Source organism: Oncorhynchus keta, chromosome 19 (genome assembly GCF_023373465.1).
Source record: "Oncorhynchus keta strain PuntledgeMale-10-30-2019 chromosome 19, Oket_V2, whole genome shotgun sequence".
In the NCBI taxonomy this organism is placed as follows: Eukaryota; Metazoa; Chordata; class Actinopteri; order Salmoniformes; family Salmonidae; genus Oncorhynchus; species Oncorhynchus keta.
The window spans coordinates 38,379,456-38,522,118 of NC_068439.1; the positions used below are offsets into that span (position 1 = coordinate 38,379,456).

Here is a 142,663-nt window from a genome sequence, read left to right on the forward strand (position 1 = left end):
ATGATGGCAATTTGCATATACTCCAGAATGTTATGAAGAGTGAAAAGATAAAAGTCTGAGGGACTTCTCCCAACCATCCAGGAACAGTTTGGTGTCGAACAATGCCTTTTCCAGCATGATGGAGCACCTTGCCATAAGAAAAAGTGATAACTAAGTGGCTCTGGGAACAAAACATCGATATTTTGGGTCCATGGCCAGGAAACTCCCCATACGTTAATCCCATTGAGAGCTTGTGGTCAATCCTCAAGAGGTGGGTGGACAAATATAAACACACAAATTCTGACAAACTCCAAGCATTGATTGTGCAAGAATGGGCTGCCATCAGTCAGGATGTGGCCCAGAAGTTAATTGACAGCATGCCAGGGCGGATTGCAGAGGTCTTGAAAAAGAAGGGTCAACACTACAAATATTGACTCTTTACATCAACTTCATGTAATTGTCAAAAAAAGCCTTTGACACTTATGAAATGCTTGTAATTATACTTCAGTATTCCATAGTAACATCTGACAAAAATACCTAAAGACACTGAAGCAGCAAAAACATATATATTTTTTTTAAAGGGGTGGATCAGCTAAATATTGCAGAAAGAATATTGGTTCCATCCATCTGCATCATTTCCAATCCCCCATATATTTTTGGGGTAAATATATCCATACACACATGCATACATATACACATACCTATATAGACATACATACTTTTTAAAAGAATATACCTTTATTATATATACCTTTATTATTATTCCCCGCAAACCCTATTATTCCACCGAGTAAACTAATAAACACGTTGGCTTTTACCTTCAATTTATACATCTTAATACACATTTTACATTCACAGTCTATTTTACAATAGTTATATTTGTTTGTTTTTAGTCCTTCCTCTATTTCTGATGTCCATCCAGTTTGATTTCTATTTGTAACTGTGCTATTTGTAACTGTGCTATTTCACAAAAGTTCTGAACATAGATACATTTGACAGACCCCGTATGTTCTACATGTTTTATCTTGCTATTAGTCCCACCCTTCAGCTCCGTTCAACCTCTCCCATCAATCCCTCAACATCATCCATTTTGGATTTCAAATGAGATAGTTCTGTATTTCATTGTAAATAAATTTGCAAACATTTCTAAAAACATGTTTTCACGTTCTCATTATAGGGTATTGTATGTAGATGGATGACCGCAAAAAAAATCGATTTAATCCATTTTGAATTCAGGCTGTAACACAACAGAACGTCAAGGGGTATCAATACTTTCTGAATGCACTGTATATATGTGAGAACATTACTGTAGATTTTGGGGGCATTCACCTCCTTCTGTGTGTTTCTTTTGGCTGACCATAGAGAATACGGGCAGGAAGTGAACTCCAGTTGAAGAGGGAAGAGCATCTAATGACCGAGTAAGGCATGGCCAGTTTTCCCCACCCCCTTCCAACTCGTGCCTCTTCTAGAGAGAGAGAGAGAGAGAGAGAGAGAGAGAGAGAGAGAGAGGAAGTTCATAGAACTCATGTCTTTTCTGTGGCCACCCAAGTGGGTTTTGAGCCCACATCCTTTCGACTCGCTCGCACAGACACACTGATGCACACAGAGATGACAAAGACGACGGTGAGGATTGTATTGACACAGAGACACAACTATCTGCACAGACACACAGCATAGAACTATGCACCTCCACACTCTGTTCAACCATTGAAGCTGAAGTACTGGTCAGCTACTACTGGAGCATCTCAACTCATAGGTAAGCATTATCAGTATGAGTATCAACCGTACCCAGCATTTTTTGGCTTTACTTCTCATTTCGTTTTGTTAAATCACATCATTTGGACAGTTTCAAGGGCAGGAGAGAACATTCTGTCGACGTTCTATCAAACAGACGACTGGTTCGATTTAGTTAGAGACAAGGTAAACTCATTTGACATGCAGCAACTCTGTCTCCTGACTAGCTGTACTATACTCAAGCTGTACACGTACAGTAGCAGCATGCTATAGCCCATTCTGGACAAATGATGAGATTCTGTGTATAGTTAGCTGAACATATACAGATCATCTGTCAGGGACTACATGAAGAAGATGTTACCCTTTGTCTGTGTCCATTGCTTTCCATTACCACATGTCAGCTCAAGTTGAGTTGCCAACTAGATGAATAATGATTAGCCTCTGATATACATTACTATTGTAGATTCAAATATGACATTGAGGTGGAGGGGTGGGGGGGGGGGGACCCAGCAAATGACACCCTATAATTGAGTAAAGGCTAGGCTGGATTATGGCAGGTTTGTTTTGCAGCGTTTATTGAAACAGCATTTAATCATGTAGGCAAGCATAAATATTGTAGTAGTAACACAAACAGTGCCATAAAAAAGGAGGCGTAATAAAATGACTAAATACTCATAACTTATACACTGTAGTCCAGAGCAATCAGTCCACTGTGCTCGTCCCATTGATCAGTGAAGTCACCAGTACATGCAGTATGTCAGTCAATCTAACAATGAAACATAGTTCTTTATCTTGACAATAAGGAAATTCAAACAGAAATAGTATCTCACATCTGTCAACGACAGTGCTTTGGATAAATAATCGGGATTTTACTTTGTAAGGTGTATTTCCATGGATGGATTACATCCTCAAACTGATAAAGAACAACCAATGAATGTAGTCTAATATTGACTTTGAACTTGTGCCGGGAGTCAGCTTCATGGCAATGAAAGTATTTTGGTGAATGCAAATCGTATCGGCGTCATATCAAAGAAGCCTCTGCTTGTAAAAAAAAAAGCACAACCACAAAAGCCATCCAAGAGGTGGAGTGAGTCCCTGGCTCAGTTCATAATAATGCATTCCTAATAATCTTGCTCCTAAGTAAACCCCCTCACTTATATGGACTGGAAGCTTATTGGTTGCTAGACCACAGGAATATGTTTGTTTTACTGTTGGTTCACTGATGGGAATGGGTATATGGCACAGGATACTGTGCCTTAATATTCTACCCCAAGCCATAGCCGCAAGATGTTTTGACTCGGGGGTGCTGACTGCGGATTAACATCTCACCACCAGAGTGTGCTGTAACACCCCCAGCACCCTACGTCCCGCTGCTATGACCCAGGTATCTCTGGTCTGACTCTTAATGAGAGGGCACCTGGGCAAGAGACTGGTCACATCAGTCATAAGACAAAACCATTATATGGTTCCTGTCTATATATGCCTCTGGAAAGGAAATGGAGATACTGTATGCAAAGAGGAACAGGACGGCAAATCATGTTCTTACAAGTTCCTTGTTGGACTGATATGTTTTAGGTGGAATGCGGACGGTATGTCAGTATCCGATGAATAGCATTGTATGTGGGTATGCACCACAGGAGGTTGGTGGCACCTTAGTTGGGGAGGACTGGCTCGTGGTAATGGCTGGAGCGGAATTAGTGGAATGGTATCAAATACATCAAACACATGTTTTACACCATTCCATTAACTCCGTTCCGGCCATTATTATGAGCCGTCCTCCCCTCAGCAGCCTCCACTGGTGTGCACGTTGGAAAAAGCAACGACAACAAAAAAGTACAACTGTGGGTAGTTCATAGTACCAGACCTCCGCCACATACTCACACAAACACACACACACATTCCCAGACACAGACACAGAATGACTCAGACTGTCATGGACAGATCACATCATGCCCGGCACACAAGGTCCCATCTGAAGATTCAGAATACTTCCTAAAAAAGCCAAAGATATTTTAATCTTACAGTCAAGAATTTATAGAGTTTTGTCCATTTGTGACTATGAGTCCTCTTCCTGATAATAACAACTGACTGGCTACTGGCTGGACAAAGTTCAAAATCATTAGAGGAAAAAGTGTTCCTCTTTATGACTCATCTAGAGGAAAGCCATTAAGTGGTAATGTATAAGGAAATCATTATGTATATTCACACCCTTCTCGCCCTTTTTAACAGCATGACATCCAACGCCACGCTTCCATTCGTCCTCCTTGCCTCAGCCGGCCGAGATGACAAGACCACTGTGGTGGACATTGACGCCATCATGGACAACTTCATCATTGTCCTCTACACGCTGACCATTGTCCTGGGCACCACGGGCAACTCTGTGGTCATCTGGGTGGCGGGCTTCAAGCTCAAGCCCACCGTCACCAACGTGTGGCTGGTCAACCTGGCCGTGGCCGACCTCATCTTCTGCCTGAGCCGTGTGCTCTCGCTGACCAAGAAGCTCTTCTTCGACTACTGGCCGTTCGGCATCTTCCTGTGCAAGTTCAATGGCTTCTTCAAGTACACCAACATGTTCTGCAGCGTGTTCCTGCTTGCCGTCATCAGCATGGACCGGGCACTGTGCGTCTGGCACCCCGTCTTTACCAAACGCCGCCGGACACTCTGCGCCGCCCGCCTGATGAGCACCGGCGTGTGGGCGGTGGCGGCCATTTTGAGCGCCCCTTACTTTGCCTACCGCCAGGTCTACCTGGGCAAGAACAACCTGAGCAAGTGCTCGCTGGAGGTCAAGGAGCCAATGGAAGGCGACAACAGCGCTAAGCTAGCGCTCTACTCCATCCGCTTCCTATGCGGTTTCCTGCTTCCTTTTCTCATCATCCTCTGCTGCTACGTCCTAGCAGGACTGGGCATCCGACGCACCCGCCTGTCGGGCAAGTCGCGTCCCCTTCGTATCCTGGCATCGCTGGTCTGTGCCTTCTTCCTGTGCTGGGCACCCTACCACTGCCTTCTACTGGCCAAAATGATGTACAGCAAGAATAACATGGTGAAGGTGGGGCTGACAGTGGCCAAAGGCTTTGCTTACTTCAACAGTTGTGTGAACCCGCTGCTGTACTTCTGTATGGGGTTGGACATGAGGGGTTCAAGGTTCAGGCAGAGCTTAGCGGGGGTGTACCAGAGAGCACTAGCCGATGACAGGGATGGTCGGTCCACGCAGTCCAACGAGCGCACAGTGGATGATAGTTCTGGCCCTGCGTCACGACCTGTAATGGTGACTGGTCAGTCTCGAGTGAATGTGGCCAACTTCTGAGGGAAGTCACATTTGGTATGAGGAGGGGTTTCATTCCTTATTAATTTACAGGCTAGTTAACACTGTATAGCTGAATAGCTTGTGTAGCTTGTGTAGTTGTTCAAACCGTTCACATTCCATTGACTTTGTTGTAGCTAGCTAAGAGAGTTTGTTGTAGCTAGCTAAGAGAGTTTGTTGTAGCTAGCTAAGAGAGTTTGTTGTAGCTAGCTAAGAGAGGCGGAAGCTAGACCACAGGGGATACATAGAGACTGTGAATTTATGTAAATGACTGAATAAATAACTCTCACAGTTTCAAAGTGTTAAGTGCTAATGTTTTGATGTATGTGATGAACATCACAGAAAGAAAGTGGAACTGTGCCTAGAAAATAGCATAAAAGGGGGAAATGACACAACCTTTTGGGGGAAGTCATAGATGACTTCAGTCATGTTATTTCTACTAAAAGTCAACTTCAGGTTTCAACAGGGAGAAAAACATTATTTCCATTTTAGTGTTTCCATTTAGAATCAGTGTCTTCCACAGGACAGCATCCTTATGTGCCATTGGTGAATTTTACATATCGGTAACACCTCATTCACTCTCATTGATGATTTGAAAGGGGGAAATGAAAGATTAGAGAGAAAATAGAAAGAAAGGGAGAGGGAAGTCAGAAACAGAGGATGTAATCTGGACAGCTGGACTTGAGGAAGTGTGGTGGTCGCTTGTTTCTCTTTTAGTCACCACATTGTTCCTCACAGTTAGACTGTCTCTATCATGTCTCAGTAGTGTGACTGGTCTATCCTGTGGTGAACACAGTGGCTCAGCTTAAGCACTGTGGTTGCCAGTTTAAAGAGACAGGATGGTGAATTAATTTGCAGTGACAAACATCACATTCGCACAATTCAATTCACACTAGTTATTCAATGTATCTCTTCTGAAACTCCATCTCTCTGCTTATTCAGAACTCTTGTGCTGAAATAAAAGTATGTAAGAGAGACAGTTCAGCTGAAGTCTATTTATCTTTTGATAAATAATCTAAATATGAATCAGAACTGTTTTCCTGTCTTGTCTGAAACTGTGTAGCTAGCTACATCATGTCCTCTGTGTCGTTCATGAAAGGCCCAAAGGTCCAGGATGCAGAGAAACAGCAATCTCCCTCAGGACAATGGAGGAGAAGGGACATGAATGGATGGGAACAAACAGAACAGTTCAGTTTAATACACCAGAAAAGACAGAACAAATATTAGAACAAATATTGTTGTTAAAATCAAATATACTAATTGATTAAAAAAAACTTTATTTTGGGAACAAATGTACAAAGCACTGTATAATCTTTGCAAATTATATCATAAATAGGACTGGTGAAGTTATGTCACACATGCAGTGAACAAAAATATATATATATATTTTTACTTAATCCAAAATTGCAACCAACTGATTGCATCATTACCACAAAAATGGAGGAAGCAAGTGGAAAGGGGAGAAGGTCAGGAACTTGTCTGTTAGCTCTGCATTAAAGACCAGAAAACCAGATGGGATGGCGTGTCACTGCAGAATGCTGTGGTAGCCATGCTGGTTAAGTGTGTCTTGAAATCTAAATAAATCATAGACACCCCCACACCATCAGACCTCCTCCTCCATGCTTCATGGTGGGAACCACACATGCAGAGATCATCCGTTCATCTACTCTGCGTCTCACAAAGACACGGTGGTTGGAACCAAAAATCGCACAGTTGGACTCATCAGTCCAAAGTACAGATTTCCACCAGTCTAATGTCCATTGCTCTTGTTTCTTGGCCCAAATAGGGATATATTCTGTATACCACCCCCACTTAGTCACAGCACAACTGATTGGCTCAAATGCATTAAGAAGAAAATAAATTCCACAAATGGACTTTTAAGAAGGCACACCTTTTAATTTAAATGCATTCCAGGTAACTACCTCATGATTTGGATGAGATAATGCCTAGACTGTGCAAAGCTGTTTACCACTTTTCGGGTTACTACATGATTCCATATGTGTTATTTCGTAGTTGTGATGTCTTCACTATTATTCTACAATGTAGAAAATAGTAAAAAATAAAGAAAACCCTTAAATGAGTAGGTGTGTCCAAACTTTTTACGGGTACTGTACATATAAATTATATATATATGGGGGACTGAAAATGATGCAGGCAATGACATAAAGCCACAATTTGTATGCAATATTAAAGCTGATCTACCCCCTTTTAAAAAATGACGCTCTTCCCCCTGTATCATAATTTCTCGGCATTGTTGCCTTTTGTAACATATGTCAAAGGTTAAAATGTCCAATGCAAAGAAAAAATGTTTGGACTATTTTGAATAGTGTAAGTGGTGATACGTTAAATATTGTGATATCTTTTTTGGGGGGGATTTTATCATTTCAATGTATTACATAATGTAAAAGACTTGTCTAAATCAATAAGTGTGTGAAGCAAATTGACCAGTTGCTAACGCATATCACATTCTTCAACCAACACTGTTGTCCTATACTACTGTCTGTCTGAATCTTTTGATTCGTCATGAGTCAAAAGGGTAAAGGTCTTGAATTGAGCAACAAGTGAAATAATAACATGGGTTTGATGGCAGTGGGGTGAAGGGTGCTACTGTGCATGTAATTACACAAGTTGTGTTTTTTCTTTGCTACCATTTTTGTTTTTGTCACTGATCATCATGATTACATTCTCAAGATTAGGATTCTCACACAAGCCAAGGAATCAGCATTGCTTAGACACTGTGTCTAAACTGTGTCCTGACACTTGTAGATTCAAGGCTAGATTCAATCGCATTCGAGCTAGCCAACTCGTGCATAGCTGTTATTTTGAAGGTGTCGGAGGTGGAATTACGCAACCACGTTTTTTTAAACCAACAAGGGGAAGTAAACAGAAAGCAGAAATACACTGAAAATATTTGTGAACGGAAACATGGCCTCTGGGATCCTTTCATTGACCTTGTGATGTCCCAGTGTTGATGGGGGGTGGAGGTGGGGGCACTAGTTTAGCAGTAGTGAAACTGTGAAAGAGACCGGCTGAAAGAAGACCCCAAAAGCAGAAGTGGATATCAGCCCAAAAGATGTGTTTTTCTTCCTTTGTTTTATGTCAATCTTCCATCAGGCAGAGTTTGAGTCTATTTCATTTTAGTTAAAGTTAGTGCTGGATTCAATCCATATCGCGGAAGTATGACGGACGATCCGCATTTAAATGTAAAAGTCACTTAGAATTGAGCCAAGATATGCAGTGTTTACCGTGAATGCAGACTCCACGAACAGTGCCTTTAAATCTTCCACGATATGGATGTTTACATATTACAACACAGTGCCCTATTACTTTGTGTTTATTATAGTGCAACAAGTATTGTCATAACTCATTATTTGTAACGGTTTTCTTCTGGTGAAAGAGAGGCGGACCAAAATGCAGCGTGGTTAGTTTTGTACATCTTTAATGAAGATGAAAATACAACAATCTACAAAACAAGAAACATGAAAAAACCAAAACAGTCCTATTTGGTGCCACAAACACAAAGACAGGAACAACCACCCACAAAAGACCTAAAGAATATGGCTGCCTAAATATGGTTCCCAGTCAGAGACAACGATAAACACCTGCCTCTGATTGAAAACCACTCTCGGCAACCATAGACTTACCTAGAGTACTACTCTAACCACAATCCCATAACTACAAACAACCCCAGACAAAACAAACCACATAAATCCGCATGTCACACCCTGGCCTAACCAAAATAATAACGAAAACACAGAATACTAAGGCCAGGGCGTGAAATTATTACACTGTACCGAACTGTATTTAGGGTTAGGGCTAGGGTTGGAGTTGAGCCGGGGTGTGGACATGAAACTAGGGTTAACAAACACACATTGGGGTCTATATACTCTCTCTCACGCACTCTCTCTTTCACACAAACATGGTCAGACACACACAGCAGACAGCTCTCTCATGCTTCCTCTTTCCTTTAAGGTTAAGAATGTGAGTCATCAAGTCATCACCTAAACTATATCCTCTTCCAAGCATGTCTAAGACAGTGGTGTGTATTCATGGATGCCAAAGGAAGCCAGACTTCCTCAAATATTTTAACAATAAAAAAAACACAACATATACAAATATACAATATAAATATACAATATACAATTATATTGATGTATTCATCATTTTCTGTCAAATCGCAAGTGGCTGAATCTCACCGGAGAAATCATCAGAGCAAGGGCAAGGGCGCCCCTCTGTCTCAGTATGTGAAGCCCATGTATCTGATGCTGTCTGGAACAAAAGAGTATGACATGTTGCCAGAGTAGTATTTGATTGATTCCTTAAATTAAAATATATATATATTTCACCTTTATTTAACCAGGTAGGCCAGTTGAGAACAAGTTCTCATTTACAACTGGGGTGCAAAGGAGCAAAAAAACAAAGAAATAATAAAAAATAACAGTATGGGGATGAGGCAGTTGGATGGGCTATTTACAGATGGGCTATTTACAGATGGGCTATGTACAGGTGCAGTGAGCTGTGAGCTGCTCTGACAGCTGGTGCATAAAGTTAGTGAGGGAGATATGAGTCTCCAGCTTCAGTGATTTTTGACATTTGTTTCATTCATGGGCAGCAGAGGGAAAGGCAGCTAAACGTGGAATAGGCTTTGGGAGTGACCAGTGAAATATTCCTGCTGGAACGCGTGCTACGGGTGGGTGCTGCTATGGTGACCAGTGAGTTGAGATAAGGAGGGACTTTGCAAGTTCAAACCCCCGGAGCTGACAAGGTACAAATCTGTCGTTCTGCCCTTGAACAGGCAATTAACCCACTGTTCCTAGGCAGTCATTGAAAATAAGAATTTGTTCTTAACTGACTTGCCTAGTTAAATAAAGGTCAAATAAAATAGATGACCTGGAGCCAGTGGGTTTGGTGATGAATATGAAGCGAGGGCCAGCCAATGAGAGCATACAGGTCGCAGTGGTGGGTAGTAAATGGGGCTTTGGTGACAAAACGGATGGCACTGTTATAGACTGTATCCAATTTGCTGAGTAGAGTGTTGGAGGCTATTTTATAAATGACATCGCCGAAGTCAAGGATCGGCAGGGTAGTCAGTTTTACGAGGGTATGTTTGGCAGCATGAGTGAAGGATGCTTTTTTGCGAAATAGGAAGCCGATTCTAGATTTAATTTTGCATTGGAGATGCTTAATGTGAGTCTGGAAGTCTAACCAGTCTAACCAGACAGCCTAACAGTCTAACCAGACACCTAGGTATTTGTAGTTGTCCACATATTCTAAGTCAGTACCCTCCAGAGTGATGCTGGACGGGCGGGCAGGTGCGGGCAGCGATCAGTTGAAGAGCATGCATTTAGTTTTACTTGCATTTAAGAGCACGGAAGGCCACGGAAGGAGAGTTATATGTATTACATATGACATTGATGCTCGTATGGAGGTTAGTTAACACAGTGTCCAAAGAAGGGCCAGAAGTATACAGAATGGCATCATCTGCGTAGAGGTAGATCAGAGAATCACCAGCAGCAAGAGCGACATCATTGATGTATACAGAGAAGAGAGTCGGCCCGAGAATTGAACCCTGTGGCACCCCCATAGAGACTGCCAGAGGTCCGGACAACAGGCCCTCCTATTTGACACACTGAACTCTATCAGAGAAGTAGTTGGTGAACCAGGCGAGGCAATCATTTGAGAAACCAAGGCTGTTGAATCTGCCGATAAGTCTGCGTGTTCCCATGGTGTTTATACTTGCACACTACGGTTTCTACAGATGAACGTGGTACCTTCAGGCATTTGGAAATTGCTCCCAAGGATGAACCAGACTTGTGGAGGTCTACAATTTTTTTTCTGAGGTCTTGGCTGATTTCTTTAGATTTTCCCACAATGTCAAGCTAAGAGGCACTGAGTTTGAAGGTAGGCCTTGAAATACATCCACAGGTACACCTCCAATTGACTCAAATGATGTCAATTGGCCTATCAGAAGCTTCTAAAGCCATGACATAATTTTCTGGAATTTTCCAAGCTGTTTAAAGGCACAGTCAACTTAGTGTATGTAAACTTCTGACCCACTGGAAATGTGATACAGTGAATTGTAAGTGAAATAATCTGTCTGTAAACAATTGTTGGAAAAATTACTTGTGTCATGCGCAAAGTAGATGTCTTAATAACCAACTTGCCAAAACTATAGTTTGTTTATCAAGAAATTTGTGGAGAGGTTGAAAAACGAGTTTTAATGACTCCAACCGAAGTGTATGTAAACTTCCAACTTCAACTGTATATCTATTACATCCATAAACAGTCATCTTATTAATCATAACCTCTTATCATATCATAATTCTGGACAGTTGAGCTCCCAAGTGGCGCAGTGGTATAAGGCACTGCATCTCAGTGCAAGAGGCATCACCTTCTTCAAATCCAGGCTGTGTCACATCCGGCTGTGATTGGGAGGATCATGTGGTAGCACCTGTTTGCCCTTGGAAGGCTGTCATTGTAAATAGGAATTTGGTCTTAAATGACTTGCTTAGTTAAATAAAAAGTTGTAACCTACTTGGATCTGCAAAAACCCCAGCCGTACTCATGATTCAGTACTACACAAATTGGTTTAATTATTAATTTACTAGCTAACTAAATAATCACAAGATAACATACAGACTTAATACATGAGACAAAGGTCCTTAGCGGTCTTTTAAAATATGGTGGCTTTCTACACCACGACATGGAAAAGGAGCGAGAGAATTTAAAAAAATCATTGATACATTTCAGAACTATTCTCACATGAATCATATGGTTAATCCCACGAACCGCCGCCCATTTGGAATAAGAAATCATGAATGTATTTATGTACGGGTGCCTTTGTTTGTTGTGTAGTCCTGAACAGAACTACAGAGTTCACTCTGTTCCATTCACTCCTGAAGCTGCTTATTTGTAGATAAGCCAGCCAGCCGTGCCGATGGTTCCAGTGGGATGATGAGAGTATCATACTATACTGTTTTGAAAAGAGTAGTAGGATAGTTTGAACAGTTTGAGATATTTGATGAAGGACAGCTAATCAGCTGTAACAGTGATTGTCTGAGAGATTAGGTCCTCACCTACACCTTGTGTTGATTATTAAAGGTTCAGGATTTAGACCACTTTACACGCACAGCTGCAACCTGGCAATGTTCTGGTCTGAGATGGTCATTATTAGCCAGTCCTTTTAAACACTCTGGTCAAAAAGGACGGGTCCATCAGGCTGACACGCTCTTCTGACCTCACTCAGGGCACGGCTACTTAATGTGCAAAGGATATGATTGGAAGTTATCTCTTATGACTCCTAAAATCACATTCCTATCTTTAACAAAAATAATGTAATATATGTTCATATCATATGCACAATGTATTGGGTGGAAACTTGACACATAGAGGGGATATACTTTCTAAGTTACAGTATTTAGTCCATACAGTTTTTAATGACATCACAAAATTAATGTGTTTTCCATAGCTCCCCACCGACCATTCCCTACATTCTTGTGTTAGAAATATTGTTCCAGTATTCACTTTTTTGAACGTGTTAGAGTTTCGGCAGGAAACAGTCTGTTAACAAAGTACATCCCTTTCGCCAAAGCTGGAGGGGACAAGAGAGAGTCTTCTTCTACCTTAATTTACGATAGGGTGTGGAGGTGTCAAAACCCCCACACCAGTTTCCTCCTCCTCTCTGCCGGTGAGAGGAGGTCTGGTTATTGTCAACCATTGCCAAGCTGATCTAACCCATTGTGATCCTCACAGGACAGTCATGACACGGTCAATGATGTTTACTCTCGGGTACGGCCGGATATTGGGAGGTCGTTATTTGCAGATGATGGGGCCTTACGGAAGAGGGGAAGAAATGTGCCATACATAGTCAGGATGGTACAGGAAGCAATTGATGAGGTAGAGCGGTGGGCATTCATGTGGGGATTCAGGTTCTCTGTAGAGATAACTCAGACAGTGTTCTTTACTAGGAGGAAGGTGAGAGATGAGGTATGCTTGAGGTTATATGGGAGAAACTTGGAGAGGGTGGGGGCCTTCAGGTTCCTTGAGGTATACTTTCACACTAGACTGACCTGAGCAGAACACATTGAGAGAGGGGTGGGAAAGAGTAAGAAGGTGCTAAATGTGATGTGCTGTCTGACCGAGAAGGAGTGGGGGGCTGGGCGTTCCTCATTGAGGACCATGTATCTTGCATTTATCCAATTTGTAATAGACTATGGCAGCATAGTGAATGGTTCGGCAGCCCGGGCCTGTCATACAGGGGCAATAATATGTAGTGGGCTGTTTCGGAATTCCCCAGTGGCTGCACTACAGGTAGAGATGGGGGATAGGCCATTGCAGATACGGAGACAGCAGCTGGCAATGAATTAATGGGTTAACCTACATTTACATTTACATTTAAGTCATTTAGCAGACGCTCTTATCCAGAGCGACTTACAAATTGGTGCATTACCTTATGACATCCAGTGGAACAGCCACTTTACAATAGTGCATCTAAATCTTTTGGGGGGTGAGAAGGATTACTTATCCTATCCTAGGTATTCCTTAAAGAGGTGGGGTTTCAGGTGTCTCCGGAAGGTGGTGATTGACTCCGCTGTCCTGGCGTCGTGAGGGAGTTTGTTCCACCATTGGGGGGCCAGAGCAGCGAATAGTTTTGACTGGGCTGAGCGGGAACTGTACTTCCTCAGTGGTAGGGAGGCGAGCAGGCCAGAGGTGGATGAACGCAGTGCCCTTGTTTGGGTGTAGGGCCTGACCAGAGCCTGGAGGTACTGAGGTGCCGTTCCCCTCACAGCTCCGTAGGCAAGCACCATGGTCTTGTAGCGGATGCGAGCTTCAACTGGAAGCCAGTGGAGAGAGCGGAGGAGCGGGGTGACGTGAGAGAACTTGGGAAGGTTGAACACCAGACGGGCTGCGGCGTTCTGGATGAGTTGTAGGGGTTTATTGGCACAGGCAGGGAGCCCAGCCAACAGCGAGTTGCAGTAATCCAGACGGGAGATGACAAGTGCCTGGATTAGGACCTGCGCCGCTTCCTATGTGAGGCAGGGTCGTACTCTGCGGATGTTGTAGAGCATGAACCTACAGGAACGGGCCACCCACCGCCTTGATGTTAGTTGAGAACGACAGGGTGTTGTCCAGGATCACGCCAAGGTTCTTAGCGCTCTGGGAGGAGGACACAATGGAGTTGTCAACCGTGATGGCGAGATCATGGAACGGGCAGTCCTTCCCCGGGAGGAAGAGCAGCTCCGTCTTGCCGAGGTTCAGCTTGAGGTGGTGATCCGTCATCCACACTGATATGTCTGCCAGACATGCAGAGATGCGATTCGCCACCTGGTCATCAGAAGGGGAAAGGAGAAGATTAATTGTGTGTCGTCTGCATAGCAATGATAGGAGAGACCATGTGAGGTTATGACAGAGCCAAGTGACTTGGTGTATAGCGAGAATAGGAGAGGGCCTAGAACAGAGCCCTGGGGGACACCAGTGGTGAGAGCGCGTGGTGAGGAGACAGATTCTCGCCACGCCACCTGGTAGGAGCGACCTGTCAGGTAGGACGCAATCCAAGCGTGGGCCGCGCCGGAGATGCCCAACTCGGAGAGGGTGGAGAGGAGGATCTGATGGTTCACAGTATCGAAGGCAGCCGATAGGTCTAGAAGGATGAGAGCAGAGGAGAGAGAGTTAGCTTTAGCAGTGCGGAGCGCCTCTGTGATGCAGAGAAGAGCAGTCTCAGTTGAATGACTAGTCTTGAAACCTGACTGATTTGGATCAAGAAGGTCATTCTGAGAGAGATAGCGGTAGAGCTGGCCAAGGACGGCACGTTCAAGAGTTTTGGAGAGAAAAGAAAGAAGGGATACTGGTCTGTAGTTGTTGACATCGGAGGGATCGAGTGTAGGTTTTTTCAGAAGGGGCGCAACTCTCGCTCTCTTGAGGACGGAAGGGACGTAGCCAGCGGTCAGGGATGAGTTGATGAGCGAGGTGAGGTAAGGGAGGAGGTCTCCGGAAATGGTCTGGAGAAGAAAGAAGGGGATAGGGTCAAGCGGGCAGGTTGTTGGGCGGCCGGCCGTCACGAGAGGCGAGATTTCATCTGGAGAGAGAGGGGAGAAAGAGGTCAGAGCACAGGGTAGGGCAGTGTGAGCAGAACCAGCGGTGTCGTTTGACTTAGCAAACCTACAGGGATATGTGGTGTCTCATCCTGCGAAAGGGATTTTTCAGGCAAGCTGGGAACATGAGTGAAGACAGAACACAAGATTTGGGTGGTTGGGTAATACCCAGGCTAAGGAGATGGGACTGTATGGAAGGGAGTTTAGTCCAAAGGTAGCTATCCCTGTGAATCCACCATGGCTACTCCCACCTCCAGTAGTTGATCTAGAAGTGTTGGAGAGACTACAGAAACGTATTACAGATCATATGGATGTGTATACGGCGGAGTTGATGGCAATACTGTTGGCTTGCAGTTGGTGGAGAAAGTCAAGCCAGACATAGTAGTTATTTGCTCTGATTCATGTGTGGTGTTGATGGGTATCCAGTCCTTTAGCTCACGTAGCAGAGAAGACATGCTTTATGAGGTACTACAAACCCATGGCAGGAGTAAACAAATGGGTATACAGATAAGATTTACTTGCGTTCCAGCCTATGTGGGGGTGAAGGGGGACAGGGCAGTTGATGTACTGGCTAAACAAGCCATTAGTAGTGGAGATGTTGATGTTGTAGTTTTAATGCGCAAGGCAGAGGCAAAAAGACTGTTTTGGACAGTGATGGTGCAGAGATGACAAAAGCAGTGGAATGGAGATACTACGGGAAGGAATTTCTTTCAAGTGCAGAGGAAATTCTGGGAGGGGAGATTGGCAGGGAAGGACAGAAGAAAGGAGGCTATTTTTACAGGATTAAGAGTGTGACACGGCGGGTTGAATAATAACTTGAATGTATTCGGAAAGCATCCAACAGGAAAGTGTGATTATTGCCAGGAAACAGAGACCGTGGAGCATGTATTGATACAGTGTGGGCTTTATCAGAGGGAAAGAGAGAGGCTGAGATCTAGTATGAGGGAGAAGGGGATACAGGAAATTAGTTTAAAGAGGTTATTGACAAGAACGTCATTAGATATAGTCTCAAATAGTTTGTTATATTTTTTAAGAGCAACGGGGGTGGCAGGTAGGATTTCGTTTCCCCGTCTCTGGTCCGCACCCCAGTACAGTAGGTGGCGGTAATGCACCATAACGTTGGATGCCAACCAGCGATAAACCTCACCGAAGAAGAAGAAGAAGAAGAAGAAGAAGAAGAAGGGCGAAGCAACGCGAAGGTATTTTTTTCCTAAATTAACATTTGGTTTATTAGATTGAAGAGCACACATCGGTTTATACAACTAATAGACAAATAAACACCTGGGTAATGTTCGTCTTGGTTTAGCTATTCAGTTCTGCAATGTCAGCTAAGTAGCTAGCTAGCTAACTGATAACTTAACGTTAGCCATCGTTGTTAGAACTGGCTAACCATTTTGTATTTTGTTTCAGTTCGCGCCGCAGACGTGTTGGTCTTAGCAATTATCATCAAACCACGCCAACTGTTACCAATTAATTGGATAGCTTACTAGATAGATATTGGCTTTGATTGCTAGCTAGCTAGCTCTCTTTGCCAACTAAACTATTAAAGTTGTCTAGCTAGCTACGATGCAAGAGCGAAGTAGCAAGACGGGGTAAAGTCATTAGTGCACACCGTAGCAAACAGTTACAAAACGTTTCGCAACGAAAACGAGTTTCTATTGGACACAGGTCAGTTCTTCCTATTGAATACACCCCAGCTAGGCACTGCACTGGAATGGCCTGTTGTGGTTCTTGTTTTATGCTCATCACATTCTTACCAGAACGGACGATAATACACCTAGTTTAAAACCTTTTATAAAGTTGGTTTGGTGGCATAAACTGGGAATTGTATGTTTTTGGTTGATTATGATTGCCTGTTTCATATGTGCAGAGTCGTTAAAACGATGTCCACTTTAACAACATTTTAGCCATTAAATAGTATAGCATGCCTACATCTTATATCAATCAATCAAATGTATTTATAAAGCCCTTCTTACATCAGCTGATGTCACAAAGTGCTGTACAGAAACCCAGCCTAAAACCCCAAACAGCAAGCAATGCAGATGTAGAAGCACGGTGGCTAGGAAAAACTCCCTAGAAAGGCCAGAACCTAGGAAGAAACCTAGAGAGGTATGAGGGGTGGCCAGTCCTCTTCTGGCTGTGCCGGGTGGAGATTATAACAGAAATGGCCAAGATGTTAAAATGTTCATAGATAACCAGCAGGGTCAAATAATAATAATTACAGTAGTTGTTGAGGGTGCAGCTAGTCAGCACCTCAGGAGTAAATGTCAGTTGACTTTTCATAGCCGATCATTCAGAGTATCTCTACCGCTCCTGCTGTCTCTAGAGAGTTGAAAACAGCAGGTCTGGGACAGGGTAGCACATCCGGTGAACAGGTCAGGGCTCCATAGCCGCAGGCAGAACAGTTGAAACTGGAGCAGTAGGTGGACTGGGGACAGTAAGGAGTCATCAGGCCAGGTAGTCCTGAGGCATGGTCCCAGGGCTCAGTTCGTCCGAGAGAGAGAAAAACATACTTAAATTCACACAGGACACCGGATAAGACAGGCGAAATACAGATATAACAGACTGACCCTAGCCCTCCGACACACAAACTATTGCAGCGTAAATACTGGAGGCTGAGACAGAATGGGTCAGGAGAGCTATAAATCTTATAGCTAGGCTGTTACATAAACTATTGCATAAACTATTGTTTACCAAATACTAGCTAGCTATATAATATTACAGAATCTCTTGTTTAGTTGTCAGCTGGCTAGTCTCTTGTGTAGCTAAATTCACTTGTACGTTCGCTAAATAGATGGCTCGACCTCTGACGAAGACTGAGATACTGGTATCAACAGATAAATGCAAATGGGTAGCATTTTTCTATGTCTGTTTCTCTCAGGTAGGCCATGGCTCGCGGTCAACAGAAGATTCAATCCCAGCAAAAGAACGCCAAGGCTGCTGCTGCTAAGAAGAAGGGAGCGGCAGCAGACCAGAAGACTGCAGCCAAGGCAGCACTGGTCCACACCTGTCCCGTCTGTCGGGTTAGTGGTTGGTACTGTATGTGCCTTTAGAAGGCAGGCAAAACTCGTTTTGGTGATTCCTGCTATATCATCAAAATAAACTTCCGCATGTTTTTGTAATCATTCAGCAGTTTTTACCTGATTCAGTACATAACCATTAGAAATTGATGTTGAGAGTTCAATAAAATAGTCCTGAACCTTAGGTTGAAAATGATGGTGGTGCTGCTTTCTGTTGACAATGTGTCCAAATCAATAACGAATATGCAGAAACCGTTTGTTATTGAAGACCTAAACATAAAATGTACTATTTGCACATACATGTGCAACAATAATAATCATAGTACTTTTGTATTAATGGCACACACACCAAAAACCCTGTTGTTTTGCGCTCTTGAAACCCACAATAAAAAAAATAACATGGAAACTGGAGGTTTCTTACATCACTGGTTAGAGAACAAAGAAGACCGTCAGATTTGTGACCAAGACAGGAAGACAAATGCAACACTTATTTGTGAATCACTCATATCAATATCACATTGAAATCAATGTTGCGAGAGGGGGAGATGAGGTTACACGTCCTGTTAAAACTAACACAGCTCAAAACCAAACGGAATCTGTACATCACTGGTTAGAGGACAATGTGTAGTAGACAGCTAGCTAGGCCTGCATTTAGAAGTGTTGCATTTTGATTCAAGTGGGTCGCCAACACGGTAAGTGTAATGCAACACTTTTTTTGTTCATCACTTCCCATCAATGTCACGCTGAAATCAATAGAATGGGGGTTAAATGTTGGTGGTGTAGCGCTGTTTGAAGTAACACTATTCACACTTGGAATAACCTATACACGGTTGGTTAGATGAACTTGTAGAGGAATTACATTTTTATCTTGGAATGTCAGGTGTTGATTTCGGTAGGAAACAGAACACTTTTTTGTTGGCTATCTTTAACTTAAACGAAATCACGACGAAATTTCAACAGTGACACTATTTAAGTGACAGTTTGACTGTCAAATCCATGTATTGGTGTGTGGCCATAGACTTTTATAGAGAGAACGTGTTTAATTTTCTTTGCCATTTCATTATGTGGCATTTCTAAGTCCTGCATAACCCAGTGTGTGTGACAAAATCATTGGTACAAAACCACAGATATTGATATGTTTTAAGCAGTCAATCATATGTTATCTTGAAATACTAGAATCAACAATCTGAGGTAAAATGGATGTGTAATTCCACAACATTTTCTGGGGTGAAAATGAAGGTTTGTGTAGGTTATCAACACAAACTGTCCACTTTAGGCAAATTCGCAGAATATACAATTTACTATGGCAAAATATTTCAACATGTCTATTTAAGATGATAGTATACACTATATATACAAAAGTATGTGGACACCCCGTCAAATTAGTGGATTTGGCTATTTCAGCCACACCCGTTGCTGACAGGTGTATAAAATCGAGCACAGAGCGATGTAATCTCCATAGACAGACATTGGCCTTACTGAAGAGCTCAGTGACTTTCAACATGGCACCACCTTTTCAACAAGTCAGTCAAATTTCTGCCCTGCTATAGCTGCCCCGGTCAACTATAAGTGCTGTTATTGTGAATTGGAAACGTCTAGGAGCAACAATGGCTCAGCCTTTAAGTGGTAGGCCACACAAGCTCACAGAACGGGAGTCCACGCAGCAAGCCTTCTCAAAAGAGTGGAGGCTATTATAGCAGCAAAGGGAGCCAACGCCATATGCCCATAATTCTGGAATGAGATGTTCGACGAGCAGCTGTCCACATACTTTTGGTCATGTAGTTTGTTGCTCACTGGCAAACTATTGCAACAATGACATCTCTTTCTCACTCATTTAACCATTTAGAGAGTAAAATAATGCTCTCAACCACAATTTAACCAGGTGCTCTAGACAAGAGCCTCCATCGTCTGTACAGCAGCCTGAACGTTTGACATCCCTACCTTTTAGGTTTCTCTTTGTGTCTAGTCCATTGTACTGGCCTGTGTGATGTGTAGTACTTTGATGCCTTGTATTGCTTTGTTTATCACCTGAATATTCGGTCTCAGCCAACAATTGTTGATATCCTCCATCCCTTACCTGACCCTTACAGACGCAGATGCCGGACCCGAAGACGTTCAAGCAGCACTTTGAGAGCAAGCATCCCAAATCCCCAATGCCCCCAGAGCTGGATGATGTTGAGGCTTAAAAGACCAACACACACAATGGACCTACAGCTGGGTTAAGATGCTCTCATCATTCAGACTCACAGTTTACATGTTAGAAGCGAACTCTTTCCCTCTGCTAAAGTTGTATTTTGTATGACTCAATATGTGGATATGTTGTCACTCATCGCCTTTCATGTTGTGATTCACAGACACACGATGACCACAATTAGAGCGCTGCAACTGGAACTTAATGGCGTCAAGAGACAAAATACTGAGACCCCTGGACATGGGTGGGGGATATTTGTGACAATGACCTAAAAAGGGGGGCAGAAGCACACCAGCACCCCATCTTATATGTCCAACCACCCCTCAACTTCAGACTCTTTTGAAGCGCCCATCTTAATTATATGAGCCCACTCTACCTACATCCCTTTTCCCCATGCTGCTTCCTTCATTAATACCTGATTCAGTAACATCTAGACTGTTACGCGTCTAAAAGTATCAGGGTGTTACTGTTTTTGCAACTTTTTCTCATTTGTGTACCGCAGTCTTACTTTAACCCACAACTCTTTTCTATACCTCCTCCCATACACTCTTGTGCAAATCATTTCTGCTTTCTTTGAGAATGGTGTCATAGTGGAAAGGATTTGTTATTTGCCCAAGACTGAGTCTTGTTCTGCCTGTAAAGGCCCTGGTTGAAACTGTGCCAAAATCACTGTGGATAGTCACCTGGTCCATGTTGTAACAGTTGTATTTTGCATTTGACCATTTCCAAGAAATGTAGCAATATATATGAAATCATTCCTCTGCCTATTTGATCCATTCTGATGGAAAGCAGTGAATATGTTGTATGTGTGAGAGAATATGTATGCCTTGTAATTCTAGCAGAAAATGTGTTGCTTCCAAATGCAAGTTAAACGCCATTCCTTCTATACTGATACCAGACAAATGCATACTTACAAGTATTTTCAAATGTATTTCCAATATACTGGAATGCTATGTAGCTGAACAGGGGTTGGAGTTTCTGGAGGTCTGTGTTCACTGGCATTTCCACTCACTTCTGTGTCAAATCAACCTCTACAATATATATTCTACTTATTTTATTACAAATATAGCAGTACACAGTCCTCCATAAATATATTGACAATGACACATTCCTGTGTATTGGATCCTCTGTACATAGAAAATCTGCAAACAAATAGGAATGACATTTGCCATTGCGACTAACTTGTACTTGTTCAAAGTATAATTAAAGAAATGTAAACAAAAAAAAAAAATGTGTAGTAATTTGTCACGCACTTATGGTCCATATATTTAGCGTTTTAATTGAACCATGTGTAGTACATCTAAAAGAGACAATGAGAAATTCTTGGTTCAACAAGACAACAGTCATCAAAAGGGTAGAAATGTAGCATTGTAGTTGTGTCACAGTACTTTACAGCTTTGATTGGACTCATATAATATATGACAAAGGGTGATGTAATTATCTGAATTACTGTAGATTTGAATAGTTTAAGAGTGAAGTAGGGTTATAAGTTGAATGTGAAGATCCGTCGTTATGAAAGAGGTAATTGGTGTTATTCATATACCATTCTCAAAGTCAATATACTGAACAAAAATATAAACACCACATATAAAGTGTTGGTCCCATGTTTCATGAACTGAAATAAAAGATCCCAGAAATGGTCCATATGCACAAAATGTTTTTCTCAAATTTTCATGAATTTACATAAATTTACATCCATGTTAGTGAGCATTTCTTCTTTGCCAAAATAATCCATCCACCTGACAGGTGGGGCATTTCAATAAACTGATTAAACAGCATGCTCATTAGACAAGTGCACCTTGTGCTGGGGACAATAACATGCCACCTTATAATGTGCAGTTTTTCCACACAACATACTCATAGTTTTTCCTCAAATTTTGATGGAGCATGCTGACTGGTGGAATGTCCACCAGAGCTGTTGCTGGAGTAGTAATTTCTCTACCAATGTCGTTGTAGAGAATTTGGTAGTATGTCCAAGCGCAGACCAATTTTAACCATGACAGCCCAGGACCTCCACATCCAGCTTCTTAACATGCAGGATCATCTGAGATCAGACACCCCAATAGCTGATGAAACTGGGATTGCACAACTGAAGAATTTGTCAGAAGAAACCGTCACAGGGAAGCCCATCTGCATGCTCGTCGTACTCACCGGGGTCTTGACCTGACTTCAGTGGACAAATGCTCACCTTTGATTGCCACTGGCACACTGAAGAACTGTGCTCTTCATGGATGAATCCTGCATTGCGTGGGCAAGCAGTGTGCTGATGTCAACATTGTGAACAGAGTGCCCCATTGTGGGGTTATGGCAAGGGGAAATAAACTATGGACAACGAACACAATTGCATTTTATCGATGGCAATTTGAATGGAATGCACAGAGAAACCGTGACAAGATCCTGAGGCCCATTGTATCATTCATCCGTCGCCAACAACTCATATTTCAGGATGATAATGCGCGGTCCCGTGTTGCAAGGATCTGTACACAATTCCCGGAAGCTGAAATTATCAACATTCTTCCATGTCCTGCATACTCACAAGCATGTTTGGCATGCTCTGGATCAACGTGCAGGACAGCATGTTCCAGTTCCTGACAAAATCCAGCAACTTAAAAAAAAATATCGAAAAGGAGTGGGACAACATTCCACGGGCATCAATCAACAGCCTGATCAACTCTATGCTAAGGTGATGTGGGCTCCCGAGTGGCGCAGCGGTCTAAGGTACTGTGTCAGTCGTGCAAGAGGTGTCACTGGTTAAAATCCAAGCTGCATTATTATTATTATTTGACCCTGCTGGTAATCTATGAACATTAGAACATCTTGGCCATGTTCTGTTATAATTTCCACCCGGTACAGCCAGAAGAGGACTGGCCACCCCTCATACCCTGGTACCGCTCTAGGTTTCTTCCAAGGTTCTGGCCTTTCTAGGGAGTTTTTCCTAGTCACTGTGCTTCTACACCTGCATTGCTTGCTGTTTGGGGTTTTAGGCTGGTTTCTGTACAGCACTTTGTGACATCAGCTGATGTAAGAAGGGCTTTATCAATACATTTGATTGATTAATTGCATCACACCCGGCCGTGATTGGGAGTCCCATAGGGCGGGGCACAATTGGCCCAGCGTCATCCGGGGTAGGCCGTCATTGTAATTAAGAATCTGTTCTTCACTGACTTGCCTAGATAAATAAAGGTTATATTAAAAAATATATATATATTAAATTAAATGTGTCCCGCTGCATGAGGCAAATGGTGGTCACACCAGATACTGACTGGTTTTCTGATCCACACTCCTATCTTCATTTAACAAGGTATCTGTTACCAACAGATGCACATCTGTATTCCCAGTCATGTGAAATCCATAGATTAGGGCCTAAAGAACATATTTTAATTGACTGATGTCCTTATATGAACTATAACTCAGTAAAATCATTGAAATTGTAGCATGTTGAGTTTATATTTATGTTAGGTGTAGATACATACTATTTTTCCGCATATTGCCAGATTATTGCTAACAACCCTGTTTGTATCTTTTGGAACAATGGTAGTGAAGTTTATTAAAATGATGTAGAATAGATGGGCCACCACAGATGTTACAGGCATCCACAGGTCTTGACCACCATGTTGCGATGCTTCTTTAGCATCATATTGTTATTTATTTAATCACATTGTTGTTGTGGTCGTAGAAGAGTACAGAGATGTGACTGAGCTTGGTGGGTGCGCAGCACGCTTTGGGAACCTCATCCGGCTTCAAAAGCTGAACCTGCCATGAAAAGAGGTCAATCAGACTTATTCATACATACACTTTGATATAAACAATGATAATATCCTGTTTATAAAAGAGGTATGGATTATTATTATGCAGATGCTTCAGTGCTCTCCTACCTCAGTGGGATGTGGCTTCGCCCCCCTTGTCTGAATGTGGTCAATATGTTTTATCACAGGTTGTCTGTGCTCCACAAGACTTTATAGCCCACTGAGCCAAAGCCTAGACTTTCAGAAGTTCAACAACAACTTCCATGAAACAAGCTAAAACATTTCAATGGGCCATTGACCTTGCTAGTGACTTTGAAAAAAAAGATTTGGTCTTTAAGTTTTAGATTATACACACACAACATAGGAAAGACTCTGGTGACAAAATAGGGTCAATGGAATTAGAATGATGACCAGGAATTGTATAGGATTCTAATGGTAACCATGGAGTTCCAAACTCATTTCTATGGCAACACAGCTGTCAATTTTGTAAACAACAATTTCAAATATATGTGTTGCCATGAGACATCTAACCGTTAGAACATATCGGCGTTCTATTGAACGTTTTCTCTTCGAAAACAAGAACAACTTCAATTTACTGTTCAACAACAACAAACTTGACTGATTTTTGAGACCTGAGATTGAAACATCGACTGGAAAATGCCTGGGTGCTTTTCAAGATTGACGGAGAGAGTGCGAGGACGTCGGCAGCCTTCTGCGTCGACAGGTTGTTTAAATTCATTTATGGGTTGTTTTTGTTGTCTTTTTCCGTTTTGCAGGGTTCGCGGACGTCGGGAGGTGGACAGCGACAGCGACTTCGAAGAGGGTACGTGGAGTTTTAAACTTCTTATTTTACCACATTCAACATTGACAATGTAATTTGTGAAATGTTGTGTATTTCTGTCATCCAAACTTTCAAGGTAACGTTAACTTGAGTAATTGTTGCTATGCGATGCACTTTTGCTAGTAGTACTAGCTAGCGCGCTACGTTTTACGTCCTAATAACTGTTTGTTTGTTTTCCTGTTCCTACTTTTAGAATCAACTGTACTGGATGAGGTCCATTTGGATGTGCCACTGCTGCCAGTTATCCTTCATGTCCAGGATGCTGCTATCATCCTTGAGGATGTGCCGACTTTCCTTGAGGTACACTTTTCAGAAAGCTTTTGGTTTTATGTTTGAAAAGTATCCCACATATTCATTCTGAAAATCTTTGTTGTCTGCTTTAGGAGCCCACTGGTAATTGGCAGCTGATACCGATTAGGTTCAGCCCCCTGTACTGTGGGCCTGTTGTGATCAGGGTAAGAGAACCACACACAGTCACATCACCGTTACAATGTTTGCTGTTTCTAACCTGAATGTACTGTAATGTCACCCCCCTCTTGTGCAGAACAATGCCGGTCCGGTGGCTAAAGCCTGGAGAACTTTCCAGTTCATCAGCCCCTCTATCACCTACATGCGTGGGGGATCCCAGGTATGTGTCTTTAACTATCTAGTCTTAATCTACATTGTCAGAGTCATGTGATCAAGATGGAAATATGTTACAGCGATGGCTGATGTTGTTTTGTTGATGTTACTTGTCGTTTCTCTCCACAGCAGGTGGTGGTGAGGATGCACCATGTGAGTAGGGTTCGAGGCCTGGAGACTCAACTGGTGTGGGCCATCTCCAAGGAGACAGCCAGGCTTAGTCCAGAGGGCATCCCCTACTGTGCCACCAAGGTGCAGTCCGTCACTTGGATCCAGGTAAGATGTAAATACTACTGAAATAGTATTAGATTAGGCTCTTCTTCACTTATTCCATTTGGCCTTAACATGTCGTCTCTCTCTGTCAGTATGTGGCTGGCAGGGTGACCCAGTATGCGTCTCACCTCCGCCATGAGACGTCTGTGGACGTGACGTTTGGCTGCTACCAGGTAAATAAAAGTTTTCCTATGTATATAGAATACCAATTAGTGAGCATTTTTCCATTAGATCTGCTCTGTTTTCTAATAACGTGTGTGTGTGGTAAACAGTTGTGTTGTGTGTGTTTTTGGAGCAGCAGACTGATGTCTCGGTGGTGTACGCCACTCTCCACATGGGGCTGGATGGGCTGCTCTCCTCCTCGTGGGGGTCGGAGGCTGCCTCCGTCTCTACGCCCACCAGTCAGCAGTTCACTGAGCCAGAGCCTGAGGGCCACAACTGCTATGAGGTCAGATGTTAGACACACAGCTACACATTCTATAGACTAGTATTATTAAGATCCATCCATTGACCCATTGTTTGTCATGTCACAGATGTTGAATGTTTGTTCTGTTGTTGTAGGGCTGGGAGGAGGACCTGCTGCCTGAGGAGAGGGAGGTTCCTCTGCTAAAGTGAGTTCCTCTAAATGTCTGTGTAGTCTGGGCTTGTCAGATGCTGAAGGATAGTTGTCACCATGCTGTATCCCCATTGACTCTAATGGTTGACATGCTCCATTCCCTCCCTCCCACAGCCTCTACCTTACCACCAAGAGAGTGGAGGACATCGCCCTGAGGCTCGTCTCCCTGCGCCAGGCCTTCACTGTGAGTGGACCCACTTTAATTTTTCTCTTGTTCTATCTGTCTCCTAGAGGAAGATGGGTGTCTCACCCTAACTCTTCCCTCTTCTCTAGACACTGCTTGGTTCCACCCTGAGCAGGAACCATCTATTTGTGGCAGGAAAGGTCCTAATGGGCGCACTGGTTCAGGCCCACCACATGGTAGCTCACTAACTCATTATTCATTCAAGGGAAAGAGAGCGTCCTCAGTGGGAAATGTGTTCTGTTCATTAACATCAACGCTCTTTGCTTTGTGATAGGACGAGGCCGAATTCATCCGTGCCTATAATGACTTTGTGGACTACCTGAGTGACCCCTCCAAGAAGATTGACATTGAGAGGGAGCTGGCTGAGGCAAAGGTGAGTTCATTAACTCTTTCATGTCTCACTTTGAGTTCTACCACATGCATGTCTTTTATACATCACAGTATCTGATCTGTTTGAAATCATTCCTATTTTCTTGTCCTAGATCCATCATGTTAACCTGATAGATGTCCTCTTTGAACTGGTGCTGTTTGGGTTGATGACAGCTCAGAAGTCCCTGATGGTGGTAAGTAGCATCTCACTGGTACATGTTTCGATGTCTCTCTATTAGCAAATTCACTTCAATTTCTCTTCTCTCATCCTCTGTTTCCTTTAGCACCCTGGTGGGTTCATGGAGCGTCTGTACGCTCTCCTGTACTCCTTCCTGCCCGCTGCTGCCAGCATTGAGCCAAAGGCTGAGAGATACCTGCTGCTGCTCAATGTAAGAGTCAATAGTTTACTTCCTTATTCCTAGTTGACCTGAATAACAGGGTTTCAATGACATTTTACAGGGAGTAACTCTCCTTGTCTCCTTCCTCTTGGTAAGCTAGTAACTCAGAGCCATTATCTATGTGTTGTGTGGTGTTCTCTTCAGGGCGGGCTGATGGCTCTGCTTGATGACATGTTTGGGCAGCAGCTGGCCTGGTACTTTAACCCAGAATCTTTGGTCACTGAGCTCTCCAGCCTCCTGGAGTACCACCTGGAGAACCTCATGGCCAGCATGTAGTCCTACTGCAGAGATCTGAAAGGCCACACTCTCTCTTGCTCTCTCTCTCTGTCCATCGCTCTCTGATTAGTTAACACACATTAAATTAATGTATTCTCTTGTTTTCTCTCCCCACAGGATTATTGTGCCACTTTGCCACCTAAGAGGGATCTAGACATTAACGCACTATATTACTTTGCACTGAATCTTACATTTTTAAATAAAATAACTAGAAGTTCAACAGCATTTGTCTCGGTCTTTTCATTTACTTGATTATTTCATCACTATTTCCTCTTCCTGGAGTTATGAGGCTAATATTACATGAACAATTCAAATCAAATCCAATTTTATTTGTCACATACACATGGTTAGCAGATGTTAATGCGAGTGTAGCGAAATGCTTTTGCTTCTAGTTCCGACAATGCAGTAATAACCAACAAGTAATCTAACTAACAATTCCAAAACTACTGTCTTATACACAGTGTAAGGGGATAAAGAATATGTACATAAGGATATATGAATGAGTGATGGTGCAGAGCAGCATAGGCAAGATACAGTAGATGGTATCGAGTACAGTATATACATATGAGATGAGTATGTAAACAAAGTGGCATAGTTAAAGTGGCTAGTGATACATGTATTACATAAGGATGCAGTCGATGATATAGAGTACAGTATATACGTATGCATATGAGATGAATAATGTAGGGTAAGTAACATTATATAAGGTAGCATTGTTTAGAGTGGCTAGTGATATATTTACATCATTTCCATCAATTCCCATTATTAAAGTGGCTGGAGTTGAGTCAGTGTCAGTGTGTTGGCAGCAGCCACTCAATGTTAGTGGTGGCTGTTTAACAGTCTGATGGCCTTGAGATAGAAGCTGTTTTTCAGTCTCTCGGTCCCAGCTTTGATGCACCTGTACTGACCTCGCCTTCTGGATGATAGCGGGGTGAACAGGCAGTGGCTCGGGTGGTTGATGTCCTTGATGATCTTTATGGCCTTCCTGTAACATCGGGTGGTGTAGGTGTCCTGGAGGGCAGGTAGTTTGCCCCCGGTGATGCGTTGTGCAGACCTCACTCCCCTCTGGAGAGCCTTACGGTTGTGGGCGGAGCAGTTGCCGTACCAGGCGGTGATACAGCCCGCCAGGATGCTCTCGATTGTGCATCTGTAGAAGTTTGTGAGTGCTTTTGGTGACAAGCCGAATTTCTTCAGCGTCCTGAGGTTGAAGAGGCGCTGCTGCGCCTTCTTCACGATGCTGTCTGTGTGAGTGGACCAATTCAGTTTGTCTGATGTGTATGCCGAGGAACTTAAAACTTGCTACCCTCTCCACTACTGTTCCATCGATGTGGATAGGGGGGTGTTCCCTCTGCTGTTTCCTGAAGTCCAAAATCATCTCCTTAGTTTTGTTGACGTTGAGTGTGAGGTTATTGTCCTGACACCACACTCCGAGGGCCCTCACCTTCTCCCTGTAGGCCGTCTCGTCGTTGTTGGTAATCAAGCCTACCACTGTTGTGTCGTCCGCAAACTTGATGATTGAGTTGGAGGCGTGCGAGGCTACGCAGTCGTGGGTGAACAGGGAGTACAGGAGAGGGCTCAGAACGCACCCTTGTGGGGCCCCAGTGTTGAGGATCAGCGGGGTGGAGATGTTGTTGCCTACCCTCACCACCTGGGGCGGCCCGTCAGGAAGTCCAGTACCCAGTTGCACAGGGCGGGGTCGAGACCCAGGGTCTCGAGCTTGATGACGAGCTTGGAGGGTACTATGGTGTTGAATGCCGAGCTGTAGTCGATGAACAGCATTCTCACATAGGTATTCCTCTTGTCCAGATGGGTTAGGGCAGTGTGCAGTGTGGTTGAGATTGCATCGTCTGTGGACCTATTTGGGCGGTAAGCAAATTGGAGTGGGTCTAGGGTGTCAGGTAGGGTGGAGGTGATATGGTCCTTGACTAGTCTCTCAAAGCACTTCATGATGACGGAAGTGAGTGCTACGGGGCGGTAGTCGTTTCGCTCAGTTACCTTAGCTCTCTTGGGAACAGGAACAATGGTGGCCCTCTTGAAGCATGTGGGAACAGCAGACTGGTATAGGGATTGATTGAATATGTCCGTAAACACACCGGCCAGCTGGTCTGCGCATGCTCTGAGGGCGCGGCTGGGGATGCCGTCTGGGCCTGCAGCCTTGCGAGGGTTAACACGTTTAAATGTCTTACTCACCTCGGCTGCAGTGAAGGAGAGTCCGCATGTTTTCGTTGCAGGCCGTGTCATTGGCACTGTATTGTCCTCAAAGCAGGCAAAAAAGTTATTTCGTCTGCCTGGGAGCAAGACATCCTGGTCCGTGACTGGGCTGGATTTCTTCTTGTAGTCCGTGATTGACTGTAGACCCTGCCACATGCCTCTTGTGTCTGAGCCGTTGAATTGAGATTCTACTTTGTCTCTGTACTGACGCTTAGCTTGTTTGATAGCCTTGCGGAGGGAATAGCTGCACTGTTTGTATTCGGTCATGTTACCAGTCACCTTGCCCTGATTAAAAGCAGTGGTTCGCGCTTTCAGTTTCACGCGAATGCTGCCATCAATCCACGGTTTCTGGTTAGGGAATGTTTTAATCGTTGCTATGGGAACGACATCTTCAACGCACGTTCTAATGAACTCGCACGTCGAATCAGCGTATTCGTCAATACTGTTATCTGACGCAATACGAAACATATCCCAGTCCACATGATGGAAGCAGTCTTGGAGTGTGGAGTCAGCTTGGTCGGACCAGCGTTGGACAGACCTCAGCGTGGGAGCCTCTTGTTTTAGTTTCTGTCTGTAGGCAGGGATCAACAAAATGGAGTCGTGGTCAGCTTTTCCGAAAGGAGGGCGGGGCAGGGCCTTATATGCGTCGCGGAAGTTAGAGTAACAATGATCCAAGGTTTTTCCACCCCTGGTTGCGCAATCGATATGCTGATAAAATTTAGGGAGTCTTGTTTCCAGATTAGCCTTGTTAAAATCCCCAGCTACAATGAATGCAGCCTCCGGATAAATGGATTCCAGTTTGCAAAGAGTCAAATAAAGTTCGTTCAGAGCCATCGATGTGTCTGCTTGGGGGGGATATATACGGCTGTGATTATAATCGAAGAGATTTCTCTTGGTAGATAATGCGGTCTACATTTGATTGTGAGGAATTCTAAATCAGGTGAACAGAAGGATTTGAGTTCCTGTATGTTTCTTTCATCACACCATGTCTCATAAGCCATGAGGCATACGCCCCCGCCCCTCTTCTTACCAGAAAGAGGTTTGTTTCTGTCGGCGCGATGCGTGGAGAAACCCGCTGGCTGCACCGATTCCGATAGCGTCTCTCCAGTGAGTCATGTTTCCGTGAAGCAAAGAAAGTTACAGTCTCTGATGTCCCTCTGGAATGCTACCCTTGCTCGGATTTCATCAACCTTGTTGTCAAGAGACTGGACATTGGCGAGAAGAATGCTAGGGAGTGGTACACGATGTGCCCGTCTCCGGAGTCTGACCAGAAGACCGCCTGTCTTTTTCGGAGTCGTTTATTTTTGGGTCGCTGCATGGGATCCATTCCGTTGTCCTGTTTGAAAGACAGAACACAGGATCTGCGTCGCGAAAAACATATTCTTGGTCGTACTGATGGTGAGTTGACGCTGATCTTATATTCAGTAGTTCTTCTCGACTGTATGTAATGAAACCTAAGATGACCTGGTGTACTAATGTAAGAAATAACACGTAAAAAAAAAACTAAAAACTGCATAGTTTCCTAGGAATGCAAAGCGAGGCGGCCATCTCTGTTCTTTGCATATGGAAATAAACAACATTTAATTGATTTACAGGTACTACATGCCCACACTTTATGGCATTGTATTGTGATGTGTGATACTGTACTAACTCTTCAAGCTGTCGAAAGTGTTCCACAGGGATGCTGCTGGCCCATGTTGACTCCCAATGCTTCCCACAGTTGTGTCAAATTCATTCAAATTCATAATTATTTAACCTGTCTCCTTCATCTACACTAATTGAAGTTGGTTTAACAAGTGACATCAATAAGGGATCATAGTTTTACCTGGTCAGTCAGTCTGTCATTTAAAGAGCAGGCATATAGTATAAAGTCGACCACTTCAGTCTTGAATGTAACTTCTCACTATCTGTACTCTGAGGCCCATTGTTGTATCATTCATCAACTCATATTTCAGGATGATAATGTGCGGCCCCTTGTCGCAAGGATCTGTACACAATTCCCGGAAGCTGAAAATATCAAAATACTTCCACTCACAAGCATGTTTGGCATGCTCTGGAACAGCGTGCAGGACAGCATGTTTCAGTTCCTGCCAAAATCCAGCAACTTAAAAAAATATTGAAAAGGAGTGGGACAACATTCCACAGGCGTCAATCAACAGCCTGATCAACTCTATGCTAAGGTGATGCGGGCTCCAGAGTCGCGCAGCGGTCTAAGGTACTGTGTCAGTCGTGCAAGAGGTGTCACTTGTTCAAATCCAAGCTGCATTATTATTGTTATTTGACCCTGCTGGTAATCTATGAACATTAGAACATCTTGGCCATGTTCTGTTATAATCTCCACCCGGCACAGCCAGAAGAGGGCTGGCCACCCCCCATACCCTGGTACCTCTCTAGGTTTCTTCCTAGGTTCTGGCCTTTCTAGGGAGGTTTTTCTAGCCACTGTGCTTCTACACCTGCATTGCTTGCTGTTTGGGGTTTTAGGTTGGTTTCTGTACAGCCCTTTGTGACATCAGCTGATGTAAGAAGGGCTTTAGCAATACATTTGATTGATTAATTGCATCACACCCGGCCGTGATTGGGAGTCCCATAGGGCGGGGCACAATTGGCCCAGCGTCATCCGGGGTCGGCCGTCATTGTAAATAAGAATTTGTTCTTAACTGACTTGCCTAGGTTATAAAGGTTATATTAAAAATATATATATATTTAAATTAAATGTGTCCCGCTGCATGAGGCAAATGGTGGTCACACCAGATACTGACTGGTTTTCTGATCCACGCTCCTATCTTCATTTAAAAAGGTATCTGTTACCAACAGATGCACATCTGGATTCCCAGTCATGTGAAATCCATAGATTAGGGACTAAAGAACGTATTTTAATTGACTGATTTCATTATATGAACTATAACTCAGTAAAATCGTTGAAATTGTAGCATGTTGAGTTTATATTTATGTTCAGTGTAGATACATACTATTTTTCCGCATATTGCCAGATTATTGCTATCAACCCTGTTTGTATCTTTTGGAACAATGGTAGTGAAGTTTATTCAAATGATGTAGAATAGATGGGCCACCACAGATGTTACAGGCATCCACAGGTCTTGACCACCATGTTACATTTACATTTAAGTCATTTAGCAGACGCTCTTATCCAGAGCGACTTACAAATTGGTGCATTCACCTTATGACATCCAGTGGAACAGCCACTTTACAATAGTGATGTTGCGATGCTTCTTTAGGATCACATTGTTGTTGTGGTCGTAGAAGAGTACAGAGATGGGACTGAGCTTGGTGGGTGCGCAGCACGCTTTGGGAACCTCATCCGGCTTCAAAAGGTGAACCTGCCATGAAAAGAGGTCAGTCAGACTTATTCATACATACACTTTGATATAATCAATGATAACATTTACATTTACATTTAAGTCATTTAGCAGACGCTCTTATCCAGAGCGACTTACAAATTGGTGCATACACCTTATGACAACCAGTGGAACAGCCACTTGCATCTAAATCTTGTTGGGGGGAGAAGGGGGGTGAGAAGGATTACTTACCCTTACTTACCCTATCCTAGGTATTCCTTGAAGAGGTGGGGTTTCAGGTGTCTCCGGAAGGTGGTGATTGACTCCGCTGTCCTGGCGTCGTGAGGGAGTTTGTTCCACCATTGGGGGGCCAGAGCAGCGAACAGTTTTGACTGGGCTGAGCGGGAACTGTACTTCCTCAGTGGTAGGGAGGCGAGCAGGCCAGAGGTGGATGAACGCAGTGCCCTTGTTTGGGTGTAGGGCCTGATCAGAGCCTGGAGGTACTGAGGTGCCGTTCCCCTCACAGCTCCGTGGCGAGCACCATGGTCTTGTAGCGGATGCGAGCTTCAACTGGAAGCCAGTGGAGAGAGCGGAGGAGCGGGGTGACGTGAGAGAACTTGGGAAGGTTGAACACCAGACGGGCTGCGGCGTTCTGGATGAGTTGTAGGGGTTTAATGGCACAGGCAGGGAGCCCAGCCAACAGCGAGTTGCAGTAATCAAGACGGGAGATGACAAGTGCCTGGATTAGGACCTGCGCCGCTTCCTGTGTGAGGCAGGGTCGTACTCTGCGGATGTTGTAGAGCATGAACCTACAGGAACGGGACACCGCCTTGATGTTAGTTGAGAACGTCAGGGTGTTGTCCAGGATCACGCCAAGGTTCTTAGCGCTCTGGGAGGAGGACACAATGGAGTTGTCAACCGTGATGGCGAGATCATGGAGCGGGCAGTCCTTCCCGGGAGGAAGAGGAGCTCCGTCTTGCTGAGGTTCAGCTTGAGGTGGTGATCCGTCATCCACACTGATATGTCTGCCAGACATGCAGAGATGCGATTCGCCACCTGGTCATCAGAAGGGGGAAAGGAGAAGATTAATTGTGTGTCGTCTGCATAGCAATGATAGGAGAGACCATGTGAGGTTATGACAGAGCCAAGTGACTTGGTGTATAGCGAGAATAAGAGAGGGCCTAGAACAGAGCCCTGGGGGACACCAGTGGTGAGAGCGCGTGGTGAGGAGACAGATTCTCGCCACGCCATAATATCCTGTTTATAAAAGAGGTATGGATTATTATTATGCAGATGCTTCAGTGCTCTCCTACCTCAGTGGGATGTGGCTTCGCCCCCCTTGTCTGAATGTGGTCAATATGTTTTATCACAGGTTGTCTGTGCTCCACAAGACTTTATAGCCCACTGAGCCAAAGCCCAGACTTTCAGAAGTTCAACAATAACTTCCATGAAACAAGCTAAAACATTTCAATGGGCCATTGACCTTGCTAGTGACTTAAAAACATTTCGTCTTTAAGTTTTAGATTATACACACACAACATAGGAAAGCCTCTGGTGACAAAATAGGGTCAATGGAATTAGAATGATGACCAGGAATTGTATAGGATTCTAATGGTAACCATGGAGTTCCAAACTCATTTCTATGGCAACACAGCTGTCAATTTTGTAAACAACAATTTCAAATATATGTGTTGCCATGAGACATCTAACCGTTAGAACATATTGGCGTTCTATTGAACGTTTTCTGTTCGAAAACAAGAACAACTTCAATTTGCTGTTCAACAACAACAAACTTGACTGATTTTTGAGACCTGAGATTGAAACATTGACTGGAAAATGCCTGGGTGCTTTTCAAGATTGACGGAGAGAGTGCGAGGACGTCGGCATCCTTCTGCGTCGACAGGTTGTTTAAATTCATTTATGGGTTGTTTTTGTTGTCTTTTTCCGTTTTGCAGGGTTCGCGATCGTCGGGAGGTGGACAGCGACAGCGACTTCGAAGAGGGTACGTGGAGTTTTAAACTTCTTATTTTACCACATTCAACATTGACAATGTAATTTGTGAAATGTTGTGTATTTCTGTCATCCAAACTTTCAAGGTAACGTTAACTTGAGTAATTGTTGCTATGCGATGCACTTTTGCTAGTAGTACTAGCTAGCGCTACGTTTTACGTATTAATAACTGTTTGTTTGTTTTCCTGTTCCTACTTTTAGAATCAACTGTACTGGATGAGGTCCATTTGGATGTGCCACTGCTGCCAGTTATCCTTCATGTCCAGGATGCTGCTATCATCCTTGAGGATGTGCCGACTTTCCTTGAGGTACACTTTTCAGAAAGCTTTTGGTTTTATGTTTGAAAAGTATCCCACATATTCATTCTGAAAATCTTTGTTGTCTGCTTTAGGAGCCCACTGGTAATTGGCAGCTGATACCGATTAGGTTCAGCCCCCTGTACTGTGGGCCTGTTGTGATCAGGGTAAGAGAACCACACACAGTCACATCACCGTTACAATGTTTGCTGTTTCTAACCTGAATGTACTGTAATGTCACCCCCCTCTTGTGCAGAACAATGCCGGTCCGGTGGCTAAAGCCTGGAGAACTTTCCAGTTCATCAGCCCCTCTATCACCTACATGCGTGGGGGATCCCAGGTATGTGTCTTTAACTATCTAGTCTTAATCTACATTGTCAGAGTCATGTGATCAAGATGGAAATATGTTACAGCGATGGCTGATGTTGTTTTGTTGATGTTACTTGTCGTTTCTCTCCACAGCAGGTGGTGGTGAGGATGCACCATGTGAGTAGGGTTCGAGGCCTGGAGACTCAACTGGTGTGGGCCATCTCCAAGGAGACAGCCAGGCTTAGTCCAGAGGGCATCCCCTACTGTGCCACCAAGGTGCAGTCCGTCACTTGGATCCAGGTAAGATGTAAATACTACTGAAATAGTATTAGATTAGGCTCTTCTTCACTTATTCCATTTGGCCTTAACATGTCGTCTCTCTCTGTCAGTATGTGGCTGGCAGGGTGACCCAGTATGCGTCTCACCTCCGCCATGAGACGTCTGTGGGACGTGACGTTTGGCTGCTACCAGGTAAATAAAAGTTTTCCTATGTATATAGAATACCAATTAGTGAGCATTTTTCCATTAGATCTGCTCTGTTTTCTAATAACGTGTGTGTGTGGTAAACAGTTGTGTTGTGTGTGTTTTTGGAGCAGCAGACTGATGTCTCGGTGGTGTACGCCACTCTCCACATGGGGCTGGATGGGCTGCTCTCCTCCTCGTGGGGGTCGGAGGCTGCCTCCGTCTCTACGCCCACCAGTCAGCAGTTCACTGAGCCAGAGCCTGAGGGCCACAACTGCTATGAGGTCAGATGTTAGACACACAGCTACACATTCTATAGACTAGTATTATTAAGATCCATCCATTGACCCATTGTTTGTCATGTCACAGATGTTGAATGTTTGTTCTGTTGTTGTAGGGCTGGGAGGAGGACCTGCTGCCTGAGGAGAGGGAGGTTCCTCTGCTAAAGTGAGTTCCTCTAAATGTCTGTGTAGTCTGGGCTTGTCAGATGCTGAAGGATAGTTGTCACCATGCTGTATCCCCATTGACTCTAATGGTTGACATGCTCCATTCCCTCCCTCCCACAGCCTCTACCTTACCACCAAGAGAGTGGAGGACATCGCCCTGAGGCTCGTCTCCCTGCGCCAGGCCTTCACTGTGAGTGGACCCACTTTAATTTTTTCTCTTGTTCTATCTGTCTCCTAGAGGAAGATGGGTGTCTCACCCTAACTCTTCCCTCTTCTCTAGACACTGCTTGGTTCCACCCTGAGCAGGAACCATCTATTTGTGGCAGGAAAGGTCCTAATGGGCGCACTGGTTCAGGCCCACCACATGGTAGCTCACTAACTCATTATTCATTCAAGGGAAAGAGAGCGTCCTCAGTGGGAAATGTGTTCTGTTCATTAACATCAACGCTCTTTGCTTTGTGATAGGACGAGGCCGAATTCATCCGTGCCTATAATGACTTTGTGGACTACCTGAGTGACCCCTCCAAGAAGATTGACATTGAGAGGGAGCTGGCTGAGGCAAAGGTGAGTTCATTAACTCTTTCATGTCTCACTTTGAGTTCTACCACATGCATGTCTTTTATACATCACAGTATCTGATCTGTTTGAAATCATTCCTATTTTCTTGTCCTAGATCCATCATGTTAACCTGATAGATGTCCTCTTTGAACTGGTGCTGTTTGGGTTGATGACAGCTCAGAAGTCCCTGATGGTGGTAAGTAGCATCTCACTGGTACATGTTTCGATGTCTCTCTATTAGCAAATTCACTTCAATTTCTCTTCTCTCATCCTCTGTTTCCTTTAGCACCCTGGTGGGTTCATGGAGCGTCTGTACGCTCTCCTGTACTCCTTCCTGCCCGCTGCTGCCAGCATTGAGCCAAAGGCTGAGAGATACCTGCTGCTGCTCAATGTAAGAGTCAATAGTTTACTTCCTTATTCCTAGTTGACCTGAATAACAGGGTTTCAATGACATTTTACAGGGAGTAACTCTCCTTGTCTCCTTCCTCTTGGTAAGCTAGTAACTCAGAGCCATTATCTATGTGTTGTGTGGTGTTCTCTTCAGGGCAGGGCGGGCTGATGGCTCTGCTTGATGACATGTTTGGGCAGCAGCTGGCCTGGTACTTTAACCCAGAATCTTTGGTCACTGAGCTCTCCAGCCTCCTGGAGTACCACCTGGAGAACCTCATGGCCAGCATGTAGTCCTACTGCAGAGATCTGAAAGGCCACACTCTCTCTTGCTCTCTCTCTCTGTCCATCGCTCTCTGATTAGTTAACACACATTAAATTAATGTATTCTCTTGTTTTCTCTCCCCACAGGATTATTGTGCCACTTTGCCACCTAAGAGGGATCTAGACATTAACGCACTATATTACTTTGCACTGAATCTTACATTTTTAAATAAAATAACTAGAAGTTCAACAGCATTTGTCTCGGTCTTTTCATTTACTTGATTATTTCATCACTATTTCCTCTTCCTGGAGTTATGAGGCTAATATTACATGAACAATTCAAATCAAATCCAATTTTATTTGTCACATACACATGGTTAGCAGATGTTAATGCGAGTGTAGCGAAATGCTTTTGCTTCTAGTTCCGACAATGCAGTAATAACCAACAAGTAATCTAACTAACAATTCCAAAACTACTGTCTTATACACAGTGTAAGGGGATAAAGAATATGTACATAAGGATATATGAATGAGTGATGGTGCAGAGCAGCATAGGCAAGATACAGTAGATGGTATCGAGTACAGTATATACATATGAGATGAGTATGTAAACAAAGTGGCATAGTTAAAGTGGCTAGTGATACATGTATTACATAAGGATGCAGTCGATGATATAGAGTACAGTATATACGTATGCATATGAGATGAATAATGTAGGGTAAGTAACATTATATAAGGTAGCATTGTTTAGAGTGGCTAGTGATATATTTACATCATTTCCATCAATTCCCATTATTAAAGTGGCTGGAGTTGAGTCAGTGTCAGTGTGTTGGCAGCAGCCACTCAATGTTAGTGGTGGCTGTTTAACAGTCTGATGGCCTTGAGATAGAAGCTGTTTTTCAGTCTCTCGGTCCCAGCTTTGATGCACCTGTACTGACCTCGCCTTCTGGATGATAGCGGGGTGAACAGGCAGTGGCTCGGGTGGTTGATGTCCTTGATGATCTTTATGGCCTTCCTGTAACATCGGGTGGTGTAGGTGTCCTGGAGGGCAGGTAGTTTGCCCCGGTGATGCGTTGTGCAGACCTCACTCCCCTCTGGAGAGCCTTACGGTTGTGGGCGGAGCAGTTGCCGTACCAGGCGGTGATACAGCCCGCCAGGATGCTCTCGATTGTGCATCTGTAGAAGTTTGTGAGTGCTTTTGGTGACAAGCCGAATTTCTTCAGCGTCCTGAGGTTGAAGAGGCGCTGCTGCGCCTTCTTCACGATGCTGTCTGTGTGAGTGGACCAATTCAGTTTGTCTGATGTGTATGCCGAGGAACTTAAAACTTGCTACCCTCTCCACTACTGTTCCATCGATGTGGATAGGGGGGTGTTCCCTCTGCTGTTTCCTGAAGTCCAAAATCATCTCCTTAGTTTTGTTGACGTTGAGTGTGAGGTTATTGTCCTGACACCACACTCCGAGGGCCCTCACCTTCTCCCTGTAGGCCGTCTCGTCGTTGTTGGTAATCAAGCCTACCACTGTTGTGTCGTCCGCAAACTTGATGATTGAGTTGGAGGCGTGCGAGGCTACGCAGTCGTGGGTGAACAGGGAGTACAGGAGAGGGCTCAGAACGCACCCTTGTGGGGCCCCAGTGTTGAGGATCAGCGGGGTGGAGATGTTGTTGCCTACCCTCACCACCTGGGGGCGGCCCGTCAGGAAGTCCAGTACCCAGTTGCACAGGGCGGGGTCGAGACCCAGGGTCTCGAGCTTGATGACGAGCTTGGAGGGTACTATGGTGTTGAATGCCGAGCTGTAGTCGATGAACAGCATTCTCACATAGGTATTCCTCTTGTCCAGATGGGTTAGGGCAGTGTGCAGTGTGGTTGAGATTGCATCGTCTGTGGACCTATTTGGGCGGTAAGCAAATTGGAGTGGGTCTAGGGTGTCAGGTAGGGTGGAGGTGATATGGTCCTTGACTAGTCTCTCAAAGCACTTCATGATGACGGAAGTGAGTGCTACGGGCGGTAGTCGTTTCGCTCAGTTACCTTAGCTCTCTTGGGAACAGGAACAATGGTGGCCCTCTTGAAGCATGTGGGAACAGCAGACTGGTATAGGGATTGATTGAATATGTCCGTAAACACACCGGCCAGCTGGTCTGCGCATGCTCTGAGGGCGCGGCTGGGGATGCCGTCTGGGCCTGCAGCCTTGCGAGGGTTAACACGTTTAAATGTCTTACTCACCTCGGCTGCAGTGAAGGAGAGTCCGCATGTTTTCGTTGCAGGCCGTGTCATTGGCACTGTATTGTCCTCAAAGCAGGCAAAAAAGTTATTTCGTCTGCCTGGGAGCAAGACATCCTGGTCCGTGACTGGGCTGGATTTCTTCTTGTAGTCCGTGATTGACTGTAGACCCTGCCACATGCCTCTTGTGTCTGAGCCGTTGAATTGAGATTCTACTTTGTCTCTGTACTGACGCTTAGCTTGTTTGATAGCCTTGCGGAGGAATAGCTGCACTGTTTGTATTCGGTCATGTTACCAGTCACCTTGCCCTGATTAAAAGCAGTGGTTCGCGCTTTCAGTTTCACGCGAATGCTGCCATCAATCCACGGTTTCTGGTTAGGGAATGTTTTAATCGTTGCTATGGGAACGACATCTTCAACGCACGTTCTAATGAACTCGCACGTCGAATCAGCGTATTCGTCAATACTGTTATCTGACGCAATACGAAACATATCCCAGTCCACATGATGGAAGCAGTCTTGGAGTGTGGAGTCAGCTTGGTCGGACCAGCGTTGGACAGACCTCAGCGTGGGAGCCTCTTGTTTTAGTTTCTGTCTGTAGGCAGGGATCAACAAAATGGAGTCGTGGTCAGCTTTTCCGAAAGGAGGGCGGGGCAGGGCCTTATATGCGTCGCGGAAGTTAGAGTAACAATGATCCAAGGTTTTTCCACCCCTGGTTGCGCAATCGATATGCTGATAAAATTTAGGGAGTCTTGTTTCCAGATTAGCCTTGTTAAAATCCCCAGCTACAATGAATGCAGCCTCCGGATAAATGGATTCCAGTTTGCAAAGAGTCAAATAAAGTTCGTTCAGAGCCATCGATGTGTCTGCTTGGGGGATATATACGGCTGTGATTATAATCGAAGAGATTTCTCTTGGTAGATAATGCGGTCTACATTTGATTGTGAGGAATTCTAAATCAGGTGAACAGAAGGATTTGAGTTCCTGTATGTTTCTTTCATCACACCATGTCTCATAAGCCATGAGGCATACGCCCCCGCCCCTCTTCTTACCAGAAAGAGGTTTGTTTCTGTCGGCGCGATGCGTGGAGAAACCCGCTGGCTGCACCGATTCCGATAGCGTCTCTCCAGTGAGTCATGTTTCCGTGAAGCAAAGAAAGTTACAGTCTCTGATGTCCCTCTGGAATGCTACCCTTGCTCGGATTTCATCAACCTTGTTGTCAAGAGACTGGACATTGGCGAGAAGAATGCTAGGGAGTGGTACACGATGTGCCCGTCTCCGGAGTCTGACCAGAAGACCGCCTGTCTTTTTCGGAGTCGTTTATTTTTGGGTCGCTGCATGGGATCCATTCCGTTGTCCTGTTTGAAAGACAGAACACAGGATCTGCGTCGCGAAAAACATATTCTTGGTCGTACTGATGGTGAGTTGACGCTGATCTTATATTCAGTAGTTCTTCTCGACTGTATGTAATGAAACCTAAGATGACCTGGTGTACTAATGTAAGAAATAACACGTAAAAAAAAAAGAAAAACTGCAGTTTCCTAGGAATGCAAAGCGAGGCGGCCATCTCTGTTCTTTGCATATGGAAATAAACAACATTTAATTGATTTACAGGTACTACATGCCCACACTTTATGGCATTGTATTGTGATGTGTGATACTGTACTAACTCTTCAAGCTGTCGAAAGTGTTCCACAGGGATGCTGGCCCATGTTGACTCCCAATGCTTCCCACAGTTGTGTCAAATTCATTCAAATTCATAATTATTTAACCTGTCTCCTTCATCTACACTAATTGAAGTTGGTTTAACAAGTGACATCAATAAGGGATCATAGTTTTACCTGGTCAGTCAGTCTGTCATTTAAAGAGCAGGCATATAGTATAAAGTCGACCACTTCAGTCTTGAATGTAACTTCTCACTATCTGTACTCTGAGGCCCATTGTTGTATCATTCATCAACTCATATTTCAGGATGATAATGTGCGGCCCCTTGTCGCAAGGATCTGTACACAATTCCCGGAAGCTGAAAATATCAAAATACTTCCACTCACAAGCATGTTTGGCATGCTCTGGAACAGCGTGCAGGACAGCATGTTTCAGTTCCTGCCAAAATCCAGCAACTTAAAAAAAATATTGAAAAGGAGTGGGACAACATTCCACAGGCGTCAATCAACAGCCTGATCAACTCTATGCTAAGGTGATGCGGGCTCCAGAGTCGCGCAGCGGTCTAAGGTACTGTGTCAGTCGTGCAAGAGGTGTCACTTGTTCAAATCCAAGCTGCATTATTATTGTTATTTGACCCTGCTGGTAATCTATGAACATTAGAACATCTTGGCCATGTTCTGTTATAATCTCCACCCGGCACAGCCAGAAGAGGGCTGGCCACCCCCCATACCCTGGTACCTCTCTAGGTTTCTTCCTAGGTTCTGGCCTTTCTAGGGAGGTTTTTCTAGCCACTGTGCTTCTACACCTGCATTGCTTGCTGTTTGGGGTTTTAGGTTGGTTTCTGTACAGCCCTTTGTGACATCAGCTGATGTAAGAAGGGCTTTAGCAATACATTTGATTGATTAATTGCATCACACCCGGCCGTGATTGGGAGTCCCATAGGGCGGGGCACAATTGGCCCAGCGTCATCCGGGGTCGGCCGTCATTGTAAATAAGAATTTGTTCTTAACTGACTTGCCTAGGTTATAAAGGTTATATTAAAAAATATATATATATTTAAATTAAATGTGTCCCGCTGCATGAGGCAAATGGTGGTCACACCAGATACTGACTGGTTTTCTGATCCACGCTCCTATCTTCATTTAAAAAGGTATCTGTTACCAACAGATGCACATCTGGATTCCCAGTCATGTGAAATCCATAGATTAGGGCCTAAAGAACGTATTTTAATTGACTGATTTCATTATATGAACTATAACTCAGTAAAATCGTTGAAATTGTAGCATGTTGAGTTTATATTTATGTTCAGTGTAGATACATACTATTTTTCCGCATATTGCCAGATTATTGCTATCAACCCTGTTTGTATCTTTTGGAACAATGGTAGTGAAGTTTATTCAAATGATGTAGAATAGATGGGCCACCACAGATGTTACAGGCATCCACAGGTCTTGACCACCATGTTACATTTACATTTACATTTAAGTCATTTAGCAGATGCTCTTATCCAGAGCGACTTACAAATTGGTGCATTCACCTTATGACATCCAGTGGAACAGCCACTTTACAATAGTGATGTTGCGATGCTTCTTTAGGATCACATTGTTGTTGTGGTCGTAGAAGAGTACAGAGATGGGACTGAGCTCGGTGGGTGCGCAGCACGCTTTGGGAACCTCATCCGGCTTCAAAAGGTGAACCTGCCATGAAAAGAGGTCAGTCAGACTTATTCATACATACACTTTGATATAATCAATGATAATATCCTGTTTATAAAAGAGGTATGGATTATTATTATGCAGATGCTTCAGTGCTCTCCTACCTCAGTGGGATGTGGCTTCGCCCCCCTTGTCTGAATGTGGTCAATATGTTTTATCACAGGTTGTCTGTGCTCCACAAGACTTTATAGCCCACTGAGCCAAAGCCCAGACTTTCAGAAGTTCAACAATAACTTCCATGAAACAAGCTAAAACATTTCAATGGGCCATTGACCTTGCTAGTGACTTAAAAACATTTCGTCTTTAAGTTTTAGATTATACACACACAACATAGGAAAGCCTCTGGTGACAAAATAGGGTCAATGGAATTAGAATGATGACCAGGAATTGTATAGGATTCTAATGGTAACCATGGAGTTCCAAACTCATTTCTATGGCAACACAGCTGTCAATTTTGTAAACAACAATTTCAAATATATGTGTTGCCATGAGACATCTAACCGTTAGAACATATTGGCGTTCTATTGAACGTTTTCTGTTCGAAAACAAGAACAACTTCAATTTGCTGTTCAACAACAACAAACTTGACTGATTTTTGAGACCTGAGATTGAAACATTGACTGGAAAATGCCTGGGTGCTTTTCAAGATTGACGGAGAGAGTGCGAGGACGTCCGCAGCCTTCTGCGTCGACAGGTTGTTTAAATTCATTTATGGGTTGTTTTTGTTGTCTTTTTCCGTTTTGCAGGGTTCGCGATCGTCGGGAGGTGGACAGCGACAGCGACTTCGAAGAGGGTACGTGGAGTTTTAAACTTCTTATTTTACCACATTCAACATTGACAATGTAATTTGTGAAATGTTGTGTATTTCTGTCATCCAAACTTTCAAGGTAACGTTAACTTGAGTAATTGTTGCTATGCGATGCACTTTTGCTAGTAGTACTAGCTAGCGCGCTACGTTTTACGTATTAATAACTGTTTGTTTGTTTTCCTGTTCCTACTTTTAGAATCAACTGTACTGGATGAGGTCCAGTTGGATGTGCCACTGCTGCCAGTTATCCTTCATGTCCAGGATGCTGCTATCATCCTTGAGGATGTGCCGACTTTCCTTGAGGTACACTTTTCAGAAAGCTTTTGGTTTTATGTTTGAAAAGTATCCCACATATTCATTCTGAAAATCTTTGTTGTCTGCTTTAGGAGCCCACTGGTAATTGGCAGCTGATACCGATTAGGTTCAGCCCCCTGTACTGTGGGCCTGTTGTGATCAGGGTAAGAGAACCACACACAGTCACATCACCGTTACAATGTTTGCTGTTTCTAACCTGAATGTACTGTAATGTCACCCCCCCTCTTGTGCAGAACAATGCCGGTCCGGTGGCTAAAGCCTGGAGAACTTTCCAGTTCATCAGCCCCTCTATCACCTACATGCGTGGGGGATCCCAGGTATGTGTCTTTAACTATCTAGTCTTAATCTACATTGTCAGAGTCATGTGATCAAGATGGAAATATGTTACAGCGATGGCTGATGTTGTTTTGTTGATGTTACTTGTCGTTTCTCTCCACAGCAGGTGGTGGTGAGGATGCACCATGTGAGTAGGGTTCGAGGCCTGGAGACTCAACTGGTGTGGGCCATCTCCAAGGAGACAGCCAGGCTTAGTCCAGAGGGCATCCCCTACTGTGCCACCAAGGTGCAGTCCGTCACTTGGATCCAGGTAAGATGTAAATACTACTGAAATAGTATTAGATTAGGCTCTTCTTCACTTATTCCATTTGGCCTTAACATGTCGTCTCTCTCTGTCAGTATGTGGCTGGCAGGGTGACCCAGTATGCGTCTCACCTCCGCCATGAGACGTCTGTGGACGTGACGTTTGGCTGCTACCAGGTAAATAAAAGTTTTCCTATGTATATAGAATACCAATTAGTGAGCATTTTTCCATTAGATCTGCTCTGTTTTCTAATAACGTGTGTGTGTGGTAAACAGTTGTGTTGTGTGTGTTTTGGAGCAGCAGACTGATGTCTCGGTGGTGTACGCCACTCTCCACATGGGGCTGGATGGGCTGCTCTCCTCCTCGTGGGGGTCGGAGGCTGCCTCCGTCTCTACGCCCACCAGTCAGCAGTTCACTGAGCCAGAGCCTGAGGGCCACAACTGCTATGAGGTCAGATGTTAGACACACAGCTACACATTCTATAGACTAGTATTATTAAGATCCATCCATTGACCCATTGTTTGTCATGTCACAGATGTTGAATGTTTGTTCTGTTGTTGTAGGGCTGGGAGGAGGACCTGCTGCCTGAGGAGAGGGAGGTTCCTCTGCTAAAGTGAGTTCCTCTAAATGTCTGTGTAGTCTGGGCTTGTCAGATGCTGAAGGATAGTTGTCACCATGCTGTATCCCCATTGACTCTAATGGTTGACATGCTCCATTCCCTCCCTCCCACAGCCTCTACCTTACCACCAAGAGAGTGGAGGACATCGCCCTGAGGCTCGTCTCCCTGCGCCAGGCCTTCACTGTGAGTGGACCCACTTTAATTTTTTCTCTTGTTCTATCTGTCTCCTAGAGGAAGATGGGTGTCTCACCCTAACTCTTCCCTCTTCTCTAGACACTGCTTGGTTCCACCCTGAGCAGGAACCATCTATTTGTGGCAGGAAAGGTCCTAATGGGCGCACTGGTTCAGGCCCACCACATGGTAGCTCACTAACTCATTATTCATTCAAGGGAAAGAGAGCGTCCTCAGTGGGAAATGTGTTCTGTTCATTAACATCAACGCTCTTTGCTTTGTGATAGGACGAGGCCGAATTCATCCGTGCCTATAATGACTTTGTGGACTACCTGAGTGACCCCTCCAAGAAGATTGACATTGAGAGGGAGCTGGCTGAGGCAAAGGTGAGTTCATTAACTCTTTCATGTCTCACTTTGAGTTCTACCACATGCATGTCTTTTATACATCACAGTATCTGATCTGTTTGAAATCATTCCTATTTTCTTGTCCTAGATCCATCATGTTAACCTGATAGATGTCCTCTTTGAACTGGTGCTGTTTGGGTTGATGACAGCTCAGAAGTCCCTGATGGTGGTAAGTAGCATCTCACTGGTACATGTTTCGATGTCTCTCTATTAGCAAATTCACTTCAATTTCTCTTCTCTCATCCTCTGTTTCCTTTAGCACCCTGGTGGGTTCATGGAGCGTCTGTACGCTCTCCTGTACTCCTTCCTGCCCGCTGCTGCCAGCATTGAGCCAAAGGCTGAGAGATACCTGCTGCTGCTCCATGTAAGAGTCAATAGTTTACTTCCTTATTCCTAGTTGACTTTTTCCTGATTAACAGGGTTTCAATTACGTTTTACAGGGAGTAACTCTCATTGTCTCTTTCCTCTTGGTAAGCTTGTAACTCAGACCCATAATCTATGTGTTGTGTGGTGTTCTCTTCAGGGTGGGCTGATGGCTCTGCTTGATGACATGTTTGGGCAGCAGCTGGCCTGGTACTTTAACCCAGAATCTTTGGTCACTGAGCTCTCCAGCCTCCTGGAGTACCACCTGGAGAACCTCATGGCCAGCATGTAGTCCTACTGCAGAGATCTGAAAGGCCACACTCTCTCTGTCTGTCCATCTCTCTCTGTCCATCCGTCCATCTCTCCCTCTCTCTCCGTCCATCTCTCTCTCCATCCATCTCTCTCTCTCTCACTCTCCATCCATCTCTCTCTCTCTGTCCATCGCTCTCTCTCTCTCTCTCTCAGGATTTGAGGACTTGAAGTGCTTTGTTTAACCTTGATTAGTTAACACACATTAAATTCATGTATTCTCTTGTTTTCTCTCCCCACAGGATTCTTGTGCCACTTTGCCACCAAACAGGGATCTAGACATTAACGCACCATATTACTTTGCACTGAATTTTACATTTTAAATAAAATTACTGGTAGTTTAAAAGCATTTGTCTCTGTCTTTTCATTTACTTGATCATTTCATCACAATTTCCTCTTCCTGGAAATATGAGGCTAATATTACATTACAATTATGCTTTATTCTTTAGATATGGAAATTAACAACAACATTTAATTGATTTACAGGTACTACAGGCCCACACTTTATGGCATTGTTTTGTGATGTGTGAGTCTGCCATTGTAGACTTAGGTAACTTGGGTATATTACTTTAAATTGGCCATATTTCTCATTAATGTCTGAGCCAATTACCTTCTTTCCCACTGAAAAGTTATCGTTCATGTGAGAGAGGGTGTAGTAGTGCATACTGACCACTAGTTGGATCATAGCGTGGTTGGTGGAGTTCATGTGAGAGAGGGTGTAGTAGTGCATACTGACCACACTAGTTGGATCATAGCGTGGTTGGTGGTGTTCATGTGCGAGAGGGTGTAGTAGTGCACACTGACCACTAGTTGGATTATAGCGTGTGGTTGTTGGCGTTCATGTGAGAGAGGGTGTAGTAGTGTATACTGACCACTAGTTGGATCATAGCGTGGTTGGTGGCGTTCATGCAGGAACCCAGAGGGTATAGGCATTCTCCATCACAGTAGATGGCAGAGTAACCAGTAGGAGCCAGGACCCAGTCCTAATGGAGAGAAATACCATAGAAATAGAATGACAAGATTAGATGAATGACTAGAACAGACTATATTTCTATCAGAAATACATACACTACAATGCACGTACCACACAAATGCCTTGCTTCCTAAAAATACTAATTGTGTGTTATGGCAAATAAGGTGATACAATGTTAGCTCATGATATGATCTATTCAGTAGAATGAGTAGTTAAGGGAGACAGAAGCTTTACCTTCCAGCCTAGGTCACTAAAGCTCACATATAATTCATGTCTCTTACAAGCCTGACGTCCACTGTTGACGTGGCTGTGATCTGAAAAGGACCAAACAATATGTTTTGAGACAGGACAGACTGTAAAGCACACTTTGGATGCATTAGATTTACAATAAAGACACAATTAAATGTAAATGCAACTTAATTATTTTAGTCATTTGGATTAACTATGCCTTTAAATGTTGCATTAAACAAGCTTCACAACAAGACCTAAAACCAGTGTTGTCCTCTGACCTTGTAGGACCTCGCCATGTGTACTGGGCAGGGGCAGGTCATATTTGGGCTTCCTCTTGCGGGGGTTGGGTTTTAGAGCACGTTGTGGCTGACTGGCTGGCCCTGAAGAAGATCAACATGAAGGGCTGTTTGGAGAGGGGGCCCCTTCGACCCACCGATCCTACCCACCCAGCTGACAAGGACCGGTCTGATGGAGAGAAAACAGTGTGTGTGCGCGTGTATGTGGGATATAATCGTGAGGTAAACCAAAACAACATATCTCCATTTCTATGTATTTACTAAACAATTACAAATACTATGACATTACATTGTTACTGTGCAGGCACTGGTGTCGTATTCTGAATTAACTTGCCTCTTTATTCAAAGGCATAATAATCTAGAAATCCATTCTGTGGGAAATAACCTCCCCATCCGCAGAGCATTTCCTGTCCCTGACCATAGTATTAACTCTATGAGGCTCACCCTCGTCTGTCTCCACATAGAGACAAATGCCCAGGTTGCCGCGGGGGTGCAGGATGTGACAAATTAACTTGAAACGGGAATGTTTACTGGTCGCTCTTGAGGTAAAGGGGAATTCAGATGTGAGGAATACATTTGACTAGTTGTAGAAAATACTGGAGATCAATAAAAACAAGGTAAGGAGCCATCACTGCTTGGATATTAAGTGTACCAAACTGGTGCTGTACAGATTACAATATTATTTTCTGTCCTTTTGGAACAATGTAAACACTAAGTACATTATAAGCGTATCAGAATGCAATTTCCAAAATGGAAGGCTTATATATTGTTGAAGCTAATTATTCAAGGCTAGCTTTATTTTATTTTAAAACTAAAAAGCTTGATTACATTTCAAATTATGAATGACTCATATGCTGTGTGATGACATGAAAGAAACATTGATTGATACAGTAGCCTATATACAGTGGCAAGAAAAAGTATGGGAACCCTTTGGAATTACCTTTATTTCTGCATAAATTGGTAAGACATCTAAGTCACAGCAATTGACAGGTTAGCCTAGTGGTTAGATTGTTGGACTAATAACATTTACATTACATTTAAGTCATTTAGCAGACGCTCTTATCCAGAGCGACTTACAAATTGGTGCATTCACCTTATGACATCCAGTGGAACAGCCACTTTACAATAGTGCATCTACATCTTTTAAGGGGGTTGCTTTATCCTATCCTAGGTATTCCTTAAAGAGGTGGGGTTTCAGGTGTCTCCGGAAGGTGGTGATTGACTCCGCTGTCCTGGCGTCGTGAGGGAGTGTGTTCCACCATTGGGGAGCCAGAGCAGCGAACAGTTTTGACTGGGCTGAGCGGGAACTGTACTTCCTCAGTGGTAGGGAGGCGAGCAGGCCAGAGGTGGATCAGTGCCCTTGTTTGGGTGTAGGGACTGATCAGAGCCTGGAGGTACTGAGGTGCCGTTCCCCTCACAGCTCCGTAGGCAAGCACCATGGTCTTGTAGCGGATGCAAGCTTCAACTGGAAGCCAGTGGAGAGAGCGGAGGAGCGGGGTGACGTGAGAGAACTTGGGAAGGTTGAACACCAGACGGGCTGCGGCGTTCTGGATGAAGGGGTTTAATGGCACAGGCAGGAGCCCAGCTAACAGTTGCAGTAATCCAGACGGGAGATGACAAGTGCCTGGATTAGGACCTGCGCCGCTTCCTGTGTGAGGCAGGGTCGTACTCTGCGGATGTTGTAGAGCATGAACCTACAGGAACGGGCTACCACCTTGATGTTAGTTGAGAACGACAGGGTGTTGTCCAGGATCACGCCAAGGTTCTTAGCGCTCTGGGAGGAGGACACAATGGAGTTGTCAACCGTGATGGCGAGATCATGGAACGGGCAGTCCTTCCCCGGGAGGAAGAGCAGCTCCGTCTTGCCGAGGTTCAGCTTGAGGTGGTGATCCGTCATCCACACTGATATGTCTGTCCAGACATGCAGAGATGCGATTCACCACCTGGTCATCAGAAGGAGGAAAGGAGAAGATTAATTGTGTGTCGTCTGCATAGCAATGATAGGAGAGACCATGTGAGGTTATGACAGAGCCAAGTGACTTGGTGTATAGCGAGAATAGGAGAGGGCCTAGAACAGAGCCTTGGGGGACACCAGTGGTGAGAGCGCGTGGTGAGGAGACAGATTCTCGCCACGCCACCTGGTAGGAGCGACCTGTCAGGTAGGACGCAATCCAAGCGTGGGCCGCGCCGGAGATGCCCAACTCGGAGAGGGTGGAGAGGAGGATCTGATGGTTCACAGTATCGAAGGCAGCCGATAGGTCTAGAAGGATGAGAGCAGAGGAGAGAGAGTTAGCTTTAGCAGTGCGGAGCGCCTCCGTGATACAGAGAAGAGCAGTCTCAGTTGAATGACTAGTCTTGAAACCTGACTGATTTGGATCAAGAAGGTCATTCTGAGAGAGATAGCGGGAGAGCTGGCCAAGGACGGCACGTTCAAGAGTTTTGGAGAGAAAAGAAAGAAGGGATACTGGTCTGTAGTTGTTGACATCGGAGGGATCGAAGGTTTTTTCAGAAGGGGTGCAACTCTCGCTCTCTTGAAGACGGAAGGGACGTAGCCAGCGGTCAGGGATGAGTTGATGAGCGAGGTGAGGTAAGGGAGAAGGTCTCCGGAAATGGTCTGGAGAAGAGAGGAGGGGATAGGGTCGAGCGGGCAGGTTGTTGGGCGGCCGGCCGTCACAAGACGCGAGATTTCATCTGGAGAGAGAGGGGAGAAAGAGGTCAGAGCACCGGGTAGGGCAGTGTGAGCAGAACCAGCAGTGTCGTTTGACTTAGCAAACGAGGATCGGATGTCGTCGACCTTCTTTTCAAAATGGTTGACGAAGTCATCTGCAGAGAGGGAGGAGGGGGAGGGGAGGAGGATTCAGGAGGGAGGAGAAGGTGGCAAAGAGCTTCCTAGGGTTAGAGGCAGATGCTTGGAATTTAGAGTGGTAGAAAGTGGCTTTAGCAGCAGAGACAGAGGAGGAAAATGTAGAGAGGAGGGTGCGAAAGGATGCCAGGTCCGCAGGGAAGTTTCCCTCCATTTCCGCTCGGCTGCCCGGAGCCCTGTTCTGTGAGCTCGCAATGATCGAGCCACGGAGCGGGGAAGGGAGGACCGAGCCGGCCTGGAAGATAGGGGACATAGAGAGTCAAAGGATGCAGAAAGGGAGGAGAGGAGGGTTGAGGAGGCAGAATCAGGAGATAGGTTGGAGAAGGTTTGAGCAGAGGGAAGAGATGATAGGATGGAAGAGGAGAGCGTAGCGGGGGAGAGAGAGCGAAGGTTGGGACGGCGCGATACCATAGTAGGGGCAGTGTGGGAAGTGTTGGATGAGAGCGAGAGGGAAAAGGATACAAGGTAGTGGTCGGAGACTTGGAGGAGTTGCAATGAGGTTAGTGGAAGAACAGCATCTAGTAAAGATGAGGTCGAGCGTATTGCCTGCCTTGTGAGTAGGGGGGGAAGGTGAGAGGGTGAGGTCAAAAGAGGAAAGGAGTGGAAAGAAGGAGGCAGAGAGGAATGAGTCAAAGGTAGACGTGGGGAGGTTAAAGTTGCCCAGAACTGTGAGAGGTGAGCCGTCCTCAGGAAAGGAGCTTATCAAGACATCAAGCTCATTGATGAACTCTCCGAGGGGACCTGGAGGGCGATAAATGATAAGGATGTTAAGCTTGAAAGGGCGGGTAACTGTGACAGCATGAAATTCAAAGGAGGCGATAGACAGATGGGTAAGGGGAGAAAGAGAGAATTACCACTTGGGAGAGATGAGGATCCCGGTGCCACCACCCCGCTGACCAGAAGCTCTCGGGGTGTGCGAGAACACGTGGGCGGACGAAGAGAGAGCAGTAGGAGTAGCAGTGTTATCTGTGGTGATCCATGTTTCCGTCAGTGCCAAGAAGTCGAGGGACTGGAGGGAGGCATAGGCTGAGATGAACTCTGCCTTGTTGGCCGCAGATCGGCAGTTCCAGAGGCTACCGGAGACCTGGAACTCCACGTGGGTCGTGCGCGCTGGGACCACCAGATTAGGGTGGCCGCGGCCACGCGGTGTGGAGCGTTTGTATGGTCTGTGCAGAGAGGAGATAACAGGGATAGACAGACACATAGTTGACAGGCTACAGAAGAGGCTACGCTAATGCAAGGAGATTGGAATGACAAGTGGACTACACGTCTCGAATGTTCAGAAAGTTAAGCTTACGTAGCAAGAATCTTATTGACTAAAATGATTAAAATGATACAGTACTGCTGAAGTAGGCAATAACCAGAAGGTTGCAAGTTCAAACCCCTGAGCTGACAAAGTACAAATCTGTTGTTCTGCCCCTGAACGGGCAGTTGAGCCACTGTTCCTAGGCCATCATTGAAAATAAGAATTTGTTCTTAACTGACTTGTGTAGTTACAAAAAGGTTAAAATAAATAATTAAACACAGTGTGCTGAACTTTTAACACACAAATTGTATTTTTCTTGTCTATATTGAATACATAATTTAAACATTCACAGTATAGGTTAGAAAAAGTAGGTGAACCCCAAGGCTAATGACTTCTCCAAAAGCTAATTGGAGTCAAGGGTCAGCTAACCTGGAGTCCAATCAATGAGACAAGATTGGAGATGTTGGTTAGAGCTGTCTAGCCCTATAAAAAAACCACTCACAAAATTTGAGCTCGCTATTCACAAGAAGCCTTGCCTGATGTGAACCATGCCTCGAACAAAAGAGATCTCAGAAGACCAATACATTTTTTTTGACTTGCATAAAGCTGGAAATGGTTACAAACGTATCTCTAAAAGCCTTGATGTTCATCCGTCCACGGTAAGACAAATGGAGAAAGTTCAGCACTGTTGCTACTCTCCCTAGGAGTGACCATATGGGAAAGATGACTGCAAGAGCACAGCGCATTATGCTCAATGCGGTAATGAAGAGTCCTAGAGTGTCAGCTAAAGACTTACAGAAATCTCTGGAACATGCTAACATCTCTGTTGACGAGTCTACGGTACATAAAACACTAAACAAGAATGGTGTTGGTGGGAGGACACCACGGAAAAAGCCACTGCTGTCCAAAAAAAACATTGCTGCACGTCTGAAGTTTTCAAAAGTGCACCTGGATGTTCCACAGCGCTACTGGCAAAATACTCTGGACAGATGAAACTACAGTTGAGTTGTTTGCAAAGAACACACAACACTATGTGTGGAGAAAAAAAGGCAAAGCACACCAACATAAAAAAAAACATCCCAATGGTTAGGGGCTACTTTGCTGCAGCTGCTTTGCTGCCTCGGGACCTGGACAGCTTGCTATCAGACATTTTGCAGGAGAATGTTCGGCCAATCTGTCCACCAATTGAAGCTCAACAGAAGTTGGGTGATGCAACAGGACAACGACCCAAAACGCAGAAGTAAATAAACAACAGAATGGCTTCAGAGGAAAATGTGCCTTCTGGTGTGGCCCAGTCAGTCCTGACCTCAACCCGATTGAGATGCTGTGGCAGGACCTCAAGAGAACGGTTCACACCAGACATCCCAACAATATTGCTGAACTGAAACAGTTTTGTAAAGAGGGATGGTCCAAAATTCTTCCTGACCGTTGTGCAGGTCTGATCCGCAACTACAGAAAACATTTGGTTGAGGTTATGGCTGCCAAAGGAGGGTCAACCAGTTATTAAATCCAAGGGTTCACATACTTTTTCCACCCTGCAGTGTGAATGTTTACGTAATGTGTTCAATAAAGACATGAAAACTTATAATTTGTTGTGTGTTATTAGTTTAAACAGATCCGATCAAATTTTACGACCAATTTATGCAGAAATACAGGAAATGTCAAAGTGTTCACATACTTTTTCTTGCCAGTGTAGTTGATCACAAACTCAAGGAAGGCAAGAAGCCAGCAAATTCCTGTCCACTTTGAAAAGGTATTCACAATATTCTAATAATACAGGGGGTTAGGAAAGAAAACACTTGGCCTGGGGTCATTCAGTGGTCTTGTGCTGTGGTGGAATGTCTCACCATTATGCTTGCACCAATCCAATGCTTTTAAATGCATGAGGTGAACTGATGCAGGGTATCAGAACACAGCTTATTTCTTTCCCCACTTTCCTCAAAATCAATTTGTCCCCTCAATCACTCTTGCCACTTGCTTGCTATTTTCTTGCCTGCCGAAATTCTCCCTTCCTTCTATCTTGGGACTGCAAGGCCTGGCACACTTCAGAATACCCATCCCTCAATCCCCCATCCCACCGTGCTTTTCCCTCTAAAGGCTTTTTCTACATTTTTTAAAACACTTTTTCAGTTTTAGTTTTTAAAAATGTAGGTACAGTAGTAATAATAAAATAATAAAATAAAAAATGTGTACTCTTGGCAAAAAAGAAAGTTCAAATTCATAAGTCAACATGAGTGCATATCCCATAATCACAGTAAACTGTTATAATAGAAAATATATGTTTTTTAATGTATCATAATATAAGCAAAACTATGACTGAATGTGCCTCCATGAAGAATTCCCTCCCCAATAGGTCCCTTCGCCCTCAATAGGACACCCCCAGCACCACCATCCCCATCAACCTCCCCCCACCCCTCAACCACAAAACACAATAATGATAATAATCATAGAAATTAAAATAAACATACATACACACGTGTACAGTACATATATATATTCACAGGAAACTCAACTTCTCTTATCTCTTTTCCTACATCAGATATGCAGGTGACATTTCCACGTGGATGACAGCACATAATCAACAAGACGGAGATGCTCTTCATCAGAGGGAATGCCTGCCCGTTCACAGATGTTAGATAATCCGAGATGATCACATTTACATTCCAGCCCTTGTCAACTCCAGAATTGACTACTTCAACTCACACCCTGCTGGAATCCCTGCATTCTCAGATTCCCCTGTTATTAATCTCTATATTGTAATCAATAAAGTGTTTTAAAATGCTGTACTTTTATGAACATATGTGTTTAGATGATTTCTGAGAGAGAAGGGGTGTAATATCTCCAGATGAGCATGTGGTACAACTTCCTCACCCATGCCGACAAGATGTTACTTCTTGTGGGGTCTATGCCTTGAAAGTAAGTATGAGAGTGTAAGTAATGTACCTACTAAAAGTATACTGACTAAAAGGCAAAAACAGAACTGTCAAATTATATTATAGCTGTGTCGTTGTATACTTGCGAATTAAAATCTTAAGTTAAACATCGTTTTGTTGGTGAAAACTGAAAACTGGTTGTGACCGCTGCCCAAGAAGGCTCCACCAGTCCTGTATGAAAACTATCCCATCATTGGAGGATTAAGTATGCGCTGCCTGTCAGGACTAGGTTAGGCTTGAGTTCCAGGCGACGGTATCACCTGGAAAACTTTCCAGAAAAAGTGGACTAAATGTTCAATCGATACTTTTCTATAGAACAAACTTTACGTCAGGATAGGCAACCGAAATTAATATATGTGTGTTTATATTAGTGGGAGTAAAATGTCGGCAGGCAATAAACATTTCAGAACTGCTAGTCTAATAAGACATTGGTGAGATGACGAATTTTGGCAAAGAGATTTATTTATAAACAAATAGCCAAACCGAAAACTGCAGACATTACTAGTGCACCCCGCAATCAAACCGACATTAAAAAAAATTAAACGTAGCCTAACGTGATCAGAAATCTCAAGTCACAGCAATGAAGAATTGAGTTGGCAAGACTTGGCAGGGTGGAGCTGTTCGGTACAACACCGGAAGAGTCATCTTTATTTCACACTTCCTGCCTGCTGATGAGCTCTTAAAGTGGCACTGCACCGAAAAGGCTCCGTGCAGGATTTCGCCAAAATGTAACCCATTGGACAAAAACGGGTTGAATCAACATGGTTTCCATGTAATTTCAACCCCAAAAATCTATGTGATAACATTGAATCAACGTCCTTTTTTCACTCAACTTTGAACCTAAATCCAATTACATGGTGGCATTTGTTTTCATGTTGAATTCAAGGTCAGTTAACAACTAAACCAAATGTAAATCAAAACTTGAAGTTGAACTAATGTCTGTGCCCAGATAAAAGTAATTTGTCTTAGTAAACATGTTTTGAAATACATTAGGTTGTCAAATAAAGTCAATACAAAAGATATTCTGTTGGATCTGACAATTAATCTTGATGGTTGTACAGTCATGTCAAATAAAACTGAAGGACCTTGGTGTTACCCTGGACCCTGATCTCTATTTTGACAAACATAGCAATAGTATTTCAAGGACAGCTTTTTTCCATCTACGTAACATTGCAAAAATCTTTAACTTTTTGTCCAAAAATTATGCAGAAAAGTTAATCTATGCTTTTGTCACTTCTAGATTAGACCACTGCAATGCTCTACTTTCCGGCTACATAAAGCACTAAACTAGGGCTGATTTCAAGATTTTACTGCTAACCTACAAGGATTTACATGGACATTCTCCTACCTATCTCTCCGATTTGGTCCTGCCGTACATACCTACACGTCACAAAGACGCAGGCCTCCTTATTGTCCCTAGAATTTCTAAGCAAACAGCTGGAGGCAGGGCTTTCTCCTATAGAGCTCCATTTTTCTGGAATGGTCTGCCTATCCATGTGAGAGATGCAGATTCGGTCTCGAACTTTAAGTCTTTATTGAAGATTCATCTCTTCAGCAGGTCCTATAATTGAGTGTAGTCTGGCCCAGGGGTGTGAAGGTGAATGGAAAGGCACTGGAATGACGAACCACAATTGCAGCCTCTGCCTGGACGGTTCCCCTCTATCCACTGGGATTCTCTGCCTCAAACCTTATTATGGCGAGTCACTTGCTTACTGGTGCTCTTCCATGTTGTCCCTGAGAGAGGTGTGTCACTTGAGTGGGTTGAGTCACTGACGTGATCTTCCGGGTTGGCGCCCCCCTCAGGATTATACCGTCAATATAATTTTATAGAGGAAATCTTGGTATTTTTTGGTAAACAGCTGAGGTGTGGTGATGGAGGAATGAGACCATCCGTAGACCACGAGATCAAAATGATAGTTTTAACCATGTTTTGACCACTAGGCTACCTGCCACCCCATCAAGTGTTAAGTGGTAGGCCTATTCGTGTCGTTGGTCATCGTTTACATCCACACAGCTCTTTCTCTTATAGACATGTAGCTGAACTACATGAGGTATCTGATTAGTTTGATTAATAGTATGTATATTAATTTAGAGAAAGATTATGGTTTTGATAGACGTTTGTTGGTTTCCTTGTTAGTTGGTCAATTATTATTTGAACAACCTTTTTGCCTACAAAAACAACCATTTACAGTTGAAGTCGGACGTTTTAGGTTGGAGTCATTAAAACTTGTTTTCGACCACTCCACAAATTTCTTGTTAACGAACTATAGTTTTGGCAAGTCGGTTAGGACATCTACTTTGTGCATGACACAAGTCACAAATCGTTGAAGTGGGAGACTTTTATCTCCCTCACCAACTTTGAACATCTGCATTCTGAGCAGCTGTACATAGTCCATCGGTAAATAGCCCACCCAATTTACCTACCTCATCCCCATACTGTTTTTATTTATTTACTTTTCTGCTCTTTTGCACACCAGTATCTCTACCTGCACATGACCATCTGATCATTTATCACTCCAGTGTTAATCTGCTAAATTGTAATTATTCGCTTACCTCTTCATGCCTTTTGCACACAATATATATAGATTTTTTATTCTTTTTTTTCTACTGTGTTATTGACTTCTTTATTGTTTACTCCATGTGTAACTCTGTATTGTTGTCTGTTCACACTGCTATGCTTTATCTTGGCCAGATCGCAGTTGTAAATGAGAACTTGTTCTCAACTAGCCTACCTGGTTAAATAAAGGTGAAATTAAAAATACAATTTTTAAAAATCCACAATTGTTTACAGACAGATTATTTCACTTATAATTCAATTCCAGTGGGTCAGAAGTTTAGATACACTAAGTTGATTGTGCCTTTAAACAGCTTGGAATATTCCAGAAAATTATGTTATGGCTTTAGAAGCTTCTGATAGGCTAATTGACATCATTTCAGTCAATTGGAGGTGTACCTGTAGATGTATTCCAATGCCTACCTTCAAACCCAGTGCCTCTTAGCTTGACATCATGGGAAAATCAAAATAAATCAGCCAAGACCTCAATTTCTTTTTTGTAGACCTCGACAAGTCTGGTTCATCCTTGGGAGTAATTTCCAAATGCCTGAAGGTACCACATTCATCTGTACAAACAATAGTATGCAAGTATAAACACCATGGGACCACACAGTCATGTGACCCTGACTCAGTTACACCAGCTCTGTCAGGAGGAATGGGCCAAAATTCACCCAACTTATTGTGGGAAGCATGTGGAAGGCTACCCAAAACGTTTAACCCAAGTTAAACTATTTAAAGGCAATGCTACCAAATACTAATTTAGTGTATGTAAACTTCTGACCCACTGGGAATGTGACGAAATAAATAAAAGCTGAAATAAATCATTCTCTCTACTATTATTCTGACATTTCACATTCTTAAAATAAAGTGGTGATCCTAATTGACCTAAGACAGGGATTTTTTACTAGGATTAAATGTCAGGAATTATGAAAAACTGAGTTGAAATGTATTTGGCTAAGGCGTATGTAAACTTCCGACTTCAACTGTATATGTAACAAATGCCTATATTTAGACACAAATAACAATGTTAATACTGATACTTATTATTATTTATTTATGGCGCTTTTCTTTACAAAAAAACTATCTCAAAGCGTATAAAATCTAAACAAACAAACAACAAATGTAGATTGATTGATGGAGATTGAATGTCTCAATTTGGATTCGAATGAAAGGTTGGGAGTTGAGGTTGAAAAGATTGAAAAGGCACTGTAGCTTCAGAAGGGGTAGAGCCAGAGAGAAACAAATAGTCTGACAAACAGACACGGAGCGCTTCGTCAGTGCACCACATCTGCTTTTCCACGGTCAGATCCTCCATAGGACCTGCTTCTCCGTAGGTACTGGTCCTCCATTGGCGAACATTTTGCGCCCACCTGGGTGATGCCACGGCTAATGAAAAGCGACCACATCTTGGCAGTGGTTAAGAATAGTCCCCGAGCCTCCTCTGCCACCTCTACACACAGCATGCAGTACTTGTTGTAATAATTCCCGACAAATGAAACCATAATAATAATATTACTTAATTAATAAATAATAATAATACACCATTAATATTAATAATAGAGATTTGTCTAACTAATAACAATGTTAATTTACATCTCTATGGTCCCTCACCAAAGAACATCCGTAATTGCATGTGCAAAACCCGGATGTTGTAACAAGAAATGTGCTTACTATTTCAGCAAATCAGCGTGTAGGACGCTTGACTGAGCCATCTAATGACCAGTGAGAGGGAAGTATTTTTTAATAAGGGGCGGACTTTAATCCTAAACAGCAAGAAATAAGTCGCTGACACTTCCTTTCGTGGCGGAGTTGGCAGATAACAAAAGTGGCACAAGGACGGTTAAAGTGAACATGGCCCCCAGCATGCAGTTGAACGATGCAGTGTCCGACGTAAAAAAGGGAATTCGGGCTATCCTTCTCGGACCCCCTGGTGCTGGGAAAGGAACACAGGTTAGTGAGTTATGCGAAGTGCAGGAATGGGAGACCGCATGGCCGACACTGCCACCTAACTGTATACACCTTGTCCTGAAGTTCATTCTGAGTTGGGCTTGCATAGATGGCTAGCTTTCCCAAGTTTCGTGTAATGAATTGGGTTTCTAGATCAGACGGATAAGGAAGTATAATGCAAGTTGTAGTTAGCTAGCCTAGCTAAAATCTTATGAGCCTTTGTAAAGTTGAATGTAGCCATTTCCCTTCGAACTAACGTTATCTGGTGCTGACCAGTTTGATTTGTGAACTTGCAACACTGGCACACAGTCAATGTTGTACTCGTCTCTGGAGTCGCATGCCAATGTATTGTATGAAGGGCCCTTTGAACTGTGACTTTCAAAGTCCCATTAGGTGACTGTAGGCTAATCATACTCTCCAGCTGGCCAGAGCCAACTACTTTCATTTGATCTAACCAGGTTCAATGAACGTCTAGACTATTTACTTCCCTGTCAATAAGCTCAGTGTAATTGTTATTTAGTTTCTGGGAGTCTCTGGTCCGGGAAAACAATAGGTTTTTCAGGGTTTTGTTTGAAATGTGTTTGGGCTGGAACAAAAGCTGGCACACCTGCAGCTTCCCAGGACCGAAGTTGGGGACGTCTGTACTTCCTTTGCTGTAGTGGCTGGATAGCTGCACAGCATTGCCTTATAAAACACTACCATTTTTTTGGGTTGCACAGGCTGGTTAAAGTACTGTAGGGCGTTCAGACACGCAGTGCTTTCTGAAAGTATTCATACCCCTATTTGGTTGTTACAGGGTCAATGGCCTACGCATAAAACCTTATGACGGGGGACCCCCAACTGGGGGCTGGCCTATGGATGATTTTACTTGTCATTCTTTAAAAAATTGATTAATTGAGAAGCTGTGATGTCTTGATTCTAAGTATTCATCCCCTTTGTTATGGCAAGCATAAATAAGTTCAGGGGTAAAAATGTGCTTAAGTTGCATGGAATGTGTTTAACATGCTTTCAAAATGACTACCTCATCTCTGTACCCCCACATACTGTAAGGTTGTGCAGTGAATTTCAAACAGATTCAACCACAAAGACCAGGGAGGTTTTCCAATGCATCGGAAAGAAGGGCACCTATTGGTAGCTGGGTAACAATATAAATAAATATTTTTTTAAAGACTGAGTATACTAATAACACTTTGGATACACCCAGTCACTATAAAGATACAGGTGTCCTTCCTATCTCAGTTGCTGGGAAGGAAGTCGCTCAGGGATTTCACCATGAGGGCAATGGTGACTTGCAAACAGTTAGCGTTTAATGGCTATGATAAACTGAGGATGGATCGACATTGTAGTTACTCCACAATACTAACGTAATTGACAGTGAAAATAAAAATATTCTGAAAGCAAAGCTCGAAAGTAATACTGTAAAAAATGTGGCAAAACAATTCACTTTTACTCCTGAATAGACAGTGTTACGTTTGGGTCAAATACAACACATTAGAGTACCGGTATCTATACTTTCAAGCATAGTGGTGGCTGCATCATGTTAAGATTATGGGTTATGCTTGTTATCATTAAGGCTTGGAGTTTTTCAGGATGGAACTGAAATATCTAAATGACATAAGTACTCATACCACCGAGTCAACACATGTTAGAATCCCCTTTGGCAGCAATTAGGATACATTTTTTTTAACGAAATGGAGCTAAGCACGGGGAAAACCAGGTTGTCTGCTTTCTAGCAGACACTGGGATATGAATTTTCATTTTCTAAAATGAGGCCAAATATACACTGGATTTGTTTACCAAGAAGACGGTGAATGTTGCTCAGTTACGGTTTTGTCTTAAATCTGCATGAAAGTCTATGGCAAGACTTGACCATGGTTGTCTAGCAGTGATCAACAACTAACTTGAGAGCTTGAAGAATGTTGATCAGCATAATGGGCAAATATTGTACAATCCAGGTGTGCAAAGCTCTTAGACTTAACCAGAAAGACTCACAGCTGTAATTGCTGCCAAAGGGGATTCTAACATGTGTTGACTCGGTGGTATGAGTACTTATGTCATTTAGATATTTCAGTTCCATAAATTCTAACATTTCTAAAAACATTGTGTCATTATGTGGTATTTTGTGTAAATGGGTGAGATTAAAAATATATATTAATCAATTTTGAATTCAGCCTGTAACACAACAAAATGTGGAATAAGTCGAGGGGTATGAATACTTTCTGAATGCACTGTACTTGTGGTCTGGCTTGGAAGCTCTTAAGTATTTACTCCCTTGGGGGTTTGGTCTTTAGCTCTCAGTTGTGGCGCAACTTGAACATCACTGTGAAATTTAAAAACAAAATGGCAACACGATAGTCTCCTTGAAACAACTGTACTGCATGTGCTATGGCATTTAATTATTCAACCCACGTTTATGTTTTTCCAGAAGTGTCCCATGCCCTCCCCACATACATCTAGACATTAGTCTCATGTCATGGGTGGAGGCTGGAGGGATGTTGCTATCAACTATTAAGATTCAGCACGACTTGAATGCCTTGAAGGACTCCCGCCTGTTGTGTTAGTTTGACATGTTGGGGGATGGAAATGCATTGCTGTACTTCTCTTCAGTTGTCAAGTTACACTTTTGAAACATGAGACATGGCTACATAAATGCTACCCTTGTTGCCTTTGCAACATTAGGCTTAATGCCAATAATCCCCCTCCCTCCCAGGCTCCTCGGTTGGCAGAGCAGTACTGTGTGTGTCATCTGGCCACGGGGGACATGCTGAGGGCCATGGTGGCCTCTGGCTCTGAGCTCGGCAAGAGGCTCAAGGAGACCATGGATGCCGGGAAACTGGTAAGATGTGTTTATATGTTAGTTCTGAACGTGTCTCTGCTCATTTTTAATAGGAATGAATCTGTTTTGTGTCACTGGTTCTGTAGCTTAGTGGTAATCTGAGACTGGTTTACTTGGACCTCTATCCCAATTGTGTGTTCTCATGCCTTTTTTGTCTCTCTGCTCATCACTGTCAACTTACTCATAGGTCAGTGACGAGATGGTGGTAGAACTCATAGAAAAGAACCTGGACACGCCTCCCTGTAAGAAGGGGTTCCTATTGGACGGATTCCCCCGCACAGTGAAACAAGCAGAGATGGTGAGGATTGGTTGGTGCCTGACTCTATTTTTGCTGTCAATTCCCAGAGCAAAAGTGTCTTGTTGTTAATCAAGCATATGCAGTGGTGTAGTGGTTAAACCGATTGCCGGTCGCGGTGAAAAAAGGAGTGCTTCCGACACTTTCAATGCATTTTTCTGCAAAAGGTGGGTTAACACAAAATGTGTAAACTGCGTTTACCCTCGACTACATCACTGGGCATATGAACCTGTTTCCTCCCTGCTCCCATGAACCTGTTTCCTCCCTGCTCCCATGTTTCATGAGTCTCTCTCTCCTAGCTGGATGACTTGCTGGAAAAGCGCACCGAGAAGCTGGACTCTGTGATTGAGTTCTCTGTCGATGACTCCCTACTGGTGCGCAGGATCTGTGGCAGGTAGGACCAAATATTGTATAGTGGGAGAAGAGGGGGGGGAGACGTGCTGCGGTGACCTGTGGTTTGATCCAGTTATTATAGACCATTTGTTGGCGAAATTGTCATGAAATGGAGCAATGCCTCCTTAATCCACAACAAACAAAAGACACGGCTTCATACAGAGGAAATAATGTGGCTATAGTCAATTCCAAATGTTTACATTCGCATGTCAAAAGGGGTTCTTTGTGTGACCATTATGTGGCGTAAAATGTTGAAGTGGGCCAATGGCAGTGTGGTTGGGCTTGGAGGACGGGAGTGTTGTTGAAATGGTTTTAAACCATGTGGCCCAATAACTTTCTCCCCCCTCAGACTGATTCACCAGCCCAGTGGTCGCTCCTACCACGAGGAGTTCAATCCACCCAAAGAGCCCATGAAGGATGACGTAAGTACCTTGACGAACGTCCCCCTTTCTGAGTCTGGAAACCCTACTTCTATTGTAGAGCCCAGAGGAAGCTGGTTGTATAATCCTCTAATCACATGTTTTCAAATGTTTTTTTTTCTGGGTCAATTTGCACTTCAAAAAGTGTGTGCCTGCTCAGTGTTAGTGCAAATATTCACTTTTAACGAGTGTGTTCTTATAGAAGTGTGTGTCTGTCATATGAAGGATGTAGTGGCTCATTTGCAAATCAAGACTCTTTCACAAGTGTTGTGACACACAATCCCTTGGCTAGGAGTTGTTCCGTGCAGGTGGCTTTGAGCTCTTGTTACAGATGCACAGAAATGGCTTTCAACACACAAATCAAAAGGATTGTAGTGTGGTACCCAGAGATGTAGATCGGTGCTACTGGCTTGGAAATCTATTTGACACCGCTCAAGGCCTTCACAAGCCCTTCTGTGTTCATCATAGATCCGAAAGGACTGGATAGGAGTTAATTAATATGGTAGATGCACTTGACCATCTGGAGGGCTAGAGGGAGCCCTCACCATATTTCTTAAACCTATCAAATTCGTATAGATCTGTGAACACTGAAAATGTAGGGAGGAAGAGAAATAAATAACGAGAGAAACCAATATGGCGCTTTTCAGTCATATGAACCCTAATGTCTTCTCTCTCTGTCCCCCATCAGGTGACAGGGCAGCCGCTGATGCGCCGCAGCGACGACAACGCGTCGACGCTGCGCTCGCGGCTGGAGGCCTACCACAGGCAGACGGTGCCCTTAGTCAAGTACTACAGCGCCCGCGGCCTGCACAAGGCCGTCGACGCCGCCCAGTCCCCCGACGTCGTCTTTGCCTCCATCCTCGCCGCCTTCTCCTCTGCCACAGCCGCCCCCTGTAAAGACCTGGTGCTCTTCGTCTAAGCTCCCTTCCACTTCAGTCGCTTCTTCACTCTCAGGACTCTGGTCCGTGCTCCTTTCGTCTAGCTTTCCAACTCTCCTCCTCGGGACTAGTCTGTGCTCCGTTCTCTACGGCTCTACTTTCTGGTGGGGTGTACATGTATTTGAATGCGCTCCTCTACTGGGACTTTCCCCGGAAACTACAGAGAATAGCTGATTTTATAATTGTGTGTATAAGATAAGTGTAACGTCCCCCTTGGGTCAGGTATACATATTGGTGGAAGTGTAGCTTCATTGTGATGGTCCTTGTACTTGGATTAAATTGAGCAAGCTGTAGGGAATATGGACGTGATTAAGAATGCATTACAGTTAATGTAATACATCTTAATGTGATGTGTCCTCATTAGTTTGAGAAATGAATGACTGGGATAGATCATGGAATGTCAGTCTGCTCAGAAATGAATTATCTACTTGACTCTTGTACTTTGACACTTGGTATGCATTGATGTTCTTTGGTTAGTGAAACAAAGCATGCCTTTTTTTTCTAGAGCATAGCCACAAACAAAAAGTACCTGTCATACCGATGTATATTTAGTTCTCGTTAACAACATTATTTTTATGTTCCTATTGATATGATTTCCATCCCGTTCTATAAATAGGCTACCTGTTGACTAATTTGTCCTTTCCTTTCTAGATATTATTATTATTATATTATTTTTGTCCCTTCTCCCTCTCTGTAGTCAACTGTGATCTCTGCATTTGGATGAAACGTCTGCATGCAGATTGTGACTTATCACCTTTGAATGTGAATGCATGATGTTCTCATGGTAGTCAGAACAATGGCAGTTGCATTGTGTAAAGCTATGTTGTTCAGTAGGCTTGCTGTGTGAATTTTCCTAGCTTGACTAGATAATGTTAAATATCAAAACAATGACTATTGAATTCTGCTTTTAGTTTCTGTCGTCAAGTTTGATACGGGCAAATGATTGTTAATGTGCTGCTAAGTCACGTTGTGGTGCCGTGTTAATTAAAACTCATGTAAAGCCTGACGGCTGACTCTTTATGGTAGTTAATTGCACTCGATGGACAGGATTGTTAAATTGAACACATACAAGGGCCTTTCTATGTCCAGTGGAGAAACTTGTCTGTACATGTTCTGCTTCTTGCTGCTTTGAATGACTCAACTCAGTATTTTGTTAGAATTTGCAATTGTCTCATGTTTAAATTCACCCCTTTTTCTTTTTTTCCCCCAGCTGTTTGAATCCTGGCAATGGAAGCAAGCGGAGGAAATGTTGTACTGTAGCACTTAATTTTGAGATGTTTCTGGAGGATGAGTGAGCATAATGCAGTGCAATCTACCAGTAATTAGTGAAGCCATCTTGGGAGTGACTGTTTCCCTTCTAATAAAAAGATGCTTTTCTACAATCATGCCATAATTTTGTAGCCTCCCTTTGTGTTGTATAACTAATATAATATTGCCTTACTTGCTACTAATATAACTCAACTGCAATTACCTCAATATCATGGTTTATGTTGCATATTGTACATGGCTGGGTGGATGTCTTTATGGAACATAATACAGTTTGCATTAGCCTGCATAGTGATTTGGTTAACATTCATACTTGGCAAAGGTGTACATTTACATACATTTAAGTCATTTAGCAGACGCTCTTATCCAGAGCGACTTACAAATTGGTGCATACACCTTATGACATCCAGTGGAACAGCCACTTGCATCTAAATCTTTTTTTGGGGGGGAGAATTACTTACCCTATCCTAGGTATTCCATGAAGAGGTGGGGTTTCAGGTGTCTCCGGAAGGTGGTGATTGACTCCGCTGTCCTGGCGTCGTGAGGGAGTTTGTTCCACCATTGGGGGGCCAGAGCAGCGAACAGTTTTGACTGGGCTGAGCGGGAACTGTACTTCCTCAGTGGTGGGGAGGCGAGCAGGCCAGAGGTGGATGAACGCAGTGCCCTTGTTTGGGTGTAGGGCCTGATCAGAGCCTGGAGGTACTGAGGTGCCGTTCCCCTCACAGCTCCTAGGCAAGCACCATGGTCTTGTAGCGGATGCGAGCTTCAACTGGAAGCCAGTGGAGAGAGCGGAGGAGCGGGGTGACGTGAGAGAACTTGGGAAGGTTGAACACCAGACGGGCTGCGGCGTTCTGGATGAGTTGTAGGGGTTTAATGGCACAGGCAGGGAGCCCAGCCAACAGCGAGTTGCAGTAATCAAGACGGGAGATGACAAGTGCCTGGATTAGGACCTGCGCCGCTTCCTGTGTGAGGCAGGGTCGTACTCTGCGGATGTTGTAGAGCATGAACCTACAGGAACGGGACACCGCCTTGATGTTAGTTGTGTACTAGGGCTGGAAGTTTTTCCCCATCAGGTTACCTGGTCAGGAAAACCTCGAAGTATTATAGACACTGAAAGAGTTCATTTGAGGAACTGCATCCAAGTACATTGCGCTAGCACTCAATCATATCTGGAAAGTTGGAGAAAATTCAGTAGGCTACATTTCCCATAACTAATCGACTGCGCTAAGAAATGTCTTGTGATTTTGATTTCAAATTATTTCTGGGAAATCTACACAAATAATGGTCAGCAAGTTCCAGGCGATGTCATTACACAGAACCCCAAATATTGACGTTTCCCTGGTTTATTTCCAAGCACTGTACAGTTTGAGCGTTCGATGGTGACAACACCACAGACGGGTGGGGTTTCCTTGTTCTCGGTTTGTGGCGTCACGGACTGGGGCTTTCCTCCATGAGAAGGCAAAGGAGGCTGCGGAGATTCTTCTGTTGCTCTCATAAAACGGGACAGGGCGCGAGCTGCATTTCATAATCTATACATACTCCATTTGATATTTTAGGAACAGTGTGTCAGGCCCCGTATAGGAGGTTGAGATGAAATAGCCTAGACAACGAATATTTCAACACTCCCAAAGCAAGCGATCACAGCCCATCGCCATTGACGAATGAACATTCACAGCGGATCCCAGAAAACTGTCTCGTACCAACCCTTCAGGTAAAACTAGTCTGCCTTATTGAGCCTTGACAGGAATTGCAACATGTTAAAGATATTACGAATTTTTGTGGCTTTGAATGTCGCTCTATTGCTTACCTGGTAGGCTACATTATGGGAAGTAACACATTTTAACTCGAAGTGTTACTGTCCGTTACATGGTCAGTTTTTATGAACAGCCAATTGTATATATCCCATATTGTTGTGCATGTTCTGACTGCTCCTCATTCTTGAGTAATAAACAATTACACAGTGAGTCATGGCTGGTGATAGTGTACTATACATACTAAGGTTTGGGTTTGTTTATGTCCACTGAACAAAAATCGAAACGCTACATGTAAAGTGTTGGCCCTATGTTTCATGAGATTAAATTTAAGATCACAGAAATATTCCATGTGCACAAAAAGCGCATTTCTCTAAAATGTGCACAAATTTGTTTACAGCTGTGTTAGTGAGCATTTCTCCTTTGCCAAGATAATCCATCCACTGACCGGTGTGGCATTTCAAGAAGCTTATTAAAAAGCATGATCATTACACAGGTGCACCTTGTGCTGGGGACAATAACAGGCCACTCTAAAATGTGCAGTTTTCTCACACAACACAATTGCAGAGATGTCTCGGGTTTTGGGAGAGTGCGCAATTGACATGCTGACTGCAGGACTGTCCAGCAGAGAGCTGTTGCCAGAGAATTGAACGATAATTTCTCTAACATATGCCACCTCCAATGTTGTTTTAGAGAATTTGGCAATACGTCCAACCGTCCTCACAAATGCAGACCACGTGCGCAGACCAGCCCAGGACCACCACATACGGCTTCTACACCTGCGGGATTGTCTGAGACCAGCCACCCAGTGTTTCTGTATGTTAAAAAAAAAAAACCTTTGTGGGGAAAAACTCATTCTGATTGGCTGGGCTTGGCTCCCCATTGGGTGGGACTATGCCAAGCCATGTGCAATCCATAGATTAGAGCCTAATGAATTTATTTCAATTGACTGATTTCCTTATATGATCACTAACTCACTAAAATCGTTGCATTTATATTTTTGTTCAGTCTACATGCATGTTTGTACAGTAGTGTCAGGTGAACTAATGCTTAGCTCCTCTGAACATTTTTTGACATCTCTATTTCAAAGTGCCAGTTGTGTCATATGCCCTCTCATTCTCAATTTTGTCCTCTCTCACCCCCTCAATCTTTCACTCATTCATTCCTGGTACCACCACTCCCTTGTTTGTCCCAAAAGCATTATTGAGGACAGGATATTAATACATTATATATACAGAAGTATGTTGACACTCCTTCAAATGAGTGGATTTGGCTATTTCAGCCACACCCATTGCTGACAGGTGTATCAAACTGAGCACACAGCCATGCAATCTCCATAGACAAACATTGGCAGTGGAATGGCCTACTGAAGAGCTCAGTGACTTTTAAGGTGGCACCATCATAGGATGCCACCTTTCCAACAAGTCAGTTTGTAGAATTTCAGCCCTGCTAGAGCCGCCCCGGTCAACAGTTTGTGCTGTTATTGTGAAGTGGAAACGTCTAGGAACAAAAATGTCTCACCTGTGAAGAGGTAGACCACACAAGCTCACAGAACGAGACCGCCGAGTGCTGAAGCACGTAGTGCGTAAAAATCTCTTTCGGTCGCAACACTCATTCCCGAGTTCCAAACTGCCTCTTGAAGCAACGTCAGCACAATAACTGTTCGTCAGGAGCTTCATGAAATGGGTTTCCATGGCCGGACATCCTCACACAAGCCTAAGATCACCATGCTCAATGCCAAGCGTCGGCTGGAGTGGTGTAAAACTCGCCACCATTGGACTTTGGAGCAGTGGAAATGCGTTCTCTGGATTGACGAATCACGCTTCAACATCTGGCAATCCGACGGACAAATCTGGATTTTTGGCGAATGCCAGGAGAACGCTACCTGCCCAACTGCATAGTGCCAACTGTACAGTTTGGTGGAGGAGGAATAATGGTCTGGGACTGTTTTTCATGGTTCGGGCTAGGCCCCTTTGTTCCAGTAAAGGGAAATATTAATGCTACATCATACAATGACATTCTAGACGATTCTGTGCTTCCAACTTTGTGGCAACATTTTGGGGATGGCCCTTTCCTGTTTCAGCATGACAATGCCCCCGTGCACAAAGCAAGGTCCATACAGAAAGGGTTTGCCAAGATCGGTGTGGAAGAACTTGACAGCCCTGCACTTTTGACAGCCACTTACCTTTGGCCATGTAGTGTATCATTCCATTGAGCTAGAAAAGAGGTGACGACATGCAACCCTGAAAGCATGATATCCAGCTGCTTGCTCTAGTTATCATCTGTCCCACAACAACTAATAGAAAAGCAATACTCACTTCCCCACAACTACAGTTGAAGTCGGAAGTTTGCATACACCTTAGCCAAATACATTTCAACTCAGTTTTTCATAATTCCTGACATTTAATCCTAGTAAAAATTCCCTGTCTTAGGTCAATTAGGATCGCCACTTTAATTTAAGAATGTGAAATGTCAGAATAATAGTAGAGAGAATGATTTATTTCAGCTTTTATTTATTTCATCACATTCCCATTGGGTCAGAAGTTTACATACACTAAATTAGTATTTGGTAGCATTGCCTTTAAATTGTTTAACTTGGGTCAAACGTTTCGTGTAGCCTTCCACAAGCTTCCCACAATAAGTTGGGTGAATTTTGGCCCATTCCTCCTGACTGAGCTGGTGTAACTGAGTCAGGTTTGTAGGCCTCCTTGCATGCACACGCTTTTTCAGTTCTGCCGACAAATGTTCTATAGGATTGAGGTCATGGCTTTGTGATGGCCACTCCAATACCTTTACTTTGTTGTCCTTAAGCCATTTTGCCTCAACTTTGGAAGTATGCTTGGGGTCATTGTCCATTTGGAAGACCTCAAGAATGAGATGTTGCTTCAATATATCCACATAATTGTCCTACCTCATGATGCCATCTATTTTGTGAAGTGCACCAGTCCCTCCTGCAGCAATCCACACCACAACATGATGCTGCCACCCCCGTGCTTCACGGTTGGGATGGTGTTCTTCGGCTTGCAAGCCTCCCCCTTTTCCTCCAAATTATGTTTGGTCATTTTGGCCAAGCAGTTCTATTTTTGTTTCATCAGACCAGAGGACCTTTCTCCAAAAAGTACGATATTTGTCCCCATGTGCATTCGCTAACCGTAGTCAGGCTTTTTTATGGCGGTTTTGGAGCAGTGGCTTCTTCCTTGCTGAGCGGCCTTTCAGGTTATGTCGATATAGGCCTCGTTTTACTGTGGATATAGATACTTTTGTACCTGTTTCCTCCAGCATCTTCACAAGGTCTTTTGCTGTTGTTCTGGGATTTATTTGCACTTTTTGCATCAAAGTATGTTCATCTCTAGGAGACAGAAAGCACCTCCTTCCTGAGCGGAATGATGGCTGCGTGGTCCCATGGTGTTTATACTTGCATACTATTGTTTGTACAGATGAACGTGGTACCTTCAGGTGTTTGGAAATTGCTCCCAAGGATGAGCCAGACTTGTTGAGGTCTACAAACATTTTTTTCTGAGGTCTTGGCTAATTTTTAAAAATTTAACCATGATGTCAAGCAAAGAGGCACTGAGTTTGAAGATAGGCCTTGAGATATATCCACAGGTACACCTCCAATTGACTCAAAGGATGACAATTAGCCTATCAGAAGCTTCTAAAGCCATGGCATAATTTTCTGGAATTTTCCAAGCTGTTTAAAGGCACAGTCAACTTAGTGTTTGTAAACTCCTGACCCACTGGAAATGTGACACAGTGAATTATAAGTGAAATAATCTGTCTGCAAATAATTGTCGGAAAAAAGTACTTGTGTCATGCACTAAGTAGATGTCCTAACAGAACAGACTTGCCAAAACTATAGTTTGTTAACAAGAAATTTGTGGGGTGGTTGAAAAACGGGTTTGAATGACTCCAACCTAAGTGTACGTAAACTTCCGACTTCAACTGTATATTCCAATAAGCGACGTCTATTTATTAGAAATGCTGAGGTCATTACTAGTCTGAAGTCCAATATAGTGGAACTATTCTCACAATCATAGTTTGTTAAGGCTCACAAGCTTCAGGTTACAGTCCCCTGGAAGTCAGCCTATCAGTCGACCATAATAGGCCTATGTGACATCTCTGTCCCCACTCACATGCACTGTCCTAACTGACACGTCTCTCTGCCTTCTCCTTCATTCTCTTCCTCCCTCGAATTACCCGTCCCCTCCCTGACTTTCATGCCCACTGGTCAGTTGGTAGACCCTGATCTGTGTTTGTGGATTGGAGCTCAGCGAGCTATGGCTGTGGAGCTGGGGCCTGGGCCTGGGCCTGGGCTCTGCCACTGTGATTTCTCCAGGCTTCACATGAAACGTTCAGTTTGCCTCCTGAAGGCTCCTCTAACTATTATACCTTGTCAGCTCAGGTATTCAATCTAGCAACCTTTCGGTTACTGGCCCAACGCTCTAACCACGAGGCTACCTGCCACCCCATACATGTAAGACTTAAGTGTGTGTGTGTATGCGCGCATCTGTGTTTGTGTTTGACGACGTGTCTGTAATGTATGTACGACTGGGTGTATAAGTATGTGGGTTGCGTGCCATGTGCGTTCGAGTGCTTGGGATGGGGGTATTCCAAGGTATTTCTTTTGCTTCATTTTGTTTGAATGCTTGATTGACTGTCCACTGCAGACAAGCTCATTGCTGCCAGCTTCAGTTCTGCAGAGGAATCACAAAGTGGGGTTTCTCTAGGTGCTTCCACAGAATGGCCCACGACTGTCTCTGGCACACAACTCCTCTTCAAACTCCCACATCTACCATTACTGAAAGTGTGCGAGGGCCCACCAGGCCACCAAATGGCCTCCAAACTCTATGAATCAATCGGTAACTAGATAATGGAGCTTTTAGCTGAACAGAAGGAAATGTTTCCTTTTTTAACCCAGTCAGCATGTAATATCATCACATCGTGACATGACTCAACTGGCCTGGTGTTTGGATGCGGCAGCGGCGTTGGCCTGCCCAGCCTTTCTAGCGAGCTACTGAAACATGACGATGCCCTTGTCACAGAGCGAGAGGAACGAGAGGGAGAGCTAGAAAGAACGAGAAGGAACAAGAGGGAGAGAGAGGAGAGGAGAGGTTGAAAGAGGGGTGTATAACTGTGTCGTAGCCGGAGGGGCAGTTCACTCTGTTACCTCCCTCTGTATTAGCTCCTGCCAGGAGATTAAGTCAGAAGGACACACTGAGTTGCATCTGTCTCTCTAGCCAGAGGGGCATCTCACTGCCTCACCCTGTCACCATTTTTTATTTATTACGCCCTTCTGCTCTAATGAACTTAGAACATGAGTTCACAGAGACCACTTGCTCTATCCAGAGACACAGGCCTCAGTCCTCAGTTACAGCTCAGGGCTTACAGAGGGTTTAGGAAGTATCACTACAAACCAGCTAATTAGCTTGCCAAACACTCTGTCAGTCTTTGTACACAAACAACACACCGATGTGAATCGGATGGTTTGTGTGGTGGTGAGCTTCATTGACTTTTAGGCCTACTGGAGTACAGTACTACTGTATCAGTACGATACAATGCACCCTTTGATTGTGTTGCTGTATCACTGAATATCAACCATATCCCTGAATAATATGAATAAAACAATTTTGTGAGTAATTTCTTTATTTCTCTTTATTTTTATAAAGCATAATCAAAGTAGCCAAAGGGAAACACTTGAAATATAGCACAACAGTATAATAGGAACTTTCCCAGTCTTCCCTTTTACTTTGGTTGGATGTTCCTGGGAAAAAAGAAACCCATGCTTTTATTGTCTTCATTTTGCATAATGTATTTGCAGAGGCTTGTTAAGTATATCCCCAACACAGCTCCGCTGCAGCAGCATTTCAGCTCTAAGTGACTCAGTGGCTTTCAGCTCTAAGTGACTCAGCGGCATTTCAGCTCTAAGTGACTCAGCGGCATTTCAGCTCTAAGTGACTCAGCGGCTTTCAGCTCTAAGTGACACAGCAGCATTTCAGCTCTGAGTGACTCAGCGGCTTTCAACTCTAAGTGACTCAGCAGCATTTCAGCTCTAAGTGACTCAGCAGCATTTCAGCTCTAAGTGACTCAGCGGCTTTCAGCTCTAAGTGACACAGCAGCATTTCAGCTCTGAGTGACTCAGCAGCATTTCAGCTCTAAGTGACTCAGCAGCATTTCAGCTCAAATTGACTCAGCGGCTTTCAGCTCTAAGTGACACAGCAGCATTTCAGCTCTGAGTGACTCAGCAGCATTTCAGCTCTAAGTGACTCAGCAGCATTTCAGCTCTAAGTGACTCAGCAGCATTTCAGCTCAAATTGACTCAGCGGCTTTCAGCTCTAAGTGACTCAGCGGCTTTCAGCTCTAAGTGACTCAGCGGCTTTCAGCTCTAAGTGACTCAGCAGCATTTCAGCTCTAAGTGACTCAGCAGCATTTCAGCTCTAAGTGACTCAGCGGCTTGTGTAACAACTATCAGGTATTTCGGTAGCACAGCTCCACTATCGTTCAAAAGTTTGGGGTCACTTAGAAATGTCCTTGTTTTTGAAAGAAAAGCAATTTTTTTGTCCATTATAATAACATCAAATTGACCAGAAATACAGTGTAGACATTGTTAATGTTATAAATTACTATTGTAGCTGAAAACTGAAGATTTTCTAATGGAATATCTATATAGGTGTATAGAGGTCCATTATCAGCAACCGTCACTCCTGTGTTCCAATGGCACGTTGTGTTAGCTAATCCAAGTTTATAATTTTAAAAGGCTAATTGATCATTAGAAAACCCTTTTGCCATTATGTTGGCACAGCTGAAAACTGTTGTCCTGATTAAAGAAGCAATAAAACGGTCCTTCTTTAGACTAGTTTAGTATCTGGAGCATCAGCATTTGTGGGTTCGATTACACGCTCAAAATGTCCAGAAACAAAGAATTTCTTCTGAAACTCGTCAGTCTATTTGTGTTCTGAGAAAGGAAGGCTATTCCATGGAGAAATTGTCAAGAAACGGAAGATCTCGTACAACGCTGTGTACTACTCCCTTCACAGAACAGCGCAAACTGGCCCTAACCAGAATAGAAAGAGGAGTGGGAGGCCCTGGTGCACAATTGAGCAAGAGGACATGTACATTAGTGCGTCTAGTTTGAGAAACAGACAAGACCTCACAAGTCTTCAACTGGCAGCTTCATTAAATAGTACACGCAAAACAAGAGTCTCAACGTGAACAGAGGCGACTCCGGGATGCTGTGTGTGTGTGTGTGTGTGTGTGAGCCAGTGAGCAGCAGTCGGGTGGGAGGAAAAGTGAGGGACAAAGAGTGTGCTGATCACAGAATCCAGACCACTGAGTCTTCAGCCTGTTCATGCCCATCTGCCATGCCTCCTCACTCACACCCCTCTCTCTATATATCACACAAAACTTTAGATTCTGCACTGAACAAAATTATAAACTCAACATGCAACAATTTCAAAGATTTTACTGAGTTGCAGTTCATATGGAAATCAGTCAATTGAAATAAATTCATTATGCCCTAATCTATAGATTTCACCTTGACAGGGAATACAGATATGCATCTGTTGGTCACAGGTACCTTATATAAAGGTAGGGGAGTGGATCAGAAAAGCAGTCAGTATCTGGGGTGTATCATTTGCCTCATGCAGCATGACACATCACCTTCACATAGAGTTGATCAGGCTGTTGATTGTGGCCTGTGGAATGTTCCACTCTTCAATGGCTGTGCGAAGTTGCTGGATATCGGCGGGAACTGGAACACGCTGTTGTGCACGTCGATCCAAAGCATCCAAAACATGCTCAATGGGTAACATGTCTGCTGAGTATGCAGGACATGGAAGATCTGGGACATTTTCAACTTCCAGGAATTGTGTACAGATATGGGATCGTGCATTATAATGCTGAAACGTGAGGTGATGGCGGCGGATGAATGGCGCTGTGCTTTCAAATGGCCATTTATAAAATGCAATTATGTTCGTTGTCCGTAGCTTATGCCTGCCCATCCCATAACCCCACTGGTACCATGGGGCACTCTGTTGACAACGTTGACATCAACAAACCGCTCGCCCACATGACGCCATACACGCTGTGTGCCATCTGTTGAAATCAGGAATTATCCGTGAAGAGCACACTTCTCCAGCGTGCCAGTGGTCATCGAAGGTGAGCGTTTGCCCACTGATGACCTTCCCTGAGACAGTTTGTGCAGAAATTCTTCGGTTGTACTAAAACCCACAGTTTCATCAGCTGTCCGGGTGGCTGGTCTCAGACGATCCCGCAGGTGAAGAAACGGGATGTGGAGGTTTCTGGGCTGGCGTGGTTACATGTACCAATAGTATTTCAATCAATCATGGCTAGCTATATACAGTATCTATGTTAGCCCTTTCCCATATACCCTTCTGTCAACAAGGGCTGACGTCTAATGTTTTATGAGTCAGTACACATACTGGTTGATCCTCTCTCTGTGTCTGTCTCAGCCTCCTGCTCTCAGAGGCTACTACTTGAATCAGAATCATATTTGCCTTGTAGTCTAGAGAGAGGATCAACCAGTACACTATGGCCAGGTATACTGTAGGAGAAGAAAATCAGGCCAGGACTCTGTTATGACTCAGTGTGTGTGCTTAGAAGGTGGGTGTGCTACCTTAGACAGTTGCACAGGTTCTAAATATCAACCCTCATAACTCTCATTCTCTCATCCTTTCCCCTTAACTTAGCATAACATTATCTGCATACAAACACACACTCACTTATAACACTGTTTAAATACACACATACATTAAGCAGTACTGTAATTACCAATGTCTACATTATCTATAAATTACAAGAGTACATGTGGTGTGTGTGTGCGTGCGTGCGTGCGTGCGTGTGTGTGTGTTTGTGCACGTAAGTGCCAGAGTCACTGAGTGGGTCGCTGTTTGCTCGCTCATAGTGAGCATCGGCATGGCAACCGCAGTAGCAGCCCAGTGTGAAGTGGAGAGCAGCTTGAGACTGTGTGTGTGTGTGAGAGAGAGAGGGTTTCATATTGACAGAGCGAGACAAAAGAGAAGAGCAGATGAGAGAAAGAACGAGAAGGAATGATAGAGGTTAAATAATATACAAGGTAATTGGACTGATGAATATGTTTGCTTCCCCTTCAAGATACATTGTCATTATCATTAGTAAGTTCACAAAAATAGTATTCCGCTTTCCAAAGGGCTGTATCTTATGAGTTAGTGTGAGTCAATGAGCAAGTTTTTATCAGTGATTATGCTAGCAGTGCGTGTGCATAGTGTACAGTGCATTCGGAAAGTATTCAGACCCCTTGACTTTTTCCACATTTTGTTACGTTACAGCCTTATTCTAAAATCAATTAAATATTTTTTCCCCCTCATCAATCTACACACAATACCCCATTAAAAAAAGGCAATATCACATTTACATAAGTATTCAGACTCGTTACTCAGTACTTTGTTGAAGCACTTTTGGCAGCGATTACAGCCTTGAGTCTTGGGAATGATGCTACAAGCTTGGCACACCTGTATTTGGGAAGTGCCTCTCATTCTTCTCTGCAGATCCTCCCAAGCTCTTGTCATGTTGGATGGGGAGCGTCGCTGCACAGATATTTTCAGGTCTCTCCAGAGATGTTCGATTGGGTTCAAGTCCGGGCTCTGGCTGGGCCTCTCAAGGACCTTCACACTTCTCCCGAAGCCACTCCTGCATTGTCTTGGCTGTGTTCTTAGGGTCATTGTCTTGTTGGAAGGTGAACCTTCGCCCCAGTCTGAGGTCATGAGCACCTCTGGAGCAGGTTTTCATCAAGGATCTCACTGTACTTTGCGCCGGTCATCGTTCCCTCCATCCTGACTAGTCTCCAAGTCCCTGCCGCTGAATAACATCCCCACAGCATGATGCTGTCACCACCATGCTTCACCGTAGGGATGGTGCCTGGTTTCCTCCAGACGTGATGCTTGGCATTCAGGCTGAAGAGCTCAATCTTGGTTTGATCAGACCAGTGAATCTTGTTTCTCATGATCTGAGAGTCTTTAGGTGCCTTTTGGCTAACTCGAAGCAGGCTGTCATGTACCTTTTAATGAGTAGTGGTGGAGTGCTGCAGAGATGTTTGTCCTTCTGGAAGGTTCTCCCTTCTCCACAGAGCATCTCTGGAGCTCTGTTAGAGTGACCATCTGGTTCTTGATCACCTCCCTGACCAAGGCCCTTCTCCCCCGATTGCTCAGTTTGGCTGCCAGGCATCCATCTCTAGGAAGAATCTTGGTGGTTCCAAACTTCTTCCATTTAATAATGATGGAGGCCATTGTGTTCTTGGGGACCTTCAATGCTATGGACAATTCCTTTGACCTCATGACTTGGTTTTTGGTCCACAGTGGGACCTTATATAGACAGGTGTGTGCCTTTCCAAATCATGTCCAATCAATTGAGTTTATCACAGCGTGACTCCAATCAAGTTGTAGAAACACGTCTTGGATGACCAATTGAAACAGGTTGCACCTGAGCTCAATCTCATAGCAAAGGGTCTGAATACTTATGTAAATGAGGTATTTCTGTTTTTTATTTTAAATACATTTGCAAAAATGTCTAAAACCCTTTTTTTTCTTTGTCATTATGGGGTATTGTGTGTTGATTAATGAGGGGGGGGGGAGTAATTTAATCCATTTTAGAATAAGGCTATAACGTAACAAAATGTGTAAAAAGTCAAGGGGTCTGAATACTTTCCGAATGCACTGTATTTAATTTCTTCTTCCTGGCTATCTGCACCAAGAGTTCATTGTGAAGTCGAAAAAGTGAGATAGAGAACGAGCAAGGAGGGAGAGGTGTGTCATACTGAGCATGCTCCCTGGGCTCTTTGCACTGCTAACTTCCTGTTATCTTCTTCCTCCTCACAGACGGTTGATTGAGAGTGTAAGAGAGACACAGAGAAGGGAAGAGGAGAAGAACAAGAGAGAATAAAGGACGAGAGAAGAACATCTGACTGGAGCAACCACCAAGAAGGATTTAAGAACATTTGAATAACCTCCAAGACGTTGTTCTTTAAATTCTAGAACGTTCCTATCATGTTTTTTTTCCTCCTCGTTTGAATTGAGAAACTGAGAAGGGACATTGACGTTTCTTGTTGTAGTCATTCTCCTCTTTGTGGTTTACAGTAACAGTTTACTGTCCGTTTGGACCCCCATGTTTGTTTCGATGAAAGCACACCTGTTACTTTTCTCACATTCTTGATTTGGAGCAACTGAGTGTGAGAGGTGTGAACGCCAGTGGGAGGAAGGGGACTTTGTTTCTTTCACTTTTGTCTTCTCGTTTATAGTTCCATTTGTGCGTTCCATTGTTTCTTGTCAGAGGAAGGGGAAAAGGGGTTTCCAACTGGGTATCAGTGACATTCCATTCTGGTTTCACCCAAGGATAAGTACCCTTGTGTGTGTGTGTGAGGAAAGCTTCATCACAGTAATATAAGACTATAATAAGAGCGGAAAAGGAAAGAAGCTTCCGTGTGTCACTTTCTGGGAAAATGGGATCGGAAAGGGACTCGGAATCCCCCCACTCCTCGGTGAGCGGCATTCCCAACCCCAAATGCCGGGCACCAGGAAAACGCCAAGGACGCATCTCCTTCCACAGCCTTTTCCACAGCAAACGGGGTTCCCGGAGCGCCAATGCAGGGGCGACCACACATTTATCCCAGCTCCACAACCAAAACCATCAACAACAGCAACTCACCCCCCTTGTCCCCCCCGTAGTCCCTTCTACTCCCACACCTAACCCAGCCCCCACCACCACCACCACCACCACCACGGACGCCCCCCAGGACCCAGCCACCTCCCCCCCAGCAGAGCCCCTCTCTTCCAGTCGGCTCTCCCTGGGTCTGCCCCAGTCCTCCAGCTCCACCAGCGCCTCTCCTCCAGCAGACTTCCTGGAGTGCCCCTTGTGCCTGGTGCCCCAGCCCCCCGAACAGCTCCCTGAGCTGCTGGGCTGCAGCCACCGCTCCTGCCTGTGCTGCCTGCGCCAGTACCTGCGCATTGAGATCACGGAGAGCCGCGTCCATCTCAGCTGCCCCGAGTGCTCGGAGCGCCTGGCGCCTCATCAGGTGGCGGACATTTTGGACGACGTAGGTCTGCTGGGGAAGTATGAGGAGTTCCTGCTGCGACGCTGCCTGGCCTCCGACCCAGACTGCCGCTGGTGTCCCGCGCCCGACTGCGGGTAAGAGTTCATTTACGTTGTTGCCTGGCCTTAACCTTAATCGTAACCTGAGTGTGAACCTGAACCTTAATCCTAACTCTATAGAGCCATCACTGTCTAGCCATGGTAGAAGGGGCGGAAGTACCTTAAAGCGCTTTCTGATCACAAATGTGATTATAACCCCTGAACTTAACCGTTACCTTCACCAAACCCTTACCATTAACTCATACTATAACTTGTATTTGTTTGTTTGCAGATTCATGCTTTCAAAGCAGTGTTCTGTCAGTTATCCAAAGTCTGAGGATGTTAGTCGTGAACTGGAATGACCTCCAGTGTTATAACAAGCTTTAGAGGTGACAAAAGTGAGAGGAAAGATTTATAGCCTAGAATTCTCTAAGTAGGTTAAGAATGTTGCAGACTATTATGTGGTTACTAGGGGAAGGACAGTGCTCAGTGGCTGATCGTGTAATGTGATATGGGGAAATTTCTGATAAACTGGTAGGAGCCTATTTTGTGTGTGTGTGTTTATGTGTATGTATGTCTGTGTTTGTGTGTAGGTGACACACGCATGCATGTGTATGTAGGAGGGAAAGCACAGATTATCTGTGCTGGTTATATTCAAAGGAAACATGCCAGTTTGGTAATGTGAATCCTGTCAGACAGAGGGGAAGGACCAAGAGAGTGGGCTGGACTATAGATGACCTACATTCTAAAATGACCAGAATGACTCACTACACAACTATTCCCTCTCTACAGCCCTACCATGGAAAGGTCTAGTGTGGTTTGGGCTAACGGGAGTGGAGCTTTTCAAAGGGGCACTCTGTGTGTGTGTGTGTGTGTGTGTGTGTGTGTGTGTGTGTGTGTGTGTGTGTGTGTGTGTGTGTGTGTGTGTGTGTGTGTGTGTGTGTGTGTGTGTGTGTGTGTGTCATCATTGACCTACTTGAAGAGTACAGATTCCATACACTTGACATTGTGTATGTCATAATGGTACTACATTATGTGAATATGTGGCCTTGGTCATAGTAAAGTGGCCTGGATTGTCCCTGGCTGTGGAGTCTCGGGGACCTCTGTCTAAATCGCTCTTTCTTTATTTGTCTTTTACTTTCTTTCTCTCTTTAAAAAAAATATGTTTATCTTAGTCACAAACCCCAGACTACTTAACTCACTTGAATGATCACACACACACCAACACTCGCACACACCAGGGTTTGCCTCAATTTAGAATTTTGGGAATTGACTCCCATTCAAGCTGTAATACAACAAAATGTGGAATAAGTCAAGGGTATGAATACTTTCTGAAGGCACTGTAGAATAGATTAGGCATTTAATTATATTTTGTTTCGATTTGGAGTTCTGTATCCTGTTTACTACTTCAATTTAAATGTAATAATGTTATTGGAATTTCCGAGGCATTCTCAATTCCATTCTGGATTGAGCCCAACCCTGACACAAGCAACACTGATTGACCATAAATTTCACATGCTGTTGTGCAAATGGAATAGACAACAGGTGGAAATTATAGGCAATTAGCAAGACACCCCCAATAAAGGAGTGGTTCTACAGGTGGTGACCACAGACCACTTCTCAGTTCCTATGCTTCCTGGCTGATGTTTTGGTCACTTTTGAACACCAAGATTGGCAAATTTGCCACTGGTGCCCTGTGCTCTTCACAGATTAAAGCAGGTGGAGACGCAGTGGAGAACGTTCTGCTGCCTGCAACATCCTCCAGCATGACCGGTTTGGCGGTGGGTCAGTCATGGTGTGGGGTGGCATTTCTTTGGGGGGCTGCACAGCCCTCCATGTGCTCGCCAGAAGTAGCCTGACTGCCATTAGGTACCGAGATGAGATCCTCAAACCCCTTGTGAGACCATATGCTGGTGCGGTTGGCCCTGGGTTCCTCCTAATGCAAGACAATGCTAGACCTCATGTGGCTGGAGTGTGTCAGCAGTTCCTGCAAGAGGAAGGCATTGATGCTATGGACTGGCCCGCCCGTTCCCCAGACCTGAATCCAATTGAGCACATCTGGGACATCATGTCTCGCTCCATCCACCAACGCCACGTTGCACCACAGAGTTGGCGGATGCTTTAGTCCAGGTCTCCTCTCCTCCCTTTCTGCATCCTTTGACTCTCTATGCCCCCTATCCTCCAGGCCGGCTCGGTCCTCCCCTCCCGCTCCGTGGCTCGACGACTCATTGCGAGCTCACAGAACAGGGCTCCGGGCAGCCGAGTGGAAATGGAGGAAAACTCGCCTCCCTGCGGACCTGGCATCCTTTCGCTCCCTCCTCTCTACATTTTCCTCTTCTGTCTCTGCTGCTAAAGCCACTTTCTACCACTCTAAATTCCATGCTTCTGCCTCTAACCCTAGGAAGCTCTTTGCCACCTTCTCCTCCCTCCTGAACCCCACCCCCCCCTCCTCCCTCTCTGCAGATGACTTTGTCAACCATTTTGAAAAGAAGGTCGACGACATCCGATCCTCGTTTGCTAAGTCAAACGACACCGCTGGTTCTGCTCACACTGCCCTACCCTGTGCTCTGACCTCTTTCTCCCCTCTCTCTCCAGATGAAATCTCGCGTCTTGTGACGGCCGGCCGCCCAACAACCTGCCCGCTTGACCCTATCCCCTCCTCTCTTCTCCAGACCATTTCCGGAGACCTTCTCCCTTACCTCACCTCGCTCATCAACTCATCCCTGACCGCTGGCTACGTCCCTTCCGTCTTCAAGAGAGCGAGAGTTGCACCCCTTCTGAAAAAACCTACACTCGATCCCTCCGATGTCAACAACTACAGACCAGTATCCCTTCTTTCTTTTCTCTCCAAAACTCTTGAACGTGCCGTCCTTGGCCAGCTCTCCCGCTATCTCTCTCAGAATGACCTTCTTGATCCAAATCAGTCAGGTTTCAAGACTAGTCATTCAACTGAGACTGCTCTTCTCTGTATCACGGAGGCGCTCCGCACCGCTAAAGCTAACTCTCTCTCCTCTGCTCTCATCCTTCTAGACCTATCGGCTGCCTTCGATACTGTGAACCATCAGATCCTCCTCTCCACCCTCTCCGAGTTGGGCATCTCCGGCGCGGCCCACGCTTGGATTGCGTCCTACCTGACAGGTCGCTCCTACCAGGTGGCGTGGCGAGAATCTGTCTCCTCACCATGCGCTCTCACCACTGGTGTCCCCCAGGGCTCTGTTCTAGGCCCTCTCCTATTCTCGCTATACACCAAGTCACTTGGCTCTGTCATAACCTCACATGGTCTCTCCTATCATTGCTATGCAGACGACACACAATTAATCTTCTCCTTTCCCCCTTCTGATGACCAGGTGGCGAATCGCATCTCTGCATGTCTGGCAGACATATCAGTGTGGATGACGGATCACCACCTCAAGCTGAACCTCGGCAAGACGGAGCTGCTCTTCCTCCGGGGAAGGACTGCCCGTTCCATGATCTCGCCATCACGGTTGACAACTCCATTGTGTCCTCCTCCCAGAGCGCTAAGAACCTTGGCGTGATCCTGGACAACACCCTGTCGTTCTCAACTAACATCAAGGCGGTGGCCCGTTCCTGTAGGTTCATGCTCTACAACATCCGCAGAGTACGACTCACACAGGAAGCGGCGCAGGTCCTAATCCAGGCACTTGTCATCTCCCGTCTGGATTACTGCAACTCGCTGTTGGCTGGGCTCCCTGCCTGTGCCATTAAACCCCTACAACTCATCCAGAACGCCGCAGCCCGTCTGGTGTTCAACCTTCCCAAGTTCTCTCACGTCACCCCGCTCCTCCGCTCTCTCCACTGGCTTCCAGTTGAAGCTCGCATCCGCTACAAGACCATGGTGCTTGCCTACGGAGCTGTGAGGGGAACGGCACCTCAGTACCTCCAGGCTCTGATCAGGCCCTACACCCAAACAAGGGCACTGCGTTCATCCACCTCTGGCCTGCTCGCCTCCCTACCACTGAGGAAGTACAGTTCCCGCTCAGCCCAGTCAAAACTGTTCGCTGCTCTGGCCCCCAATGGTGGAACAAACTCCTCACGACGCCAGGACAGCGGAGTCAATCACCACCTTCCGGAGACACCTGAAACCCCACCTCTTTAAGGAATACCTAGGATAGGATAAGTAATCCTTCTCACCCCCCTTTTAAGATTTAGATGCACTATTGTAAAGTGACTGTTCCACTGGATGTCATAAGGTGAATGCACCAATTTGTAAGTCGCTCTGGATAAGAGCGTCTGCTAAATGACTTAAATGTTAAATGTAATGTAAATGTCTGGGAGGAGATCCCTCAGGAGACCACCCGCCACCTCATCAGGAGCATGCCCTGGCGTTGTAGGGAGGTCATACAGGCACGTGGAGGCCACACACACTACTGAGCCTCATTTTGACTTGTTTTAAGGACATTACATCAAAGTTGGATAAGCCTGTAGTGTGGTTTTCCACTTTAATTTTGAGTGTGACTCCAAATCCAGACCTCCATGGGTTGATACATTTGATTTCCATTGATAATTTGTGTGTGATTTTGTTGTCAGCACAGTCAACTATGTAAAGAAAAGTATTTAATAAGAATATTTTGTTCATTCAGATCTAGGATGTGTTATTTTAGTGTTCCCTTTATTTTTTTGAGCAGTATATATATATATATATATATATATATAGATACACACACACACACACACACACACACACACACACACACACACACACACACACACACACACACACACACACACACACACACACACACACACACACACACACACACACACACACACACACACACACACACACACACACACACACACACACACACACACACCACACACACACACACACCATCTCAATCTATTATTCTTGTGAAGATTTTAACTCTTGAGCTTCATTGTCCTTTAGTCTCATTGGTCAGTTCCATCCCCATTCCGCAATCAGACCTCACTGATTGACTGGGGGAGACAACCAATCAGAGCAGCGATAGGCCTATGGTCGCTCTGCAGGCTGTCAGTTGCTATGGTGACTAGTGATGCGGCACAGAGGTATCCAGTGTTGCCAGGGGTAACGGAGAGGTTGGGATTTATTTAAAGTGATCATTACTACCCACCACTGCGACCTGTATGCTCTCGTTGCCTGGCCCTCACTACATATTTGTCGCCATACTCACTGGCTCCAGGTCATCTATAAGTCTTTGCTAGGTAAAGCCCTGCCTTATCTCAGCTCACTGGTCACCGTAGCAACACCCACCCGTAGCACACGCTCCAGCAGGTATATTTCACTGGTCAATCCCCAAAGCCAACACTTCCTTTGGCTGCCTTTCCTTCCAGTTCTCTGCTGCAAATGACTGGAACAAATTGCAAAAATCACTGAAGCTGGAGACCTATATCTCACTCACTAACTTTAAGCATCAGCTGTCAGAGCAACTTACCGATCACTGCATCTGTACACAGCCCATCTGTAAATAGCCCATCCAACTACCTCATCAAATCAAATCAAATTTATTTATATAGCCCTTCGTACATCAACTGATATCTCAAAGTGCTGTACAGAAACCCAGCCTAAAACCCCAAACATCAAGCAATGCAGGTGTAGAAGCACGGTTGCTAGGAAAAACTCCCTAGAAAGGCAAAAACCTAGGAAGAAACCTAGAGAGGAACCAGGCTATGTGGGGTGGCCAGTCCTCTTCTGGCTGTGCCGGGTGGAGATTATAACAGAACATGGCCAAGATGTTCAAATGTTCATAAATGACCAGCATGGTCCAATAATAATAAAGCAGAACAGTTGAAACTGGAGCAGCAGCATGGCCAGGTGGACTGGGGACAGCAAGGAGTCATCATGTCAGGTAGTCCTGAAGCATGGTCCTAGGGCTCAGGTCCTCCAAGAGAGAGAGAGAGAAAGAAAGAGAGAATTAGAGAGAGCACACTTAAATTCACACAGGACACCGAATAGGACAGGAGAAGTACTCCACATAACAAACTGACCCTAGTCCCCCGACACATAAACTACTGCAGCATAAATACTGGAGGCTGAGACAGGAGGGGTCAGGAGACACTGTGGCCCCATCCGAGGACACCCCCGGACAGGGCCAAACAGGAAGGATATAACCCCACCCACTTTGCCAAAGCACAGCCCCACACCACGAGAGGGATATCTTCATCCACCAACTTACCATCCTGAGACAAGGCCGAGTATAGCCCATAAAGATCTCCGCCACGGCACAACCCAAGGGGGGGGCGCCAACCCAGACAGGAAGATCACATCAGTGACTCAACCCACTCAAGTGACGCACCTCTCCTAGGGACGGTATGAAAGAGCCCCAGTAAGCCAGTGACTCAGCCCCTGTAATAGGGTTAGAGGCAGAGAATCCCAGTGGAAAAGAGCGGAACCGGCCAGGCAGAGACAGCAAGGGCGGTTCGTTGCTCCAGAGCCTTTCCGTTCACCTTCCCACTCCTGGGCCAGACTACACTCAATCATATGACCCACTGAAGAGATGAGTCTTCAGTAAAGACTTAAAGGTTGAGACCGAGTTTGCGTCTCTTACATGGGTAGGCAGACCATTCCATAAAAATGGAGCTCTATAGGAGAAAGCCCTGCCTCCAACTGTTTGCTTAGAAATTCTAGGGACAATTGGGAGGCCTGCGTCTTGTGACCATAGCGTACGTGTAGGTATGTACGGCAGGACCAAATCAGAGAGATAGGTAGGAGCAAGCATCCACACATTGTTATTGTTCTGCTCTTTTGCACACCAGCATCTCTACTTGCACATCATCATCTGCACATCTATCACTCCAATGTTAATGCTAAATTGTAATTATTTCGCCACTATGTTCTATTTATTGCCTTACCTCCCTGATCTTTCTTCATTTGCACATGTAACCGATGTGAAATGGCTAGCTAGTTAGCGGTGGTGCGCGCTAATAGCGTTTCAATTGGTGACGTCACTCGCTCTGAGGCCTCGAAGTAGTGGTTCCCCTTGCCCTGCAAGGGCCGCGGCTTTTGTGGCGCAATGGGTAACGATGCTTTGTGGGTGACTGTCGTTGATGTGTGCAGAGGGTCCCTGGTTCGAGGTCGGGGCGAGGGGCGAGGGGACGGATAAAAGTTATACTGTTACACACACACTGTATAAAGACTTTTCTACTGTGTTATTGACTATACGTTTGTTTATCCCATGTGTAACTCTGTGTTGTAGTTTTTGTCGCACTGCTTTTACTTAATCTTGGCCAGGTCGCAGTTGTAAATGAGAACTTGTTCTCAACTGGCCTACCTCGTTAAATAAAGGTGAAATAAATGAAAAATTACACACTCACAGGACTGAGTGTATGTGTGTACAGTCACAGACAGTGTATTACATTTGTACTGTAATGATAGCCTAGTTGAAAACACAGCATTGTATCACCATTTAAAAGCATTGACAGCTTGCGCCATTCTTAGACGTGGCTGTCAGAGTGCATTTGCTCCAAACCTGCAGCTTGTCAGCATTGGACTCCTCAGATTCTCACCGCTCAAAGCCGTGATGTCAGTCACGGTCGTGCTCCAACGCAGAAGAACCGACCAATCAAATCACATTTTATTGGTCACATACACATATTTAGCAGATGTTATCGCGGGTGTAGCAAAATGCAGCGTTGACATGGAATGTTCCTACAGGGAAAAGGCTGCCGTGGCAACTTGTGTCTCTACTCTGTTGCAACAAGCCACTGAGCTCAGGCTTGAAGACATGTTGCCAGTTTGAACAAACAAAGTAATTGGGAGAGAAACCAGCACAAACTGTATTTAAGGTGCTGCTAAGAACTGTGTTAAAGGGGAAAAACCATAGTGGTGTTAACATTTCCCCTCGTTTGAGGTTTTTAAAGAGACAGAATAGGATTTCAACAGTTTTGGTATTTGACATCTGGTTGGCCTGTGTAGCGGAACACTGGAGTTCTTGAGGAGAGCGGTGTCTTAGGTCAGTTAGGATCACCAGTTTATTTTAAGAATGTGAAATGTCAGAATAATAGTAGAGAGAATGATTTATTTCAGCTTTTATTTCTTTCATCACATTCCCAGTGGGTCAGAAGTTTACATAAACTCAATTAGTATTTAGTACCATTGCCTTTAAATTGTTGAACTTGGTTCAAACGATTCGGGTAGCCTTCCACAAGCTTCCCACAATAAGTTGGGTGAATTTTTGCCCATTCCTCCTGACATAGCTGGTGTAACTGAGTCAGGTTTGTAGGCCTCCTTGCTCACACACACATTTTTCAGTTCTGCCCACAAATTGTCTATAAGATTGAGGTCATGGCTTTGTGATGGCCACTCCAATGCCTTGACTTTATTGTCCTTAAGACATTTTGCCACAATTTACGCTTGTGGTCATTGTCCATTTGGAAGATCCATTTGCGACCAAGCTTCAACTTCCTGACTGATGTCTTGAGATGGTGCTTCAATATATCCACAATTGACTCCATCTATTTTGTGACGTGCACCAGTCCCTCCTGCAGCAAAGCACCCCCACAACATGATGCTTCCACCCCCATGCTTCACGGTTGGGATGGTGTTCTTCGGCTTGCAAGCCTCCCCCTTTTTCCTGCAAACATAAAGATGGTCATTATGGCCAAACAGTTCTATTTTTGTTTCATCAGACCAGAGTACCTTTCTCCAAAAAGTACGATATTTGTCCCCATGTGCAGTTGCAAACCATAGTCTGGCTTTTTTATGGCAGTTTTGGAGCAGTGGCTTCTTCCTTGCTGAGCGGCCTTTCAGGTTATGTCGATATAGGACTCGTTTTACTGTGGATATAGATACTTTTGTACCTGTTTCCTCCAGCATCTTCACAAGGTCCTTTGCTGTTGTTCTGGGATTGATTTGCACTTTTCGCACCAAAGTACGTTCATCTCTAGGAGACAGAACGCGTCTCCTTCCTGAGCGGTGTGACGGCTGCGTGGTCCCATGGTGTTTATACTCGCGTACTATTGTTTGTACAGATGAACGTGGTACCTTCAGGTGTTTGGAAATTGCTCCCGAGGATGAACCAGAGGTGTGGAGGTTTACCATTTTTCTTCTGGGGTCTTGGCTGATTTTGTTTGATTTAATCATGATGTCAAGCAAAGAGGCACTGAGTTTGAAGGTAGGCCTTGAAATACATCCACAATTACACCTCCAACTGACTCATATTATGTCAATTAGCCTATCAGAAGCTTCTAAAGCCATGACATAATTTTCTGGAATTTTCCAAGCTGTTTAAAGGCATAGTCAACTTAGTGTATGTAAACTTCTGACCCACTGGAAATGTGATACAGTGAATTATAAGTGAAATAATATGTCTGTAAACAATTGTTGGAAAAATTGCTTGTCATGCACAAAGTAGATGTCCTAACCGACTTGCCAAAACTATAGTTTGTTAACAAGAAATTTGTGGGGTGGTTGAAAAACGAGTTTGAATGACTCCAACCTAAGTGTACGTAAACTTCCCACTTCAACTGTATGTTCCCATAAGCGACCTCTATTTATTAGAAATGCTGAGGTCATTACTAGTCTGAAGTCCAATATAGTGGATCTATTCTCACAATCATAGTTTGTTAAGTGGAATGGTTGAAAAATTTGTTTTAATTACTTAATTACTTCTGACTTCAACTGTACATTCAAAGCAATAATTGTGCGAGGGGTCATATGTCATTTTTAGCATTGTTTTCTGATGAGAAAGATATTCACTTTCTAATTCAATTCAGTTTTGCTCAGTCTCAGTCTTTGAGCACTGTCACTTACAAATAGTGTTATATGAGATGAAATACCATTTCATCTTTACATACAGTACTTGATGATCTTGTTACATCCGAGATAAGATAAGAACCCTGCCTCTCCTCTTATGGTGATGTGAAAGCCTATTTACTTTATTGAGAAATGTGTGTGTGTGGTGTCATGTAACTCTGCAATTATGATAATATGCTATGAAGATTAGCTCTGGGTCTTTCTCCCCTCGTGCCCTTCATTGAGGCTACTCCAGACAGCCTGAAATCATATTTAGCCTATTTCTCCTTCCTCTCGTATTCTTTTTTCTAACTCTTTCTCTCCAATGCTCAGTTAATTGTGAACATTTGTCCGGCTGCAGTGTATTTCATATGATAGGTTTTCTGAAAATCAAATGTCTTCCTCTTTCTACCACTGACAGGTTCGCCGTGATCGCTTCGGGCTGTGCCAGCTGCCCCCGGCTGGTGTGTTGTAGAGAGGGCTGCTTGGCTGAGTTCTGTTACCACTGCAAGCAGGCGTGGCACCCCAACCAGACCTGTGACTCGGCCCGCCAGCAGAGGGCACTCTCCTTGCACATGCACAGCAACCACTCACCCAGCTACACGCAGGAGCACGGGCACGGTACTTTGATTGCTCTTCATGCTGTTATTATTATGTCTGTATATTAGTCTCACTCTTCTCATAAAGCAATTTTCAGACCTCCTTTCATGTTCCAAATGTCTCGGTGGACAGAACAGTAAGTCGGTATGAATGAACCCTTATCACCCCGTCTCTTACTCTAGCTGTTGGCAGTCAAAAATAACTATATCGGCACACAATGTCTCCAAACCAATCCTCCTCTGTCTCTGGTAGAAGTACCTTTTAGGCACTGATCTAGAATCAGCTTACCCTCCCCATATCCAAACGGCAAGCCATAAAACTGACCTCAGATCAATGTTGTCTTGAATCCCACTCCCACTAATCAACCTACCCACTCGCTCTCTCTTGTCTCTAGCTGACGACATCAAGCCCTGCCCACGATGTGGCGCCTACATAATCAAGATGAACGACGGCAGCTGTAACCACATGACCTGTGCCATGTGCGGCTGTGAGTTCTGCTGGCTCTGCATGAAGGAGATCTCTGACCTGCACTACCTCAGGTAAACTCTCAAGACTACGGCAGTTCACGTCAACACAGATTTATGGAAGGGACTAGTAGATGACTTTCCATATGCCAAAAATACGTATAGGTCTACCCACCCTTAGCGGAGTTGCCAACAACCGGATTCATCTGGTTTTCAGGGATACAGATCATTCAACCTGGCGTCCTTTTCCACTGAAAACCGGATGTGGGAACTCCGCTCAGCCTACACGATGACATCCACCCAATTTTAAAGCATGGTTGTCATTACTGGGGTTAGACTGGTGCTTTAAAAAAAATGCCTTCAGAATTGATTTTAAATAAGAAATACCTACACATTTTATGAAATGAATTAAGATTAAAAAAAAAAAAATACTGACGCAAAACATTACTGAATGAAAGGCTATATTGTTTGGATAAGAAGACACCAAGTATATTCCTACATTAAAATGACAAAACATTTCCACAGATTCCGTCTAACACGTCTTAGATCGTATGAGCAATACTGTAAAAGTAGATAACAGGCAGTGATGCGCTTCTCAATCCTGTGTGACAATGAGCAGAGGGCTCTGAATTCATAATGACACAACCTTCCATCACCTCCACTCCTCTGTTGCTGTGGTGATTGTTTTTCCTGAACATGGGCCCAGAACTAATCAGTCTTCTGTCTACCTCCCTTGCTCTTCGCCATATTTCTCCCCCTTTCTTTTTATATCTGCTTCCCACCCATTACACATTTTTCTCAATTCACAACCCCCCTTCGCACTCTCTATTTTCTACACATTCCATTCTTTCCCTGTTTTCTTATGTTCTCTCTCTCCCCTTTCTCTCCCTCCATATCCCTTCATCAATCCCTCTCTATCTTCTTTCTCTCAGTCCATCAGGGTGTACGTTCTGGGGAAAGAAGCCGTGGACTCGTAAGAAGAAGATCCTGTGGCAGCTGGGCACTCTGATCGGAGCCCCGGTGGGCATCACCCTCATCGCTGGTATCGCTGTGCCTGCCATGGTTATTGGCATCCCCGTCTATGTGGGGCGCAAGGTAGGCAAAAACACTGGCAGATGGGCAATCCCTCACTGAAAATCCCCCTTCATTTGGCCCACACTCAGTCATTTAGCAGAGGATCTTATTTGGAGTGGCTCACTGAGACATTCAAAGGAAAATAATGAAAATATTAGACTTTTCATGATATTTAACAGAAAAGCTATTCATTGTAGAAATGAAATGTGGCAGTGGTGGACTTAGAAAAAGAGTTAGTTTCAATATGATGTTCACCTTCGTGCTGGCACTTTCGTTTCCTGCGTGTATTTCAGCAATCGAGAAATACAATTCCTGAAAATAGATATGGTTCCAAACCATAAGCTCCTCTTTAGTTTCGGTATGACGCTACAACTGTTCTTTGGAAACGACATCATTTTGAAACAATTTATTCTCGATAGAATTGTAGAATGACCTATTTTAAAGGCTATCTCTTTACCGCGTCCTGGTGGCAATACAGTATAACTGCGAGCTTGAACTTAAGCCCATTTGAATGCTGTAAAATAGCCCACCCACACACCCTGTATTGTTCCAGGCCCCTAATCCTTCCCAGCTGTAGAAAATACCTTTCAGACTATTACCAGTTGTACTCAGCCAACTGCCTCACCCAATCACAACCAGAGACGTTAAGCCGTAATAGGTCTAGGTAAAGTAGCTCTGATGGTGGTACTAATATACAAATATAAGTATGTGAACAAAGAAAGAAATCCCCTCACACAACCTATGACCTACTTCTCCCAAGTGCTTTCTAATATTAATCAAACCGAAACCCCAATACAGACGTTTCAGCTGCAATAGCCTTCTATTGCTGTTCACCTTCATTACTATCTATCTTTTTTTATTTTGTGATAGATTCACGCCCATTATGCGGGGAAGAAGACCAATTGCCATAGGAGGAACCTGGCCATCACGGGAGGAGTGGCCCTGTCAATCATCACAGCTCCTGTGATGGCGGCCGTCAGTGTGGGTATTGGCGTGCCCATCATGTTGGCGTACGTCTATGGAGTCGTGCCCATCTCTCTGTGCCGCGGAGGAGGCTGTGGCGTCAGCCGAGGAAAGGGGCGTGGCATGCGGATAGACTTTGACGAGGACGACGGCCCAATCACAGGTGAGCAAGACTTAAAGAGCTATCCTTTTTGCCTTAATAGAGCTAATACTGTAAAATGCAACAACGACACGAACCTACATGTATGTCTCTCTTTTATGTTACAAACATAAATGAACTGCAAGTTAATTTAGACAGGAAATATATATCATCATCAGTCATGAAATAAAACATCTTAAATAATTGTCCCCCAGTGGCTGATGCGTGGCGGGCCCTCAAGTCTCCCAGCCTGGTTGAGAGCAGCCTGGAGAGGGCAGCCAGCGGCCTTAGCACCACCTCCCCCAGTGAGGGCCTCTCTGTGGCCCCCGGGGTCCTGGGAGACAACCCCCACTTCAACACTCTGGCCGGTGGCGCCCTTGGAGCCAGGACTGGCAAATACAACAGGTATGGAGGGGAGCCCAGCAGGGAAGAGAACCTGTTCTGTACTTCTTATGGAGGGGAATGTGCATTGTAAGCAGAGACACAGCATAAATAGGGGAAATAGGGGCCAAGTAAGCCTTAAACGAACTAAGTACAGTTTTTGTTGTCCGTTTAAGAATTATAACCGCTGCTGTGAATGTTTTTGCTGAGTAAATGTAATGTGGCGTATGTTGAACGCTGTAATAACTGTTGTTGGTATAACCATGTAATAATAACCATGTTTTGTGTTGTTCCAGGTTGGAGCTCCAGGGAGGGGAGCTGGGGAAGGACAGTGCCCAGAGAGAGACAGGTAGTCTGGGAGCGGGTAGTGACTGTGCCAGCACCCGGGGCATGGCCGGCTCCATTATCTCCTCCTACACACTCCCTGACAGGTGAGTGTCACAACACACACACGATTTTGAAAAAATCTACTCCTGCTCATTGATTTGACATCTATTCTCATTCTGTTTCTGTCGGACTCATGTTGTTGTTGTCTCTGATGCAACAGCTCAATTTCCTCGAATCTCTCTTGCATCTGACTTGTCTTTAGTCTGTGTGGTATGCAGGCAGCACTTAGTGGTTCAAAAATATTTATTTTAGCCATTGATTTAGTTCCCAACAGATGTTTTCAAATCAATTTTGAGTTAAACTTATAATGTTAGGCAAGGTGACACTGGATACAGCAGATGATATGCTGACTAGTAAATCTAAACGTCTTTGTTCTCCTAGGGACTGTATTAACCTGGAAATCCAGGTGGACATCGAGACTAAACCCAGCCACCTCTGCCTGACCAGTGAGGAAGACCTAAACACGCCCCCTGCTGCTATGGCAGCATGCCCCGGCTCAGGCGGGGAGGAGCCTCAGGACTGCAGCTCCAGAAGGGGCGGGGGTCTGTTTGGCTCAGCACTAGGCCTGTCGCCAGGGGCATCGCTCAGGGAGGGGCTTCGCGATGTCACTCTGGCCCAGCCCGAGAGCATCCGTAGTGACCTGGAGATGTCCGACACCCAATCGGACGACATCGACGAGCTGACGTCAGACGACTGTGACTCGCCTCATCCCAAGAGGTGCCGGCCCCCTCAACCCCAGGCCACCTGCAGACCCCTTCACACCTCCGACAGACTGCACTGTCCCCCGGATAATGTTATCCTCTATGTTTAAGAGTCCAACTGATGGAGAGCTCTCAGAGATTCCACAACCCCCACCCAAAATGTTTTTTTTTTAGCTTTCGGGTAATTCTTTTGCTGCTTTTTTGTTAACAAAACGTCTTACCTGCAAACAACACCCGTCTACATGTGTCTGTCTGTCCCTCTCTCAACATCTCGATCTCCTTGCAGAGAATTGGCAGGGTTCTAGCTCTGAGATTTCTCTGTTTACTTCTTGGTGCAAAAATGCCTTGGCTACTTGAGAAAAGAAAAAAGCTAAACAAGAGGTACACATTTTCCACAAAAAATACTGCAAAAAAAAAAGAGGAAACAAGGTAAAAGGTCACCAGGCACACTAACGAGTGAAGGATTGTGGGGGATGGGGTTTGTACTATGGAAGAGGATGTTTTTAGGGATGTTTGAGTGTGGCAGTTGTACTGGACTTTGTTGGCTTGATTTCCTCCTTTTTTTGTTGGAACTGAATGATATTGAGTGATTTAGAAGTACTTTTATTTGCTGTGTGCATGAGTCTCCATAGAGTTTTCTATGGCTGTGTAGGCCTTCAAGTGTAGTATGAGTTTACAGTAGTTTGTTCAGAGACATGACTTTAGAGGCGATCTGCACTTGAATCTCACCTGCACAGAGAAGAACAATGTAGGGGTTACACAAGAGTCAATGTCGTGGAAGATAGACAAGTACTTAATGACTGACTGCCCGCCTTACAGACAGTGATTACGCTCACTGACGAACACACTGGCTTTCTGACATGCTGGCTGCCTGACCCACTCTAGTTATGCGTGTGTGTAGCTACACGAAGACTATAAAGACAAAGACCTAATATACATTTTCAGTAGAAAACCATAGTAGAAGGAATGGATGGACTTCTTGTGATTGTATTTGTTTGTCCCACTATCGAGTGAATGTATGAATGAGCACTTGTGCACTTTATCTAAATATTCATTTTTGGTTGTTGTTGCTATTTGTTGTCATCAGTTACTGTCTTGAGTTTTCTTCCATACATACTTGTAAAATCATAGCCAAATGTTGATTAGAAACCTTTTTATTTCTTCTAGAATAATAACCCATTTTTATTTCTTCGAGAATAATTTACTAGGGCTTGTTTTTGCTGTTCACCGACCACGTGTTTCAGTTGTTTAAGATTTACTATAGACATCATGAAATCTCTATATGGGAACATTGTTTCATTTCAAATCAGCTTTATGCGGTCGGATCATACTATTGAGCAGTGCTTGGTATGGTCCGTTGATGTTATTCAGTTGTCGCTTATTTCTGCCTATGAGAAACCACATGAATGTACCACGGATTGAAACAGAAACGTCCTAAATATGACAGGAGGATTTACCCTTAAGGGACACACATACAGTACATGTGGGTAAAAGAGTTATAAATATATGAGTAGCAATATGAAAGTGTTGTATATAAATGTGTAGTATCTCATGGCACTGTTTCGGAAGCCCCTTTATGGGGCCAAACACACAGGACTGTGAGAGAGGTTGTGGACTTTGATTTGGAAAATAAACACATTTTTCTGTTGCAACAATATCGTGTTTTTATTATATGTTCTATTGTGTGTGAAATATTGGATTTAGGGTATTGGAACACACACACACATAAACACATAGAGAGAGAGAAAATATCTTTGCATAACATACATAGATGGTCATAGTCTGTGTTGGGGAGTAGTGAACTCCACTGAACAAAAATATAAATGCAACATGTTTCATGAGCTGAAATAAAATATCCTAGAAATGTTTACATCCCTGTTAGTGAGCATTTCTCTTGTGCAAAAATAGTCCATCTACCTGACAGGTGTGGCATATCAAGAAGATGATTAAGTAGCATGATCATTACACAGGTGCACCTTGTGCTGGGGACAATAAAAGGCCACTCTAAAATGTGCAGTTTTGTCACACAACACAATGCCACAGAGGTCTCAAGTTTTGAGGGAGCATGCAATTGGCATGTTGACTGCAGGAATGTCTACCAAAGTAATTGGCCGAGAATTGAATATTAATTTATCTACCATAAGCCGCATCCAACGTCGCTTTAGAGAATTTGGCAGTACGTCCAACCGGCCTCACAACCGCAGAACACGTGTAACCACGCCAGCCCAGGACCTCCACATCCGGCTTCTTCACCTGGGGGATGGTCTGATACCAGCCACCTGGACAGCTATGGGTATGCACAACTGAAGAATTTGTCGGGAAGCTCATCTGAGTGCTCATCGTCTTCACCAGGGTCTTGACCTGACTGCAGTTGGCGTCATAACCGACTTCAGTGGGCAAATGCTCACCTTCTGTGGCTACTGGCACGCTGGAGAAGTGTGCTCTTCGCGGATGAATCACGGTTTCAACTGTACCGTGTATAGCGTTGTGTGGGCAAGCGGTTTGCTGATGTCAATGTTGTGAACAGAGTGCCCCATGGTGACGGTGGGGTTATGGTATGGGCAGGCATAATCTACGGACCATGAACACAATTGCATTTTATCAATGGCAATTTGAATGCACAGAGATACCATGATGAGATCCTGAGGCCCATTGTCGTGCCATCACCTCATGTTTGGGATGCTCTGGATTGACGTGTACGACAGTGTGTTTATTTTCCCACCAATATCCAGCAACTTCACACACACATTGAAGATGAGTGGGACAACATTCCACAGGCCACAATTAACTCTATGTGAAGGAGATGTCACGCTGCATAAGACAAATGGTGGTCACACCAACTATACTGACCGGTTTTCTGATCCACACTCCTACTTTCTTTTAAGGTATCTGTGAACAACATATGCATATCTCTATTCCCAGTCATGTGGGAATACAGAATAATAACAATGAATGTATTTCAATTGACTGTAACTCAGTAAAATCTTAGAAATCGTTGCATGTTGCGTTTATATTTTTGTTCAGTGTACATTTACAGTGGTTTCAGAAAGCATTCATACCCCTTAACATATTCCACATGTTGTTGTGTTACAGCCTGAATTCATGAATGGATACAAAAAACAGTTGTCACCCATCTACACACAATATCCAATAATGACAAAGTGAAAACATGTTTTTAGAAATGTGTACACATTTATTGAGAATGGAATACAGAAATATCTCATTTACGTAAATATTCACACCCCTTTGCTATGACACTCCAAATTGAGCTCAGGTGCATCCTGTTTCCATTGATCGTTCTTGAGACAGTGTCTACAATTTCATTAGTGTCCACCTGTGGTCAATTCAATTGATTGGACATGATTTGGAATGGCACACACCTGTCTATATAAGGTCCCACAGTTGACTGTGCATGTCAGAGCAAAAACCAAGTCATGAAGTCAAAGGAATTGTCCTTAGAGCGCTGAGACAGGATTGTGCCGAGGCACAGATCTGAGGAAGGATACCAAAAAATGTCTGCAGCATTGAAGGTCCCCAAGAACACAGTGGCCTCCATCATTCTTAAATGGAAAATGTTTGGAACCAACAAGACTCTTCCTAGAGCTGGCCACCCGGCCAAACTGAGCAATCGGGGGTGAAGGACCTTGGTCAGGGAGGTGACCAAGAACCCGATGGTCACTCTGACAGCACTCTAGAGTTCCTCTGTGGAAATATGAGAACCTTCCAGAAGGACAACCATCTCTGCAGCACTCCACCAATCAGGCCTTTATGGTAGAGTGGCCAGACTGAAGCCAATCAGTAAAAGGCACATGGCAGCCCGCTTGGAATTTGCCAAAAGACACCTAAAGACTCTCAGACCATGAGAAACAAGATTCTCTCGTCTGATGAAACCAAGATTGAACTCTTTGGCCTGAATGCCAAGCGCCACGTCTGGAGGAAACCTTGCACCATCCCTACAGACTTGGTTTCCTCTATCATAATCGCTCCTCTTTCACCACAGCTGCCAAACTAACCCTGATTCAGATGACCATCCTACCCATGCTAGATTACGTAGAGATGTAAATTTATAGATCGGCAGGTAAGGGTGCTCTCGAGCGGCTAGTTGTTCTATACCATTTGGCCATCAGATTTGCCACCAATGCTCTTTATAGGACACATCACTGCATTCTATACTCCTCCTTGTGCTGCTGCCATGTTGTGTTGCTGCCATGTTGTTGTGTTGCTGCCACGCTATGTTGTTGTCTTAGGTCTCTTTATGTAGTGTTGTGTTGTCTCTTGTCGTGATGTGTGTTTTGTCTTATATTTGTTTTAAATTTTAAAATCCCCCGTCCCCGCAGGCCTTTTGCTTTCTGGTAGGCCGTCATTGTAAATAAGAATTTGTTCTCAACTTACTTAACTAATTAAATAAAAAACAGTGTTGGCAGCATCATGCTGTGGGGATGTTTTTCAGCGGCAGGGACTGGGAGAGTAGTCAGGATCGAGGCAAAGATGAATGGAGCATACAGCCAAAACAACGCAGGAGTGGCTTCGGAACATGTCTCTGAATGTCCTTGAGTGGCCCAGCGAGAGCCCGGACTTGAACCCGATCAAACATCTCTGGAGAGACCTGAAAATAGGTGTGCAGCGGCGCTCCCCATCCAACCTGACAGACCATGAGAGGATCTGCAGAGAAGAATGGGAGAAATTCCCCAAATACAGGTGTGCCAAGCTTGTAGCGTCAAACCCAAGAAGATTCGATGCTTTAATCACTCCCAAAGGTGCTTCAACAAAGTACTGAGTAAAGGGTCTGAATACTTATGTAAATGTGATATTAGATTTCTAAAAAGCTGTTTTTGCTTTGTCATTATGGAGTATTGTGTGTAAATTGATGTGGTGAAAAAAAACAATTGAATAGACTTTAGAATAAGGCTGTAACGTAACAAAATGTGGAAAAGGTCAAGGGGTCTGAATACTTTCCAAATGCACTGTATCTGGGGAAGGGTATAAAACAAGTTCTAGAGTGTTTTTAGTTTCCAAGAGGACATTAGTTTCCATCATTGGGAAAATGACAAAAATATGGAACTACCCAGACTCTGCTTAGAGCTGGCCGTCCGACCAAACTGAGCAACCGGTCAAGAAGGACTTTGGTCAGGGAGAAGATCAAGAACCCAATGACCTCTGACAGAACTACAGGGTTCCTTGGTTGAAATGGGATAACCTGTCAGAAGGACAAGTCTCTACCGTCTCTACAGTACTTCACCAATCTGGACTTTATGGGATAGTTGCCAGACGTAAGCAACTCCTGAGAAAAAGGCACATGACAGCATGCCTGGAGTTTTCAAAAAGGCATGTGAAAGACACTGAGACCAAAAAGGCAAAATATTCTGTGGTCTGATGAGACAAAAATGTAACTCTTTGGCATCGTTCATCACCCGTCTAACACCATCCCCATGGTGAAACATGAGGGTGGCAGCATCATGCTATGGGAATGCTTTTCAGTGGCAGGGACAGGGACGACTGGTAAGGCTGGAGGGAACAATGAATGGAGCCAAATAAAGGCAAATCCTTGATGAGAACCTGCTTCGGAGTGCAAACGACCTAAGACGAGGGCGAAGATTTTACATTCCAACAGGACAATGACCCAGAGCATACAGTCAAAGCAATGCTTGAATGGCTTCAGAACAACAATGTGAAAGTCCTTGAGTGGCCCAGACAAAGGCCATACTTGTTTGTATCCCATAGAAAATCTGTGGAAAGACTTGAAGATTGCTGTTCACAGCCGCTCCCCATCAAACTTAACAAAGCTTGAGAGAATCTGCGAGGATGAATGGGGAAAAAAATCCACAAATCCAGATGTGCAAAGCTGATACAACATACCCAAGACGACTCAAAGCTGTAATCGCCATCAAAGGTGCTTCTACAAAAGTATTGACTTGGGTGTGACTACTTATGTAAATTTCTATTTAATTTTCAATAAATGTTCAAACATTTCTAAAAACATGTTTTCACTCATTATGGGTATTGTGTGTAGAGATGGGTGAGAAATCAATTTAATCCACTTCAAATTCAGGTTGTAACACTGTGTGGAATAAGTGGAATAAGTCAAAGGGTATGAATATTTTCTGAAGGCGCAGTAGTTTAACTACGTTTTGCAGTAGCTTCGTGGTAGTAAACTAAATTAAAATGTTCAGTAGTTAATTACTTTTTTTGTTGCCCTGTAGTGGTGTAACTAACAACTGGAACTACACAGTTTTGTTTAAAAAGCTAAATTACACATTTTAACATCTGACTCCAGCATGATCTGTTATTACAATTTTGTAGTCTATAACATATTTGATATAATTTATCACGAAGTCGTCTGGTGGCTTGATAAACGAAACATTTGATTTGCTTCCTCAACATCGCCCAGTTTGACCCCTAGGTTCTTTACAGTAGTGTCGTAAATATAGGCTGGGTTTCCAAGCGACCATCTGATTTCAGGCTTAGGCTCACTCTACCGTAAAGTAACGGGGACCGACACAGAAGGTTAAAGTGACTTCAACAAAACGCGGTAAATAATGACAGTTATACCATATTTATATACCTTTTGACAATACAGTAGTTTAACTATTCAACCATAACTTATTTTTGCACTTCAACAATGCGGAGAAACAGTTTAGTGAGTCACAACACACAGCGCGAGTGGCCTGTTAGTCATTTAGTAGCTGCTGACTTTAGTCAGTAGCTGACTTTAGTCAGTAGCTGACTTTAGTCAGTAGCTGACTTTAGTCAGTTTGTCAACAATTAGCTAGACAATGAAGTCGAGTGCAATAAGTGCATCCCATGGCTGCTAAATATTGCTAGCTACCAATAGCTAGAACTAACGTTAATAATACTAGCTAACGTTAGATAATAGGCTTGTATGAATGTCTAATTGCAACGTTGCGATGACTAACATTAGTTAGCTAACTAGCTAAGGTTGGCAAGCTGTAACGTTAACTAGCTACAGTAGCTAACTATCATGTTTGAAACAACTGTCCTAGGCTAGACATTTTATAGTAGCTAATTTGCCCATTAATGTATCACTCTAATGCTAGCGCCTATGGCTGTGTATGTGGCCCCTTCCCGAGAGTTAGAAACGTTAGCTAGGTCATTTTACTGAACATGTAACGTTAGCTATTGGACCTGAATTCATATTGATGCCTCCAGTTGTATGAACAATAATTTACAGCTAGAGGGCTCTCTGAAAAATGTCAGAGATTTCATCCACCTCTAACACAAACAGTTGCAAAAGGTTGAGGTTTCCAGGGTTAGAGTAGAACAGAAGTTGTCATATGCAGAGGCAGTGAAGAAATTAGAGGAAGATGGGTTAAGGGGGGAGGAGTGGTGAGAGTAGTAGAGATATACCAGTACAGAGGGAGAGGCCAAAAAGTGAAATAAGTTTCAGTAATATTGGATATTTAGCATTTAGAGCAATGGTTATCAACTGTACTGCAGGGATGGATCGGAAGTCTCGGAAAATTGAGGTTCTGGTGGCACCTGCAGAGGTATTTGGGTGTGCCAGACTTGACAGCAGAAGAGTTACAGGACGTGTTAAGTGGTGATGGCATGATGGAGGCGTAAATACATTTAATTAGTGGAGTAGGGGGGGTGTTAATTTTATTTTATATAACTTTGAAATTAATGAGTGTTAGATGGTAGGGTATTTAGTACATTTTTATTTTTCAAGTAAAGTATAAGGGAGTTATACTCTAGTCTAGTAGGTGGCGGTAATACAACAAATTGGATGCCAACCGCCGTTAAACCTCAGAAGAAGCAACTGAAACCTTTTACTCAACAGTTTTCCAACTAAAACCAGTTTTTATTGGACAAATTCTGTTGCACACAATGTAGTGAAAAATGGGGCAATTCAAGAGGGTGCTACGAAATGAATGTCACAGCGTCGTTTTCTTTGTCCTATGTCATTATAAATAACATAGAATTAATCATTATATTGTTCTCTACAATATTATAACCTTAATATATTTGTACTTGACAGTGTTGAGGAAATATGAACATTATTTTGCTGTGACCGTTTTGCGATTCCTTCACATTTAAATTCTCAAAGTATTGCCATAGTGTTATATTGACAGAGTTGTGTTGAGCATTATAAACTGGGTGGACAGCTGTGGCATATCAGACTGTATACCACGGGTATGACGTAACATTTATTTTTACTGCTGGAATTACATTGGTAACCAGTTTATAATAGCAATAAGGCACCTCGGGGGTTGGTGGTATATGGCCAATATACCACGGCTAAGGGCTGTATCCAGGCACTCCGTGTTGCGTCGTGGGTAAGAACAGCCCTTAGCAGTGGTATATTGGCCATATACCACACCCCCTCGGGCCTTATTGGTGAAGTGACCATTGTGATGGCGTTACAGTCACTCTAAACATGCTAAATTCTCAGAGTAAATAGTCCTAACTTTTGAACCATATATGGTAGAGACATGGGGTTTGGACTGCTGTTTTTCTGATTGAATGGACATATCTGTATAATCCTTGAATAAATTAATAATTTTATTGATGAACACCCTACATAATCTGTTTGCTTCTGCTTGGTTCCTAATGTTAGTGAATGCACCCTTTGTTATTATGGCTGCAATGACTCTTGCATTGCCAAAACCACGATGCCACAGAAAGACCCCTTTCTAATCAGAAACCTTTAGCATCACTCTTGCTCTTCTCTCTTCCCCCCTCCTGCAGCATCATGCCGTTCATCGACCTCCAGGGGAAGTTGGGCATCAACCTAGACAAATGGATGTTGATCCAGGGTGGAGAGCAGCCATATAAACGGGCACCCCGCTGCCACGCCTTTGAGAAGGAGTGGATTGAGTGTGCGGATGGCATTGGTCAGACCCGTGCCAAGAAGGAATGCAAGCTCGAGTTTGAGGACTTCTATGAGTGCATGCACAGAGAGAAGACGGTGAGTGTAGGATATCTGAGCTGAAGAGTGTGTGTGAACTGTGAAGATTGATTTTGTGTGTGATGTTCATGTCCTTTCCCAATAAACACTTGTGATTTCATCAACCAAGACCTGTTGAGGAGTGGTCCGTTGATATCCATGTCTGATCAAAAATAACTGCTTGTCCTCCTACATGGGTGTTCATCCGAGGGATGTGACAAATGGAAAATGTATGTTTAAATGTACATTAAAACGATAAGAAAAAAGCTTAAAATGTCACGTGAATTCATAATGCAGCTGCGCTGTTGGCAGCAACTGTCTTAAGTCGACTGGTTGATTGTTTAGTCGATAGGCTGTTGGTCGCCCGAGATTTCTTTAGTCGAGCAGTAGCAAAAGCAATAATAAAAATATCATGGTGTACAAGACACCTGTCTGAGTGGACTAATCCATTGTGGAGGCTGTGGGGATGGCACAGTCCATCACTCTTAGGCATGTGCTACTGAAGTTGTATATGGTTAAGGACAATGGTGCAACACTAATAAAAATTATATTATTTTATAACAAATGCATTTCATAGCGGTCACTGTCCGCGGTTCTGAAACATCAATGCACTGTTGAATTTGCACCTTTTCCTAGACCATGTTGCTATGTGCGTAATAGCAAAGTTAACCAGCATATTGGTGTTGAGGACAATGCGGCGGACGTAGCAGCAAAGTTAGGAGACAAGAAAACAGCCATGGCTTGTTCTTGAGTGGCCCAGCCAGAGCCCGGACTTGAACCCAATCGAACATCTCTGGAGAGACCTGAAAATAGCTGTGCAGCGACGCTCCCCATCCAATCTGACAGAGCTTGAGATGATCTGCAGAGACGAATGGGAGAAACTCCCCAAATTCTTGTCATACCCATGAAGACTCGAGGCTGTAATCGCTGCCAAAGGTTCTACAGCAATGTTCTCAGTAAAGGGTCTGAATACTTATGTAAATGTGATATTTCAGTAAACTTTTTTTTTACATTTACAAAAATGCCTTTAAACCTATTTTTGTTTTGTCATTGTGGGGTTGTGTGTAGATTAATGAGGGGGGAAAAACTGTAATCAATTTTAGACTAAGGCTGTAACATAAAGTGTGGAAAAATTCAAGAGGTCTGAATGCTCTGTATATATGGAAAAATACAAATTTTAAATTTTTTCGACCAATCAAAACAGATTTTTTTTTTTGTTGGACGGCCCTACACTCGCATCTGTCATGGCGAGCTAGCAAGGGACGGGGAGAGAGGGGAGGGCACAGTATAGGCAGGTCGGCAGACAGTCAGAACTGTGCACTAGGCCAATCTATTGGCATCTAGCAATGGAATGCTGTATCTCGCAATTCTTGGCATGCAATGTCTCGCAACTTCAGTAAAGCATGGCATTTCATCAATGAATGGGCTAGGATGTTGAGATGAGCGAGATGCAACATATAAAGTATCTGCTCGTGCACTGGTTTGCTTCACGCGGTTTACAGCGTGGTAGACCGGGCACCAAAACAGTGGAGAAGTTGAGCATCGCGCTTCAACGTTCTTATTTTTGCGGAAATTGACCATTTATGCTGTTCTGCATTGACTTTAACAAAAAAAAAAAAAACGTTTTTCGGTCAAGGACTTTTCTTAACGTTAAGGATCCCAATTTCGTTGAAACATTTGACCTTTTTGAAATGTTCACACCCCCAGTCCATCCTTTCCAGCTCTACCTGTTGTTAGAGAAGGAGGAATCTTTGGTGTTGATTACCAAATTAAGAGCGTCAAGACTATAGGAAATGCTTTTGTTTTGGGAGTTTTTGTTGTTAAAAATACATTGAGTTGATGAATGAAGAGAATTGTGGTTTTGATCAGCAATGAGCTGAAAAAACACACCAATACCTCCTTAAGAAGTTCTGAGCATGCACCCCCCAAAATGTTTGACAGCCTCTCTCACAACTAAGTGTCTGAAGTGGCTTGCTCTCTCTGTCTGTCTGTAGCACAAGAGGTTGTATGAGATCCGTAAGCAGCGGGACAAGATGGTGAAGGAGGGCACCTACCAGACCCCAGCGCACCACACTGGCGCTCAGGCTGATGACAGGCCTTGACCCAATTTGACCTTATTGACCACAAGGTGTCCCCCCCAACTTGTGTATAATAATTGTTGTTCAGATATCTCTTTATTGTTTGTGTCCAACCCTTTGCAAGTTTGCAAATAAATGTTATTGACCATGAACCTTGTGTGACTTTCTCTTTCTCCTTTTTTAGGTACAGTGTAGGGAGAGATGACTGGAAGAAAGGGACAGAAATGTGAAGGTGATTTATGATATGTGCACTCAGGTTTAAGTTTGCTCACTATATTTGATATTTGTGATCTTGGTTTTGAATGTGTTAATACTACAGATTTGATTCCATTTGTAATACCATACTAACTACACAATACAAGACAATTTGTTTTGAACGTGAATGTATTAGTTAGAAAAATGAAATGATTTCAAATTAGCTTACTTGTTTTAGGACAAAAAATAGCTACAGTTGAAGTACTACAGACGATATAACCAGCATGATAAATATCCTTGAAAAAACTAAACATCTGAGAATTGAAGAAATGACAATCAGAAATATCCTTATAAACCAGCCTTGCTTGGAAGTGCGGGGTTGATGATATCTGAACCCCACTCAACTCTAAACCCTGTCACCTAATTCTGTTAAATATCAGAGTTGACGGATTAGTTGATCAGCTTCTCCTAATGAAATTCAAATATGAACTCTGTACTCTGAAATCCCAATTAAATTAGCACGCGTTTCACCAGCCCTAAAAAGATTACGAGATCCTCCATGTCACCACAAGGTGGCGTCAAGAGCCAAGTAAGTACTACACAATATCCCATCTACCTAATCGTGTCAAATCATATTTTAAGTAAATTGGCTTCGGTTACAATGTTTGACAAAAGTTTGATGTCCATCGCGTTTAGTGGCAACACAAATAAAGGGTTTATTACTTGCTAATATAGAGTGGAGAATTAAGTATTATGGAGTGAGTTTAGCCTCTGCCTTAATCACAAGGGTTATTTACAAAAATGAAGAGATACCAATACTGTCACAATATAGCCGATAAACCGTTTTGATGAAGTGTGTGGAGGGAGGGGCGCTAGTAGGAGCTGGATTTTTCAGAAGTTCCAAAAGATTGCCTGCCTCATGGCCTGACTCCCGCCAAAGGGTTGCACGTTACTTTTCTGATTCATTACAGAGTCTGGTGGTGACATTGTATCTAGGCCGTTGGACAAGGTCTAGGCTAGTCATCACAAGGTTTTAATCAAGTGTTTGGTTAAGGGGATTTTGGCCTGTCTGGGCACTGCATTTTCTTTTACAAAACTATAGGCCTATTGTACTGCTTTATTGCCTTGCAGTTGACCTGATTAATTTTCAATTACAGAAATGCGGTCTTCCCTTATTTTGATTAACAAATGGGATTTTAAAGGACATTGTTTTATTATGTCAGCTAAGTTAAGCAGCCTGTTACATATTACAGCCAAACGTTATGCGACCTTTTAACTTCTGAAGCAAGTCTCCGGTCTAAGTTGCAAAATTGCACTGCTTTTCATTTGGCCAGTCCCACAGAATTGGCTTTAGCCATTGTTTGATTAAAGCATCAGCAGCGAGCCTAGTTCATCCTGAACTGTTGGACAGCATTCCGTCTCTGACTGCTCCGCGGAGGGAGGGAGGGAGGGTCCGTGTATATCGTGGCCAATGGTTATACAGGGAGGACCATTCTTGCAAGCTATTCTCCCGGTCGGACAAGCTGGACTGGGAGGGTCGTAAAAAAAACTCTTGACAATGTATAGTTATTTAGTTGCATAAATACATATTGGAGGAGAGGTCAGGAGAAACAGTTGTGATAGATCTAAGGATTAAGGATTAATATGATCACATGCAAAGACAAAGAAAGACCTGTTGCAAAAGCAGTAGCTAAACACAGCTATTTCGTGGTTGCTATGCATCCACAAATATGCCGAAAGTAAACGCCTCTTTCTTCCCCCCCAAAAATAGCGTGCGTCGTGCCAGTTGGCCGTGAACGAATAGTGTAGTTGAAGTTAGAACACACCGAAATTCCATTTTCGCGACACTTACCATCTCCTCTCCAATAGCTATGGGTTAAATGTTAAACCCTTGATATAGCCTACCCGTTGATGAGGTCAGTAGAGCGAGAGTGAGGGGTAGAGATCGAGGTGGGGGTTGTAGAGACAGGAAAGAACGGGAGAAAAGGAGGGAGAGGGAAGGAGGGGAATAGACAGCCATTACCGAATCACAGTCGTGGTATTCATCGCTTCCTTGTCCCGGGTCAGTACAAACGGCTGAGTAGCAGCCCTGATCAGACCGTCTGTACCTAAACGTGCTTCCGAAAGAGGAAAGACGCTTGTCGTGAGGAGGGCGACTCGAAGAGCCACAGCATCCCTGTCTCTGTAACCCCGTAAAATATTCCGACTCGAGGACCGCTATTCCCCGGTAAGGTTTCGGTGTCGTGGAACACACCATGTGTAGTCTGAATCATATTGCCAGACGTCTGAGATTGTGAAATACATATGATATAATGCATGTATTGTGGTTGATTTTCAGTTGCATTTGTATTACCGATGTGGTAAAACTATTCCCTTATTCAATGTCTGTTCTTAATTGCATAGTAAAACGTTGATATTTATGCAATTCATAAAATGATTGGTGTAATTCATTAGGATATAAATACTAATGTACAGAGTTAATGTTATTTTGGTCTATCGTTTTATTATAGCTTATCAAAATCGATGTTTTTATCCATGCTTGGTCCTGGTTTAAATGCTTTGTGCTTGAAAAGGAGAAATGAGAAGGGGTTTGTAGGTCGAATAGCCTAACGCTGCTATTCTACTAATGAGAGTGACACAACGCATTTTGTTAACACCGGCATCACAAATGGATACATGTTATTAGCCCGTTATGCAGGCAGTGTGGACAAAGGGCCCCAGTATGCTCCTTGCCTTCGTTCCCCACGACATTTCGAAATAGGATCGATATATGATCACTCATGCACACCGTTTCCGCTACATATTAAAGCCCTTGCCTAGCTTTTCCTCATAACGCATATCAACTCTTCAACAGAACACACATTCTTATGGCTATGGTCTATTGTGATTTCTATAAATCCATAGCCTTGTGCGAGAGCTGTTTATTTAAGCTATTGTGTAATTTATGTTCGATTTCTGAATAGAAGGTGTCCCTGAATAGGATAATTTTATTGATCGGCCATTAATTATCGGTAATAATACCATGGGGACCGCGCACTCATCAAAGACGTCCCTAGAGCGGCATCAATGAATGTTCTACAGTCTGTTTTTACACAAGTCGTTTTATTTTCAGCCTTCCTCACGCTGAAGGTTGTCTGGAAAATATAACAAAAATCTGTGCTGGAGGTGAAAGCAAGATACAGGAGTCACCCGTCGATTCACACACCAGATGGCCATATGTATTTCCCTGTTGTGAACATCCTTGTGATGATCATAACTCATTAGCTAATATTCGGTCAGTTTGTCAATCTAGCCCCACACTAGTCGAGGTAAACAGTCAAGTACTCATTTATATCCCATTTTAAACCATTGGCACATTTTCTCCTATTCCAGTGTGATACTTCATACTCATTGCCAAAGAGTATGGCTACTACTCTCACGCCCTTTTCAGCTGCGGTGCACATGGACACACCCCTTTTTTCACATGAAATATTCAGGAATCGGAAACCACCACCAATGTGAAACCATATGGAATAAAATGTGCTGAGGCTGCACCATCAACTACTCTGTGTTGGCTTTTCAGTAAAAACAAAAAGCAATGTCAGACAGTACTGTGTCAACTAGACATCTGTCTCAATTAACAATCTATCACTATCTCTGTCTGTCTGCCTGGCTGCCCATCTGTCTGTATCTACTTGCCTGCCTGTCCGTTCGTCTTCCTGCCCGGCTGTCTGTCTGTCTACAAGATCAGATCTGGTCATTTATCTCTGAATTTCCTCATTTGATCCCACTTGATATGCACTGTGTGTCTTGTCATGACGGGCAGGGACACCAGAGAGACATCATCATTATAGTCCCGCAACATCATTATACCGGTAGCTACACACCATAACAGGCGGTGTGTGCGGTACGATAAAACAACCAATATAGTGCTTTTCTTGAAGCTTATTTGAACAACCGATAAAACAGATTCCTCCGAGGATACATTGAGCACATCCCTGAGAGCAACGCATGCTTCCATCGCTGACCCCAGCATTCTCTCAGGAGAGCATCCTCTTGACACAAGGGATATGACAGTTTGCACTTCTGGAAATATTGATCACAGCTTGGAGTGAGATGATCGGAACATGACGTATGATTTCATTATCATAGATTTCACACACACACACACACACACACACACACACACACACACACACACACACACACACACACACACACACACACACACACACACACACACACACACACACACACACACACACACACACACACACACACACACACACACACACACACACACACACACACACACACACACACACACATCAAAAGCATGCACATATGCACAGTGCAGGTTAACGCTTATTGACGTGAGTCTTGTCCTGGAGGCAGAACTGAGCGATTTCCCCTAGATAGGCCAGCTGCAAAGTCAAAAATGGCTATATTGTAAACATTTATGAAAACAAAAATGAGCTTTTTGGTCTTAATTTAATGTTGGGGCTATGCATTAGGGTTAGCAGTGTGTTTAGGGTTAAAGTCTGATTGTATTACTTTTCTGGCTGTGCTAGCTAGTGACCACTCTGGAGAGCTGCCTCCAGAACAAGAAAAACGCTAACCTGCATATTGCAGTACACACACACATGTTCTCTCTCCTATCTCCCTGCCATGCTCATTCCCTCAGACAGTCAACTCCAGCAGCACCTCATTAGCTGTGACTTTTGACAGTGGCTCTCAGTATCGGAGCGTGTCTGGATCGCCAGTGAGGGGGGAGTTGAGAGTCTAGTCATTGTGTCAGAATTACTCATAGCTGGGGGCCTATATCTATGAGGATCGCTCAACTGTCTCCAAGAATATTCATGCATGTACACAGCACCGTGTGGATTATATGCCTTTATGCCTATTCAACTATCAATGAGGATTGAGGATTCAACAGCTGTTCATCGTTTAGTCGGTCCAAAGGCTATGAAGGAATGCTGTTTTGGAATCACTCAGTCCCGGCTCTGGATGGGAACACCTTGTGTCCATGGCCATGCAAATCCGGAGGCCAAGTTATAAATTAACCCAGTCAACTGTTCTGCGTCCATACACGGTCCAACTCCAACAACTGTTGTCAGGGGGAGAGAGAGGGAAGAGGACAGAGACAGAGACAGAGGGAGAGGGAAGAGAGAAGAGAGAAGGGAACTGAGACAGTGAAAGAGAAGAAGACTGAAAGAGAGAGAGAGAGGGAAGAGGACAGAGGGAGAGGGAAGAGAGAAGAGAACTGAGACAGTGAAAGAGAAGAAGACTGAAAGAGAGAGAGAGGGAAGAGGACTGCGAGAGAGAACAGAGGGGGGCTGTATTGGAAAGGAAATGATTGTAATATGACTTTATTTTGGTTTTTTTCTGGTTTTTCTTTCAAAAGCTGTATTTTCCTTTCACGCGATGCCACACAAAGCCATAATGACACACAAAGCCATAATGACACAGCGTGGCTTTGAACCCCCATTCTGTCTCTATTTATAAACCACTGGCTCCGGTCGCCTCAGAACCAACACTCTGTCAGGCAGCAGCAGGGAACTGAGTAATCCAACTGCACGCTGAGGACCCTAGGAAGGGTTAACCCCTTCCTGGTACCACAAGAGACATGCTGGAGGAAGTAGGGCAGGCGTTCTGCCCAGGGATAGACAGGTACAGGGAAATTCACCACAGTTATCACAGATGGAAATAGTATCTAGCTTGTTTGACTTACTACTCACATCTCAATGAAATATTTCCACTACCTAACCACAGCTGTAGTAGTAAGGAGTTTGTATTTTTATTATTATTATTTTTTTTCATTTAACTTGTATTTAACCAGGTAGGCTAGTTGAGAACAAGTTCTCATTTGCAACTGCGATCTGGCCAAGATAAAGCACAGCAGTGTGAACTAATTTCAGTTAATTGCAAATGGCTGCTTATGGATGGAATCCCAAAACTCCTTTTTAAAATGCCTTTCCTTATTTAGATAGATGGAAAACCGTGGTGGTTTTGTGGTCATCTAGGACCCCCATGAGATGTAAAACGGCAAAGGAATAGTCTGAAAAATAGCTGAACAAAACCAGAATCAAATTGTGTCAGTCATTTAGCATAGAATGGGCTGGGCTGTTCCAGGGTCAGTCTTTAGACAGTAAAACCCATTCAAAGTCCCCAGACACCACTGCGCTGAGGTCAGTTTTATTGATCCCCAATACGATTGATAGAGCCGTAGTCCATGTTCCCGTGGGTCCCATACACATCCAGCTGATCACAGAAGAACTCAGTGCTCCTCTCTCTGCATGACTTGGGTAGAGAGTCCAGTATCGACCAGGACCCAGACTGTATTAATAGATCCCGGAGTGAGTGTATTCGATCAACCTGTCCCTTGGTCTTTCCACATCATTACCTCAGTGACTCAGTAGCAATGTCTGTTGAACCATCATCATCATGACCCCAAGACCCACCTGTCAATCATCTGTTATGGTAGAGTAATGGAAGTCACGCTGCTCTAAAGTTTCCTGTCCTTGTCCTTCGTTGACTATTGATTGAAGTTGGAGGTGTTTTCACGACAGAGCTCCAGTGACATTGTGATGTCTAGCCATCATCTTCGCCTTCATGTCAATCATCTCCATCTTGAAAGTTGAGTAATGGTCTTCTGTCATATGAATTTGATCTCGTCAAACTCGTTGAGCGTCATTGAGACCTGGCAGTTCTGTTAACCTAATTCTTCCTCCGTCCTCCTCCCTATCGTCATCACCATCGATGTTATAACCACGGTGACTTACACAAATTCCACGGAGCCTTGCATTATTCGTGAGCTGTGGCAGATTACACAGTGGATGATGAATTATACAGCATGGCCTATCTCTCATACTTCCTTTCTTATCCTCCTCTTTCCTCTCTTCTTTCTTACCCCCTTTTGTCCTGACCTTATTTATACCCCCTCCCCTACACTCTTCCCCATTTCTTCTCCTCCTCTTTTACTCCAGCCCCTCTCTTTTTCCAGCCCTCCGGCGTGATGGAGTCCTCGGACGAGGAGACACTGAGCGAGCGCTCCTGCATTAGCGAGAGGAGCGAGCGGTCTTTGCGTAGCGAGCGCTCGGGGGGCTCCCTGTCCCCCTGCCCGTCCGGGCCCCAGGGCCCCCCTGGGGACACCCTACCTTGGAACCGACCGTCCAGACACGAGAGAGGAGAGAGGAGGAAGAGGAAGACCCACGACTCGGTGCTGGACCCGGCGGAGAGGGCGGTGGTGCGTGTTGCTGGTAAGACGTTCTCGTAAATGTATACTACTGCAACACTCAACTGGCAATGGCAGGGTATACATGCAGAGATGGGAACTGATAATGGCCCCCCTTCAGTGGGGGAAGACTGGAGACAAACGTGTGGCAATGGTTTTCATTATAACCTCAACATTTTATTACACATGGGAATGTTGTCAGGTTTAATCTTGATCTAATTCAAGAACTAGCTATCTTTGTAATTGTTGTGCTGTACTGGAGGGAGTTTGGAGGATGTGGCTAGGATGTATATCTCTCCATCCCACTTTACCCTCATGGATGCGGCCTGGGAGTGCATTGTACTAGCCTTGGGTGGAAAAAACAGATATCATAGCAGTTCTCCAATTAGCAGCAACTAGGCATATATATTTTTGTTAATACTGTGTACTTTCACTAAAGGGGTGTGATACCGCTCCAAACATATCTGCCAGGTTTATGGCTTGAGGATTAAAAAAAAACACTTTTCATCAGTGAACCTGTCATTGTTCCAGCTTGGGTTTTATGAGAGAGTAGAGTGTTTGTGATGAGCGACTGAGACACAGTGAACAAAGAATGGTTATGTATGCTGCAGTCGTTTCCTCGGGCATGCAAGCTGCTCTTCGCCTGCTATTTCTGCTAACTTCATTGCTCTTTACAAACACAATCAGTGTCCCACTGGGCACAGACGTCAATTCAACGTCTATTCCACATGGGTTCAACGTAATTTCACAACGTTTTCACCAAGTGTGTGCCCAGTGGGGTTGTCGTCCACTAAAATAGATGCATACAAAAGAGATGGATTGATCTGGTGTGTAACAGAAGCTAGTCGACTCCTGATAACGGTTGTGAATCATGCACTTAAGCAGCGAACATGCAAATATCCAGACTGAGGAATCAATTTTTTTTTTAAATTGAACTTAGGACTGGTGAACTGCAATCCACTTAAACAAAACATTTTAACACTTAAACAGGTTGCACTTACCGTGCATTCTGAAAGTATTCTGACTCCTTGATTTTTTTCCCACGTTTTGTTTAGTTACAGCCTTATTCTAAAATTGATTAAATAATTGTTTTTCCTCATCAATTTACACACAATACCCCATAATGACAAAGCAAAAACAGATTTTTAGATTTTTTCGCAAATTTATTACAAGTAAAAAGCAGAGATACCTTATTTACTTAAGTATAAAACTTTATTGGGAGTCCACCTGTGGTAAATTCAATTGATTTGGCATGATTTGGAAAGGCCTGTCTGTATAAGGTCCCACAGTTGACAGTGCATTTCAGAGCAGAAATCAAGCCGTGAGGTCGAAGGAAGCTCCTGGACAGGATTGTGTCGAGGAACAGATCTGCGAAGGGTACCAAAACATTTCTGCAGCAGTGAAGGTCCCCAAGAGCACGGTAGCCTCCATCAAACAGAAGATGTTTGGAACCATCAAGACTCTTCCTAGAGCTGGCCGCCCGGGCCAAACTGAGAAATTGGGGGAGAAGGGCCTTGGTCAGGGAGGTGACCAAGAACCCGATGGTCACCCTGCCAGAGCTCCAGAGTTCCTCTGTGGAGATGGGAGAACCTTCCAGGAGGACAACATCTCTCCAGCGCTCCACCATTCGGGCCTTTATGGTAGAGTAGCCAGATGGAAGCCACTCCTTAGTAAAAGGCACGACAGCCCACTTGGAGTTTGCTAAAAGGCACCTAAAAACTCTCAGACCATGAGAAACAAAATTCTCTGTTCTGATCAAACGAAGATTGAACTCTTTGGTCTGAATGCCAAGCACCACGTCTGGAGAAAACCTGACACCATCCCTCCGTTGAAGCATGGTGGTGGCAGCATCACACTGTGAGGATGTTTTTCAGAGGCAGGAACTGGGAGACTTGTCAGGATCGAGGGAAAGATGAACGGAGCAAAGTACAGAGAGATCCTTGATGAAAACCTGCTCCAGAGTGCTCAGGACCTCAGACAGGGGCGAAGGTTCACCTTCCAACAGGACAACGACCCTAAGCACACAACCAAGACAACACAGGAGTGGCTTTGGGATAAGTCTCTGAATGTCCTTAAGTGGCCTAGCTAGAAAGTGGACTTGAACCCGATCGAACATCTCTGGAGGGACCTGAAAAAAGCTGTGCGGTGATGCTCCCCATCCAACCTGACAGAGCTTGAGAAGATTTGCAGAGAAACTCCCCAAATACAGGTGTGTGAAGCTTCTAGCGTCATCCCCAAGAAGACTCGATGCTGTAATCGCAACAACAAAGTACTGAGTAAAGGGTAAAAAGGGTCTGAATAATTATGTAATTATTTATTTTTAGTCAATTTGAAAACATTTCTAAAAACCTGTTTTCGCTTCATCATTATGGGGTATTGATGAGGGAAAAAAACAAGGCTGTAATTTTATCAAAATCTGTAAAAAGTCAAGGGGTCTGAATACTGTCCGAATGCACTGTAAGTACATTTATCAGGATTCAGCTGTATATACTAACCAGTGTGAAGGAGAGAGGAGGCAGTCAACAAATTCCTGGTCAGAGGTCAAGAAAAAGGAGGGAGGAAGGAGGAGGAGTGTGAGAAAAAAAATGTCAGTCCATTCGTCACAGTTTACATGTGACGCGATGTCAACTGTCATGCTAAAGCTACAAACAGGTCTTTATTTTATGGCCTGTTGGCTTGAATCAGTTGTGACATGCGTTTCCGGTGTTTCCTTTTTTTGAACCCATGTTTCTCATTTGAACCCATGTTTCTCATTTGAACCCATGTTTCTCATTTGAACCCTTGTTTCTCATTTGAACCCATGTTTCTCATTTGAACCCATGTTTCTCATTTGAACCCATGTTTCTCATTTGAACCCTTGTTTTTGAGGTTTCGGACGTACTGGTCAGTTGACAGTTGTGGCCGTCTCCTGGTTCTAAGAGCTGTATCAGCTGTCCTGATGTGTTGTGGTGCCAGCCTGTGTGTGTGTGTGTGTGTGTGTGTGTGTGTGTGTGTGTGTGTGTGTGTGTGTGTGTGTGTGTGTGTGTGTGTGTGTGTGTGTGTGTGTGTGTGTGTGTGTGTGTGTGTGTGTGTGTGTGTGTGTGTGTGTGTGTGTGCAAAAGTCTTTCAAGATTGTGTGTAAGTGAGTGGGTGGGTAGAGGCAAGGCTGTGTGTGTGTCAGACTGTTGTGGTTTGATGATGAGAGAGAGTTCTTGGCTCGCTGCTGGCAGCAGGACCTTTGACTGACGTCTTGGCTCAAACGTTAAGGCAAAGTTGTTGTGTGGTGGGGTGCAGAATACAGATCTATCATCTTTATTCAAGGAGACCAGGCACTCTTATATTTCCTATTGGTTTTCATTGTTGATGCAACTGAGGATGAGGTGAGAATAAATATAAGCAAAACTACATGCCATGGTGACTGTTTCATAATTCTTATATTCTGTATTATTTGGGTTAAATTGAATGAATTTGACCACAATAATTTGACCAAAATCTGTTTGGTCACAGATTGGCATGTGGAAATTGGAAGCATCAGAAGCAGCTGAGGTTGAGCATCTGCAGGTCACATGGAACATAGGCTACATTTATCACATGAAAGGAACGTTATTTTAAAAACGGTTCAAGAACAAGATCTCCTGCTATTGTGGATAATTTGTCGAGTTCGGAATTATTTCCAGGCAGCTGTCTTGCCTTGAGGGATTTGGATATTTGCTGACTGGTATAGCCTATGTGTAAATGTCGGCTGGAGGCAGAGTGTATCTGGGTGTGTGGATGCAGTGGGGGGAAATGTATTTACACACAGTATGTACTGAGGCCCCACATATAAGGTGCCTGCATGGAATTGAGGCGTCTAGGCAACTGCCTGCCTGAGCTCTTGCTCAACAAAAATGTCACCAGGCAGCTCAAAGGACATCCCTTAGCCTGGCTCGGCCCTATTCCCCTGTTGCCATGGGGACCTGCATGCACACAGTCTCCCGGTTTCCATGGCTATGAAGGGAGCAGGAAAGACACTGGAAAAGTGAGGGCAAAAGTGAAACAGAGAGAGAGAGAGAGCGTTTGAATTTGAATTTAAGTTTGTGAGAAGAAAGACCATTTTTTTGTGGAGGACACAGAGAAAAGTAGAGGGAGGGATGAACCCAATGAGGAATCCACAATTAAAATAGAGATTGAACAGAGAGGAGGAAGGAGAGCATACAGAGAAAATGGGCAAAGCTTCAAAGAGGGGGAGGATGGGAAGAAGAGTAATGATGACATATAAAAAGAGACGTGGGCGAGAGAGTACGTGTTGAGGGGACACAGAGAAAGAGGGAAAGGGGAAGTGAGCAATTTGGACCGGGAAAAGGGGAGTTGGAAGGCCACGCTACAAGTCAATTATGTCTGTTACTTAAAACACACGTCAACAGAGGCCCCATACACATGACCTCAGAACACGCTGAGAGCCTAAGCCATATAACTAGGAGTAAAGTGACTAGGCAACAGGATAGATAATAAACAGTGGCAGCAGCGTATCTGATGAGTCCAAATAAGTTAGTGCAAACACAACGTAAATAGTCCGGATAGCCATTGGATTACTTCCTGGTATAGAGGTCCTGGATGGCAGAGAGCTTGGACCCGTGCACACTATTCGCTGTAATGCCTTGTGGTCGGATGCCAAGCAGTTGCCATACCCACCGGTGGTGCAGCCAGTCAAGATGCTCTCAATGGTGCAGCTGTAGAACTTTTTGAGGATCTGAGGGCCCATTCCAAATCATTTCAGTCTCCTGAGGGGGAAGAGGCTTTGTCTTGCCCAGGGTCCTTAGCTTAGAGATGAGCTTGGAGGGCACTATGGTGTTGAACGCTGACCTGTAGCCAATGAACAGCATTCTCACATAGGTGTTCCTCTTGTACAGGTGGGAAAGGGCAGTGTGGAGTGCAATAGAGATTGCGTCATCTGTGGATCTGTTGGGGCAGTATGCGAATTGGAGTGGGTCTGGGATGTTGATGTGTGTGTGTGTGTGTGAAGGCCACATTCACTGTCTGCACCTAGACCAACAAAGATGACTCAAGCACATTTCATCAGTGCTACTTTTATCACATAGGATCACAAAAAAAGTTGTAGTTTGCACTTATGACCACTAGATGGGGATATAATTATTGTGTCACCCTGTAAAGATCCTGGCAGACTTGCCTTGAGGTCGATTTCATTTGTGGGATATCCTGTGTCTTGACTATAGAGCTGGGATGATAAACCGAAAATGATGGGATACGATCACTTTATCGCAGGCATTTTGCTGTTATCGTTCATTACGATAAGTAGCCTATACGAGAGAAATGTGACGTTTGAAATGAAACAAGTTTGCTTGTTAATGAGTAATTACAACCATCAAACCAGTAGTAGTAGTTTAATTAAAGGATAATACAAAAAAACTGTAGTTTACATTCATGTTTTAAACTTATCGCTCGATTCATCTTTGTGGCATCAAAATACAAGCAATTTTTTTTCTATATCGCCCAGCTCCTCTTGACCGTCTTAATGGTTTGCTCTTGTTATCTGATCAAATTCAATCAAATTTTATTTATATAGCCCTTCGTACATCAGCTGATATCTCAAAGTGCTGTACAGAAACCCAGCCTAAAACCCCAAACAGCAAGCAATGCAGGTGTAGAAGCACGATGATGATGGTGAAGATGATGACGGCGAAGAGAGCACTGTTTATGGAGGGAATCTTATTACACCATCTGGGGTGAATCCAAGTTCACATGTAATGATAAAGCTTCTAGAAGACCTTTAAGGGTTTATGTTACATGTCTCTGTCTGCCTGTGTGCTCGATCAACCAATGCCAGAGGAAGATGAGTCAAGCCGTCAGTGAATCTTCCGATATACCGTAAAACGGATGTCACATCACCCTTGTTCAGTTCATTCCCATCACTATGACCTCTTCCTCTCTTCTCTATGTCTACTGTATCATACGTTTTGTGTTGGTGGTCCTGTATGTGTGTGTGTGCTGCTGCGGGAGCTAATGGACGGCCAACAACAATGTCTGGTGTCCTACTTTGCTTTTAATATCCAGTCAGAGTGGACTGGACTCTGTGTGTGTGTGTGTGTGTGTGTGTGTGTGTGTGTGTGTGTGTGTGTGTGTGTGTGTGTGTGTGTGTGTGTGTGTGTGTGTGTGTGTGTGTGTGTGTGTGTGTGCTTGCCAGGTTTGAGGCCTGAAAGGCTACACTTTGTGGGTGTGTATGTTCATATTCATATAAAGTGTTCATGACTGTAGATCATTAGATGTGTGTGTGTGTTGGTGAAGAGAGAAGAAGTTGGGGGGCCCGAAAGAAATGGACAGACATGACTTAGAAGAAATTAAATATCTCCATGGAGATACACTGAATAATTGACCTTTTCTCTCCATTTCTTACTCCCTCTTTGCCTCACTTCCTACATTTTGGGGACAAAATAAGACTGTCATCTTTTCTTATCCCCATCTATTTCGTAATGTTCTTGTATTCCATAATATTCGGACTGAACCAATCAGTTGCGGATGGATTATACAGTTTGTCTTCTTCTACTAGTCACGTCTGTATTAATCACAATACTGAGGAAATGCTGATGATGCATAACAGCCAATGACTTTGGATGAGGTCTGGTTTACGTCAGGCCAGGAAGCACTGTGACAGTACAGTATTGGTCAAGGTAAGGCTGGGCTTGGAGAATCCTCTATGGCAGGTATCCCTCTACTGACATGCGTTTGTCTGGACTTCTGAGATCCCCTTACACCCCAGACGTCTCCTGCCCCGCCCATAGGCCTACTACACACAGCCTCCCATCTTATGGACGTCAGACACAACACACGTCAGTCTCACCTGTCTAGATCCTCTTGTCGACGGTGTAGGTTACTGTGAACATGCCATTCATTGATTATACTAGGCTATGGATGTTATGGATCTTTATCACCCTGAGATGATATGAGACTATGGATCCAGCCTGTTGATATCTACTAGGGCTGTCTTTGTTGACTTGAAAGTCGTCTGTTCTTTTGACCAATCAATTGGTCGACATTTTTAGACATGTATTTTTTCAACTATATGCATTGAGCTTGTCTGATGCTTTAAGCTTACTGTTTGACGTAATAAGACACACATGACACAAGAGGGAACCAGAGACCGAGGTAACCAGAATATATATATTTTTTTACCTGACCCAGCCATTCTCCTCCCGCTCCTGCTAGTTTTATCAGATTCTGCCGTTACTCTCTGGTAATAGGCTAGAGGAGGAGTTGGCAACATTTCTCATGTGGAATGCCCATTTATTTGACCATTATTACCAATCTGTGTGCCAGTTAAGGTTTTCATATGCACATTGTGGAACAGTTTCATTTAATTTATTATAAAGTCTTCATATCTCAAAATCATTGACATGTGGTTAATCAAATGTATATCCAAATCTAAATGAAAATGGTACAAACCTAAAAACGTACTTTTATTGCCATTGCCAACCATGTAAAAAAAAGCCTACATTAAACCAACAAATAAAAACATTGCAGCCTGCAGGTCCACTCTAAATAAAAAATAAAAGGTTCCTGGAGTATCCTTTACAGGTTCTTCAATTTGAAACTGTGGGGGAACCCCTATAAGTTCTTTGAAGAACCCTTTTAAAGGGTTCTTAAAATAACCCCTTTTAATGGATCATTGAAGAACCTTATACAGTATATACAGTGCCTTGCGAAAGTATTCGGCCCCCTTGAACTTTGCGACCTTTTGCCACATTTCAGGCTTCAAACATAAAGATATACAACTGTATTTTTTTGTTAAGAATCAACAACAAGTGGGACACAATCATGAAGTGGAACGACATTTATAGGATATTTCAAACTTTTTTAACAAATCAAAAACGGACAAATTAGGCGTGCAAAATTATTCAGCCCCCTTAAGTTAATACTTTGTAGCACCACCTTTTGCTGCGATTACAGCTGTAACTCGCTTGGGGTATGTCTCTATCAGTTTTGCACATCGAGAGACTGAAATTTTTTCCCATTCCTCCTTGCAAAACAGCTCGAGCTCAGTAAGGTTGGATGAAGAGCATTTGTGAACAGCAGTTTTCAGTTCTTTCCACAGATTCTCGATTGGATTCAGGTCTGGACTTTGACTTGGCCATTCTAACACCTGGATATGTTTATTTTTGAACCATTCCATTGTAGATTTTGCTTTATGTTTTGGATCATTGTCTTGTTGGAAGACAAATCTCCGTCCCAGTCTCAGGTCTCTTGCAGACTCCATCAGGTTTTCTTCCAGAATGGTCCTGTATTTGGCTCCATCCATCTTCCCATCAATTTTAACCATCTTCCCTGTCCCTGCTGAAGAAAAGCAGGCCCAAACCATGATGCTGCCACCACCATGTTTGACAGTGGGGATGGTGGGTTCAGGGTGATGTTGCTTTTACGCCAAACATAACGTTTTGCATTGTTGCCAAAAAGTTCAATTTTGGTTTCATCTGACCAGAGCACCTTCTTCCACATGTTTGGTGTGTCTCCCAGGTGGCGTGTGGCAAACTTTAAATGACACTTTTTATGGATATCTTTAAGAAATGGCTTTCTTCTTGCCACTCTTCCATAAAGGCCAGATTTGTGCAATATACGACTGATTGTTGTCCTATGGACAGAGTCTCCCACCTCAGCTGTAGATCTCTGCAGTTCATCCAGAGTGATCATGGGCCTCTTGGCTGCATCTCTGATCAGTCTTCTCCTTGTATGAGCTGAAAGTTTAGAGGGACGGCCAGGTCTTGGTAGATTTGCAGTGGTCTGATACTCCTTCCATTTCAATATTATCGCTTGCACAGTGCTCCTTGGGATGTTTAGAGCTTGGGAAATCTTTTTGTATCCAAATCCGGCTTTAAAGTTCTTCACAACAGTATCTCGGACCTGCCTGGTGTGTTCTTTGTTCTTCATGATGCTCTCTGCGCTTTTAACGGACCTCTGAGACTATCACAGTGCAGGTGCATTTATACGGAGACTTGATTACACACAGGTGGATTGTATTTATCATCATTAGTCATTTAGGTCAACATTGGATCATTCAGAGATCCTCACTGAACTTCTGGAGAGAGTTTGCTGCACTGAAAGTAAAGGGTCTGAATAATTTTGCACGCCCAATTTTTCATTTTTTGATTTGTTAAAAAAGTTTGAAATATCCAATAAATGTCGTTCCACTTCATGATTGTGTCCCACTTGTTGTTGATTCTTCACAAAAAAATACAGTTTTATATATTTATGTTTGAAGCCTGAAATGTGGCAAAAGGTCGCAAAGTTCAAGGGGGCCGAATACTTTCGCAAGGCACTGTATATACACACTTTTTTCCCTTTTTCTCCCAAATTTTGTGATATCCAATTAGTAGTTTCAGTCTTGTCCCATCGCTGCAACTCCCCTACGGCCTCGGGAGAGGCGAAGGTCGAGAGCCATGCATCCCTGCCAAGCAGCACTGCTTCTTGACACACTGCTCGCGTAACCCGGAAGCCAGCCGCACCAATGTGTCGGAGGAAACACAGTCCAGCTGGCGACAGAAGTCAGCTTGCAGGCACCTGGCTCGCCACGCGATGGGACAAGGAAATCCCTCCCCTAACCCGGACGACGCTCGGCCAATTGTGCGCCGCCTCATGGGCCGGCTGTGACACTGCCTGGGTTCAAACCTGGGTTTGTAGTGATGTCGCCTTAGACCACTACACCACTCGGGAGGCCCGAATAATCTTTTGAAGAACCATTTTGGGGTTAATTTTTGAACCACCCCCCTTCTCATATTATAATTAGTAGTAATAATACGCATAACAATAACACTATATTTTAGTTGTCAGTGTTTATTGTGATTTTAGTGGCAAATGTTCGCTGTATCAATTTTTTTTGTGTTAATGTTCTCCGTATCCATATCCAGAATGATTTTGCAGTGCATGGTGATCAAACATGTTTCCTGTTAAATTCATCAGAGTTGTAGGGAGGGTGAAGTCTGTGAATCCCCAAAAAAGAGTAATTATATAGATGATTAACAAAACATGCATACGACAGTATTCATACCTTGGTTTTTGTGGTAGATGTGAATGAAAAAACTGTTTTGATAATGGTTTTCATACGCACATCTTGTCCATAATGTAGAGGCCTATGGGATATTTAATGAAGAGGTAAGGGAGGAAGCTGGTGCATGTGATCTGCATAACATACCAATACCAAATTACATACCGTTATGTGCCTCCTCCTCTATATACCTGAAGTCACAGACACAAAAGTGAGCAGTTCAGTCATCTGCACCCAATACAGCTAGCCGTCAACATCTTGTTATAGCCCACATATTCTTACCTCTTTGTTGATTGATATCCATTGAATTGTGTCCTTTTTCTGTTTTAGAAAGATTTGCACAAATATGAAAAGATAGATGGTATCATTATAAAATAATATGAATGTAGATCATATATGGGACAAACCTTACCTTAAAGTACCGGTACCTTAGTACCGGTACCTCATGTTCTACTGCTTGAGCTCCGGTTCCTCTTTTAGAATATTAGCTCAAAAGTATTGTAGAGTTCCTACATCTAAATATAACACCAGTACCAGCACCCAAAATGAGTACCGGAACCTATTTCAGACCAAGTCAAGCACGGATAAAAAGTCATCTGGTAGGCCTATTTTATGACGTTTCCACTTGATCAGAGTATCTCCCTTTCACACTGACTGGTTATCGAAAGGGAGAGAGCTGGAAAGAGTTTTGAGATACGTTGATGAACAAACTACTTTCATTCTCAATGGATGTAAAAACACGACTTCGTTTGAAGTGAAGAAAACATTACTTTGAGAAGCTCCACCACAGTGGTGGTGCGTCAAGCCAATCAGAAATACTATCAGGTCCCCTAATGGGCACATTTTATATGCCTACATTTGCGCGCAGGCCAGGTAGCCTAAAGGCCTACTTCTAAGTGTAATCAGGTGCGAGTCCTTACTCAACATTGACAGGAGCGCTCCAAACAAAAGACAATGACTAAATTGAATTGACAAAACTCGTAAATGGAATGAAATAAACCAAAGGTTGCACAGGTTGTGCGCTCTGCGAACAATGTGTCTACTCCAACAATGAGAACCGTAAAAGACTGGAATAATAATATATTGATTGCATGAACAGAAATGACCGTAAACCAAACAAACATTTTAGATTCGAAATTATAGGAATAAATGGTAAATGTACTACTGGTGATATATGTAATGGGGAATTGATATACAACAACAAACTAACAGAAGTAATTCACACAATAATTATTATTGAATTATTATTTTATGAAACAATGAATGTGCACAAATTGGCAGGAGAGGGTGCATTCTGGAGAGAGAAGTGCATTGTGCATCTGGGTGCTGCATGGTCAATACGACATCTCCATTGGACATGCAGCATTTCAGGTGATCTGGCCTCTGCAGAAGTCAGGGCATTGATACTTCTAGGGCTTCGCGGAGAAGTGCAAAGCTGTTGTGATAGAAGCCGTCAAGGAAGTGAGTTTATGTTCATACAGGATGTACTGCCCCCACCTACCGTCAACCAATCATGTCAATACGGAGCTAGACAGAGACATTTGGGAGGCGCACGGTGATGCGGTACGGAGCTCAATTTGGACTTTGCATGCCTCTGGAGGCTCCGCAATTGCGTCACACTCTCCATAGGGAGCCACATTTATGGATCAAGCATCAATTGGCTTTTAGTCTTGGCCTCTGCAATGGATTAGTTCACTGAGATGGGTGCAAATATATGTATAAACACCACCTGTCAAAAGTTTTAGAACACCTACTCATTCCAGGATTTTCTTTAAAAAAACATTTTCTACATTGTAGAATAATAGTGAAGACATCAAACCTATGAAATAACAGATATGGAATCATGTAGTAACCAAAAAAGTGTTAATTAAACAAATTGAAATATATTTTATTTTTGAGATTCTTCAAAGTAGCCACCCTTTGCCTTGATGGTAGCTTTGCACACTCTTGGCATTCTCTCAATCAGCTTCATGCTTAATGCATTTCAATTAACAGGTGTGCCTTCTTAATTTGTGTAAATATCTTTCCTTCTTAGTGCGTTTGAGTCAATCAGTTGTGTTGTGACAAGGTAGGGGGGTATACAGAAGATTTGGTAAAAGACCAAGTCCATATTATGGCAAGAACAGCTCGAATAAACAGATATCCAATATTTTCCTTGCCCCAATTTTGTTTTTGCGGGCCTTTTGAGCATTCTAGTACAGTTAAATAGTTGAAACACACACATACTGACCAAAAAGTGATTTTGTTGGAATTTACGTATGTCCCCATTTCCAGTAAAACATAATCAAAACCTATTTCTTTCACTTACTTGCTGTGCTGTTTCGTTGTTCATTCTCAACCAGGATTTCATCATACATGTTAAGCAGTTTCAGCTCTATCTGTCCATGACCTCTCTTCCTCTGTGCACACTGTCACTGTGTCCATTTCCATCTTGTCCAGATGTGTCTGTAACCATGTTTCTTGTCTGCATTGAAGTGGTGGTCCTTGTACCTACAGTTGAAGTCGGAAGTTTACATACACCTTAGCCAAATACATTTAAACTCAGTTTTTCACAATTCCTGACATTTAATCCTAGTAGAAATGCCCTGTCTTAGGTCAGTTAGGATCAGGACTGGCTCGAGGTGCTCAACCAGTCGGCGAAAGCCAACATCATCCACAACAGAGAACATTTGATTGTCAAGGGCAATGAATTCCATTATCTTGGTGTTAATGGATTTCGCCTTTGAGTTGTCTCACTGAAATGTTGTTACTCTTTGAAATGACTGCTCGACTTGAACTTGTTTAGTTGTTGGAAGTGTGCGCTTAGTATCTTTCTGCTTTTGTTCTGTTGTAGCGCTGTATTTTTTTGTGGTGTCAGTACATCATCTACCTATGTTATATAGGTATGTACATCATCTACCTACGTTTATATAGGTATGCACGTCATCTATCTACGTTATATAGGTATGCACGTCATCTACCTACGTTATATAGGTATGCACGTCATCTACCTACGTTATATAGGTATGGCACGTCATCTACCTACGTTATATAGGTATGCACGTCATCTACCTATGTTATATAGGTATGCACGTCATCTACCTACGTTATATAGGTATGCACGTCATCTACCTACGTTATATAGGTATGCACGTCATCTACCTACGTTATATAGGTATGGCACGTCATCTACCTACGTTATATAGGTATGCACGTCATCTACCTATGTTATATAGGTATGCACGTCATCTACCTACGTTATATAGGTATGCACGTCATCTACCTACGTTATATAGGTATGCACGTCATCTACCTACGTTATATAGGTATGCACGTCATCTATCTACGTTATATAGGTATGCACGTCATCTACCTACGTTATATAGGTATGCACGTCATCTACCTACGTTATATAGGTATGCACGTCATCTACCTACGTTATATAGGTATGCACGTCATCTACCTACGTTATATAGGTATGCACGTCATCTACCTACGTTATATAGGTATGCACGTCATCTACCTACGTTATAGTCAAAACTGTTCGCTGCTCTGGTCCCCAATGGTGGAACAAACTCCCTCACGACGCCAGGACAGCGGAGTCAATCACCACCTCCGGAGACACCTGAAACCCCACCTCTTTAAGGAATACCTAGGATAGGATAAAGTAATCCTTCTCACCCCCTTAAAAGATTTAGATGCACTATTGTAAAGTGGCTGTTCCACTGGATGGCATAAGGTGAATGCACAATTTGTAAGTCATCTGGATAAGACCTAAATGACTTAAATGTAAATGTAATATAGGTATGCACGTCATCTACCTACGTTATATAGGTATGCACGTCATCTACCTACGTTATATAGGTATGCACGTCATCTACCTACGTTATATAGGTATGGCACGTCATCTACCTACGTTATATAGGTATGCACGTCATCTACCTATGTTATATAGGTATGCACGTCATCTACCTACGTTATATAGGTATGCACGTCATCTACCTACGTTATATAGGTATGGCACGTCATCTACCTACGTTATATAGGTATGCACGTCATCTACCTACGTTATATAGGTATGCACGTCATCTACCTACGTTATATAGGTATGCACGTCATCTACCTACGTTATATAGGTATGCACGTCATCTACCTACGTTATATAGGTATGCACGTCATCTACCTACGTTATATAGGTATGCACGTCATCTACCTACGTTATATAGGTATGCACGTCATCTACCTATGTTATATAGGTATGCACGTCGGCTTTGACATCGGTTTTGCACATCGGCGTTAAACTAGACATCGGGCCGATGCTGATGGTGACATTGTTAGCTAATATCAGCCGATTCCGATATGCTCACCGATATATTGTGCATTCCTAATCTCAACTGTTCAGAGGAGAATGTGTTAATCAGGCCTTCATGATCGAATTGCTGCAAAGAAACCACTACTAAAGGACAACAATAATAAGAAGAGACTTGCTTGGGCCAAGAAACACAAGCAATGGACATTAGACCGGTGGAAACACAGTGGGGCAAAAAAGTATTTAGTCAGCCACCAATTGTGCAAGTTCTCCCACTTAAAAAGATGAGAGAGGCCTGTAATTTTCATATGTACACAGACAAAATGAGAAAGAAAAAAATCCAGAAAATCACGTGGTAGGATTTTTTTATTTTTTTAAATATTTTTTTAAACTCTGTTTATTAAGTTTTACACACACACACACAGAGACAACACAAAGCAATATAAATAATATACTCAACTAGAAAAAAAAAAATATATAATATAGCTTTAAAGATACCATACTTTAGACAAGTTAAACACACCAGGACATGGTAGGATTTTTAATGAATTTATTTGCAAATTATGGTGGAAAATAAGTATTTGGTCAATAACAAAAGTTTATCTCAATACTTTGTTATATACCCTTTGTTGGCAATGACAGAGGTCAAATGTTTTCTGTAAGTCTTCACAAGGTTTTCACACACTGTTGCTGGTATTTTGGCCCATTCCTCCATGCAGATCTCCTCTAGAGCAGTGATGTTTTGGGGCTGTTGCTGGGCAACACGGACTTTCAACCCCCTCCAAAGATTTTCTATGGGGTTGAGATCTGGAGACTGGCTAGGCCACTCCAGGACCTTGAAATGCTTCTTACGAAGCCACTCCTTCGTTGCCGGGGGTGTGTTTGGGATCATTGTCATGCCGAAAGACCCAGCCATGTTTCATCTTCAATGCCCTTGCTGATGGAAGGAGGTTTTCACTCAAAATCTCACGATACATGGCCCCATTCATTCTTTCCTTTACACGGATCAGTCGTCCTGGTCCCTTTGCAGAAAAACAGCCCCAAAGCATGATGTTTCTACCCCCATGCTTCACAGTAGGTATGGTGTTCTTTGGATGCAACTCAGCATTCTTTGTCGTCCAAACACGACGAGTTGAGTTTTTACCAAACTATCTATTTTGGTTTAATCTGACCATATGACATTCTCCCAATCTTCTTCTGGATCATCCAAATGCTCTCTAGCAAACTTCAGACGGGCCTGGACATGTACTGGCTTAAGCAGGGGGACACGTCTGGCACTGCAGGATTTGAGTCCCTGGCGGCATAGTGTGTTACTGATGGTAGGCTTTGTTACTTTGGTCCCATTCTCTGCAGGTCATTCACTAGGTCCCCCTGTGTGGTTCTGGGATTTATGCTCACCGGTCTTGTGATCATTTTGACCCCACGGGGTGAGATCTTGCGTGGAGCCCCAGATCGAGGGAGATTATCAGTGGTCTTCCATTTCCTAATAATTGCTCCCACAGTTGATTTCTTCAAACCAAGCTGCTTACCTATTGCAGATTCAGTCTTCCCAGCCTGGTGCAGGTCTACAATTTTGTTTCTGGTGTCCTTTGACAGCTCTTTGGTCTTGGCCATAGTTGAGTTTGGTGTGTGACTGTTTGAGGTTGTGGACAGGTGTCTTTTATACTGATAACAAGTTCAAACAGGTGCCATTAATACAGGTAACGAGTGGAGGACAGAGGAGCCTCTTAAAGAAGAAGTTACAGGTCTGTGAGAGCCAGAAATCTTGCTTGTTTGTAGGTGACCAAATACTTATTTCCCACCATAATTTGCAAATAAATTCATTAAAAATCCTACAATGTGATTTTCTGGATTTTCTTTTCTCATTTTGTCTGTCATAGTTGAAGTGTACCTGTGATGAAAATTACAGGCCTCTCTAATCTTTTGAAGTGGGAGAACTTGCACAATTGGTCGGTGACTAAATACTTTTTTGCCCCACTGTATGTCCTTTGGTCTGGAGTCCAAATTTGAGATTTTTGGTTCCAACCGCCGTGTCTTTGTGAGAGACGCAGTGTGGGTGAACGGATGATCTCCGCATGTGTATTTCCCAATGTTAAGCATGGAGGAGGAGGTATTATAGTGTGGGGGTGCTTTGCTGGTGACACTGTCTGTGATTTATTTGGAAGTAAAAGGCACACTTAACCAGCATGGCTACCACAGCATTCTGCAGCGATACACCATCCCATCTGGTGCGGGCTTAGTGGGACAATCATTTGTTTTTCAACAGGACAATGACCCAACACACCTCCGGGCTGTGTAAGGGCTACTTTACCAAGAAGGAGAGTGATGGAGTGCTGTATCAGATGACCTGGCCTCCACAATCACTGGACCTAAACCAAATTGAGATGGATTGGGATGAGTCGGACCGCAGAGTGAAGGAAAAGCAGCCAACAAGTGCTCAGTTAAAAAAAAAATTGAACCTTGATTTAACTATACTACCCCTATCTTGTCACAACACAACTGATTGGCTCAAACGCATTCATTTCACTATTTAACTTTCAACAAGGCACACCTGTTAATTGAAATGCAATCCAGGTGACTACCTCATGAAGCTGATTGAGAGATTGCCAAGATTGTGCAAAGCTGTCATCAAGGCAGAAGGTGGGCGCTTTGAAGATTCTCAATTATAAAACACGTTTTGATTTGTTTAACACTTTTTTGATTACTACATAGTTTTGATGTCTTCACTATTATTCTACAATGTAGAAAATGGTAAAAGTAAAGAAAAACCCTGCAATGAGTAGGTGTGTCCAAAACTTCTGACTTGTGTTGTATATTTGTTACTGCTCGACTAGAAAAATATCAGTGTGCCAACAGCCTATTGACCAAAAACAATAGACTAATTGGGGGTCAGCCCTAATATCTATTTTGTTATTTTAATATAACCTTTATTTAACTAGGCAAGTCAGTTAAGGACAAATTCTTATTTACAGTGATGGCCTACCAAAAGGCCTCCTGCTGGGATTACAAATACTAATATATATAAATATGGGACAACACACACATCACGACAAGAGAGACAACACAACACTACATAAGAGACCTAAGACAACAACATAGCAAGGCAGCAACACAACATGACAACAACATGGTAGGACCACAACATGGTAGCAACACAAAACATGGTGCAAACATTATTGGGCACAGACAACAGCACAAAGGGCAAGAAGGTAGAGACAACTATAGATCACGCAAAGCAGCCACAACTGTCAGTAAGAGTGTCCATGATTGAGTCTTTGAATGAAGAGAGTGAGATAAAACTGTCCAATTTGAGTGTTTGTTGCAGCTCGTTCCAGAAACCATGTCTAGATTTAACTTTAACCTGCAGCTTTGATATGTGCTGAGAGAAGGACAGTGTACTGTCTAGCCATACTCCCAAGTACTTGTATGAGGTGACTACCTCAAGCTTTAAACCCTCAGAGGTAGTAATCACACTTGTGGGGAGAGGGGCATTCTTCTTACCAAACCACATGACCTTTGTTTTGGAGGTGTTCAGAACAAGGTTAAGGGTAGAGAAAGCTTGTTGGACACTAAGAAAGCTTTGTTGTAGAGCATTTAACACAACATTTGGGAAGGGGCCAACTGAGTATAAGACTGTATCATCTGCATATAAATGGATGAGAGAGCTTCCTACTGCCTGAGCTATGTTGTTGATGTAAATTAAGAAGAGCGTACTCCCTTGGTGACTGGCAGTGGCTGAGACAGCAGATTTTCTGACTTCATACACTGCACTTTTTGAGAGAGGTAGTTAGCAAACCAGGCCAAAGACTAGGCCAATACACATTAGCTGGCCCACAAGAATGGAATGGTCTACCGTATCAAAAGCTTTGGCCAAGTCAATAAAAATAGCAGGACAACATTGCTTAGAATCAAGGGCAATGGTGATATCATTGAGGACCTTTAAGGTTGCAGTGACACATCCATAACGTGAGCGGAAACCAGATTGCATATCAGAGAGAATACTATAGACATCAAGACTTTTGATAAACAGGGCAAAATAGAAATAGGCCTGTAACAGTTAGGATCAACTTGATCTCCCCTTTAAATAAAGGATGAACCGTGGCTGCCTTCCAAGCAATGGGAACCTCCCCAGAAAGGAGAGACAGGCTTGGCGATGATAGGGGCAGCAACCTAAAAGAAGAAAGGGTCTAAACCATCTGACCCAGATGGTTTTTGGGTGTCAAGTTTCAGTAGCTCCTTTAGCACCTCGTACTCAGTGACTGCCTGCAGGGAGAAACTTTGTAGCGGGGCAGGGGGAAAAGAGGGAGAAGCATCGGGGATAGTCACAATAGAAGGGGTGGGAGATTAGGAAATGTTGGGTGGGCAAGGAGGCATGGCTGAGTCAAATAGGAATCCTGTGTTAATGAAGTGTTGATTAAAGAGCTCAGCCTTGTGCTTCTTGTCAGTAACAACCCCATCATCAGCATTATGGGACATGGGCAGCTGTGAGGAGGGTTTATTCGCCAGGTCTTTAACCGTTTTCCAGAACTTCTTGGGGTAAGACCCACAGAGAGAGAACTGCTCCTTAAAGTAACTAACTTTAGCCTTCTGGATAGTCTGAGTGCACTTATTTCTCATTTGCCAGTCAACCTAAGTATGTGTGTGCCGAGCCTTTCGCCAAATGCAATTCTTGAGGTGGAGTAACCAGGGGCTGAACCTGTTTTTAATTCTAATTTTCTTTATGGGGGGCGTGTTTGTTAACAATACCCCTGAAAATATCAAAAAAGAAGGCCCAAGCGTCTTCGACAGAGGGAATCAAACAGATTCTATAGTTTTTTAGCAAGCGCCTATGACAAATCAGGACATGTCATTTCACTGAGCAGCCATTACAAACACAGGCTGTAAAAAAAGTGATCACTAAGGTCATTACAGAAAACAACAGACTGATTGATACCTATCAGGATTATTTGTGAGGATAACATCGAGGAGAGTAGCCTTTTCTGGGTGTTTGGAGTCATACCTTGTGGGATTGGTAATAATCTGGAAAACATTTATGTAGTCCCATTGCTTTAGGACTTGGTTAGGTGGTTTATGCATGTCCCAGTTTAGGTCACCTAGCAGGACAAATTCAGACTTAGTGTAAGGGACCAGGAGAGAGCTTAGGGCAGGTAGGGTACAGGCCAGGGTGCTGATGGAGGACGATAACAGTCAACAAAGAGCTATTTGAATGTTTCATGCTTAAAACCAGCAAATCAATTTGTTTTGGGACAGACTTGGTGGAGACAACCGACCACTGAAGGTGATCTTTGGTAAAGATTGCCACTCCCCCACCTTTGGAAGATCTGTCTTGCCGAAAAAGGTTATAACCAGAAAGGTTAACATCAGTATTCAAAACACTCTTCCTTTAACCACGTCTCAGTAATGACCAACACATCTGGTTTGGAGCTGTGAACCCACACTATTGATGTTTTTGTGTCTGTAAAAATGTATTTATTGATTGGATTCACCTGTGTGGCACTCTGACACATAATGTGCTGTGGTAGCTGTTCAGACCCCTTATTGTAGGCACATTTTTCTGGATAGGAGTGTGCAAATTTACCATCTTGATTTTAGGCTCCATGAAATACAGCACATTCTTTTAAACTGTTATGCGTGTGGATTGTTGTTGGAACAGTGGTACTTTTCTGTTCTCAACTGGCATTACATTCAATTGTCGTTTAGATGGCAGGCTCAGCATGGGTTCAGTCCAAAACAAAAGCAGGTTTCTTCAAAGCAGATTACTGGACACGCCATCTTTTTGAGTAAAAGGAGGTGGTGCATTAACACTAGTCGGGATACCACAGAGGGGAGCTCCAACCCTACTTTACGCACTTGTGCCACAGCAGCCATATATTGACCTACAGCGACACATTTCTTCTGCTGGAGGTTTCTGGTGTGGCTGGTAGAGAGGGATGGATGACAGCTACTGCAGGAAGAATAGAGAAACCTGAGCGCGAGATGAGAGAGAGAGAGAAAGAGAGGGAGAGAGAGGCAGTCGGAGAGTCGCAGCCCACAAGCCGTGTCTTTAATAGAAGCGGCCATTGAGCTGGTAAGAAGCATGTAGAGGAGCTAAAGCGGTTTAATCGAACCAAGAAGACACCGATTAAAGGGGATATAAGAACCGGTGTCCGGATACTATTTCAGTGGAGCCTTGTTACTGATTTCGGAAGGAGCTATCCCAATACGACCCACCTTGCCTTTACGCAGACACGCTTCAGTGGCGATCACATAAAACACATTCACCGGGTAGGAAGGTCTGGAGGGGGTGATTTTTATAGAACACGGCGAGCGATGCGCCTGGAATTGTGGTTTTGACGAACACAGACAGTAATGGGTCGATATATTCAATTAAATATCGGTAGGCTATAACGTTGATAGACAATTCTTTTTTTTTTATTGGATAGAAGGTTGGAGCTTTCGGTTGCTTATTCGGTCCACATATTTTATTCAAACTACGAATGACTCGACTTGTCAAGTGAGAGGCTTCACTTTTTCCTTCAACCAATTAGCCTCGCGAATCGCCACTTTCACAAGCAAACAAGGGAGAGGAGCACATCCACTGTGGCTTTCAACGCAAAACGGATTTGACAGCTGTGTTTGCGAGCAGAGGACCCGGATCCACCGTCCTGGATTACTGCGGTAGCGGGCCATTCGGCTGCTGGCCACCGGTAACAGAGGCACCATGGCCGGCTTCATCCCGGGTTTACAGCCGACCAGCCATTCCCAGGAGAAGGAATTCGCCCAGGCGTACGAAGATGTTCTGGAGAGATACAAAGGTAAGGAACGAGAAGAAAGGAGTGGGCCCTGGCCTGAGTTGATCTTTGGCGAGACAGCGGGACAATGTCATAATCTCGATTGTTTCATTGTTTACATGTTGGATAAATAGGCTACACTCGCTATGCTACTTTTTCTCCCATCTGTGTTTCATTGAGTGAAACCAACTGCGTGTGTTACAAGTCTGATCTTGATAATACATTTTGGCATCCAGACGCCAAAGGAAGCAGTTTTATTAAGTTCCATGCCACCTAATGTCAAGGAATTTACCCAAATGACATGCACTGTTGTGCGTGGAGTTTGTTCCCAAGACACGAACATATTGCATAATAGTTAGTAACACAATTTCTCCCTTTTGGTTGCACATTTTAAAACATGGTTCTTAGTTTTAATAACTGAAACGCTACATAGCCTGAAACCAGCCCAGTTGTTGGACCTATTCCACCATGTTACCACCAGCATTGAGACGTGCTGTTTTATAATCCCGATGACAGGGGCGCTTTAAAAATGAATGTCTCTACTGAAATTGACCGTGTTGGAAGCTGGGAGGGAAGGGTGAGAGAGAGGGGGGGATGACAATTGACCTGAGTCACAACTTTAATTTAAAACAAATATTTAACAAGGCAAATTGAGAACAAATTCCTATTTACAATGTCGGCCTACCCAGGCGAAACCCTAAACCGGACGAGGCTGGGCCAATCCTTGGCTGTATCACAATCGGCTATGGTCAGGCGGCGCACAATTGGTTTGGCCAGGGTAGGCCGTCATTGTAAATAACAATTTGTTTCCCTAAAAAAAAAAATTGTGTGCCGCCCTATGGGACTCCTAATCATGTCCGGGCGGCAGCGTAGCCTAGTGGTTAGAGCGTTGGACTATTAACCGGAAGGTTGCGAGTTCAAACCCCCGAGCTGACAAGGTACAAATCTGTCGTTCTGCCCCTGAACAACAGGCAGTTAACCCACTGTTCCCAGACCGTCATTGAAAATAAGAATATGTTCTTAACTGACTTGCCTGGTTAAATAAAGGTAAAATATATAAAAAAAATATATATAGACTGGAATCGAACCAGGGCCTGTAGTGACTGCTGTGCCACTCGGGAGCCCATCTGTGATGCTTTGGTCTTGATGAAAAGAGAGTCCTTTTAAATGATTGGTTATTGTAATGAAATGCTACTCTTTGGGGTTGTGTGTGTGTGTGTGTGGTAGGGAGTGCTTTCATCCTCCTAAGACACTTCAGGTAGTCAAACAACACTTGGGAAATAACAGTAGAGGCATAAACAGCGGGAAAGAGATTTATTTTAAATGTAGAGGTATTGTGGGGAGGGTAGAACCTAAATTATCCTTGTAACGGAGTGAAAAGTGTATAGACATGGGTAATGACAATGAACCACAAAACCACATAGCTGAACATGTGCAGGCAACGGCATGCTTTTCCACACACACACAACCATTTTGAGTGGTCTTTCAACATGTTGCACATTCATTGCCACTGATGGCAAGCTTGTATGGTGGCAGTACTTAGTAACCGCTGGTTTTATGTCAAGAATACATCTAATACTTCAGTGTATATCAGCCAGTTGGGTTTGTTCATTGCCTCAGTACATAAGTACTTGGCAACGTTGTTATAATCAGTGGGGCTGGGCAACATCATGTTCGTGTTGATAATTGTAACGGTGAATTAGAGATTAGATACCGTTTCAACTCTTATAACTGACATGTTCTTTTTTTGACCCAGTCAACATCTCACAGCCAATGAGCTGAACTGTGGCTACTATGTTAAACTTGTTTTAGCCTACATTGTAACCAAACTTAGAATGGTTGTCACACTGATGCGTAGTTAACCTTCCTTGTTACTTCCAATAAATGAAACTACCAGTGTTGGGGAAGCTACTCTGAAAAAAATAGTTTACCAAGCTACCAATGACTTCACACTGGAAGAAGTTAAGCTATTCTAAAGCTACCCTTGAGAACAATATAGTTTACTTAACTACAGTTACTTAGAAAAGTTAACTACTTCCTGAAAAAGTATCATATGTAATTCTGAAATGTCATCGACTACAAATTGCAAGACTGTTCACTTAAAGGTCATATGTTATCAGAATGTGTCATGTGTAATGAAAATTAGGCAGATCTAAATGATTACTTACTTAACCCATGTTTAATTTTTTAAAAGAAAAAGTGTGTAATTCCAGTTGTTAGCAACATGGCAAAGGAAGGAACTACTGAAAACACTACCTTGATTTGAATTTAGTTCCACTACCACCAACCACGCTACTGCAACATGAAAACTGAACAAAAATATACACGCATGTAAAGTGTTGGTCCCATGTTTCAGGAGCTGAAATAAAAGATCCCAGAAATGTTCCATATACACATAAACCTTATTTCTCTCAAATGTTGTGCTCAAATGTGTTCACATCCCTGTTAGTGAGCATTTTTCCTTTGCCAAGATAATCCATCCCTCTGCCAGGTGTGGCATATCAATAAGCTGATTAAACAGTGTGATCATTACACAGGTGCACCTTGTACTGGGGACTATAGAAGGCCACTCTAAAATGTGTTGTTTTGTTACACAACACAATGCCACAGATGTCTCATGTTTTGAGGGAGCGTGCAATTGGCATGCTGACTGCAGGGATGTCCACCAGAGCTGTTGCCAGAGAATTGAATGTTAATTTCTCTAGCAGTAAGTCCGACCGGCCTCACAACCGCAGACCACATTGATGGCATTGTGTGGGCGAACGGTTTGCTGACGTCAATGTTATGCACAGAGTGCTCCATGGTGGGGTTATGGTATGGGCCGGCATAAGCTATAGACAACGAACACAACTGCATTTTACCGATGGCAATTAGAATGCACAAAGATACCATGATGAGATCCTGAGGCCCAATGTCGTCCCATTCATCCGTCGCAAGGATCTGTACACAATTCCTGGAAGCTGAACATGTCCCAGGCCTGCATACTTTTCAGTTGAGCATGTTTGGTATGCTCTGGATCGACATGTACAACAGTGTGTTCCAGTTCCTGTCAGTATCCAGCAATTTCGCACAGCCATTGAAGAAAAGTGGCACAGCATTCCACAATCAACAGCCTGATCAACTCTATGCTAAGGAGATGTCGTGCTGCATGAGGCAAATGGGGGTCACACCAGATACTGACTTGTTTTCTGATCCACTGTGTTTTTTTTTTAAAGGTATCTGTGATATTTTTTGTTCAGTATAGTTAAATTACTAGTTGAACTTCATGTACAGTTTAAGTTGTAAGTTTACATACACTTAGGTTGGAGTCATTAAACCTTGTTTTTCAACCACTCCTCAAATTTCTTGTTAACAAACTATAGTTTTGGCAAGTTTGTTTGGACATCTACTTTGTGCATGACACAAGTCCTTTTTTCCAACAATTGTTTACAGACAGATTATTTCACTTAGTGTATCACCCAGTGGGTCAGAAGTTTACATAACACTAAGTTGACTGTACCTTTAAACAGCTTGGAAAATTTAATACAATTATTATGTCTTTAGAATCTTCTGATGGGCTAATTGACATCATTTGAGTCAATTGGAGGTGTACCTTTGGATGTATTTCAAGGCCTACCTGCAAACTCGGTGCCTCTTTTCTTGACATCATGGGAAAATCAAAAAAGAAATCAGCCTAGACCTCCACAAGTCTGGTTCATCCTTGGGAGCAATTTCCAAACACCTCAAGGTACCACGTTCATCTGTACAAACAATAGTACGCGAGTATAAACACCATGGGACCACACAACCGTCATAGCGCTCAGGAAGGGGATGCATTCTGTCTCCTAGAGATTAACGTACTTTGGTGTGAAAAGTGCAAATCAATCCCAGAACAATAGCAAAGGACCTTGTGAAGATGCCGGAGGAAACCGGTACAAAAGTATCTATATCCACAGTAAAACGAGTCCTAAATCGACATAACTTGAAAGGCCGATCAGCAAGGAAGAAGCCACTGCTCTTAAACCACCATTAAAAATGCCAGACTACCGTTTGCAACTGCACATGGGGACAAAGCTTGTACTTTTTTGAGAAATGTCCTCTGGTCTGATGAAACCGAAGTAGAACTGTTTGGCCATAATGTCCATTGTTATATTTGGAGGAAAAAGGGGGAGGCTTGCCAGCTAAAGAACACCATCCCAACCGTGAAGCACGGTGGTGGCAGCATCATGTTGTGGGGGTGCTTTGCTGCAGGAGGGACTGGTGCACTTCACAAAATAGATGGCATCATGCGGGGGAAAAATTGTGGCTATATTGAAGCAACATCTCAAGACATCAGTCAGGAAGTTAAAGCTTGGTCGCAAATGGGTCTTCCAAATGGACAATGACCCCAAGCATACTTCCAAAGTTGTGGCAAAATGGCTTAAGGACAACAAAGGCAAGGTATTGGAGTGGCCATCACAAAGCCCTGACCTCAATCCCATAGAAAATTTGTGGGCAGAACTGAATAAGTTTGTGCGAGCAAGGAGGCATACAAACCTGACTCAGTTACACCAGCTCTGTCAGGAGGAATGGGCCAAAATTCGTCTAACTTATTGTGGGAAGCTTGTGGAAGGCTGCCCAAAACGTTTGAGCCAAGTTAAACAATTTAAAGGCAATGTTACTCAATTAGTATTGGTATGTAAACTTCTGACCCACTGGGAATGTGTTGAAAGAAATAAATGCTGAAATAAATAATTCTCTCCACTATTATTCTGACGTTTCACATTCTTAAAATAAACTGGTGATCCTAACTGAACTAAGACAGGAAATGTTTGCTAGGATTAAATGTCAGGAATTGTGAAAAACTGAGTTTAAATGTATTTGGCTAAGGTGTATGTAAACTTCCGAACTTCAACTGTAGTTTACTACTCCCCAATACTGGCAACTACTATCGGTGTTTCCCCTAGAAATTGTCGTGGTGGGCAAGTCCCTCAGTCTACCCAGAACCATCGACGCTTGACTCTGTGTTCTGTCAACACTAAGATACAATGTCACCGTCCAAAGGTAGTTTCCACAATAGAATCACACATACAGATCATACAGAGGTCATATTGGTTTGTGGCTAAGATTCCCCTCTGGTGGTCTGACTGAAGTAGTGCTTTATGCAATAAACTTGACCCGACGGCCCCTTTCCTACTGTGTGTGTGTGTCACTTGTGGCAGTTCCATGAAGAAAATAGGGAGAAATGCGAACTGTCAGGTGTTGACAGCATTGCTTGACTGTTATTGGAGGCTATATGATACTGGTTAGATGATTCAGGAGAGAGGCTGTGTGTTGTCTCAAAGGAAGGCATCTCTGTCTGTCCGTGTGTGTTCCACTGTCTGTTGTTCAGGGAGTTGACGGGTTCTCAATAACAATTGACAGGATATCCAGTAAGAGTGACTGGCTTGAGCCCAATGAAAAGCTAAAACACAGGGACGTGACTCATAAAATGGACACACACACGTCACACAGTCCCAGGACGGACACCAGGTTCAGGGGTGTAAGACTGACAGATCGAAAAAATTTGAGAAAAAACGAGCCTCTGCTGAGAGGCTTACAAGGAAACCAGAGAAAGTTGTTTTTAGTTGAAGTTCAAGACCTGACTGTTGGCCTCTTGCTCCACCACTTCTCCCCCACATTGCATAGCCTAAATAGAACATTCCAGACTGCCTGTTTTATGTGCAGTTCAACAAGACAGATCCACGACCTCCCTGACCTGAGGGCTTTCCATCCATCCGCGCTTGTTTTTGCCCATGTAAATGTGACCGCCAACTCGAGCCAGCTCTGTCCTGTGACTTTGTCTGTTGTTTCCACAGCTACTAGCTAGGCTCTGTATGCTTGTTTACCCCCGAAGCAGGGCAGGAAGAGCGCGATGGATGGTAAGAGCTCCCTCCCTGTGGCCTTTTCACTCCTCAGTCCTCATATTATTATGCTCTGCGGTCACGCACATACACTGACACACACACACTGGCACTGTCAGACACCGACACACGCTGTCGTCTCACACACACACATACAGTACATTCACAGTTTTAGACACTCGAACTTCGCAGAATGCGACCCTTAGACTCCGAGGCGAAGCACACAGGTTTTTACTTGCACATTTCCAGGCCCCACACTCGCTGTGCATATTATTCTAATGGAGACAACGAGCGGAAACTTACAGAAGAATATCAGGAAACGTTCATATTTCCCCTCCGGAGTTGTGCTGACGCTGGTGTCCCCGATTTCTTATGGCAGACAGGAAGAGCCAGGTCGTTCGAGGCCTGTTCTTCCTGTCTCTCCAATTCGCCACATGCAGATTTGTACAGTACCCTGTCTTTCCACTGCTTCATTAAACTCTATCTACACGGTGCTTTGAGTATTGTCGCGGCCTGTGGAAACTGGTGCCACGAAGAGTCAGTTCAGCTGGCTGGACTTGAATTAGGGTTGAATTGGGGAAATAGTCTGGGAAAAGAGGTTGTAACATAACATAACATCTGATCTGTAACTGACACTACATGACCAAAAATATGTGGACATCTGCTCATCAAACATCTCATTCCAAAATCATGGGCATTAATATGGCGTTGCTCCCCCCCTTTGCTGCTATAACAGCCTGCACTCTTCTGGGAAGGCTTTCCACTAGATGTTGGGATATTGCTGCAGGGACTTGCTTTGATTCAGCTACAAGAGCATTAGTAAGGTTGGACACTGATGTTGGGCGATTAGGCCTGGCTCACACTCTGTTACAATTCATCCCAAAGATGTTCGATGGGGTTGAGGTCAGGGTTCTATGCAGGCCAGTCAAGTTCTTTCACACCGATCTCGTCAAACCATTTCTGTATGGACCTCGCTTTGTGCACAGGGGCATTGTCATGCTGAAACAGGAAAGAGCCTTCCCCAAACTGCTGCCACAAAGTTGGAAGCACAGAATCGTCTAGAACATATGCTGTAGCATTAAGATTTCCCTTCACTAGAACTAAGGGGAATAGCCCAAACATGAAAAACAGCCCCATACCATTATTCCTCCTCCACCTAACTTTACAGTCGGCACTATGCATTGGGGCAGGCAGCGTTCTCCTGACATCCACCAAACCCAGATTCGTCCGTCGGACTGCCAGGTGGTGAAGCGTGATTCATCACTCCAGCAAATGCGTTTCCACTGCTCCAGAGTAGAATGGCGGTGAGCTTTACACACTCCAGCCGACACTTGGCATTTCGCATGATGATCTTTGTGTGCGGCTGCATGGCCATGGAAATCCATTTCATGAAGCTCCTGACGAACAGTTCTTGTGCTGACGTTTCTTCCAGAGGCAGTTTGGAACTCTCTGTAGTGAGTGTTGCAACCGAGGACAGACTATTTTTACGCGCTTCAGCACTCGGAGGTCCTATTCTACCACTTTGCGGCTAAGCCATTGTTGCTCCTAGACGTTGCCACTTCACAATAACAGCACTTACAGTTGACCGTGGCGGCTGTAGCAAGGCTGACTTGTTGCAAAGGGGTCATCCTATGCCGGTGTCACGTTGAATGTCGCTGAGCTCTTCAGTAAGGCCATTCTACTGCCAATGTTTGTCTTTGGAGATTGCAGGGCTGTGTGCTCGATTTTTATTTATTCAAAAATATATATATATTTTTTAATACACCTGTCAGCAATGGGTGTGGCTGAAATAGCTGAATCCACTAATTTGAAGGGGTGTCCACATACTTCTGTTTATGTACTGTAAGTGTGGAAAGTTCTGAATTGTTCCTAAATGGGTTTTGGTTATTGAAACTATAACCTCTGGTTTGGGACTGACTGAATGTGTGCTGGAGAGAGAACAAGAGGGGGAACTGAGGCAGACTAATGAACGATTTGGACGGAGAGGTTGGATCGTTACAGCTGGATTTTTCCACCTGGCCTCGTTTCCCTCCCCGAATCCCTGGTTGCCGTTTTTATTTTTTTTGTTGCTTCGGCTCACACGGTAGAATGCGGCATGCGTGAACACAACCCCTCATTCCTCCCTCTATCGTTCTATCTCTCTGGCTCTTTAAGTGCATTTTCTTAGTCGTCCTCGCATATCAGTTATACCCCCCCTCTCTCTCCACCTCTCTCCTTCTCTGTCCTCTCTCTCCTCTGAGTGTGGGTGGAACAGACTCCCTGTTCTCAGAAGTCCCTCTAGGCTTTTCCTCCCCGGGGCTCATTTCATAACTCATCTGCAGCTGATTTTTGGAAACATAATCAATGCTCTGTGAGTGTGTTTTAGGGAAGAGGGTATTCAACAATCTACATCTAGGCTCATGCTTCTGCACGTGTGTACTTTATATAGGGTGTTTCTGCTCTCTGCAGAGCCCTTGGAGCGGTGCCTTGAGTAAAATCGATAACGAGGCTGTAGCAGGCCAGAGAAGCAGAAAGAGCGGCTCTACTGTGACATCTGTATTGCTCCTGCCCCCCCCCCCACACACACACACTGCAGCAGCACTCCTCTATATGCCAGCTGTGTGTGTGTCTGTGTAGGGGGATGTGTATGTTGTCAAATGGAGGGGGTCAAGATGAAGGGAGATGCGCTTAACCCCCACCCCATCACAGCAAAGAGAGGTGGAGAGCGAGAGGGGGAAGGATGGAACGAGGTAGAGGGGAGGCGAGAAACTGTTAATGAATGAATCGTGGAGTCCTGTGGTAAAAGCACTATGTGGTGA

The 142,663-nt window shown here is 43.8% G+C and overlaps 8 protein-coding genes and 2 long non-coding RNA genes across 23 annotated transcripts in view; 9 read left to right on the forward strand and 1 right to left on the reverse strand.

Moving 5' to 3' along the window:
- Nucleotides 1–1,491: 1,491 nt before the first annotated feature.
- LOC118398238 (fMet-Leu-Phe receptor-like) lies at nt 1,492–5,313 on the forward strand. The gene is made up of 2 exons (XM_035793394.2): nt 1,492–1,735; nt 3,943–5,313. The coding sequence occupies exon 2, from the start codon at nt 3,944–3,946 to the stop codon at nt 5,015–5,017; it is 1,074 nt and encodes a 357-aa protein (XP_035649287.1). The 5' UTR covers nt 1,492–1,735; nt 3,943; the 3' UTR covers nt 5,018–5,313.
- Nucleotides 5,314–16,138: 10,825 nt separating this feature from the next.
- Nucleotides 16,139–21,958, forward strand: LOC118398239 (zinc finger protein 706-like). Of its 3 annotated transcripts, none has more exons than XR_008071011.1 (4): nt 16,139–16,304; nt 17,987–18,128; nt 20,216–20,381; nt 20,480–21,958. XR_008071011.1 is itself a non-coding variant. In XM_052470548.1 (4 exons), the coding sequence occupies exons 2-3, from the start codon at nt 17,994–17,996 to the stop codon at nt 20,309–20,311; spliced, it is 231 nt and encodes a 76-aa protein (XP_052326508.1). In that variant the 5' UTR covers nt 16,140–16,304; nt 17,987–17,993; the 3' UTR covers nt 20,312–20,343; nt 20,480–21,958. The 3 variants fall into 3 exon arrangements, 2 of the variants coding, with proteins under 2 accessions (XP_052326508.1, XP_052326509.1); XM_052470548.1 differs by having other exon boundaries at nt 16,140–16,304; nt 20,216–20,343; XM_052470549.1 differs by lacking the exon at nt 16,139–16,304 and adding an exon at nt 16,514–16,773 and having other exon boundaries at nt 20,216–20,343.
- Nucleotides 21,959–24,572: 2,614 nt separating this feature from the next.
- Nucleotides 24,573–27,919, forward strand: LOC127909388 (uncharacterized). 3 transcript variants are annotated; one of them, XM_052470535.1, is made up of 14 exons: nt 24,573–24,885; nt 25,097–25,203; nt 25,287–25,358; nt 25,448–25,531; nt 25,654–25,800; nt 25,890–25,970; nt 26,096–26,245; nt 26,359–26,408; nt 26,528–26,597; nt 26,687–26,773; nt 26,872–26,970; nt 27,080–27,160; nt 27,251–27,355; nt 27,758–27,919. In XM_052470535.1, the coding sequence occupies exons 1-14, from the start codon at nt 24,720–24,722 to the stop codon at nt 27,890–27,892; spliced, it is 1,434 nt and encodes a 477-aa protein (XP_052326495.1). In that variant the 5' UTR covers nt 24,573–24,719; the 3' UTR covers nt 27,893–27,919. The 3 variants fall into 3 exon arrangements, with proteins under 3 accessions (XP_052326495.1, XP_052326496.1, XP_052326497.1); XM_052470536.1 differs by having other exon boundaries at nt 24,574–24,885; nt 27,509–27,860; XM_052470537.1 differs by lacking the exon at nt 26,687–26,773 and having other exon boundaries at nt 24,575–24,885.
- Nucleotides 27,920–32,576: 4,657 nt separating this feature from the next.
- Nucleotides 32,577–48,335, reverse strand: LOC118398241 (uncharacterized). The gene is made up of 3 exons (XR_008071012.1): nt 48,254–48,335; nt 47,919–48,029; nt 32,577–33,189 (listed from the first exon to the last, which is right to left on the reverse strand). It is a non-coding gene; the product is annotated as an uncharacterized LOC118398241 (long non-coding RNA).
- LOC118397759 (uncharacterized) lies at nt 34,562–47,282 on the forward strand. Of its 8 annotated transcripts, XM_052470544.1 has the most exons (15): nt 34,562–35,124; nt 44,249–44,267; nt 44,479–44,585; nt 44,669–44,740; nt 44,831–44,914; nt 45,037–45,183; nt 45,273–45,353; nt 45,478–45,627; nt 45,741–45,790; nt 45,910–45,979; nt 46,070–46,156; nt 46,255–46,353; nt 46,463–46,543; nt 46,634–46,738; nt 46,898–47,282. In XM_052470544.1, exons 1-15 carry the CDS (start codon nt 34,984–34,986, stop codon nt 47,027–47,029), a joined length of 1,425 nt encoding a protein of 474 aa, XP_052326504.1. In that variant the 5' UTR covers nt 34,562–34,983; the 3' UTR covers nt 47,030–47,282. The 8 variants fall into 8 exon arrangements, with proteins under 8 accessions (XP_052326504.1, XP_052326502.1, XP_052326501.1 ...); XM_052470542.1 differs by lacking the exon at nt 44,249–44,267 and having other exon boundaries at nt 34,562–35,149; XM_052470541.1 differs by lacking the exons at nt 44,249–44,267; nt 44,479–44,585 and adding an exon at nt 35,359–35,465 and having other exon boundaries at nt 34,670–35,149.
- A 214-nt stretch (nt 48,336–48,549) lies between the features above and the next one.
- LOC118398240 (uncharacterized) lies at nt 48,550–55,438 on the forward strand. The gene is made up of 2 exons (XR_004828585.2): nt 48,550–48,768; nt 55,195–55,438. It is a non-coding gene; the product is annotated as an uncharacterized LOC118398240 (long non-coding RNA).
- Nucleotides 55,439–59,922: 4,484 nt separating this feature from the next.
- On the forward strand, nt 59,923–66,363 carry LOC118398242 (adenylate kinase 2, mitochondrial-like). 2 transcript variants are annotated; one of them, XM_035793396.2, is made up of 7 exons: nt 59,923–60,092; nt 62,800–62,925; nt 63,113–63,223; nt 63,520–63,614; nt 63,963–64,035; nt 64,721–64,993; nt 66,181–66,363. In XM_035793396.2, exons 1-6 carry the CDS (start codon nt 59,994–59,996, stop codon nt 64,949–64,951), a joined length of 735 nt encoding a protein of 244 aa, XP_035649289.1. In that variant the 5' UTR covers nt 59,923–59,993; the 3' UTR covers nt 64,952–64,993; nt 66,181–66,363. The 2 variants fall into 2 exon arrangements, with proteins under 2 accessions (XP_035649289.1, XP_035649290.1); XM_035793397.2 differs by having other exon boundaries at nt 59,924–60,092; nt 64,721–64,925.
- Nucleotides 66,364–66,962: 599 nt separating this feature from the next.
- Nucleotides 66,963–96,195, forward strand: LOC118398243 (E3 ubiquitin-protein ligase RNF19B-like). 2 transcript variants are annotated; one of them, XM_035793399.2, is made up of 10 exons: nt 66,963–67,947; nt 68,681–68,803; nt 78,856–80,161; nt 90,259–90,458; nt 90,832–90,976; nt 91,834–91,996; nt 92,846–93,101; nt 93,293–93,482; nt 93,755–93,889; nt 94,227–96,195. In XM_035793399.2, the coding sequence occupies exons 3-10, from the start codon at nt 79,476–79,478 to the stop codon at nt 94,654–94,656; spliced, it is 2,205 nt and encodes a 734-aa protein (XP_035649292.1). In that variant the 5' UTR covers nt 66,963–67,947; nt 68,681–68,803; nt 78,856–79,475; the 3' UTR covers nt 94,657–96,195. The 2 variants fall into 2 exon arrangements, with proteins under 2 accessions (XP_035649292.1, XP_035649291.1); XM_035793398.2 differs by lacking the exon at nt 68,681–68,803.
- A 4,734-nt stretch (nt 96,196–100,929) lies between these two features.
- Nucleotides 100,930–105,681, forward strand: LOC118398245 (NADH dehydrogenase [ubiquinone] iron-sulfur protein 5-like). The gene is made up of 3 exons (XM_035793402.2): nt 100,930–101,075; nt 103,253–103,472; nt 105,446–105,681. Exons 2-3 carry the CDS (start codon nt 103,257–103,259, stop codon nt 105,551–105,553), a joined length of 324 nt encoding a protein of 107 aa, XP_035649295.1. The 5' UTR covers nt 100,930–101,075; nt 103,253–103,256; the 3' UTR covers nt 105,554–105,681.
- A 1,559-nt stretch (nt 105,682–107,240) lies between these two features.
- LOC118397689 (microtubule-actin cross-linking factor 1-like) overlaps nt 107,241–142,663 on the forward strand; it is a 280,970-nt gene continuing 245,547 nt past the window's right edge. The window contains 2 exon segments of the mRNA XM_052468938.1: nt 107,241–107,951; nt 112,690–112,962. Of these exon segments, the coding sequence (XP_052324898.1) occupies nt 112,719–112,962 (244 nt within the window). The 5' untranslated portion in view covers nt 107,241–107,951; nt 112,690–112,718.

Excerpts from the sequence above, each read along its gene's own strand:
- LOC118398238 (XM_035793394.2), top strand. The coding sequence starts at position 3,944 with ATGACATCCAACGCCACGCTTCCATTCGTCCTCCTTGCCTCAGCCGGC.
- LOC118398239 (XM_052470548.1), top strand. The coding sequence starts at position 17,994 with ATGGCTCGCGGTCAACAGAAGATTCAATCCCAGCAAAAGAACGCCAAG. Across the intron at positions 18,129-20,215 it reads ACACCTGTCCCGTCTGTCGG|ACGCAGATGCCGGACCCGAA; the intron begins GTTAGTGGTTGG and ends TGACCCTTACAG.
- LOC127909388 (XM_052470535.1), top strand. The coding sequence starts at position 24,720 with ATGCCTGGGTGCTTTTCAAGATTGACGGAGAGAGTGCGAGGACGTCGG. Across the intron at positions 25,359-25,447 it reads GTGGGCCTGTTGTGATCAGG|AACAATGCCGGTCCGGTGGC; the intron begins GTAAGAGAACCA and ends CCTCTTGTGCAG. Across the intron at positions 25,801-25,889 it reads AGTCCGTCACTTGGATCCAG|TATGTGGCTGGCAGGGTGAC; the intron begins GTAAGATGTAAA and ends TCTCTCTGTCAG.
- LOC118397759 (XM_052470542.1), top strand. The coding sequence starts at position 34,984 with ATGCCTGGGTGCTTTTCAAGATTGACGGAGAGAGTGCGAGGACGTCGG. Across the intron at positions 45,354-45,477 it reads TGACGTTTGGCTGCTACCAG|CAGACTGATGTCTCGGTGGT; the intron begins GTAAATAAAAGT and ends GTTTTGGAGCAG. Across the intron at positions 46,354-46,462 it reads GGGAGCTGGCTGAGGCAAAG|ATCCATCATGTTAACCTGAT; the intron begins GTGAGTTCATTA and ends TTCTTGTCCTAG.
- LOC118398242 (XM_035793396.2), top strand. The coding sequence starts at position 59,994 with ATGGCCCCCAGCATGCAGTTGAACGATGCAGTGTCCGACGTAAAAAAG. Across the intron at positions 62,926-63,112 it reads CCATGGATGCCGGGAAACTG|GTCAGTGACGAGATGGTGGT; the intron begins GTAAGATGTGTT and ends ACTTACTCATAG. Across the intron at positions 64,036-64,720 it reads AAGAGCCCATGAAGGATGAC|GTGACAGGGCAGCCGCTGAT; the intron begins GTAAGTACCTTG and ends GTCCCCCATCAG.
- LOC118398243 (XM_035793399.2), top strand. The coding sequence starts at position 79,476 with ATGGGATCGGAAAGGGACTCGGAATCCCCCCACTCCTCGGTGAGCGGC. Across the intron at positions 91,997-92,845 it reads CCGTCTATGTGGGGCGCAAG|ATTCACGCCCATTATGCGGG; the intron begins GTAGGCAAAAAC and ends ATTTTGTGATAG. Across the intron at positions 93,483-93,754 it reads AGGACTGGCAAATACAACAG|GTTGGAGCTCCAGGGAGGGG; the intron begins GTATGGAGGGGA and ends GTGTTGTTCCAG.
- LOC118398245 (XM_035793402.2), top strand. The coding sequence starts at position 103,257 with ATGCCGTTCATCGACCTCCAGGGGAAGTTGGGCATCAACCTAGACAAA. Across the intron at positions 103,473-105,445 it reads GCATGCACAGAGAGAAGACG|CACAAGAGGTTGTATGAGAT; the intron begins GTGAGTGTAGGA and ends GTCTGTCTGTAG.